General features: G+C 43.8%; 2 protein-coding genes across 18 annotated transcripts; one reads left to right on the top strand and one right to left on the bottom strand.

The window, feature by feature from the left end:
* STOX2 (storkhead box 2) lies at nt 27,686–94,786 on the top strand. Of its 16 annotated transcripts, XM_021397338.1 has the most exons (6): nt 58,292–58,308; nt 68,173–68,244; nt 68,574–68,704; nt 74,416–74,568; nt 82,769–85,031; nt 89,239–94,786. In XM_021397338.1, exons 3-6 carry the CDS (start codon nt 68,680–68,682, stop codon nt 89,432–89,434), a joined length of 2,637 nt encoding a protein of 878 aa, XP_021253013.1. In that variant the 5' UTR covers nt 58,292–58,308; nt 68,173–68,244; nt 68,574–68,679; the 3' UTR covers nt 89,435–94,786. The 16 variants fall into 16 exon arrangements, with proteins under 16 accessions (XP_021253008.1, XP_021253015.1, XP_021253010.1 ...); XM_021397340.1 differs by lacking the exons at nt 58,292–58,308; nt 68,173–68,244 and adding an exon at nt 28,267–28,393; XM_021397341.1 differs by lacking the exon at nt 68,173–68,244 and having other exon boundaries at nt 58,247–58,308.
* ENPP6 (ectonucleotide pyrophosphatase/phosphodiesterase 6) lies at nt 99,521–133,181 on the bottom strand. 2 transcript variants are annotated; one of them, XM_021397352.1, is made up of 9 exons: nt 132,372–133,181; nt 130,789–130,878; nt 116,214–116,393; nt 110,602–110,713; nt 107,821–107,962; nt 106,466–106,645; nt 103,992–104,129; nt 102,938–103,061; nt 99,521–102,638 (listed from the first exon to the last, which is right to left on the bottom strand). In XM_021397352.1, exons 3-9 carry the CDS (start codon nt 116,368–116,370, stop codon nt 102,427–102,429), a joined length of 1,065 nt encoding a protein of 354 aa, XP_021253027.1. In that variant the 5' UTR covers nt 116,371–116,393; nt 130,789–130,878; nt 132,372–133,181; the 3' UTR covers nt 99,521–102,426. The 2 variants fall into 2 exon arrangements, with proteins under 2 accessions (XP_021253027.1, XP_021253026.1); XM_021397351.1 differs by lacking the exons at nt 130,789–130,878; nt 132,372–133,181 and adding an exon at nt 125,254–126,338.

Raw genomic sequence — 134,976 nt, 5'->3', positions numbered from 1 at the left:
TGTCATTGCGTGAGCTACCTAGATTAAACCCGGGTGGGTTGTGCTCTTCTCTTCTGCACCACACCTTTGTCTGCAGGATCAGTGTTTCCATCTCCTCAGCCCAGATGGACTGCTTGATTTTTGCTGATGGTTGGATGCTTTGCTTATGTCATCTGAGGTATATTTCTCTGTCCATAAATCCCTCTGACTTTCATGGGACTGCAGCAGCTCAAGGTGATGCTGCCCAGAAGTGCTGAAGCTATTGGGTTGGAGAAAGCTAAAAAGTCACAGTTGACAGTGAGAACAAGTAGATACATCTTGTGAGATCCAAACAGGCGTACCTTTTAGCAGGAGTATGGCTTTCCCTTTAGGGAGAAATATGGATTCCTCCCTCCATTGCCATGTACCAGCTGAGGTCAAGTTCATAGAATCATAGAATTGTTTGAGTTTAAGGGGCCCTTAAAGGCCATGTCATCTAACTCCCCTGAAAAGAACAGGGATGCCAACAGCTCCATCAAGTGCTCAGAGCCCCTCCAGCCTGACCTTGGCTGTCTCCAGGGACGGGGCATCCACCACCTCTCTGAGCAACCTTATTCATCTCTATGCTTCTTGCCTCCTAGCCCCGTGTGTACTGTGTGCATGTACCTAAAAGCACTTCCACATACCTGAAGTTGCAGAGTTTAACTTGGCTTCCTTTTCTGATAAACTGATTGTTGCTGAGAAAATTAGCTGAGAAAGACGAACTATCAGTTACATTGCCCAGGCCAAGGGTGAAAAAGGGCAAACCTGTTGTTCCTGGCTGCATTTGCACCTTGAATTTATGACATCATTTGAGTTAAGTTAGCATATGGCTACATTTCCCAAGGCTTTCTTCACAGCTGCAGGAATGGCTTCATGGAGATTGTGTAAGGCTTTGGGGCGTTTCAGGAACATTATGAGGAACTGACCTCTTCCATAATTCACAGAAGATCTGTCCTTTTCTCAAAATGGGAGCTCAGCTCTCTGCTTCCTTCACAGAAAAAATTGCTGTAGACCCACTGGAAACCATTCCTCAGGGGACTGCAGTAGAGATGGTTTATCAGTCTATCTGGGCAGCCAGCTTTTGGTGCTTGAGGGCATTGAGACCACCACAAGCTCTTCAGTGAGGGCCATGAGGGAAATCTCAGTCCTAGGACCTTCCTGGCCAGAAGGAGAGTACCTTGCTCTGCTTTTATAGCGAAAAGGCCTTGAAATCCTTGTGAGGGTTCTGGACTTGAGAGAACTTGCTGGTCTGGATGATAAATAGTCAACAGTGCATTTGTTTGAACTAGTGATGATGCAAGAAGGAGGCCAGAAATGAGTGGGAAAGTCCAACAGAAGAGAATCCTACTTTTTTGCAAGTTTTATAACCAGGCACGCTATTTGTGCAAGAACATAGTGCTGGGTTTTTGCTTCATTACTTGTTTGCATGGGGGGGGGCTTGGCAGAGAGGTATGGGAGATGTGTAGTGTTTTGAAGAAGTACAGAAGAGTTAGTAAGATGAGGGAAATAATTGTGGAAGAGGGAGTGAACTGAAAATGAAGAAGTGGAAAGGAAAGGGAAAGACAGGTAATTTGTGGTCGAAGAGGATCATCTTAGGGATGAACAAGCAGCTGTTCACAGTGTAGATGGGAAGAGTAAATACATCCAGACTAAGGTGGGGATGCTTGCCCCATAAGATTTTGGTGCTCCCTAGTGCTGGCCCCAAACCTGCAGCCCTGTGCTGCTGATATGGGGCTCTGTTTGAGTCCCTTGGCCTAGCTAGACCCACAGAGCATGGAGCCCACAAAGGTCTGAGCAGCACTGGTGGTTGCCAGAATCTGGAGTGCATACACATTTGCAGCAAATGCCCCTTGCTGTGTGGGATGGAGATGAGTTCACTGGTTCCTTCTGCCTCAGTGTCTTCTGTTGGCAGAATTCTTTCTCGTGGTTTGCCTTCTGCAGCAGGGTTGGAGAATGGGGATGCCATAGTTTCTTGCTCGGTGCCCAGGATCCCTGGTGCAAGAGTTCAGAGAGTTACACACCTTGCAGTGCCTGGGCTGCTGATGGGAAGCCAAGCCTTGCTGGCCCTGAGAGTGCTGGACTCCGTGCACATTTCTGTTTTCTATCTGCTGCCAAAAGCACTGTGTTGCTTGCTCAGGCAAGTCCTTCACCGCATCAGGAGTGTGTGGGAAAATAAGCGAGTCAGTATAACTGGAGGAAAATACATGCTTGTCTGGTTGGCCATTTGGAGCTGAACTAGCTTGTACTTTTTTTTTTTTCCTAAGTAACACCCTGAAAAAAAATGCGGTGTGAGTAGGTATGAAATATGGAGAGAGATTGCTTCTGTTAACATACAGCCAGCTACTCTCAGATACTTCAGTTTAGAGAATGCCAGGGCTCAGCATATGTGACTGGTCGGGTATTGGATCTTCTCTGCTCAAATTAGCTTTGTGTGTGAGTCAGTGGCACTGAGGAGAGGGAAGAGGAGACACCGTGTGATCACCTGGGGTGTGTCAGCTGTGCCGCTGGTCACTGGCAGCCTGCTTCTCTTCTTCAATCTGTGCTTGTACCGGAGGGAAGGACCCAGGCATTGGGTAAGTACAAGAGGACAAACCACGTCCTGGGCTAATGGGAAGAGTAGGGGCTGTGGGTGGTCAGGTATGGAAAGGGGCTGGGAAGGAAGAGAACATGTGTCCGGACTAAGGCAATTCTGAACTGCCTATTAAAAATGCAGAGTTATTTCACTTCTGCAAGATGTAATCTGTACCTCACAGCTCCTGTCTGCTGTTACTGTTTAAGAGATACCAATGAGACAGAGCAGGATAATGGGCTTCTGCTGCAGTAGAAACGCCAGCGTAAATAATTTACTTGCTAATTAGTAGATACTGCTCTAATGAAAGAGAATTTTTACAACAGATGATTTGTATCATATCAAACCCTGTATTCTAGAGGTGGCCATTCATACTGGGCTTTTTTCCCCTGCTGGGTGTTAATGCAGTGGTGAGGATTAATCACTGCTATGTGGCAGAGTTGCTCTCTACCAAGAGATTCTGGAAGCAGAGGCTTTGGCTTGAGGAAAATCCCATCCAGGTTTTGCAAAGTGTATTTTGGAAATAAAGGCTGATGTTTAATTTAAAAAACAACAACAAACAATGCACTTTTATTTTCTTTTTTCTTTTTTCTTCCCCCCCACTAAATGAGGCCATGCAGCCTGATTGCCTCGCCCATCTGTTGCCATTCATAAGTATGTTATTTTTTTAAAGGGCAATACTAAATGGTATTGTGCAGCTACCTGCCTTTGTCTGCCTCTCGGCTTGTCAAGCACTGTCATTATAATATCGACCATTGTTCTTAAAACACAATTTTGGTTAAAACAGTATATACCTGCCATCTGGTTGAAAAAATGTAAGCTTCCTACACAGCTAAGTGGAGTTTTACCGTGATATTAGGAATAGCTCATGTTCTCTTGAAAATAGCAGCTGATGGCAGATTGCAGAAATCAGCCAGTTATCAGTTGTCATTAAGCTATTTGATATCTGACACATATGGAAAACATGCTATTTATAAGTATGAGATTGTGTCGTAAAACTATTCCTCTCTTATTCTTTTCCCTTCGCTTGTTTCAATGTGTCTGTCTGTCTGGGCTGGAAAGCAAAGTTCTCCTTAGATCATAGAATCATAGAATTGTTGGAGTTGGAAGAGATGCCTAAAGGCCATCTGGTCCAACTCCCCGCAATGAGCCAGGACACCTACAGCTCCATCAGGTGCTCAGAGCCCCTCCTGCCTGACCTTGGCTGTCTCCAGGGATGGGGCATCCACCACCTCTCTGGGCAACCTTTGCCAGTGCCTCACCACTCTTATGTAAAAACCTCTTCCTTATATCCACTCTTAATCTCCCTTCTTAGTGTGAAGCCATTTCCCCTTGTCCTGTCACAACAGACCCTGCTACCTGCTAAAGAGTCTGTCCCCTTCTTTCTTAAAGACCCCTTTAGATACTGATACGGAATAGATGCGCTGCAGGCTGAAGATGTGCCAGGCTATGTGCAGCACTCCTGCCATCACTGAGAGGAGTGGCAGAGATCTCTTTGGTGTGTTTGTGCTAGAACTGTAAGAGTCTGAAGGTAAACCTCAGTAAAAGAGCCCAAGAGAGAGAAAGATGTGAAACCAACTAGTAGGAGATGGCACAGGTAGAAATTACAATGCAAAGGATGCATTTTTCTTCAGTCATTCTGGTAGTGGAAAAGAGCTTGAGCCTTAGAAGCAACCAACGCTAGAGCAAAATAGCCAGAAACACTACAGGCATAATTATTTGCTAGACCTGCACAATGCACTAAGGGCTGTGAGCGCTATACACCAGCCATTAACATGAGAGCTTAATGCTAACCACCAAGCAACGATTTTGCCTCTGTGTACAGTGCAGGGCAGAGTATGCTGCTGGAGGAGGCGGCGAGGTGTGGTGATAACCTAGTCCCTTGTAGTGTGTTTTGAGGGAAACTCTGCTTGCAGAGAAGGCAAAGCTCTATCAAAGAAGAGGATTAAGTATCACTTCTATGAGTAGAAATGTGAACAGAGAGCCAAAAGAGGATGGGGTGCTGTAACAACTTTTGTACTAAAAGGCGGTATGAGGAGCTATTATTTTCAAGTGGGCTGGAGGTTAGGCTGTGGTAAATATGCACCAGTGACACTGAAATCTTGTGAGCACATCCTGCCTGACTTGGTCAAAAGTGCTGTAAATAATAGCTGGTAATTTTCTCAAGATTTTGACTGTAGTAAGCCAGAAGTGTTCTGAGAACCATGAGTAGCTGCTATCCCCAGTGGTGACCTCCAGGATCTCCTTTCCTGTTTGAGGGTTTTGTTCCATCTTGGCTGGTAAATTAAGGTCTTTGCTATAATTTTTCAGCTCAGTCTCAGTCAGGTCTGAATCTGTGGGCTGAGACCAAAACCCTCCTGGATTTTCAAATGATGTCTGCTCTGAGGTTGTGGTTGCAAAAGGTATTTAGTCATTTGGCTTTTAAAAGTTGTGTCTCTCACAGCAACCCATCCATGGCAAAGATACAGTCAGCTTTATAATTATGAGATTTAAGGTGTTAGAACCATCACAGTTATGTTCTAACAGAAAATTGGGTAACAATATTGTAGGTCAGAGGTTGTGATTCCTCACCAAAGGATTATTTGGAAGCCTTGTTACAGGCACTAACCGTGTCTGCTTTCCTTTGGGCTCTTGGAGACTTTTGGAGGCCATTAAGGCAGCTGTGGCAGGCTCAGCATTTCAGCAGCTTCATAGCTTCCTCTGCCATCAGCAACCTGAGGGCTGGTGCAGAGGGAAGCGTGCAGGACGGGGCAGTGCCCAAGGCGAGGGCAGCTCTCTGTTGTGGCACACAGGTACAGAGAGCCCTGCAGAAGGAGGATTGCATCTGGCTGATGGCTTGGGGCAGTTTGGCAGCAAAACCTGCTCCTTGCACCCGCTTCCCAGAAGGCTGACAGTTATTTGCAATTCCTAGCTGCTTATTCCCTAGCGTAGCTGCTAAACACCTGTCTGCCCAGTGCACTCTTCCTTCCGCCCTGCCACCAGCACACCCTGCTCGCTCACTTGCTTGGTGGCAGACAATAGCGAATTTGCTGCTCAGGTCTGTCCATCAGCTCCAACTGACCCAGGCCATCCCAGCTCCCCAGTCCTGGAAAAAGGTTAGTGAAAGCCAGCTTATGTTCCTCTGTGCCTTCTGTTTGTAATTTCTTCGTGTGCTCTTGTTTAATCCAAGCTTGCTTTGTGTGGGGGGTTGTTGCAGAGAAACATGGCAGGGAGAAAAAGTGCTCATGGGTCAAAAAATGCTGTCTGGGCAATCATAGAATCATAGAATTAAAGGCCATCTGGTCCAAACCCCCTGCCATGAACAGGGACACCTGCAGCTCCATCAGGTGCTCAGAGCCCCTCCAGCCTGACCTTGGCTGTCTCCAGGGACGGGGCATCCACCACCTCTCTGGGCAACCTGTGCCAGTACCTCACCACTCTTACTGTAAAAAACTTCTTCCTTATATCCACTCTAAATCTCCCCCCTTGTAGTGTGAAACCACTTCCCCTAGACCTGTAATGACAAATCCTGCTAAAGAGTCTGTCCCTTTCCTTCTTAGAGCCCCCTTTAGATACTGACAGGCAGCTCTCAGGTCTCCTTGGAGCCTCCTCTTCACCATGCTGAACAGCCTCAGCTCTCAGCCTGTCCTCGAAGGGAGGTGTTCCATCTCTTGGGTCATTTTTGTGGCCCTCCTCTGGTCATATGGAAGGACAGAACACAGTGTGACATTTTGCTTCTCACATTTCAGAAAAAAAATTTAGAAAACACTGATAGTAATTGAACAAAACATTTGAAAGTGTCTCAAAGCTTGGAAAGACACCCAGGGGAGTTGTGTGGTCATTGAGTGTCTGTGTGAGAAGCACACTGGCAGATGGGGATATTTCTCAGAAGAGCTTGATGGCTTTGCAAGCATGTCACAAAGTTTCTCAGGGTAGGAGGCAGATGCCAATATTGCTGGACATGGTGGTGTGTTACTCATAGCATCTCAGTAAGAAGATTAGGAAATGACAGCAGGACATGGCTGCAGAAATGTGGTGTTTTTTCAGATGAGTTTCATGTCCAAATGAATTAATTCTGTCAGGTGTAAATGTGAGAACTTACCCTCAGCAGTCCTGAGCTGCTAAACTTTCCCCAGTAGAAGCTTGCCTTCAAATGAGCTTTCTGGAACATCATCCCAGTGCTGCTCTCAGGTTAATTGTTCCAGGTTGAATTTTCTTTTGGAGACTTAAGTCATTTCTCACGTTCTCAAATTATGACCTCTTTGTGTCAGCGGGGCATCTGGTAACACCTATATTTAGGCCACCAAATGCACTGTGTTATGGAAGATTTTTTTTCTCCCTTTTTAGGGGAAGCAGGGGGTGTGGGAGAGGAGCTCTAAAACTGGTTTTGTTTGTAGCAGGCTTATTTCTGCCCGAGGAGGTGCCTTTGGCTTAGGGAGAATCTTTTCTTCAACTCGTGAAGTTTTGCTCTTACCGAGAGAGCTAGAAAGTGAAAATTTTCTTACCATGGTCTCTACCCCTCGAGAAAATTTGAGATGTGCCAGAATATGCGTGCTCTGACTCACCACACAGCCTCCAAGCAGCAACCAGAACAGCTCTGACTGCCTAGGAAGTTGCAAGGCTGAAACTAGCTTCCCAGCACATACCCCGAGTGCTTCGCTGAAGGGCATCAGGTGGTAAATGAGTCTCTCATCTTCCAGCTTGGAGCTGGTGAGGAGCACTCCCAGGCCCTGCATTTGGTGCTGGCGTTGCAGTGATTTCTTGTTCCTGCTTCCTCCCTGAGTAACCACAGCCTTTTCCTATCATCTGATGTTGCTCAAGTGCAGAACATGCATGCTGAAACTCAGAATCAGGTCCAGCAGGCTGTGTCCAATGTGACCTGTCTAATGTGGGATTTTTTTTGAATAGTTTGTTTTTGATGAGCATAATGTAGTAGGTGCTGGTGCCAGTAAGCGTTCTGCATATATATTACTGAGTATATTGTGCAGAAAATTAGTGTTTTGGCCTGAGATAAAACAGAAGAAAGAAAATCTTCAGAAGTTTTATGTAAGCCTGCGTACTTGGCACAAAGCACTCTTGGTGGCAGGAGCAGTAGAGGCAGCACAAGATTTGTCTTCAGTAATGAGGTCTACCCAGGGCAGTACTTTCTGGAATAATGGCTTTCATGATGCAAAAATGCAGATATCAAGGGTTGTGCATGTATAATGCATGTGTGTGTGTAATAAGCAGCCTGTTTTCCTTAGGATAACTTTGGAATTCATGTGCTAAAACCTAAAGTTAAAAGCTCTGACGGCAAGTGCTTGCAGAAAAAAAAAAAAGGGGGGGGGGGCAAATTTGCAAACTTAACTTTTGCCACTCTTTTACCTCTGGATTATGACAGACTGAGACTCTGTTGGGGTATGTGTATGGGGTTCACTACCTCTGTAGTAGAACATATATTATGGTTTTCTGTGATCAGAGAAGCCCTTTAAGGGAAGGAAGTGATGCTGCTGCCATTTTACAGCTGAGGAACAGAATATGTGATCATATTCTGTGGTTTTCCACAGGACTTCTGCTTCATACTAGCTATGCAGTAGGTGTAGGAGGGAAATACAGCAAGGGCCACTTGAATTTAGACTGCTGTGCTACAGAACGTGTCTTACGTCAGTGGACTTGTCTGACCTGTGTCATTATTCCATTCCCGTGGGTGTTCTTACATCTTCTCACCAACAGATTATCTTTGTAAGAAGATAAGGGGAAATTAAAATGCTTTACCTGAAATTATGCAAGGATCCTTGTTAGACACTTTCAAGGAAAGACACACTTTGTGACTGCGGTTATTATGTGCAAATGAAGAACACTGACTTTGAAGTATTCACTGTGCCCTGCTGGAGAGCATGGCTCTGCCATGTGGCTTCCAGTGGGCTGGGAAGGAAATGAGCTGCATCTCTGTCTGCTTGCTTTGAAAGAGAAGTATTTCTGCTCCGGATAGTATAAAGAATTAGTGAAGAGCTTTAAAAGGGTAATGCCCTTTGGACTACTTCATCATGAAAATAATTTTTTCATTGACTACAGGAAAAATGCAAATGTTGGTATGTCCATATGCCATGCATTACATTGGCTGCTGAAGTAGCAAGCAGTCGCCCATGCAGCACCACAGTTGAGGACTCATTTGAGTTGCTCTTGGGCCTTGACTAGATGAAAGGCTCAGGTTGAATTAGGTAAGGTGCTGAAACTGTGTCATGACAAACATAAGGCTGTTTGACTTGCTTCACATCTCAGGGAAAAGCCCCAGAGCTAATGGCACAGAGATGATGTTCTGCTGTTGCATGGTGGCTCAGCCATTAATTGATTATTGAGGAAAAAAGCAGGAATGTGGGTATGTGTGCTGCTAGGTTGGCTTTGTCATGCTGACTGGGCCCACCTGAAGACCTACAATGCATGGAAATACATGTTAGCTCCTGAATTCAGCCACAGCTGTGGAGCCTCCTGCCTCTTCCATCATAGCATCTGCCATTTTGTTTAGATGTACTGGCACCCTTGGACTTCAACAAAAACATTGTGAGCTTTTGATTGGGCTCTCTGGTCTTTTGCCGACCAAGCTTATGGGGCAGAAATGGAAAGACTGACCCCTGGCTTCACTCTGGTGGGTGCAAGTGTTCTGTAGAGGCTTTGCCTCCTATCCCTTTCCATTCGGTGGAAAGGTCAAAGACAAGCGTGAAACCTGGACAGTTCTATGGACAGGTGAGAAGCAGTCACGGGCATGATGTTAGCAAACTGAAGCCTGTGTAAGAAAGTAAAAAGGGTGTATGCATGAATTCCTCCCTCTGAATATAGCTTCTACTCTTAAGTATCTCCTTTTCATTCCAGGTTAGAACAGAAGTTTTCAATTTGGGAAAACTTTATTTATTTACTTACTTTAGAAAGAAGTTTTCTGCTCTAACATCTTCATGTCTGAGTGCTTTTCAAGATCAACTTGAACAATTTACTTATGTTTTCCTCTCTGCATACAGGTGCAACGTGTTTGCACCATGCTACATGTATGTATGCAAATATTATTTTTATGATATAACTTAGAGTCACAGAATCATTTGAGTTAGAAGGGACCGTTAAGGGCCATCTGGTCCAATTTCCTACAATGAACAGGGACACCTACAGCTCCATCAGGTGCTCAGAGCCCCTCCAGCCTGACCTTGGCTGTCTCCAGGGATGGGGCACCCATTGCCTCTCTGGGCAACCTGTGCCGGTGCCTCACTGCCCTCATTGTAAAACACTTCTTCCTTACATCCAATCTAAATCTCCCCATCTAGCATGAAACCATTTCCCCTTGTCCTATCATCACAGACCCTGCTAAAGAGCCTATCCCCTTCCTTCTTATAGCTCCTGTTTTGATACTGAAAGGCTCTCAGGTCTCCCTGAAGCTTTCTCCAGGTTGCACATCTCCAGTTTTCTCAGCCAGTCAAACTGACTTGAACAGATTTCCATTTTGACCACCTCTGTTGAATTTGATTTTGAGTAGAATGCTAATAAAATTAGTTAAAATGTTCAAGTCTTACTCCTTGATAAATATTTGTAGTTCATGCAATGGATCAGAAATTCATAGTCTGCTGCAAGATAATTTATGTTAATCTTCTTAAAGGCAGCAGATAAGATTTCAGAATCAGATTAAATATTTGTATTCCACATTAGGAAACCTCCCTGGCTCTGTCTGACAATCAATAAATCCTCTTTAGGTTCTCAGTTCTTTGGTCTGCACTTACCTCTTTCATGTTGCACGTGAAGGACCTTTCATAGGCTCTTAACGCACATTTATTTGGAAGTTGAAAACGACATCAAACACTTGACCTTCTCGTATGTCTGTTTCTCTTGTTTCTCTTTGTTTTGTTTCTTCTAACTCAGAGCACAGAGGTGGGTGCTTGCAGCGCACTTGGGTTCATCACTTCCAGAATCTATATCTTCCTGTCCGGGCATTTAGGACAGGGGCGACTGTGTCACGCTGTGCTGTTCAGACCTAATGACTATCTTGTGATTAAATCTCATGATAGCAGGGCCAGACACTCTCCCAGGAAATGTCTCTGCTCCCTCTCAGCATGAATTTCCCTGTGCTCAGAGCTGGGAGGTGAGGTGGCAGACAGCCTGCAGACCCAGCACGGGACAGCGAATGTGCAAACATCTGCTGTGAGCCCGTACTGAGGATGTTTGCATCATTTGCTAGTAGTTTTGGAAAACAGCAGTAGCTAACGAAATAAATATTTGTCATACATACAGCACATCTTGTTTAATATCAAATGATGTCATTGTTTAGTCGTGTGTAGCCTATTGCTTGTGTATGCAGCAGGGGGCACTGTGTGGTGCTTAGGTTAGACTACAGCAAAGTTCTGTCTGCTTCACACAGAGAACTGCTTTAAAAATGTTTCTTGCATGTCTCGGTCACCATTGAGTATGCTTTGTGTGTGTGTTTCGCTAGATTCTACTCATTGTGCCTTCCTCACATCTAGAGAGATGGCCCGTCCAAAGGCAGTTTGTCAGCAGTTTGCATTTTGGAAAAAAAAAAAATAATTTTTAGTTCATCTGCAGTTGTCCTTGTCACCGTGACCCCCCAAAAGTTCCCAAGCACATTAACAAGGAAGCACAGACGGAACCCTAGTCCTGCAAAGATGTTGTACCTGATCCTGCAGTGGTGGTGTAGAGGATCTCCTAGAAAAAGAGGGTCAGAATTTGAAGAATTGGCCAACATAGAGCGTGGAGACTTAAGTATTTTGATGGTTTCTGCAGGCAGGCTGTTTTGCACAGCACCATAACCACTTTTCAACAGAAAAATAATCTGAAAATAACTTTTTGGGAAGCTGTCTGATATAAAAATTGTGTGGGATGGCTCATTACAAGTTTCATCACCCTGCACTAGAAAGTAGTTTATATCACTATCATCTTTTTAGTACATTCAACTTGCTTGGTTCAAAAATAAAGTAAGGCAAGAGTTTGTCGTGTTTAAATGCAGTGCATCAGGGATGGAAACTTTCTTCAAGAGATAAAGTGATCTGTTTGTTCTCTGAAAAACTAGTGTATTGTGGTCAGACTCTGTCATGTGTGTTTGTGGATGCAACCTGGGGTGTACGTTCTGATGTTCAGTAATGACATTGCTGGGTTATTTCTATACTGAGAGCAATGCCCTCAGTATACACCAAAGTTTCATGTGCTCAATAGCTGCTATCTCTTCCAGTCAGGCAAGGTCAATTATGTTTATAAACATGTGGTAGTACATGGAGGCTACTCACCAGACCTCAAGTCCCTTGAGCTGGAAATGGTGGGGGACAATAGGATGTTAGGGAGAGATACCACTGCCTCCATATTCTTCCTTGGCTGTGCACTGCTGGCCACTTTAGGAGACTGAAAATTAGGCTAGAAGCATATTGGGGTTTGCTGTGGCCTCGTATGTTAATAGCCTTATAATTCAAATAGAAAGAAAAAGAGAACCAATTGAAAGTGTTTCTTGTGCAGATGAATCTTACGTGTAAAGCAGTCTCATGTGCCTGGCAAACGGCATTCACTGCTTGGCTATCAGAACATAAATCACAGTTAAAACCCACACCCGTGGAAGGTTTCTGCTCAGTTTATTCAGATGGCTTTCAATCCTCACTTAAAAATGTGTTTCATTAGATGTTTTCAAATGCTTTCATGTATTTTTTTTTTAATATCTTACTAAAACGGTATTAACTGGATAATTGCAGTATTAACATTTCCTCCCCCCCACCTCCCATATTCCATCAGCTCCACAAATAGCTCTCGAATTTGCCTGGTGCTGGAACAGCAAGCTGAATTAGTCACTTTCTTTAATGTCTTCGTGTTGTCTTGACAGTCAATGTATTTGCACAGGTCACAAATGCTGTCTGCTATTCAGATGACAAAAAAAAACAAAACAAACAAAACAAAAAAAAAAACCCCACAGATGTGGCAAAGAAGTTGATTGCAGGAGACTCAAGGCAGTCTTCTTTTCAGCTTGAGTTTCTGACCGATGTGTAATGTTCACCACCCCACACCATTTCAGGGGAGCCCGTCTGGCTGTGGCTGAGGACAGGCACACCAAGGGACGTCCTCTCCCCACCTCACTGGGCAGGCACACACTGGGGCACTGCGGGTGCTGCAGGTGCCTGGCTCCTGGCAGTGGGGCCCACTGCACAGTTGCCAGCCCCAAAGGAATGGCTTTTCCCCAGCTGGGCCTTGCTGCAGCCTTCCTGGGCTTGGCCACCTGGCTTTAGTCTGGGGTGCTTTAATCATCCCCAACAAGCCAGTCCTGTCCACATGCAAATGCTTACTGGGTGTCCAAGTACTTGGGCAGTTTGGAAGCAAAAATTGTTTACTGGTAAAATGTGGATGTGAAGAATGGGAAAAAAAGATCATAGAATGACAGAATGGAGGGGGACCTTAAAGCTCCCCCAGCCTCAACCCCTGCCGTGGGCTGGGTGCCCCCACCAGCTCAGGCTGCCCAGGGCCCATCCAACCTGGCCTTGGGCACCTGCAGGGATGGGGCACCCACAGCTCTGGGCAGCAGTGCCAGCGCCTCACCAGCCTCATAGTGAAAATTTTCCTCCTAATATCAAACCTAAACCTCCCCTCTTTTAGTTTAAAGCCATTCCCCCTCGTCCTGTCACTATCAGACCATGTACAAAGTCGCACCCCCTCCTGCTTCTAAGCTTCTTTCAAGGACTGGAAGGCCACAGTGAGATCTCTTCAGAGCCTTCCCTATGTTTAGTGATATCACATATTTAGAAGGGTTTTCTTTTCCATGTCTGGATTGAAGTTTTCACCACATTTGCATTAATTTATGAAATTTCATGTTTTATATTCAGAGTAGGATGAATAAAGATGCCACAGAAAAAAGTGGCTTCCTCTTAGTCTTCACATTCTTGTACAGGTGTCAGCATTGTGAGTATTTATGCCTCTTAACTTTTAACTAGAAGAAGCTCATATTCATTTACAAGACTAAGAGCAGTGTTGTGGGAGATGAAAAGTACATTTGGACTTTTTTTCTTCGCACCGTATAGAAATGGAAAATGTAGGACTGCATTAGTGTACTTTCTACTGTCACAGACTATTACATGCTGGGGGGGAAAAAAAAGTCAGATCCACGGCTGAGCAGATGGCGTTCATGAGTCTCCCTGTGTAACACCTCCCACACGGTGAGGTGGGTGGTGAGCTGGGGCCTGGCGCTCAGTGCCTGCAGCAGGATGGGTGCTGTGCAGGACACAGGCAGGGCTGCCTGCAGCAGGCCTCCATGGGCAGTTGTGGGTGCCCGTGGCCCAGCTTCCCACCTGTGCTGGTGCCAGCTTCACCCCCCAGCCGCTGCCTGCCTGGGCTTGGCAGGTGATAGATACCTATCTATCACTTTACAATAATAGGGTTGGTTGCTGACTGCAGCCGAGGGCCGTGGTGTTAGTGTCGCTACAGACAGAAGGTATTTTCTGCTGATTTTCAGCGAGTTAAGTGGTCGCACAGTGGCATTTCTTATTGTATTTTCAGCATCTAATTTGTCACCAAAGTACGTATGTATGCATAATTGTTTGTTACGTGTCTAGAAAGGCTGCCTAATTTTTATGTGCCTAGGAGGTAATAAGAGCATTTGAAGAGAAGGTAAAGCGAACAGTTCTGAAGAGGGGGTGAGATGATCTAAGAAGGATCTGTATTTCCCAGCATGGCCCATGTGATGGGGCTCGCTGACACAGAAGCTGTGCTTTCTGCTTCACACCCATTTGATGGCAGTTTTGTCATGCCTCGCACTGAGCTGGCATGGGGTTTGCATTAACAGTTTAGTCAAGGGTAGCCTAGAAAAGTTTATTGCAAAGCTTTTGTGACTGAGAAACAATGTCATGGCACGCACTCATATGCCCACTGACAGCAGCTTTAACATGACAAGAAAGTGTTTGTCTTCATGCCTCAATTGCTCATCTCCTAGCACGGCCAGTAAGGACTGGCTGCCCCCACTGCCCGGGGGTGCTGGAGGTGGTTGGAAGGCAGAGATACCAGCTCCTGGTTGGCAGGAGGTTGCACCCAGCAATTACAGCCTCCTCTTGTTTCCCTGCCCTGCAGCACCTGGGCTCCTTCTGTCCTGCCCCCAGCAGGAACGCTGTGGGCTCCTGTTAGCCCATTCTTGAGCTCCAGTGGTAGAAATCCTTGTTGCTTAACACCCTGGCCCCAGGAAGGGTCAATGGTGACTTTTGCCATCGTAGGAGAACATGCAGTGATTTGAAGGTATATGCTTAATCCCTTGACGTTGTGTGTAGGCAGTGGTGTGTTCTGCTTAGCTGCGGCCGCCTGAGGACCTCATACGGAGCTGCTGCCAACATAAGGAAGGCTTCTTTTTTGCAAATATGTAAGTAAATAAACAAGTTCAGCCCACACAAGTCATCAGACCCAGAGTGATAACTCACTGGCCATCTGCTTCTCTCTGCGACATTGTTTTTGTTGCCTGCTCTTCAAATACAAAGTATATCATGGAGAGCTCGGTCTGTCATTTTCAGATAATTCAGTTGTTACTGTTATCCATGGGAACAGCAGGTGACTGGGGTTCATTTCTGGATGCAGAAGTCATGATATCCAAAAAAAAAAGATGACTTCTAAGAAAGCCAAGCAAACCATGAAGGCATGCATGTATTATGAGTGACTTAGTTTGTCAGAATAATTATTTTGTTGCTGGAGTTGTTTGTTTTTAATCTAAAGACAGTAATTACCTTTTTTTCTTTTTTCTTTTTTTCTTTTTTTTTTTTTTGCAAATAAGCCACCCTGGCTTGTGCGGGGAGAGCTTCAAAGATGGGTAAACAGCATTAAGTTTCTCTTGGAACATTCAGTACCCACTAAGTGGCCTCCAACACTTGGAAGACGTCCCTGCTCATAGTACCTCTAATAATCATGTTGTTGGATACATCTCTGTAACTGGCACTAAAGCTATACACTCTGCTTCAGAAAGGACTACTGCAGTTCCTTCTGCTGCACATGGTGTTCAATGTCCCCCTTTTTCCTTGAAACAGCAAAGAAAGTCTCTGAATTTCTGAATGCTCTATTTTTTTTTTATTATTATTATTATTTTATTTTTTTTTGACCACTGGAATGTCTCACCATTGATGAGCTCACATTTTTTCTCTCAACTTGGTGTTATAACCTAGAAGGTTTGGATTACTTACCTGATCTCTCTAGGGGCGGTGCGATGCTGCTATTAGAAGATGGGTATGGTGAGATTTATGCTTCTGGCCAAGTCCTCTCTCAGTCTGTTCTCAAATCACCAGGTTTCACACTAACTTTCAAGACTTAGCAATCAAGGGAGAATGTAGTATTCTGAAGTGGCACAGATAAATAGGAATCTGTTCCGACACCTTCTGAATCAATGTCTTATCACTTTTGAAGTGGCCTGCTCAACATCTCAGCTTGCTAAAAGAACATTCTGCATTATTGCACCCATGTGCTCAGAGATCAGTGCTGCCGTTTGTGTTTCTTTGTCCTTTAAAAAGTAAAATCTGATTGAAAACTTATCTAACTGGTTGCACTGAAATGAGAAGTAATACTAAAAATTTAAATGATTTGTAGATGAAATCAACAAAAAAAAAATTGTAATGTTACTAACATGTATGTCATGAACATTGCTGAGAAGTCAAAAGGACTGCCCATCAGAAACAGGTGATTTTTTTTCAATAAATATTGGAACCATCAAAGTTATTTTGAAGAAAATGAGTAGCTGATTGCTTTAATTGTGGACAGAGAGTACTAGTAATTTTGCTTCATAGTGAATGTTTATTTTGCTCTTGCACCAACCAGGTTTTCGTTCATATTGCGAGCAGTGTGAGTCATGGCAAGCCTGAATGAACTGTGCTTATGAATTGTTCCTCCTGACTCCTAGGGAATTCTAGAAACCAGATGTCCTCTAACAATGAAGTAGTGACCCAGCAGGGTTCCTCTAGTGATGCATTTTTAGCTGCACACCTTGCCATAGCCTAGATGCAGCAAGGTGTGCAGCTAAGAATGCCGCCTCCTTCATCCCACCTCACCAAATCCATGTTCTTGAGCTTGCTATCACCTTTCACTCTTTTCTGTATCTGAAATATCTTTGTGAGCAGGCTTTCCCTTCTGAACACAGGAAAGTGCCTGAAAAGCTCTCAGAAGTGGAGGAATGCAGCTCATCAAACACACAGGCAGTCCCAGTGATGGCTGTTTCTGTAGGCTGGGTTGCATTAGGTTGCAAACAAATCAACATTAAACAGCTTGAATTACTTCAAACTTCAGCAGCCTGGCTTTTCAGCATCACCAGTGGTTTAACCATGCATTGGATGCTGGCCGGAGCGCTTGCTTCCATTAACCACTTCATCCTATTACAGGTTTAGTTAAGTCTTGGCACCTTTCCTGAGAGTGAAGCTGAGTGTTCCTCAGAGTGCTACTGTTGCTGTGGCAGCCGGTTACCTTCCTCCTCGCTTACACAGTCTGTGAATCTGGACAGTGATGTTTCTCAGTTTGTCTGGTGGAGCAGCTAGCCAGAAGCTAGTATGAACGGGGTTTCTGAGACCTTACAAGATAAGCAAAACAAACATGTTCTGCAAGTGAATGTAGATCTCACTTTTCAATTATTTTGAGTTTAACATATCCAAATAGAGAAGGGGAAACATTTTGTCCCCGGAGTGGGGTAGGGGCCAGAAATAAAACTCCTGCTGTCCTGCTTACCTCCAGGGCATGCAGGTAGACAGGAGGACTTGGCCACCTACCAGCAGTTCACGCTTTTCCATCACTTCCATCGTGGTGCCGGGACACCATTTTTGTTCGCCTGCTGCCCATCCCTGCAAGCAGCTCTCTGGCAGTTTAAGCTGGCGGAACTTCTTGGCAAAGCTAGATTGCTAAACTTTAGGTTTCTTTCTCTTACCTTGGAAATCTCACCCTCCTACGTAATTACTTGCATTTGTTGAGAGAAATTGCAGCAGAGAAAAGGCATGTTAGTTTATGGGAAAAGAGAGGATAAAACAGCTCTCAATCCTGGTTCCTTTTGTATGCATTGGAAAGCTCTTGGCAGAGAGGTAACTGGATTTCCAGTGCAGCAGGGAACCACGCTGGCTTGTACTGAAATAATTGGTAGATGCTACAGAAGATTATGTGATAAAACCTGTATGTTACTTTTAAGTGGTCAAGTTTTTGATAATTGCCCTAGGACCATTTATTAGGTAAATAATTAGTCTTTCCAGATAAGGAGTAGGACACAATTTACATTTGAGAGGTTTATGAGTTCTGAAAGGTAATGCATGCATATATTGGCATCTGTGTTCAGCACTAATTTGTGTGTTTCATTTCATTCCTGAATTTTATTTCCAAAGCTTCAGACAATGCAGAATTGAGAATATGGTGGCTGAAAGCAAAGCAGTTGAGAAATGTATTTGAAAAGCCTGCATATGATATCTGTTCCTTTCACAAGGAATATTTCCTTTATGACCTCCTCCTGCTTTGTATTTATCATTTCAAAGAACTTTGGGGGACTGTCTGTAGGCTGCATCTTCATGAAGCAAGTAGCCAAGGATTTAAAGTATTGTCATTGCTGGCCTGCAGCAGAAAACTGCGGGCGGTTTTAATCTCAGGGTGGGGGGGTTAAACCCAACCTTTTGTGTTCAGATTAGGAGTGCAGGAGGATAAACTTAAGGGGTGTTAGTGGGAGTTTTTCATTGGCAGTTCAGTAATAGCATCAGGCTTTGGAAAAACTTTTTTTCTCTTCTTTGTTATTTCAGTAATTACTCTGTGGTGGGTAGAAATCCATAGGGTTTATGTTCTTTTTAAGTACTACAGCAATGACACAGGGGTGTGGGCGATAAGAAGTACTTGCTTTTATAACTTTTTTACTCTTTGGACAGCTGGGGGCCCCTAAATGCCTTCTCAGATAGTCTGTCATTGTTTCAGCCTTGATGTCTGTATTTATTTTGTCTCAGATCCATCAGCTGGGATAATAACAAGATCCATCTTTGGGGAGAGGGGGGTGGTAAGAAAAAGAGAGGATTTGGCATTAGCATCACACTGACAAATCTGAAATCTACCAGAAGATTGCCTGACCTACCTCACGCTGCCCGGGCGATGGAAAGGTTCCCAAACATCTCCCTGGTCAAGAAACAAATCACAGGCAAATCCCTGCGTGCTTGCTTACGGAGGTTCTCCAGCTTTCTTTTAGAAATTAGGAACTGCTTGGCTGAGTATTTGGTGATTTCTGGGACGGCTGGGGTAAAGAGCGCTCGCATTTTTTATGTGTAGAAACATGGTGACTCCCTACCGGAGCTGCTGAGACGAGCACCATAACTAACAGGATTTACTGCATTTGGTTTGGAAGGTATTGAGTTCAGCTCAACAGTCATCAGTTTTAATGAAGACTAAAGAATTTCCAGCTCTTCATTTTGCACGTAGTTCTACTCAGTAGAATTCTAATGCTTAGAAATTTATCCCTTTCATGTAAATTATCTCACTTAAGATGTTTGTTTCTTTTGAAAAAGATCTTTTTAGATATCCAGAAATATTAAGTATAAGTGGTTTTCTGTGCCTCACAAAAAATTCATTATAATATGAAAAGCATTTTGAAAGAAACCTTATCCTATGTTAGTGCCATTCATATTCTTTAAAGGATGTAAGTACTCTTTTGTGGTGGGAGTGAGGAGTATGCTTTTCAGAGCTAGAGTGGAGCTCTGGTGTTTGTTTTTTGTTTTGTTTTGTTTTCTGATGAGCTTTTAGTTTATTTTTCTTAATTACACAACTTCAATTTGGCTGTTACAGTGATATTCCTTTGTAATAAGATACGTTTTCTTTGTAACATCTACACATTTCACTTGTTCTCAGCCTTGACTTTGGTAGGAAGGTCGTAGGTTGAAAAATTCACACCAGAGACTGCTCTTATATCCAGCATGACACTGAAGTGCTATGTTATAAGCACTTCTCTAAGCTGAGACTTTGGGTGCTGCTTCCTTCTGCTTAGCGCACGGAGGAGGTAAGATCTTGTGCTGACCTTCAGAAAATCTGTGAGATAACAGTGCTCCTTTGGAAGCAAGTCCCTCTTCGTATCTAAAAACAGATAAATTAACAATAAAGCAACCAGCAGCAACCCAGTAATACAGAAGGGTATATAGATAAAGTAGCAAAGCTCCCTGTGGCTGGTGCTTCAGAAGATAAGCAGGGGGGGCAACAAGCCATGGTAACCAGCAGCAGGGCAGGGCAGCTGTCCCCAGAGCAGAGAATGGAGCTGCTCTAGCATCCCACTGAAAACCAGCACTGGAGTGCTGCCTCCATGGGGACACGCTGCATCTGTATGGCAGCAGTCTGGTCCAGAGAGCATTCAGACTGGAAGTTTTGTGTTGCCTTTTGGTCAGGTGTGTGTTGAGTCACCTAATTTCTGTCTGTGTTTATGGCTTCTCTCTTGAGATTTTTCTGCTGCCCAAATACTGCTTTATGCCAATGAGACAGCCTCTGAATCTAAGACTATAATAAAATATCCAAGAAGTAATTAAATTACTTTGTTGTGAGATGATGAATCAGTGCTTTTTCACTGCTGGGAGTTTGTCTTGCTCACATTCTCTTCAAACTGTTGGGTGGGAACCATACATTTTCAGTGCTAAACCTCTGTTTTGAAAGCCTATTTGATATAGGCAGAACTTCATGCACGTGTGGAAATAAATTCATGACAAGAGGTTGTTTACAGAGGGTGGAGTACCCTATATTCAGGCTTCCCAACTTTCCTAAGGCTTTAAAGATCTCTGCCTGTTATACATGCTATATATATATATATATATATATGTCTATAAAATAGGCTCGCTATATGGCACAGCTGTATAAGCAAGAATTTTTAGAGGGAGCTTAGTGCCGGGTTGTTCAGCAAATGCTCTGTGGAGCTAGAGCAGCTGCTGGGATTTAGTTCCCTTGGTATGCTGCTTTGGTTTCGAAGACTGTCAAATACGTGCATTGTCCCTTTTGCAAAGATAGCTGTGGCTTTTTGTTTAATATATGACAAGTAATCCTTACAGACAAGGATTTGGAATTTAAAACTAATATATGGTTAAATCGTAGCTGCGCAAAGTGCAAAGCAGTGTCCACTTCTTATAGCCAAGGGCATTCTCTTCTTTATTGGCAGATTTCTCCTTTAAGAGTGCCTACCTGACATGCAGAATCTGCTGATGCTTTGTGTTGCTTTGCACAGAGGAGCTTCGTCAGAGCCCAGGGCTTGCTCATGATGGTACAGTCATGTGAGCTCTTATGTGAGCGTGCAGCAGAAACACTGGCTTAGGGACGAATGGAAAAAGGTGTGTAATTAGTCTTTAAAAACACAATCAATAATGGCTTTTACTGCTGGTGAGTTCTACACTGGATTCTTGCTTCTTGCTCTCTATTTCAAACTACCAACCCAGAAGGACAGGCTGTTTTTCTAACACCGTCCAGCTGGCCCCCATATATCAGCAGGTTACTTAAATACCAGGGTACTAATGACATGTGACACCAGTGGAAAACAAGAAAGTTGAGGTCAAGATTTTTGGCAGATCTTTTGCTCCTGTATCCTTTGTAAGAGCAGCCAATGAATGAACTGAGCTGCTGTAGCTCCACTTCTCTAAGGTTTTGAAATCTGTTATACGTGTGGGGTCTAATCAGTGCTTGGCTGTTTGGAAGTCTTTGCACTATTCACAGCTTCCCTCTGTCTCCAGTTCTGTATGTCAAGGAGTTCCAGCCCATCTTCCATCCACTTCAGGAGGGGAGAAGCGTGCGGCGAGGCGAAGGCTGGATCCTGCAGTCCGTGTTGTGTTTGGGTTAGTCTTGGTGTCTGAGACTGGTAAGCAGTGTCTCAAAATACCTGGGTACCCAGACTCACAACCCTTCTGCATCAATTATCTTCAACACAGGGGAAGCACAAATGCAGTCAGAAGGGTCCGGGCTGAAAAAAATACAGGGCAGTCTTTCTTCTCGTAACAGAGGCAGGTTTTTCTAAAAAGTCATGCAAGTTAAAATAAACACCACAGTGTATAAGCCAGCACACAGAAAAATGAATCGGTGAACTACAGCATGTGTGCAGCAGCAGCACTGCATTCCTGTCATCACGCATTCCCGAAACATAACAGTGAGAGAAATATGATCCGAAACTGGTTTAAGAGGTGCTGTAATTAAGCCAGGATTACTACGCCAGTATAACACAACCTGATAGCATTCTGGAGTGAGACTGAAGACTTGCTTGTGATAAGCTCTGCAATATTTTCCTTTTTTACATTTGAAGCTTTTTCACTTGTACCTTTGACTTGGCGATTTTTTCTCTCTGTTTTTGGTGGAGTTTCCCAGAAGTCCTCTGCAGGAGGAGAGGGCTGTCGGAGCCAGCCCTGCTTCTTCCGTCCCACAAACCCACCGAGAGGGGATGCCTTGTTTTGTGAGGTGGGCCACAAGCATGGATGAGTACTGGGCTTCTCTCGCATGTGTGAGTAACAACGAGTACTGCTGAGAGGTGACAAGCTGAAAGCGTTAGTGGCGGAAGTCTGAGAGCTGCTGGGAAAGGGGATATGCTGCACTGTGAGCTTTCTGCCTGCGTATCTGCTTACAAAGGCTGGGAAGGGACAGCAAGTACTTCCCAGAGCCAAGGACAGTTGCAGCCTGCTGCCAGAAAGGGGTTTCACAAAAGCATCTCATTCAGAGGCTGAGTTCTGGCCTGTTTCCACATTAGTGGCACGTTTGATAATACAGAGCCATGCGTGAAAGTGGGGTCATTTGTGCAGCCGGCTATTTTTCTCCATCATGGATATATTAATATTAAACAATGCAGGTTGTATCTTTTCACAGGGAGGTTATTGTGCAGAGCTGTGCCTCTAACAAAACCGTATTGGTCGCAGGCCATTGCCAAGGCCTATGATGTTGTATGTATGTTCTGTGTTTTTCTCCAGTTCTTAATTACATTTTTTCCACCTCTCCTCTCTAAGCTTTCTTTCCCCCTCCTTCTTGTTACTGCTTTTCAACTGCTTGCACTACCAGCTTTTTTTTTTCCTTTTATATGTTTTATTTATTGATTCATTTCTTCTTTCCCTCTCCCACTTTCTTAGGTCCTGCGTTTCCTTCCCAGCATCTTGCAGCACCGTATCTCCCCCTTTAAATAGTTGGAGATAAAAAAAAAAAAAAAAAGTTTTTTTTTTATGAAGTTTAAAAAGCTTACAGAGGTTTTTCCTACTGATGTGTTGGGCCATTTCCAGGATAAGGGAGAAACTGGCTTTGAATGCAAAGGCTGAGGTGATGATTTTACAGGGGAGGCATGCAGTCCTCTTGACGAAGAGGGGCACCACTTTCTTCCTTGTGTGTCCTGTTTCATCTATTTTGACATTTTAAAGTTATTGTTTGGCTCAAATGCTTGCTCTGGTTGAAAACCTCATGCTGTTGGTCCCCAGGCCAGTCAAGCTGACGTGGCAGCAGCAGCCCACCCTGCTACAAGGTCTGCTCATCTCCCTTGCAGAAACCTGTTTGCCAGGGGGAGAAGAAGAAATGCTGCCCTGACTGAAACTTGAAATACCAGATTACATGAGAGCAATTACCATGTACGCACACCTGGACAAGCACACACGCACATACACATACATATATATAGAGCTAAACATATAGTACCCTACCACATCATAGAATCATAGAATGGTTTGGGTTGGAAGGGACCTTGAAGATCACCTAGTTCCAACCCCCCCGTTATAGCCAGGGACACCTCCCTCTAGACCAGGTTGCTCAAAGCCAGCCTGGCCTTGAATGCCTCCAGGGAGGGGCATTCACAACCTCACTGGGCAACCTGTTCCAGTGTCCCACCATCCTCACAGTAAATAATTTCTTCCTAATAGCTAGTCTAAATCCACTCTTTTGCGGTTTAAAGCCATTTCCCCTCATCCTATTGCTACATGCCCTTATAAAGAGTCCCTCTGCAACTTTCCTTTAGGCCCCCTTCAGGTCCTGCAAGGCTGCTATTATGTCCCTCCAGAGCTGTCTCTTCTCCAGGCTGAAGTGCCCCAGCTCTCTCAGCCTGTCCCCATAGGGGAGGTGCTGTAGCCCTCTGATCATCTTTGTGGCCCTCCTGTGGATGCGCTCCAAGTCCTTCTTGTGTTGGGGGCCCCAGAACTGGACACAGTACTCCAGGCAGGGTCTCATGAGAGCAGAGTAGAGGGGCAGAATCACCTCCCTCAACCTGCTGGTCACGCTTCTCTTGATGCAGCTCAGGAAACGCTTGGCATTGCCCAGGATAAGGTTGGCAACCATATATAATTATTAATAATTACCAAATAGAATTATTACTTTTCAGCAGAGGAAAAATAAGCTTATGAAATTGAAGCTGGGACCCATGGCTGTAAAGCAGTATATTTGTCACTGATTTCCTATGCCGTTTTGGGCCCCTTCTGCCCTTTTCTTTTTGCCTTCTTCCATCAACAAGATGGGAATAGATCTGCTTAGCACCTAGTAAGTGCTTATGAAGATCAAAAGTGATAGATATCCGGAGTAATATTTGTGTTTTCACTTTTAAAGAGATAACATAGAAGCTTTTCAGAAGCTAACATTTTTTATTGCTTCTCCAAAAGCCTTCAGGCTCTTGATGATGAATTTCGGCTGAAGTAGGGTTGTGATGAGAAGTTTGAACCTGTAAGAATCCTTTGTGGTGTCTTCAGTGTACCTAGGCCCCTTTACATGAAATTTATAATGTTAAACCAGTGCCTTTGGAATGGCTACTGTTATGTCGCTGACTGGGAACTGTTAGGTTAACAGGGAGGCAGGGTGTTCATTTTTGGTTTAGTTAACTCTCCCTCTTTTTTTTTTTTTTTTTTCTCCAAGGTCTCTATGATCTGTGGGTCTATTTAATCTAGTTTCACCTCTTCCTCTAGTAATTCAAGAAGGAGATGGTACTTGCTGGACATTAAATACCAGTACTGCCCAGGGGAGGTGGTAGAATCACCATCCCTGGAGGCATTCAAGAAAAGGGTAGATGTGGCACTGAGTGACATGTTCTAGAATTAGACAAAACTTTACCAATATGCCACAGGCAGGAAAAAAAAAGAGGAAATTAAAGCAGAATTTCATAACAGTTTCAGCCAAATAGAATCAAAAGTCCCCTCTCCACCTGCTGGAAATGTCTGATTAATTTTGTATTTGTTGCAAACTGTGCTTATAAGAGTACCATAATGTCATTCCAAACAGGAGAGTCATTTGTAGCTGGGAGCTCTGCTTTCCCTACCTTGGTCTAACATAACTCTGTATGAATCCAGGCATTTATTTTCTTGTATTAAAAAATAAAAAATAAAACCTACACTAATTTGAAATGTCTAACAATATAATGTGGTTTTTTTTTTTTCAAAAGCCCTAAAATTTTAGCTTTCAGTTCATATGCAGAAAATTACATTATTTCAGTTTGGCCACTGAAGCAAAAAATCAGTTATACTCACAGTTCTAGCTCTTTTTCCAAAGAAAACAGCCAAAATTTAAACATGGTCTTTAATTATATATTTGATTCATCCCAGTAACAAAACTCAACTTCAAACAATGCAAAAACAGGAGGAAACTTGCTCTGAATTCCTCTCTTCAAAGCAAAGAACTCTTTCAGATACCATGTCAAGAAAACTTGCAGCTGAAACCTGAAAAGATGGAGTAGAATAAGCTTTAGCTGACCATAGTCATAACATCTCAGGACTGAGAGGAGGCTTCCAAAATGGTTTTAAATGAATCTCCCTACATCTGGGTAGGGAAAGTGGGCTTTGGTAGATGGATTGTTTATTTCTTCCCCCGCCCTCAACTTTAATATGAAAACTTTTCATAGTCATAGGAGCAAAATATTACTTGTTCAAAATTGTCACACAATGAAGACTCATCCTGTTATCTGTCCCAAAAGCAGTCTGACTCCTACAGTTAATGAGTAGAGGACATCATATGTAAATTGCAAACACTGTACTGCTCCTGTGACAATTCCTGCAAACATACAACTTAAATCAGTTCCAAGTACTTGAACCATTCCTGTGTGCTGTCACTGGTTCATCAGCATACAGCAAATTGCTGGAAAAGTACCAGAACATGTGTTTTTTCCTGGCAGTTGCAGTGGGGCACAACACTGTGATAGAGCTGTCCCCTGTTCTGTTGCTTGTTCAACTAGCCCTAAAACTTGACTCATATTTTTAGTTGGGAAAAATTGCACAGAAAGACAGTGGTCTTGTTTGTCACTCCTCCAACCCTGCTGTGTTCTGTCTTTCTACTTCTTGACCTCATTTTTCCTCCTCGTTGCTTATGTGTCTATATCGTTGCCTATTTGTCTCCTTCCTAACATAACGCATCTTTATCCCATGTCTTTTTTAATGGAACAGAATGATATCTAGGGCTGTGTCTAGACTAAAAGAAAGGTTGATTTTAGTTCAGACATAGGTTAAAATCAGCTGGCCAGCTACAGGCTGCCTTTGGTGGCTTCCTGTACAGCGTGGCCATCATTTGCTCAACAAATGGAAAAGTGGAAGGGGAATTCATGCTCCTGGCTAGGATTTAATTTCCTTTTGCATCCAGTGAAATGGGTAGGCTTGGGTGGTTTGACTTAGCTAGGTTGCGCTAACCAACCTATCCAGATCTGCCTTGGATCAGAAAAGTTGAGTGATTCTAGAACTTCTCCTTAGGTTTTTTTGGGTCTGAGGATGAAAACGTTCTATTATAAGCCTTGCGTAGGTTGATGAGTAAATTGCTAGATGAGTAAGTTGCACGATGGAAAATATATTTTCATTAGTGGTGCTCTAGACCAGATTTTTTGCTCATCTAACTTCTTCCCGTTTCTCAGTGGAAATCAGTGGACTGGACATCAGTGAAAACATGTAGCTCTCTCTATTTTTTCACACTGTTGGAAGGAAATGAGAATGAATGAAAAGGACCCCATAGTATTTGGTTTCTTGATGGGTTTTGTTCATGTCATTTCTATACCGTGTGAACAGGGTGGCAGCAAATGGAACTCTGAATGACTCTTTGGTGCGTCGTCTGTCCAGAGGCAGAGCAGAGCCTGCTGAGGTGGAGGCTGGGGGATGAATCCAAAACGCCATGGCCATGGCCATGACAGGAGAGCATCTCCAGGCCTGTTCACTTTGATGTCCTAGTCCCTCATCATCGTCCTTTCTGTATTGTGACACTACTGAAAGCTTTCAATTGCTGTCCAAATTATAGGCTTCTGATTTTCCATGCTTCTAGAAATGTGACCAAACCCCATGGGAAGGAAGGTTCATTAATTATATTTTTAAAAAAATTAATAAAAAGTAAGCACAAGTAATTCATTAGCTGAGCTTAGGCAGCATCTTAACGTGCCTGCATCATAGTTTCCTTCACTGGTAACACTGCGACATTGCCTGACTCCAAGTGCATCCAAGGAACTGAGTCCCTCAGGGCAGTTTCAGTCCCCAAGCCCCACTCCGTTGCGGGCCAGGCCCACACTGCTTCAACCTGGTGTCAGGCATGTTCACCAGCGGGACGAGATAAGGGGAGCAACGCACATCCTCGCGCCCCCCCAGTTTCCAAATGCCCTGCCGTGGCCCACCTCGGGCAAGCTGAGCGTGTCCTCCACCGGGCTCTGAGGAGGAAAGGAGCGCCTGGAGCGCGCTGAATCCATGCAGGGTCGCTCGGGGGACGCCAGCCCGGCTGCCCACCCACTCTCTCCCAGGTGTGCCCCGGCGGGGCGCTGGGCACGGGAATGGTGCAGCCCTGCCCTGCTGCCCCGCGTGGGGTGCCTGGGGCGGGCGAGGAGGAAGGAGGGAGGGAAGAGGAGAGCGGCAGGGAGGGGGCCGGGACACCCGCGGCGCACGGGGCTTTGTATGTAAATGCCTGCGCGCTGCCTCCGGGTCCTGGGGAGCGCGGAGCCCGGCGGGACTAGCGCGCCGGGCCGGGGCTGCCGTGAGCACGGGCGGCGGCGCGGCCTCCCCGGCGGCCTCCCCGGCGGCCTCGCCCCCCGCGCCCGCCGCTCCTAGCGTGGGGCCGGCGGCGGTAGAGCCCGGGGCGGCGGTGGAGGCGCCCGCCGCCACGGCGGGGGGAGGCCGCGGGCCGCTGCCGGCCGCCGGGGCCTGAGGGGCGGCGGGGGGCTCGCGGTGCTTCCGCCGGCCCTGCGGCCGGGCGAGGCGCTCGCTCCTCCTTTCCCTCCTCCTGCTCTTTTCCCTCCTCCTCCTTCTCCTCCTCCCGCCGTGCCGGGAGCCGCCGCCGCCTCTCCCTCTCCCAGCGCCTGGCGCGCTGCGATTCGGGTCACAACCGGCGGCCGTGGGGTTTTCCTCGTTTGTTTGGGTCTTTTGTGTGGCGGCTCACAGTTGGCTAAGCACGGGTAGGCTGAATCGGACTATTGTTTAGGATCCCGGAGCGTTCACGCTGCGGATCTCCCCCCTCCCCTTTTTTCCCTTTTTTTTTCCCCGTGTTTTTTTTTTTTTTTTTTTGCCTGAGAAGCCACATAATGTGCCTTTCCTCCGCACGAATCTGGAAGCTGTAAGCCGGACTGATTGCAAATGAAGTGTAATGCATTGTGGGACGTGTGTAAAATTGGATCATTCGAGGGGGAGAGGGAAAAAAAGAGCGGCCGGGCCGTGCCGCCCGCGCCCTAGAGCAGGCAGCGGCACCATGGGCGCAAGCTGCGCCCCGGCGGCGCCGGCGCTGGGCTGACGGGAGCGCCGCGAGGCCCGGCCCGTGCTGCGCTGCTGCGAGGGCTCCACTCGGGCATCCTCAGCATGAAGAAGACGCGGAGCACGACCTTGCGGCGGGCCTGGCCTAGCTCCGACTTCTCCGACCGGGCCTCCGACCGCATGCGGTCCCGCAGCGAGAAGGACTACCGGCTGCACAAACACTTCCCGCCGGCTTTCATCTCGCAGGCGTCGCGGGGCTACATGACATCAGGTTGGTAGCGCTGCCGGCGGGGCTGCGGGGTGCGGGCGTGCGGCTGCGGGGAGCCTAAGTTGCTTTGAATAATGCAAAAAAAAAAAAAAAATAGCGTACATCCACCATTTTGTACCTCTGCAAGATTCACGGCAAGGCCCTCGCAATATGGTGTTTAAAATCTATTAGCGGAGTGAAATAAGGCAGCGGGGAACGGTCACGTCTCAGCGCCGCGGAAGGGCAGGCGGAGACGAGCGGGCGCGCAGAGCGTGGAGCCCTTCGCTCCTTTTGTGCTAGGAGCATGTGCTGGGAATCTGCTGCTGCACGTTCTGCTTGTAACGCAGCTGGCCCCGGTGCTCCGCCGCGTTTGTCTGCGTGGGAAGGGAAAAGGGTCACCTGCCGTGGCCAGCGTGCCCCTCGGAGGGTCATAGAACTGTGAGGTTGGAAGAGACCTCTGAGATCATCTAGTCCAACCGTCCGCTACCACCTAGCCAGGCTCCGGCTGCATGTTTCTGCTCTGGTGCAAATGACTGTAAACACATTTTCATTTGGTATCGGAGGTGCAGAAGGGGAGCAGAGCTGCATATGTGGGCAGCGCACACGTGCACCTATGTCCCTCTGGCCGTCACCGTCAGGGGAGGCCATAGGGAAATAATGGGCACTGCACCAACGTGTTTGTGCATGGGGAAGGGAGGGCACACACCAAACAAAAACCAGCGTGGGGAAAGGCAGGCGTCGGGAGAGGCTCGGCCTCAGCTGGAGCGCTGCTGAAATGTCAGAAAGCCTTGGTAATGTTAATGGAAGCTGCTTCATCCCAAAAAGCATCTGCATGGGCTTGGGATTCAGACATTTCATAAACAGCAGAAGGAAGACTTGGGAAAACGCTGATGGGGAGGGGGACGGGGGCAGAAAATCCTGGAAACCTCCTTTGTTGTTCTGCTGCCTGCTTATTGTAGTGCTCGGACATAACGTTTCATTCCTACCGCGTCAAATCCCAGTTTATCATGAAGGCTCGTTTTCCCTCTAAGGCTCAATTTAGGTTGAGTAGGTGGATTCCTTTAAAGGAGAAAAAGAGGGAGAGGGAGAAGACGAAGGTATTTTTCATGCATTACTGAAAACGTTTCCAGTCCCCCCCCCATTTCTGCTGCAAAGGTTGAACCAAAGATTGTGGCTGTCAGTTACACGCTCGCCTTGCTCTCTCTGTCTCTAATAAACATCTGTCTTTGGTTCTCATGGTTTGAAAATGCCGTGTGACCGCTCTTTTGATAACCTCCAGGCAGAAGGGGAAGAACATGCATTTCACTGCAAAATCTGCCCGCGTGCAAAAACTGTGCCATTTTGGCAGTAGCCCTTCTGATTTTTTTCCCTCTTTCCTGGGAAGCCACAGTTCGGGAGGAAATGACAAGTGTAATTTATGCCTGAGCAGCTGAAGAAAAGGAGAGCGGTTGTTGGGAGGGGGTGTTTGTTGTGTTGGCGCTGCGGGTTCTGCAGGCAGCTGGAGAGCCAAACCTGAGCGCGCGGCGAAGATTTTTGTTGTTCTGCATGGATGTGCTTACATTCCCGATGCAAAGATACGGAGCTGCGTTGGTTCTGTGCAAGTCTGTACTTCGAGGCTGGAAACCCGTATTTAAAAGAGAAGGCGCTCACATGTGCCAAGTGGTGTGGGTTTTGCTTGTTTTTAATTCTTCAGGGAAACACTTTGGCTCTGTAAAAGCTTTATCTTGGCAAGGTTGCCTCAATCCAAGTAGGTGTTTGAGCACGAGCGATCCTCAGAATGAGATGTGTCACCCAGCATTCTCTGGCTGATAGCTGTGTTTTTAGGGGCCTATGGGTATGAAATCCTCTGCAAAATGATTCTCTGGACCCCCGAGTACTGTGTTTATCCGGCACGTGGATTTAAACAGCAACAATTGAAGAAGGATGAATGTCACGTTTAGTTTGAGCAACCTGCTCAAGCTGTGGGAGGAATGCTATGCTGAAAATTGAAGTCAGAAATGTTTTAGAAAGAGCCCTGTTGCCTTCTAGCTGGAAACGCAATTGTTCTCTCTTGATGGATAGTTTCCACATTCATGTATTTTTGAAGAACCGTCCTCCACTGCCTTGACAAATATTAGTTTTGGGAGGAATGGCTACTGTATCTAAACACGTCGCCCTATTTGAAACACAGGGGCTTTTCAGAGGGCTGCATTCTGTTTATCCAACCATTTAACCTCATCACCATTAGTATTGTTGTGGTTCTCTTTTAATTAAATGCTGCATTGTTTGGGGTGGGGGTGGAGGGTGGGAAAGAAGCCTTGGGTTTTTGCCTCAGTTACTCTGGGTAGGAAAATAGGGGAAAAGGGGTCTTCAGTAAGATGCTAAGAAGCTGAGAACACTACTAATCCATTGTGTCTGAACTGGGCATGGAGGATATATAGGTATGTTTCTTTCAGCAGCACTGAAATACTGAGCAATGGTGTTGCAGCCAACGTTGTGGTGCTTTTTTGGGGGAGGAAGGGCAGTCGCTAAGCAGAACCTTGTTCATAGGGGAAGTGCAGACCTCACACTGGAGTGGTGAAGCACACTCAGCTTTAAGCAGCCTTTTCGGCAAGGCTGAGTAAGGACCAGTTTGATGCTTATTTGACAAGAAGCAGCACTGCTGGCTAGCAGTCACATTTTCAATACTTTGGGAACAAACTGCCCATAATTACAGAAAATTACTGCGGATGCTGATGCAGTTCGTGTGAAATGTAGGGATTGTTTGACAGATCAAGGCAGATGGAAATAAGGAGAGGGGAAAAAAATAAAAAAGGCAGGGAATTCAGAAAATCACACATTTTTACTGTTGAATAATCTCTTGATACGTGCTATTAAATGTGCTGTACTCCAGGGTTCCTTTAGGCCTCCTAGCAACCGCGAGGTTCAAAGGCCATGCGAGGAGTTCATTGTTCATGCTGAATATTAATTTCCCAGCGGAGGGCTGACTTGGGGAAAAAAACCACCAGAAAAGAAAACTACAACAACGTAGAGCTTTGACCTTGTGTGAAAAGAGATGTTGAGAAGTTTGAATCCAATCAACGTTGCTGAAAAAGGGGAAATATACTTGATTTTTTTGGTGGATTGTTACTTAATTGAAGGAGAAAGAAAGAAATCATATAAAACTGCCAAGCAAAATAAAACTTGCTGAAACTCAGGAATGAGAGCTCCAGAAAGTCATATGAAATAATATGCGTATAACTTTTGAGATGTCAAAAGCTCCTTCTTTTTTTTTTTTTCCCTCCTAAATAAAGAAGGGAAATCCTGGATTTTCTTGCAGCGGAGAGATGAGCTGCATGCTGTGGTTGACCCAGCTGTAAAATGTTACCAGACGAGAAGAGTGCTCTGAAAAGAAATCCTTTTTTTCTTGCAGCCTGTCCTGAGCTGTTTGGGCTGAAGGCCTCAGTGGTGGAGGCAGTGTGTCAGGCTGGGCTGGGGGTGGTGTAGGGTATCAGCCTCGCGTATGCTCCATGAAGGGATGTCTGAAGAACGATCCGCAATGGTAAAAACTAATGCCAGAGCTTGCTTGCTTGAAGGTTGCCTTCTGAAAAGTTTGCAGTGACTTCATTGCTCTTTGCTGTAAAACTTCCTTGCAGGTGTTTCAGTGCTCTGAAGCTAAAGTGTAGAATTCAGTCTCAGCATTGCCCTACAGTTACTGAAGCTTGGCTAGCAAGCTGAAGCAGAAGAGACAGACGAGAACTGCCTAACCCTGGGAAGCCTTCTGATGTTATCTGTGTGTAAACTACGATTCATAGGAGGAAAAGATAGCCTGCTTCAGGGATGTTTGTTGGAAGGTCTAGGGCCGCCTCTTCAGTCTTCTTGAAGAGAAGGAAGGATTTGGGGAGTGAAATTTGAGCAAATTTGAGAATCCCGAGTCACTTCTTTTCCTAAGCTTCAACTCTTGCCTCTAATGAAAATTATTATTTGGAGATAACGATGTGTGATCTGAAGAAGGCAGTTTAATGTAATTGGGAAATGACAGATATACAAAAAGCCTTGGACCTTTTTCAGTTCTCCTGTCGCTTAGTTCCGTTGTCTAAGAGAATGCGTTCTAACTTGAAAGTAGCTGTATTGTAATTAATATTTAATGAAATAATCACTATTGCATCACCTTTTTCTCTCCATGTGGCATTAAGAAACACCTTCTAACTTGTCTGCTTACCAATAACGTGATGTCTTTTCCTCCCTCAGTTCTGAATAGTTTAGGCTTAGATCAGACCCATTCCCCTAGAACAGCAAAAGCGTAAGAGCAGGTGGATGCCGGGGGCTAGCAGAGAGCTGTTGCCCCTCGGCTCCTGCTCTGCCTCCCTTGCTCCAGCCTGTGCTGAGCAGCCCAGCCTGGGTGGCTCAAGCTTGTTTTAATGGCTTAGGAAATTGCTTCTGGGCTGCCTGTGCCTTCCAGTTCTTTTTGGTCCCTGGGGCATCCGCTTACCTTGAGAGAGAAGCAGGAACTTTCACTGGGCCTGGTGTGGAGGGGGGAGGGTCTAGCTGTCCTGTCTTCAGACCACAAACTTTGCACAGGTTCACAGGCCAACCTTTTTTGCACAATTTATGGCTTGTTTTGTTTTCTCTTGTGGGTTTTTTTGCCAAAGAGAATATGAAACACAGTCTTCTCTGACCACCCTTTGTGGATTTCACTGTTGTGATTGCTCGTGCAGTACTAACTCCAGCATTAACTCTGCAGTCCTGGTCCTTTCTGACCAGGCACCGAGATGTTTCCTGCATATGCATGACACTTCACCCTCACACCAAGCTATGGATAGTTTCCTTTGTGTTAACTGTGCTTTCTCCCAGCTGAGTGAACTGCATCGGAGTACATGTCCTTCCTGTCCACTGTGACCTACAAGCAAGGGGATCCAGAGCTTTTTGTTTTGTGGCAGTGCAAGTAAAATCTAAGAGGAATGAATGTAAGAAAGAAACAGAAGTCTGTGTGTGTGTCTATCACCTAGACCTGCTCAGGTTTCCATCTCACTTCAAAGCACTCCTCCCTGCTGGGCTAAGTTTCAGGTTATTTTTCTTCCCCAGCCTCCCTCACTGCTAGCGGGAGCCCGCTTGCATTCTCAGGCTCTCCATTGTCTTTGCTCAGTTGCTTGCACCTTGAGCCAGGTCAGGGTGCACAGAGGGGACCGGGATCAGATCACCAAAGGGTGTTTGCACAGAGATGGCATCCTGTTCTGAATCAGAATACGTTTTCAGGTGTGTTTTCCAGTGCTTGTGTGATTGAAGTAACTTCTTGTATGCACATTAGACATTGTGATAGCTACTGAAGGTACAGGAGGCTCCTCTTTCAAGGACAGACAAATGCTCAGAACAGACACGATACTGATTTATTGCAAATAGCTCCTGAGCTGTTACACAGGTGCAGAAGCTACACTCGGCCTTTGCCAGCAGGTTTTGATAAGCCCAAAGAGTGTTGAGTATCTGGGCATTTTGGAATTGAATTGCAGCCGCATCTTTGCAAATTGTGTTACATGTTGGAGGAGGCTGAAATGTGAGGATTTTGCAGATTACCTTGGTTTAGGCCAGTGACTGTATCAGCTGTGGGCAGTAAGCCTTCATTTGTATGCAGGAGAGTAAACTGCCATCTTTGTGAAGTTCTTCACACAATTAAAAGAGAGATAAGTAAAATCAGGTAGAAAGAATGAAAGAATGGTATTTTGCTGAGCACACTGTGGAAGTCCTCCAAAAATTGGGGGTTTCTCTTCAGTGTTCTCGAGAGGTTCTTTAGGGTGACAACTGTTTCATAATCCGTGGCAGGTTGTAGGATGTTTCTGTGTATGGCACTAAAGTTGAGTCAGCTTCCTGTCATCTAAACTCTGGGCCATGGTGTCTAACCTGTAATTGAAAAAAGAAAGACTGGAAAAAAATGTTCAGGTACAACTTATTTGTGGCTCCTCCTGAGGCTGCTTTTATCTTATTGCAAAAGGCCAAGCAATATTAAAGTCGCAAGAAAAAATGCTGGTTTAGATCTAGTGTAAGAATTCCCTTTATAAGGAGTATCTAAGAAATATTTGATGCAATTCTGTCTAATCACCGGGTTTAATTTGCACCAGAAAAAAAGGAATGGGAGTAGTAGTAGTTGAAACTGATATGTGAAACAATTAAAATCTTCCCTAAAAGTCTCAAGAAGCTGCACACTTCTGTACCTGTTCTTGCAAGAGTTTTTGGTACTAAGGCCAATGGCACCATGAGTAGTCCTAGATACAGATAACGCTTGAATATTGAAGCTGCAAAACTCTCCCAAACCAGCATCTGCTTCTCCCAACTGCTGCCTGTAGATATGAGGGGGTAATGAAAGTTGCTTATAGCCACTGGCTTGACCTTTTCAGCACATTTATTGAAGTGGCTACTCTACCAATGCTGTTTTGTATCTTCCTCAACAAAGAGGTGCTGGAATGGCTAAAAATGCTCAACTTAGAAGAAACTTCAAGTTGCAGTGCTTTAACAAAAATATCTTAATGGTTTTATTTGTTCTGATGGGATTTGAAAACAGAATGAAAAAGAGGAAGATGATAGGTAGCAAATGAAAATATTATTTGGGGAGTTGCTTTGTAGACCTAGGTTTTGGAAGGTAGAGATGGCTGAATGTGGGTGTATTGCACATACAATTCAGGTACTGTGAACAAGAATAAATGAGTAGTTGATCCCATTTACACTGTTTCCCTTTAACAAAAATATCAAGAAGAGTCATCTTTGAAGTCTGACTTTAGACATAGAGACGAAATGAAACTTCTGCTGATTTCTGTCTCTGTGATCCATTAGAGGTATTGGTAGCTGGGCAGTACATTGCATGTTTTAGCTTTCAACTGAAGCTGCTTTGAAATGGTTAAGCAGTAACTGCTGCTAAACATCTGCTTAAAAGTTGTTCGGATAACTTGGAAGAACTGTAGCCCTTCGTCTTCCTTATGTTTTATTGTCAGAAATTTATTCTGAATGGGTGAAAGTGTGTATCTACCAGAGCAGAACAGGTTCCTTGACACTAACCATCATATTCCCAAGCTTGGTGGTGATTAGTATCGCAGTTTGATCAGGATGCCAGAACTGAAGCACCAGGAGAATCTGTCTCTCAGTGTAGGTACTGTCCTCATGTCCATGGGGCATCTCGCACTCCCGTTTGTGGATTAGAAACCTACACTTAGTGGTCTCCATGCAGCTCTTTCTGCCACCATTTTCTTTCCCACTTGCATCAGGTAAGGGAAAAATTGAATGGCCCTTTGTAGTGAATTTAACTTCAATGTTTTGAAGCACAGAGAGTATAATAGACAATTCAGAAATAATGTAGCTTGGAAAAGGCAAAGTTCAGTAAGAAAGCTTAGTTCATCATAACACAGGAAGCAGTGTTGGGAGAACCCAGATTACATGAACTATTTTTTGTGCCCATTTGTGTTCTTTTAATTTCCTCCATAATTTCCTATGAATTTCCTGTTCATGACCTGTGACCTGTTTTCAGAGGATGAACTTCTGACCATACGTGATAAGGCTTTAGATGCTGTAAATGGGGCTGCTTATCTTACAGGCAAATGAAGATGGTAGACTAAATTTCAGTGTGGTGCCCAAAGGGACCTTCAGCCTCTTGTGTTAACTTCAAGGCAGGGTGACAAACTCAGGGACTGGATCTCACTGCTGATGTGCAGCCTGGCTTTTCTCCCAGCTGTTCACTCGCAGGACACACAGTTTCAACAGTGAAATCCTGAAATCATGTTTGGATGGGATCTCTGCATTAGAGTTGATCTGGTTGGAATGTTTTCACAGAAAAACAGTGATTTTCTTCATTTTTCCATTAACTGTAGTGAAGTTTCAGTGTTTGAACGACTTAATAGAACTTCTCTGGAAAGAAATGTAGCCATCTCAAAATAAAACATTTTGCATAGTATTTTGTTTTTACTAAAATCACTAGACATTTTCCTTTGAGTCAGTCTTAGGTTCAGTTTGTGGAATTAGAGTAAAATAGAATATAATAGAGTAGAATAGCACGACTCAGTTGGAAGGGACCTGCAGAGATAACCAAGTCCAACTGCCTACCCACCTCAGGGCTAACCGGAAGTTGAAGCATGTTTAACAAGGGCATGGTCCATTTAATCACACATTTATTTGCAGAAATATTCCTCAGTAACTATGACTGTCAAACTGACGTGTGTCTTGGAAACCTTGGATTAGAAAGCATGTTTGTAACTACCGCTTTTCATAAAACAGCGCATTGCTTATTTTAGAAATGTGTGCAATAACTTTTCATTAGATACACAATCTACTGTGTTGTCCTATCAAGCACAGTAAGTGATTGGTTATGCAAGCTTTCTTACTACATTTTATGTGTTGCTGAATATTACGTGTCGTGGAAGTGTTCTCTCTACGTCTTCACTAATTGTTGTACATTGGAATGCAAGCTAAGTCTGCAGGGGTCCAATTCTGTCTGTAATGGGAGAGTGCACAAATCTTTGACTGCTCAGGCAGGAAACTTATGTGCAGCTTTTTGCTGCCACTCCTCCCTGGACGATGTATGTACTTGTCTCTCTTGCATGTATCCTTTGCCTGCATCAGAGAATTGTAAAGGCTGAGGAGGGAATAGCTGTAACTGCTGAGCAATGCTCCCTTTTAATTGCAATTTGCCTTTGAATAAGGGTTATAAATGGGAGAGGTGGAGAAAGTGGGACAGGCTAACCAGAAACAAGGGCGGATGCGATGACAGTTAACAAAAAAGAATCAGGGTCAGTGCGTTGCTGTTGTGCTAGAGCAGGCTTGTGTCCTGTGTTGTGGCCGTGAGAAGAAGGTTTCCTCAGCTCACCTTTAGATTTCTATGTAAGTCATTTAGCTAACTGGATTTAAATTAGAACCGTTGCTCCTTCACTTGAGTGTCTCTGAGCTCATTTCAAAGGCTAATAATTGATCTAAGTCTTTTCTGCCTATCAGATGATAACCTCATTCAGTTTCTGTCCTATTGCTGATTGTTCCGAGTGTGCATGCAACAATACAGTGCACTCAGCTTTGCATGATTATCCCTTTTCATCCTAGTAGTTTTCCCTTCTTTTGTATCTTCAAGAAATGTATGAAAGTAAAATGAAGCGTTTCACTGTAGCATGCCTTTAAATATTGTAAAGGTAAGTTTAAAAAGTTGAGGAAAAAAGCTTTACCTTCCTGTGTCATTGTAATTCATTCACTCGCTAATGGGGCAGTTGAATAGGATAGTGTATTTCAAACAGTACTAAAGCATATAGAATGATGTTGGCTGTTAGATTCTGCTCATGGGTTGGTGTCAAACCAAGGTCTGTAAACACTGAGGCAAAACTGTCTAGTGCAGCGGCCCTCAGGAACTGTCATTTGTCTCTAGAAGAAAACCCACCTTTTCAGATTGGAGTATTTGACCTGGGTATTGTATTTCTAAATAAATGTGTTATGTGATTGTTGTGCATAGCATTAGAAAGGCTACATCATGGGGACCAGCAGGAAGAAAAAGATCTGAAACCACTTGGGAGTCTGTTGCCATACAGTGATGTTTTTTGAAGTGCAGGAGCTGGAAGGAGCGCGGAAAGGACAATAAGGCTGTCTAGTTAGAAGAGTTAAACAAGAAAAATGGTGTGAAAATTGGGGTTTCTGTGCTGACATAGCAAAGAAGTTTTGATGTTTTAATCACAGGTAATAACCTGAGAGTGACTGTACCCGGTAAGGCCAATGTTGGTCTTGCCCACTGTGCTGTGTCCTAGTGTGGCCACAAATAGGTATGCCGGGAGGGGGAAGAAGAGAGCAATACAGTACTTCCCCTGCACGCTTCCCTGCCTCCAGCTGTTTCAGGTGGTGCAGTTTGCTTGGTAATCCTCACAGGTTTCTCTCCCAGGTACTCTGTGGTACGTGTGGAAAATTTAGGGCGGTGACAACTGCTTGCCTAATGTATGAGGAGCTGCCCTGTGACAGCCCTAAGTTTTTGTGCATTATCAGTGCCATTCTCACATTGGGTCTCCTCCTGCCCTGCTTTGCAGTATTTCTCACAAGTGAGGAATGTATGCAGTTATGAAGAAGATTTTGAGGTTTTTGGTGGTGAACAACAACATATTGGCTGCTAGGTCAGGAGGCAACATCAGTTCTCTCTCCACATACAACACACGTGAATTCCAGAGTCCTGAAACTGGAATATTAATAATGTGCACATCATCACGCATTCTCTTTTTACGTAAGATAGGTTGTGAGGTCATGAAAGGAGCATTTCATTATTTTTGTGATTCCACTTATTCTTGCTTTCAATTAGTTTTATTCCCTTAGTTCCCTTCCCTTCCCCTCTGAGTTCTGAGCATCGTGAGCCGTCTCATCTCGAAGGTGACACATGCCTAGATGAAAGGCTTGCATTAAGCAGAAGCTTCTTGTTACATCAACTCCTGACATTCTGAAAATGTCAACTCTTAATTTACATTGCAAGTAGGATCTGGTGCCAAGACATTACCAGTTTCCAAGTCTTCCACTTATTAATCAGGCAGAACTGCTGTTGTCCTGAGAAAGTACTGCAGAATTGTATCCGAATGTTTAACACCTCTGAGGTACCCCTTTTCCTTGTTTTGGAGTTGCTGGCTGGCTCGTGAGATAATCTTAGGTGAGAAGCAATTGTTCAGCTAATAGGTAAAGTCCATAACTTTTCCACTGTGACTTCCTGAGGTTGTGACATGTCGGATGTCTCAGTAAAAGCGCTAATTTTCACAGAAGCTAAATGTTCAGCATCTTTGAAGGCTGGTAAATTGAACTGTGCAGGTTTTAAAATCCACTTACCCAGTTTTGCATCTGGGCCTGAACTGGCCCTGTATGCTTGGCAGTTAGTCTGTCTTTGATAAACGGTACCAATGTGTTGAGCTTTTCAGTTGCCATTATCTCTCTACAGTGGTGCTAAGACAGTGATCTCATATACACATCGAATTAGTATCTTTATTCCCCATTAATTCACAGACCTGCATCACAGAAATGTGTTTTCTGAAATAGATTTTGGGTGTATAGTGCAGATGAGGCTGGTGGCGATGGCAGTGACTCTTCCCCTATCACATAGTGAGCTGCTGTACATGTGCCATGGGCCTTCATGAAGCAGGTAAAAGTTAGATGTTTGTGTGTACATTTATGTGCATGTTAACATACTAAAGCACACAGCATAAATGGCATTTATGTAGGTTATAAATCATTTTACCTTTTACTGTCTTTAATCTCCACCCTTCTGCTGAATTTTTATATTTCACTTGTTCGGGTAGCATCAGTATATGTCTGTTTCATGTATTCTGTGTGGGGAGACTGTATTGTATACCAACCTGAGTGTATTTTGTTTATGCCTGGTATACATCTGCAGGTGTTTAATTTAGATGTGTATGCTGTTAGTAATTGTAATTGATGTTGTCGATATCTTTCCTAGCAAGACTGAAATATAAACACTGGAAAAACAATGCAAATGGTAGAAAATAAGTAGGATGCAGAATAGTAAAAGTGTTAGAAAAATGGTGATTTTTTAGGAAATAATTCCATTTAAAAAAATGAAGTATTCAGTCTCAGAATCTTAGAATCTTCTTCTTTGCTTTGCAGTAGTGTTGTTAACCACCATTGTACTACTGAAATTCTCATGACGTTTTTTGTTCACTCCAGTTTATGGCTGAATCTCTTTCCAGTGTGTACTTAAGCAGAACACACTGAGTAACTCGAAGCAGGTTTCTCCTGATAGAGCCAGGCAACAAATTTGGTGACACTCAAAAGGTGAGGGAAGACTAAGGATCATTTGCAGAATGAAAATCGACACTATTTAGCCCTCTGTTCATTATGTTGGTTTACTCTCCGTTGCCTGATTTGAAGAGAGATATTCACACTCACACTGAGTACTACCATTTCCTTGCAGTAGTGTCATTGAAGTGAATGACGTTACTGCTGTGGAAGTGGTAGGCCCCGTCTGGTCCTGTGTATGAGCATAGGCTGGTGGTCTCCCTTCTAGGGGACCTGGGCACTTGGTGCTCAGGGAGGGGAAGGAGAGGGCTCTGGGCACTTAAGTTAAAAACATTTAGGTTAGGGAAGGGGAAAACCGCGGCCTTGGGTGGCTGGCTATTGCTGAGTATTGTAGGCAACTAAAACATGCTACAGTGCGACATCATAGAGTTTACCATTCTCTCCTGTGAAGCTGAGCTGTCGTTTGCCTTCCTATCAGTATGGTAGTCTCTCCCCTTGATTTTCCTAATAATTTGAAGTGCAGAGAGTTGGACCAAAGGCTGAAAATTATGTGAAGCAAGAATACTTCTAAGTTTGGTCGAGAGCAGTAAACTCTGGTATTCAAAGTATTCAAAGGGTGATTTACTCTGAGTGAAGGCTGCAGGGTTACCCTCAAGCAGTTACTCACAAGTATTTATGAAAGGAAAGAAAACCAGGAAGTTTTTGTGAACTGTGGAACTTCTGAAGCTTAGTTTCCTGTGGCTTTGTTTCATAAAGCTTTTCTCCCATGTGGGTGCTCTGATGTCTTCTTATGTGGCTGAGCTTTGGCTTCAGTCTTTTCCTGAGAAGATCTTGTGATGGGTCACAGAAAGTTATGGTGACGTAAGATGTGTGAGATTACCCCTCTGTCAAATTTGCTTGACATTATTGAAAAAAATACTGTGCTATGCTACACTCAAAGCATTTCGTTATGAGCAAAAGGTTAATCTGGTTAATCCCAATTTCAGAGCTCTTCAGGAACAAGCTGTTTAAGATTTTCTCCATGCCTCTTCAGCAGTGGGAAAGAATTAGCTGGATGACTTGTAGAAGCCTGTAGGCTTTGGTCTCTATAGCAGTGTGTAACTGCCCTGTTGTTACTTTGAACCATAGAATTGCAGACTATCCTGAGTTGGAAGGCACTAAAAGGGTCACTGAATCCAACTCCCGGCTCCACACAGACTGCCGAAAATTCAAGCCCTATGTCTCAGAGCATTGTCCAAATGCTCCTTGAACTCCAGCATCTCGGGGCCATGACTACTGCCGTGGGCAGTGTGTTCCATGACCACTGCCCTCTGGTGAAGAACTTTTTCTTAATGCCCATTCAGCCTCCTCCTGATGCAGCTCCATTTTGGGTCCTTACACTGTTCCCTGTGAGGAGCTGCAGGCTGCCACAAGGCCTCCCCTCAGCCTCGTCTGCTCTGGACTGAACAAACCAAGGGACCTCAGCTGCTCTTCCCACATCTTGCCCTCTAGCCCCTTCATCGTCATAGCCCTCCTTTGGATGCTCTCTTGAACTAGTTTTGTGTCCATATACTAAAGGAATGTAGACACAAAAGAAGTTGAAACATTCATCAGAATTTCACAACTCTGAAACAAACCGTATAAACTGCAGTGTTAGCAAATGTTTATATAAAGCACTACCATATTACATTGAACAATTATACCTCTCTTATCTCAGGCACTTATCTCTCGCTAAAGCCAAGTGGCTTACAGGTTGGAGTTGCTCAGTATTTTTGAAGTCAGTGTGGTAATGAAATATGCTAAGCAGATGGGTTTTATGAGCAAGCATTTTGGGTAGTTTTTTTGGCTTGACTACTTTTATCTTTGAAGACATAAAAATAATGTTGCAAGGAAAAAGCCAGACGAATGAGTTCAGCTGCAAAGAAGCGATATTCATAGTTGCATGTACACCTCACTTCTAGGATATGTATCTCAACATAGCCATTCTTGGAGGTCTGTAATAATATAAACCATATACATTTTAAATCATATAGATAATAAAGTCATGTAAATACTGTGTAAGGATATGTCGTATGCTTCCTTCTGTCATGTCTTCACAGCCTCACAGGGCTCTGGTATCAGTGGGCAGCTTTTCCTGCTGGTCAGGGGCGGGGTGCAGGACTCACCAATCTTCTGTGCAAGGAGCCAATGGCCAGCCACCAAGCCTGTCTGACCAAGCTGTTGTGGATGGAGCAGTGTAAGCTAATTTGTTGGACGTAACCAGACTCCTCCTATGCTGTATATACTGTGAAAGCTGCCTGAAACCAGCTCACAGAGCAGCAGAGAGCATCCAGGAAGGTGTTTTAGAGACACCTTTTTTAGAGATTTAGAAAATGTAGTTACATTCACATCTCTCCTGGTCCATGTTAATTCATTGCATAATTCTTTTTCTTCTGTGAAGAGCAAAAGGGACAACCTGCTTTTGGAGGTTGCATTCCAATAAGAAGTTGATGTCTGCTGTAAAATTCAGAATGGCATAGATTTTTTTCTCTTAATATGTGAACCACAAAAGTTATGATCTTATTTGGATTGTCTTCACTTTTGTGATTATAGAGGACAGTGTCATCTCATTGTTACAATAATGGCTCACTTGCGGTTGCAGCTATAGTTTAAGTGGAGGAATGACATTAGGGAACAAATTAATACCACATATATAGCTTTTCTTAGGATAGACCAGCCAGCTCATAATCTGAAATTAGCAAATGCTCTGTGGCTTGTCAGCGGAGCAAACCTCAGAAATATCATAGTGTTGGAGGTCAGAGGTGGGATGCACTCTCTGATGGTTCTCAAAGTATCAGCTATACGAAACAAGTGGAGTTGTTTTATTATGGTCTTTAAGTGCACATGCTTTTAATTGGCTTTTTTTTTTTTTTGGTTGCATTTGTGTTTTGGTTGTTTTTTTTTTTGTGATTTCAAATCCAACGTTCCTGCATTTCTCATATTGCCTTATTCAGAGGTTGACTTTTCTCTGTTCCCTCTTTCTCTGTTTCACTCCTCCCTTTCACTGACTATGTTGCAGTTGGAAATAAGAAGAAAGATGTGTCAGAATTCCAGATTTTACTCTGTATTGGGACAGATGAAACCAAAGAAGCAGGTGCTTCTTTATGGCCAATGAGACAAGGAACTCAGCAACTTGGTGTTATTTAAGTGCTCATGCTGGTTCATTGGTTCTTAACTCATTCTTCCATGTCTGTGTTTCCCATATTGTGATATATTGTGCTAGTTTCCATATTGTGATACTTACTATCCATCTAGCCTTGCCTCTCCCAGGCATTGGTGAAATGATCCTCAGGACCAATATGATATTTTATAAATTTTATTTGTCTCTTTGTTCTTGAGAGAAACAGCTTGGCATCAGTTGTACAAAGCAGGGTGAGTTAGCCTGGAAGGAGCTGAACTGTGGTACTTCGAGGAGCAGCCAGACAACTGAGAATGAGCAAATAGGGACCCTCAGGGACCCTGAAGCCAAACCTACTGAAGTGTCAGGGGATTTTTAAGCTGTGTTTTTGCAGGATTTATATCTTCTTTTTTTTTTTTCCCCTCAAAATGTCACTGACAAACGTTCTTCACACCAAGGAAACAAGTTGTATCTTGAAGGTTACATCACAAAGAGACTAGATTTTTATTTATGTACTTCGCTCATACTTTGAAGTGCTCCCTAAAACTTCTTCAGGCATCTCAGGACATCAGTGTCCTCCCAGTGAATAGCTGTATTCTGAGTTATGTCTTTAATAAAGCTTTTATCTCTTCTTGTGCACTTTGCCTACAACTTTCAGATTTCTGTGATGTTTGAACTGTTGTCATGGCTTGTTTTGTTATTTGTGGGGAAGTTTTTTTTGTTTGCTTTTTTTTACATATCATAAAACTACTTTTAGGCGAATACACGTTTGTTGCGTAAAAGGTGCTAGTTGACAACTGTGGTAAAATAATCTCAAATTTGTTTAGCTAATGTTTTATAGCAGGTAGCAAAGAAACTTCTTTCCAGTAATACCAGTTCAGGTATTGTGTGATCTGGGATGATAGCTTTTCTCCATTCTCCAGCCGTTCACTAAAAAGGATAAAGGTTGAAATGCTCTGCCCTTCAATCTAGTCTGTGCAAAAAAACATGCTTTAAAGATCATGTGGCTCACTTATGTTGCACTTTTGTTCCAGTGGAGAGAGCACTTATTCTAATTTGAGTCTTCAAGATTTTAAAGTAGCTTATTCAGACTTTTAGAGTTGAACTAAAATAAATAGGCATATGGTAAGTAGAAGAACATGTAATCACTCTGTTGCCTCAAAATTCTTTTGAGGCCAAGAATTTCAAAACAGGAACCTATCGTGGGGCTGGTGAACACAATAGGAACAGCTGGTGCTCAGCACTTTTGAAAATGAGGTCACTTTATTCTTGGTTGAAATGTGCAAAATGGGTCATCTGGGCATAGGCTTAAGACAAAGGCTAAGCACATGGCCCTTTATAACCAGGTTGTCCACATTTGCAGAACCACTTGCTTAACAGGATTCTGTTGTGCAGGGGAACACTATGATAGATCTGGATTTTCCCAACTTTCGGAAGCATGGCTCCCACTTAAAAAGTAAATTGCTGCTATACATTTTCAAAGATCTACTCATCCTAAGGATGACATCATTGATATTTTCTGCAACCACCCCTCCCTCTTGTGCCTTTCTGCTTGTCCTTCACATAACCTACTTTAGGAAACACTGCTCTATTGTGTGGTCCTTGAGAACACCACCACTCCACCATTCTCAGCCCTGGACTTCTCTGGTCCTGCCAGCAAAACAAATGAGAAAATTCCAAACATGCACAAACCCCATAACATCATTAGCAAAATCTAAAGATGCATTAGGAATGATAACAGGAACTGTACTTAGATTTGACTGTGGCATTTTCATTATAAATATTCTGTTGAAAAGATATGCATAAGTGATAGGACTAAGGCCCAGTTTCTGCACATTTGCTTAATTGTGCTGCTATCATTAACACACCCAAGAGGATAGTGTGTGTCACAGGATACAGGTGCATCAGAGTTTGCAAACCTGAGACTTGGTATTGATCGCTGTTAACTATTGCATAACAGGCATCAGAAGTTTAGCTTGAGAACTGATCTGTATTTTCAATAGAACCATGCAGGTCTTGGCTACTCACTCTGCCTCCAGTATACAAATTGGCATCCGACTGACCATCTTCATACTGGAGTGGGAGAATTTAGGTTGGAAGAGATCTCTGAAGATTATATTCTGACCTCACGTGAATACAAGCCATTCCTCTCAAGTGGATTCGAGTATTTGTGCACAAAAAGTGCTTTTAAAACAAAACTAAAGCAAATTTTGGAATTTTAGCTGGGGAATAGTGCATGTAAAAGACACTCGTCTTTGACAAGAATAGCAAAAGCAAGCAAATCAGAGGAAAAAAAAAAAACTGCTCTTCAATCCTGTGCAGTTTGCCTCCTGAGAGGGCGGAACTGCACCAGTTAGCCAGGGCTGCATATCATAGTTAGCACCCAGTTTCAGATGTGCCTAAGAGAATGTCTCTCATTATTTTATTATTATTGTAAATTCAGCTTACTGGAGCAAGCTTGATGAGTGCTTTCATGTAAGTGGGGTAATTTGGCCATATAAATAAATCTTACTTTGCAGCTAGTTTTTAGCAAGAGCTGTCTCAAAGCACGTGGAGGAAGACAAAGTGGTGATAGCAGCAGTGCGTTGGATGATAGAATTGAAAAAGCGGAATACAAGAAGGCAGCTCCATGGCTGGCAAAGCACAGCCGAGGCTGAGCACGCTTCGCCACAAAATAACTGTGCTCCTTGTATGACGTTTGTTCTGTGTTTGGTTTTGAAAGCGCTTCATGTCCATGGAAGGAGCTTTGACAGGACCGTGTACATGATGGGATAAGTACTGAGTGGCAGCTAAGTGGCTAATATGAAGATGCTTTTTTCTTTCCCTCTCTCTACGACAAGATCTTGGTTATCTTTCGTTAGTCAGAAATACTATCTTCACTTCAGCAACCAGAAATACGATATAAAGGTTCCATGTGGCTTTACTCTTTTTATTTTCACTGGTAGAGGAAAGCACTCAGAAACATAAGATTCCCACAGTGTCTTACTGTTTCCAAGGGCTGGATGAATTGCTCTACTGAAGAGTGATTAATCACTAGCTGGGAGATGGAACAAGGGTGGCTGGCATACCACGGAAGCAAAATTGTCTGCTGGATGCCTACATGAATGGGCTGTGTCTGGAGGAGCAGTAGTGGTGTCTGTCTTGTTTTCATGTCCTAAATTGTGTCTTCCTTTTGACTTTATCCCAAGTTCTAGTAGATGGCTTTCTGGTCACACGGGAGAATGCCCCAGCTTTTTCAGCCACTGTAATTGATTCTTGCTTGGCAGAAAAGGTATTTAAAGGGAAATGGCAGTATCTACTGCTCGTGCCACAGCTCATTTTGAACTTAATTTCATCCGTATTTCAAACTGTTGCTGAATGAATAAATGTAATTCTTCTGGCTATTTCTCTAGGATTGCACATGTGATCATTTCCATCCTTGTAGAAATTGTATGCTCTAGAAGCTGCATACAGTGTGAGGGATGTTTAGAAGGTAACTCTTTCTGACATCCTTACAGTATCTTTTACATGACCAAGTTTTTCTTGCTTATTCAGAGCGGAATAGTTTGTGAGTGTGCTATAGGAATGCAGATAATTTTATCTATATAGGAATACAGCATTGATTTTGGAACTCTGTATTACGTTTCCCTGAAAGTGGGTAGTTTTCTTTTCAACTCTGCAGAGCCAACACGTGAAAGCAACCTTCAGTCAAGGTGTAAGTACCAGTGTAGGTTGTGAAACAGATCTAGTTGCGCTTTAAATATAGTCATTGGGAACATTTAGTCTGGATTTGTCCGCTTAATGTGGAGTGAGAAGAACAGATTGGTAGCTCCTTAAGGTGCCTGACGGAGAATGGTCCTTGAGGAATGTGGTTGTAATCAAATCCTTCACAGGTCTGGTCAAGGTGGTGGGAGCCCAAAGGAGTTGAGTTTCCTTCATCAAGCTTGGTGTTCCCTGTGTGGGCAGCAAGGAGAGGGTAACCTGATGTGCTGGATGTCTGCCCTGCAACAGTAAAGTACACTGGATTTTAAATGTATATGTTTTAAACAGAGATCAGACAACCTCTGCCCTAGTTACACTTAAAGTGCTTTGCTTCCTTATGTACCAAGATAGTGGCTGCATAACAGCTCTGATGCCTTCTGTGAAATGAAGCATCGCAGCTTGCTATGCTGAGTGTTGCGCAATGTGCCTAATGCCTTGATTTAGACAACATTCAGGGCCTAATGACCTTTGTCTGCAATAGTCTGGTATTAGCTGTCATAAGGAATGGTATAAAACATCTTGCCTGTGCAGAAGTCTTTCTCACCTGTGCAGAAACTCATGCATCCAACACTTACGCTGGAAAAAAAGTTTGTTCAACAAGTGATTCACTTTTACTTGCAGTCATACATATCACAGACGTGCACACGCTTCTATTTATAATTCAGCAATTTCTGTCTTCTTATTTTTCTGTGCTTTTTTCATTTTGTATGTTGTTTATTTCAACACTGTGTACTGTAGTGCTGAACTCTGTATCTGCTTTGATTGATTTTTTTTGTAGTGTTTCCACATTTTCAAGTGAAAGCAGTGTGGACCTATATAGCAGTGTGGACCTATATAGATTTTTATTTTTTATTTTTTTCCATCTGTAGGAGCGCACTACAGACTTATTTTATTCTGTCTCTGTCTTCCTTGAAGTGTTTTCCATCTGTCTTTTGCTCCTTGAGCTGTGGGACAAATAACATGTGTGATGTTATTGCTTTGCTTCTGTGGACAGTTGACAAACTGAGAACCTTCTTGATTTCCCCATGTATATTTTCATTATGAATACGTGTCTTTACATGCGTTTAACGTGCTTAATTTCTCTGGGCAAACCAGTTCAAATATTCTTGGAGATCAAGTACAATGTTTTATTGACACTTCTACAACAAACTTTTATTATTTTTTCACTGCATTAATACATTAACATGTTTGCCTCAAGGTAGTACCAAGGCCTTAAAATATTGAGACAGATATTTTGTTTTGTCTCAGTCTTTTTGGGAAATACTTTGGCCCACAGACTTGAGCCTTTATTCTTTAAAAACTTTTCTCAGTAACTCGTAGGTATCCATCACATTGTAAAAAATCTTGGTTGGTTCTGAAGAGAAATGTCGTGGAAAGAAAGACCTAAAGAGACAATTTCTTAGAAGCCATGATGGAAAAATTTAGGTTCAGCCTGACCTCTGCTGGGTAAGTCTTGGACTTGACCCTTCCTTTCAATCCCAGTCCAACACAAGCCAGGTCTCCCCTTCTATTGACAATGACCTGCCATGACCAGAAATTCAGATCTTGGCTCTACGCGCAAGAATATTTCACCACACTTGGTGTGTGTGGTGTGCAACTGAGAAGAGACTGATTTATTCTTACCATTATTATTTATTTGCATTGCAATTGTGCCTAAGGAGTGCCATTGTGCTGGGCACGGAAAATAAGGTATAGGAAATGCCTTGAAGACTTAGGATCTAAACAGTGTCCTCAGAGGACAAGAGAAAAGGGGTGAAAAATATGTGCAGAGTGAAACATTTTTCTACATTTTATACTTCCAATAAATTTTGTCAGAGAAATAAAAGTGCACCAAAGAACAATTCAGATTACTAACTGCAGTTTGCAAGAGAGACTTAACTTTGGAATTTGAGGAGTGTGGAATAAATCATTCTCTGGGAGCTTTCATTTTAATTCCTTTTTTTTTTTTTTTTTTTTGCTTCAAAGCCATTATCTTTCTTATCCTCATAGTTACATGCAAAACAGCTGAGTTAAAAACACTGTCCAGAAATGATTCTTTAAGTGAATTGGTTTTTGTTTAAAGAAATACAAAAAAGTTAAAAAGAAGTAGGAGTCATTTTTAACCTTCTGTCTTTCAACCATTGTCCAGTAGTGGGAACCTGTGTGTATTTGAAAGTACAAATGTAAATGGAATAAAATTTTGTTGATATAGACCTTGTTCTGTCAGCAGCAAGGATGTTCTTTTTAGCTTTTAGATCGCTTCACTCCAGTGGTTTAGTGTTAATCTCTCTGTCTTTCCAAGACACTGGGAGAGCTTAAGGCAAAACGGGAAATTGCCTGCATGCTTCCCTATTACTTTGCCTACTGACACCCATAGACTGTCAAACTATCCTGATTTGCTAACAAGCTGAAGAACTGGAATTAAAAAAAAAAAAAAAATCAGAATAAGGCTTTTGAGGTCATTCTAGCTGCTGAATTGTGCTTTAAATGTATAAAGTGAAGAATGTCCTAGTTCATGGGAAAATAGGATTTTTCAGTTCTAACTGAGCTCATAGTCCTCACGTGGGGAATACAGGCCCTGGTATGAGAAGAACGGGGCTTGTGGATGTATAGTACCTGTCTATATATTCACAGGAGATGTTATTTGTTGCCTCTGTAACTGAATGTATACCAAGAAATGGAGGAGATTGGTAACCCATTGAGGCAGTCACTGGAAAATTAATCTACCTAGGGTCTCATAAAATGCCTTAAGCTGCTTCTTCAGGAAGAGTTCTCAGGTGATACATGCCAAGACTGGGAGAGATTACGAGTGGATATTAACAGGATGTTGAGCTAATCGCTGACACAGAGCTGGTTCCCCTTTTTTCTTCGCTTTGAACCTTAATTACATCCTGAGAGTGGAAAGAGAGAGACAACCAAGAAAGTAAGTTCTTGGGAATCTGTCTTGGATAGCAGGTCACGGAACTGAAAGAAGGGAGCTGCTGCCTGCCAGGTATGCTGCCTTCTGCAGTCGTCCGTGTAGGAATCCCTCCTCTCTGCACTTGTTTGTCTCATGATTGGAAGCGCTAAGCAGCATTTGAAGTCTGTGGGTTCCACCCTACATCCAGTGCTGCCTTGCCCTGAGCCTGCAAGTCACGTCTGTGTTCAAATAGATGCATGGAAAATGTATTCAGGATGCTGAGCCTGTTTAGCAGTGAGGGCCAGCCTCAGGCTTCTGTCATGAAGGGCTGTTCCTTCATTGCTGGTCATGTGGATCACTTGAGAACATTTATTGGAATCACAGTGCTTGCTCTCCTTGTATTCAGGGCTCAGGAGAAGTCAGGTGTATCCTTTTGGGTATCTTTTGGCGTGCGGAGTGAGGTTTGCCCTGCTTTTGAACAGGCCTGGATTCAGCTGTGCAGAAGTGAGAGCAGGCATTGCAGGAATGGATGGTCAAAGCAGTCTCCTACAGGACAGTGTCTGCTGGGGCCTTGTGAAGACGAGGTAGGAACTGGGAAGGATGCAGTCCTAAAGCTTTGGCCTGACCGTTGACTGCATAGCAGTCAAGTGGAGAGCTTGTTAGTTTTGCTTCTTCAGTCTGGGTAACCAGCTTGACTGTTCTGCTGGTTTTGTTTGCTTGCTTTTAGGTCTCCTCTTGATCATAGTCTTGTTCAGGTTTTTTTTTGGAGGTAAAGCATTTTCTGGACATTTTCCTCTGCAAATGCCAGTGCTTCATAAAAGATAGCATCCGCATCTTTTGGGAACTTCCTTAGTAGAGATAACCCCTCTCTCACTTTCTCTTTTAGATCTTTTTAGTCTTCTTACAGCTTAAATTTCAAAAAATTAAAACCCACATCCATTTAACTAATACTTTACATGATTTTCTCTCAGGAATTTAAAAACTGACATTTTGCTCCTTTGCTCCCTCCTGCCCCAGCCCTCCCCCGGCCTTCCTGTGCCTCCCTCCCATCCTTCCAGACATCATAGTGAACACCTCTCTTTATTGTTCTTTTTATCTTCTTTGTGAATCTTAAGCAAACCTTTTCTAATCTGTGTGTGTTCTGGAGCAGAACATGCCACGATTGGGACAGGGCTGAAATCAAGATCACTGAAGCAACCATTGAGAGCCATCTTGAAAGCAAAAAGTTAACACTGATTTATTATCTCCTTATGAGGGCTGGATAGTTCTTCCCATGTCTGTGAATTTCATGTGCTTATATTCTGAATGAGCTCAGGAAGTTCATGTGAAGAGGTAAGGTACTGGGATGAGAGTTTTAAGTGCGTTGTTCAAGTACATTTAAATCTGTGTTTTGGAGTCTGGTATTTGTCACATCAATACTTTAAAATTGTTCTTTGTTGGATTTTTTTCTTCTCTTGGGGGGGCGCAGGGAGAGTAGTCGGAGAATCAGGATAATGGCTTTAACAAATGGAAATAGCTTGCATGAATAACTCTTAAAGCAGCTCCTCATTCCAAGCATAATTTGAAACACATTTAAAATACGACTTTCACCCGTACAGTTTTGTGGGCATCCTTTGGGTTTGTAAATAGAAGGGTGCACAAAATTAACTCTAGAGTTGAGAACTTCTCTTCTGAACAGGCTGCATAGCTTCATCTGTGCTATTCCTGAAAATGCATCATTTTCTTTCTTTCTCTTTTCTTTTTTTTTTTACACGCTCAGAATTTGCCTGGATTTTTTGGCAGCTCTCTACAAGGTATGAGATCCAGTTATTTAAAGTAGAAGTTCAGGATGAAGTTTCTAGCTAATTTTTTTTTTTTTTTTTTTTGCCTCTTAAAATTTTACTGTGTCTTAGTTTAACTGCACTTTCTAAAAGCTGGTGCTGCTTTTTAACGGACATTTTATTTTTTTCAGCTAATAACTGGTTAATGAATAGCCCTGACTGTTACAAGAGTGATGCATCCAGTACAACAGAGGCATGGGGATATTCCCTGTGGTACGTCTACCTCATTTTGTGAGACACTATCCATCATTAATTTCCATTGAAATACGCTGATGTTAGGTGCTCGTCATCGTGAGAGGCAGTAAGAATGTCATAGGGCTTTCTTCTTTTGTGTTGGTAATAGATAATTGATAGTAAATGATGCTGGTGAGGATCTGGGCTTTAATGCAAGAGATGGTGGAAAGACTAACTGATGGCTGGCCATCCCTTCTGCAGAATTGCTTGGTTTGACTCTCCAGATCTTATTCCCAGGAGCAAGCTCTCTACTCCTGAGCCTCCTGCCTCACTCACCCAAATTGCTTAACCCACTGCTTCGCAGCACATCCCAGCCTTACCAGACAAACCCTGCTGGCTCCACATTCTTTGGTGGGTTCGTGTTCTTCCAGCAGCAAGCCCAGGCTGCTAAGCTTTATGGTATCCTCCTTAGTTGACAGGCTATTCACAAGGTGGAGAAGATGAAATCATGTTCCAGACTATTGCCATTCCGGTTGCTTTGCTTGGGGCTTCTCTTTATCAATTCAAAATCAAGATTTGAAATTAAAAATAAACATTTCCAAAGCAATCCTGCTGTCCCTCAGGGGTTTGTCTTAATGCTTGCTCCTTTGTAGCCTGTCTTCCAGGTATTCAGATGCCTCTCCAGCTAATGCTTTTCCCACAGCTGCCTTCTAGTAGGGCAGCTACTGAATCTGAAGAAACAAGCTTTTGGGGCTGTTGAGTCCCATCTCTTGCTGCTGCAAATGAGTTAGAACATTCTTCCCAAATAAATGGCTCTAGATCCATTTTGAAACCAGGCTGGGATTTTGCCCCTACTGCTCCTGCTGGAAGGCTGTGCCAGGCACCATTGTCGCAGTTAGCAATCTTCATCTCATTTCCTGGCTGAATTTTCTGTTTGCTGAAACAAGATGGTTTCTGGGTGGCACATGGTGAGGGGCTCCCCTAGCTCTCTGTCTTTCTTGGATCCTTCCTGTCAATCTGCCTTAACAGATAGCTTAGCGTAAAGAGCGGTAAGCTTCTGCTGTGCAAAATAGGTTTGCACTTTACATTAGAAGAAAACTTATTTCAACAGTTGTTTACATTAGATGCTGCTGACTAAGTCTTTGGAAATAATCTGTTCTGTAGTTTAAAAACTGTTTCATTTTGGTTTCTTTTCAGTTTGTTTTCTCTACAAATTTGACGTATGAGATCTCTGTCTCAGACATAAAATATTCCTGCTTTCTTTTTGAAACATTTCTTCCAACCTTTTTTATTGCATGCATAAAGTACTTAATGCCCTCAATCTGCATGAAAATGTTTTGTGTATAACTCTGAAAGCTCCCCTAGGACTGTAAGTTTTTTAATGGAACAGTTTAAACATTTTCCACACAAATGGGCACTTGGGGCAGATGACATTATAAGATTTATACAAATATTTGTTAGATATTTTCCTTTTTTTTTTTTTTCTTAAAGACTTGCATCTCCAGCCAGCGTGTTTCCTGTTAGAGGCAAAGAAGTACTAAGTTTGTAAGGCTAGGAAGTTAGATATCAATAAGAAAGAGAAACAACAGACAGCCCTCCCCGCTTCAATCAGCATGGTGCAGGTGTTCAGGCTGATGTAATGGTGTTGCTGCTTTTCTACTCTGAGCTGTACATGCATATTTATAAACACATGCAAGCCAGACAAGTATTGCATTTGCAAGATAAACTAACAGAACAAGGATTGAGATACAGAAGAAGGTAGTGAAAATGCTTCAATTTCAGGTCCTGCTCAGACTGAAAGAAAGTTTTCATTTTGCAAGTAATATGTAAAGATTCTCAAGTTTCGCATGAGGAAATATACGATACTGGATATTCTTGTTAGGACATATGTTGAAAGTCATGTTGTAAAACTCGAGTCTTACATATGGTCGACTAGTAGACAGAAGCTCTATTTTGTGGAGGTTTTCGAGATTCAAAGGAAATTGTTTTCTGATTTGAAACAGAGCTCCAAAGTAGTCAAATTTCACATGGAAGAAAATCCCCAAAACAGTAGTTTCAGATCAGATGAAATGCTTAATTCCATCAGGATCAGGCTGTTTTATTTCATATTTGACTGCTTAAATGCTTCAAATATTGCTCTACCTGATGCAGCCTTTCAGAACAAGCCAATTTGAAGGGAGAGAAAGAAATACTTCATTTAGGAATACAGAAACAGGAAGTTCTGACATTTCTCAAAGTATTTCTCCCTCACTCAAATTAGTATTTAATATCAGTCTGACTTTCTGATGCATTTTAATTTCAGTGGATGTTGTTCATGTCAAGCCATTCTTTGTGTGTAACCTTCTGCATTTTGGGGAGATGCTCCAGCAGTAGTGGAGAAATGCAGGATTCTGCCTTCCTGTTATTTTTCCTGAGAACGATCGGTTTCTGATGTCTAATATACCATATTCCTTTGCAAACTCACTTACTGCTGATGATGTATTTTAACAGATCCTTGGTACTACTGGTGAAGTTGGGTACATGCTGTCTCTGACAAAACAGCACTATTTTTAAGCATGTTCTTGGAATGTGTGCTTGCTACTTTTATCCTTGTTTATTCCAGCTATGTGCTCTTCCTTGGTTCAAGTCCTGATGATCTATTGGATATGACAAACGATGCTTGCCCACTCCAGTGAGCTCTTGCAGAAGTTGCTGTCTTGATAAAACCAGTACTGATAGTCCTAAACCCAGATGGAATTTAGTAAGCGTTTTTAAACTCCCATGGAAATTCCCGCTGTCATGTGGACTTGCTGTCGGGGGGTGACTGTGTCAGTCATTTTTGGTGATGGGTGGCCATATGACAGTGCAGTGTCATGGTAACTGAGCAGTTCTTACACCTGGTGGCTACAGAGCAGGAGGCCCTGGTACCTGAATTGGCCATGTGCCACTGCCTCTTATTTTGCCTTGAGACACAGCCTTGCTTGTCTTAACAGTGGATTTAATACTGATTTTGGGCATGCAGCTGTTGAGGAGAGTTTAGTTCTGTTTATACTGGTTCTGCTGCCAGATGGACCTGTTAAAAGCACCTAGTTTGCTAGTAGGATTTTAAGCACAGACAAGAATATATCATTTCTAATGTATGCCCCTGATGTGAGTGTTTCAAGGGCAATAAAGAGACTTATGTTTATCTATTGGCTGTTTAACCCTATCTGTCTGTTATAAATGGAAGATTTCTGGCATGGGAGAGACCATTTTGCTTAAGCTATTCAGCAGAGTTTTCCAGATGCTTAGATTAAAAAAAAACAAACAAAAAACAGTCTAAAAGGGCCAAGCATATGACTACAATACACTGCATGCTAGGGGATGTAAGTATGACTTCATTTTGTACACGTGGGCCAGTGCTAACTTTAGCATAGTCAACTCTGGTAATATAAGCAATGTAGTTCTGCACCACTGTGTTCGACATAGCAAAAAAAAATTTGAATTGCTGGGGAGTTAGTCCATAGGGGTAGCATAAAGCTGGCCCAAGGCACATTTCTATCATGTCATGGCATTGAAAGCACTGCAAGGGTGTTTGACATCATTACCTCCCCTTACTTTTGAATCAAAGCTGTTTCCTGGTGCACTTGAGGGAGTCTTGATCATTAGTCTCTTGGCATTCAGCGTGCTGGACCTTTCTTGGATCTTTTCTTGGAGGCTGGCAGAATTGAGGTGTGCTGTTTGTGCATCTCCTCTTGGAGCTACTGCTGGTCAGTGCCAGGCCTCACGTTTGGTTCTTGCTATAACTAATTTGCTTGGTCATCATCTGTTAGTTCAGTTTAGGTTGACACTTTTGAAACACTATCTGAGAGAAGTGGAAAGCTGGAACAAGTTGTGCTTAGCCTAGTCTACCCTTTGCCATAATCTTTCCTTTTTAGCCGCAAAGGAAAAAGAGCAAAAATGTCCTGTAGGCTTCCAGAAAAATCCAAAGCTTTAGTATCTGTACAAATCTAGTATGTAGAGGTAGTAGTTAAATCATTTCTAACAGAAAGCATATGCAGAAAGCTGAGGAATCTTTTGCATTCAGATATTCAGAAATATGTAAACACATATTTAATTATTTTCTTTGAATACAAACAAGAGGTGCCAATAGAACTTATGAAGTTCAGTTGTAGGTTTATTATCCTTAAGCTAACAGTTGTGGCATTTCTACTATGGATTGTGCAATTTGGTTGAGCAGTTGCTAGTTTTGCTGGAAGCTATCGCTACTCATCTTGTCCTCTCTTGTTTGCCAGGTTCCTCCTCCTCTACTTGAGGACAAAGGGAAATGTAAATGTTTATTAACTAAAGGTTTATGGTTGGTCCCAAGGCCAAAAACCAAAACTGATAAAATCATGAAGAGCAAAGGAACTTCTTAAATAGGAGCAATTGATAAGTATGTAAAGCTAAAGATCACAAGGAGGAAATGATCTCATGCTTGCATGGCCTCATAGATTCTATCTGAAACACGTTGGCTCTGTCTGAAGTAGGCTGTGAACTCCTTGAGGCAGGACATGCCTTCTTCCAGATCTTGTAAAATGCTAGACTGCTGATGTCTCCCTGTAAGGAACCATTTCTTCATACCTGAATTGTAGAGAAAGTGATGCGTTCCAGTTGTGTTGATGGACAAGACTGCCAACATTTAAAGGCCTCAAATATTAACAACAAATGCGTGCCAAAGCAATTCTGTGGGAAATCCGTGTAGGCAAGAAAATTATGTGGGCATTTTCAGTGTATAGTTGCAGGGCAGGGGAGATCCTACCTAGCACTTCTGGTGCCACACAGCAGTTCTTAGTCCAGCTTGAATGGTGGTAGTTCCCTTTCAATGCTGGTAATGACCCTGCCATGTTACTTTCTTGATTTTTTCTTTCCCTTGCTCAAGCAGAAAAATATCACTTCTTTCAAGTTAGCCAACTCCAGTAATGGGTTGCATGTCAGCTACTGGAACAAAAGCGTTTATGCAGCTTGCATAAGTGATTCAAATGATGAGTGAGATCATAAAGGGAAGAACATTGAATTTCAGGCTGAATCAGTGGTTAATTGGATGCTTGTCCCTTCTTCAGCTCCCCTCCTTTTGTCTGAGCACTGGAGGAGGAGGAGGTCATTGTGCTGATTCTTGACCACAGCAAACTGCCGACCTTCAGTATTGTACTAGGGCTTGCATCAGCCATGTCTTAAACACCACGTTACTCTGACATAAACCCCGCTTTAGCTTTCTCCTAAATATCCACCAGCCTTGTGTGGTTGATTGTTGATTCTAGCGGACCATAAGATTGACCAGCCCTAAAAAACCCAGATGACCATTTACACTTGAAAGAAAGCCTTTGATTCACATTGAGAGCAAAGTTCACATTCATCCTCTGGATCCACAGCAAAGCACCTTTTCTACCCTGTGATTTGGCTCTGGAAACAAAATCTCCTGCTTGCCTAAAAGCCTATATAGTGAACATTTTATAAGCAGAAGTAAAAACAACTGAGGATGTTGTTGCAACTTTCTGATTTGCCATACAGCTTTGGGTTTTGTTTGCTGGTCTCTGTTTTTACAAAGCGTGTTTGAGACATAGAAACTCCTGCATCTGTTCAAGATAGAGGTAGCTGGTCATCTCACCCTTGTGCGAAAACCATTCCTTTTCCAGTTGTCTATTTAGATGATGACATATTTTTAGACAAGTAGAATGGCTAAATATTAGTACAGGTGTAGAGCCTTCCTTAACAGCAGCCATAGAAGAATAACTTTGTTGTTTGCATTCTTCAACCTAAAGACCAATCGTGAATTAGCATTAGGTTAAAAAGTCATGTAAAATACTTAAAGTGTTCAGTCTTCTGGGGGCAAGGGTGGGCTATTTGTTTGCCGCAGCTGCCCAGGTTCATTTCTGGAAGCACGTGGCTGGCATGACCTGCCTTGTCTCCGGAATGTGGCCCATCATGCGGTGTGCAAAGGGATTTTCCTGCTGTGCTGCCTCTTGGAGCACCAAGAGCCTGGCATGCCTGTGCTTCAGATGGGAATGATGGCTCCATGACAGAGAACAGGATAGAGATCTGCTTTATCACCTTGTGGTTTTTTGTTGTTGTTTTTTTTTTAAAGCCAAAAAATGAAAAACCCAAATAGCAAAATCTTACCATCCCAGCCCCAAAGAACTCAATCAACAAAAACCTTCATTGTCTTTTACGTTTTGAGATCCACCTGACTCAGGTCTGGGGTGCCTGCAAGCCTGGGGCCTTGGGTGTGAGGCAAAACGCCAGCCCTAGTTGTGGCTGAAAGATGCAGGGAATGTGTTTGGTGCAAAGGTAGGGTTAGTTTCTTCAAGCGAGGTGGATGTTGCTTCTTGGTGGGTAAGCTTTGCTTGTCAGCTGAGGGCAGGGCTCAATGCGGGCACTCCTGACGGGCCGGGCCCGGCGGACCGCGGCCACGCGTTGCCATGGGGACGGGCTGCCGAGCCCCGCGCGGGGCATGCCGGGCTGGCGGCGGAGCGAGACGGCGGGGGAAGCGGCTGCAGAAGTGGTGGGCCGGGCGGCGGTGGTTTCTCGTCGGGGCCTGCGTGCTCGCTTTCGTGCTGCGGCAGCGCGGGTGGCGCCCAGGGTTGGCACGGGTTGTGGCGGCAGGCGGCTGCGGAACGGCCGTCTGTTTCTCACTGCGGGTTGAAAGGGAGCAGCGGGGTCCAGCCTAGTTCTGGCACAGCCTCACTGTTTGTAATGCAGCCCCGGAGAGCTCGAGTGCTGAATGGCAAAGCGAGTACATCTGGCTCATGGAGGCACCTCTGCCGGGGTTCCTCACTGCTGGGCTGGAGGGCAAAACACAGTACTGAAACACAGTACGGAATTTCAAAGCATATTTAAAACTGTGAAGCATATAATCGGTCTGCCTGTTATTTCTTATTAGTGTTTATTATTATTTTTTTTTATTCTTATACTTGTCCCACTGCAAAATAGAGATCTGAGTTTTCCAGACTCTATGATAGGACTGCAGGTGAAAGCTTGATCAGCAGCTGCAAAGCTGCCCACCATTTTCTACCATTCCTAGCGTGTAAGTTGACATTGCTGCTGGCACACAGGGCTGGAAGTCTCCCTGGGCCAGGATAAGCTGAACAGGGCCTTACAATTCTCCTGAAGCTGCAAGATGCTCTCATGCTGTAAAACTACTTCATGGTTGCATCACAGCTCCTGTTGTAAATCACAAACCAGGCTGCTTTAGGTTTGCTAGATTTTAATCTTAAATCTGGGACAGTCCCAGATGGATAAATTAAGCACGGGTAGCACACATGATGTGTTGGACCTCTTGCACATGTGAGATGAGTCTGTATGCAGTTAGTTTGCAGACATAGGCAGCCTGAGTTGCCAAGTGTCTGGAAAAGTGGGCAATTACTACAAAAATGTGGGAAAAGTGGTTTCATGTACGAGCATGCATGGAGTGTAGGATCTCTGTGAATAATCATAGAATCATTTGATTTGGAAGGGACCCTTGAAGGCCATCTGGTCCAACTCTCCTGCCATGAACAGAGACATCTAAAGCTCCATCAGTTGCTCAGTGCCCCTCCAGCCTGACCTTGGCTGTGTCCAGGGACAAGGCTTCTACCACCTCTCTGGGCTATCTGTGCCAGTGCCTCACCACCGCTCTCTGGTCTCCCCACAGCCTTCTCTTCTCTAGGCCGCACAGCCCCAGTTCTCTCAGCCTGTCCTCGCAGGGAGGTGTTCCATCCCTTGGGTCATTTTTGTGGCCCTGTTTTGGATGCACTCCAACAGGTCCACATCTCTCCTGTACTGAGGACTCCCCATCTGAACGCAGTGCTCCAGGTGAGGTCTCACAGCACACAGCAGAGGGGCAGGATCACCTCCCTTTCCCTGCTTGTCACAAAACTTTCAAAGATGGTATTTACAGGAGAGTAAGCCCTCTTTGTTGGAAAAAAAATGACTCACTAAGAGTGTAAAGAAGTTGCTGGTACAAGTATTTTATTTTTACAGTAATTCTTGTGAGAATGATTCCTATGACTCTAAGCATTTTCTCTGGGGAAGCTTCTTCTAAATAATCACCGCTTCTTGCATTTTAAACACATACTTAAAGCACCGTAGCTTAAAATGTGTACTGTTTTCAATCTTTTTTCAGAAGATAGAATCCCAGTTTGGGTTATCTTCCCAGATCCTTGCCTTAGCAATAAGATGCACTGATGTAAGATGTGTTCAGGCTTCTTGTTCCTTTTCTGTTTTTTTGTTTTGTTTTGTTTTGTTTGTGTGTGTGTGTGCGTGTGTGTGCTTTTTTTTTAGCACCCGCTTTGAACACCTGTGAAGAAAGTAGCTAGCAGAAAGCGGGAAGAGAGGGGTCTGTCTGCACTTGCAAAACCACACAACTGATGAGTGAAGAGAGACAAAAGTTGTTTCGGGATTCATCTGCTGTGTAATAAGTCAAAAAACAGCCTCCAGTTCACTCAGTTCCTTCGGAGCTGTCAAAGAAAGCAGTATCTTATTTTACAGTACCAGCTAAGAAAGGGAACTTGTCGAACAAAGACAATTTACAGCCCATTTATTTTCAGCATTCTCCTAATTCCCTTTATTTGAAGTAAAACCCATCTTCCTGACTGACCAGCCTCTTATTTCCCTTAATCCTGCAGCAAAGTGATAATCTGTTATTTGTGACCTCATAGGCTGTTGCTACGGAGAATGCCGTGATATCACAGGGCCTATACTGTGACTTCACTGCTGTTGGAAGGAGTTGTCCAGCTCTCTGTGCTTGTGTATTTTTGGTGTTCTGCTAGTGCTTCCCAAGGAGTGCTGTCTGACAAACGCATGCATCATACCTGTCTGCATAGGTGATGAATGACAGTCAGAGGCTGCACGTCAGGGGCAAATTCACGGTGATTATTTTTGGCAAGGTTGTTCCTACCCTTGAAAGGTCTTGTGTTAACAGCAGGAAAATGTCACTGGGAAGTTACACAAAGCTTTCTCATACTTGATCTCCAAAGATATCAGGAGGAAATGACACTGAATAGTGGAGTTATTTCATCTAAAACCAAGAACTTCTTGTTACCATCCCTCTTCTTCATATGAAGAATATAACTTTGTCAAAACTAAAGCATTTCTTGGAAACACCCTTGACAGAAGTTTCTTAGGTACGAGATGAAAGACACATTAGTAAAACTTTCATGCCATTACGTAGACTCTTAGGCTCTTAATTATAAAAATAAAATATGAAGGAGATGCGTAACTTCAGACATTAGGCCTGAGACTTTCAGATATTACTAAGTAACTTGCATGCATGGATTCTGTTCACATTCAGGTCTGAGCTTTTATTGCCAGATTGCAGGAACGAGTGCCTAAAATTAGGCTCCTCCATGACTATCCTTATTTTCAGAAATACCGAGGGTACAGCAGCACTCAATGGAGATGAAGGGAAGTACAAATCTACATCAGTTTTGAAACACAAGCTGTGACTATTAGAAACAACATATGGCAGTAGGAACCAAACTTGGCTCTTTTAATATCTCTGCCTTTGACCATAACAGGAAGTTTTTAGAGAAATAGAATTTGTAATTTAAATGTCAGTGGTTTTCTGTCTCCAAGAGTGAAGTTACCAGAACCTAGGAAAAAAAAATTATTAAATAAAAAGAGTAATTCCTTTCTTTTAAACGTTTATTTTTTTGATACATTGGGAGGGGTATTTTTGAACAACAGGAAGACACATTCCCACCTCTATTTAAATTTGTATTCTGTTTTGACTGTTAATTACAATTGATTTCATTATTCATCTTCACTTTTTTTTTAATGTGTCATAGGAAAGTTAGTTCCTGCAGAGGAGTTTAGCAGGATTATATGCATACAACTGCAATTATTGGTGTAATATTTGGAAGATGTATAACCTAAATCAGGCTAAAAATGCACTCATTCCAGAGTAAGTGTGGATTTACATAGGTATAATTATATGGTAGTAATTCTGGTGGTGAATTATTCTTTCAGACGAAAGCTTTGCGGTCAGTTTTCATCTCATCCCTGTACCCAGAGATTCCCCAAACTGGGGTCAGGGATGAGATGAAACCAGATGCTGCATAATAAATCTGCAGTGCAACATCTCAGTTAAATGTCGTACCACAATTAAAATACAATACCACAAGTTAAGCAATCCTCCTGCAGAGGCTTGGCAGACCACACATGGCATACAAGACACACTTTGGGAAGCCATGCATTTTCAAGTCCTGGTGGATTACACCTTCTTTCTAGAAACTACTTGTGCATGTGTGTTTTGAAGAGGTTCTCATAAAGCAGCAGTAAACTTCTAAAAACAGTATTGGTGGTGACATGTTTAACTGCTTTCATATGTTTTGGTTCAGACTGCCCAAACTGCTTGCTTCCTCAGTGGAGTGGTACTGCATATGTACCTTATTAACACGCACACTAATGTACTGTCTGCTTTCTTCATTGTCCCCTTAAACTCCCATCCTTCCTCCCACTGGCTTTGCTCCTGCATTATAAAAGCTTAGGAGCAACCCATTGAAGAACGACCTGCATGCTTCTTTTTAGGAACTGTACCAGCTCCAAAGAGTGACAGAGCCCATCTGCAGTCACTGAAGGATGCAGACTCCCTCCGTCAGAGCACGAGCTTGGGAGGATGCTGCGGCACTGGCAATTGGGCTTCAGCTCTGGGCAGACAGCAAGATGTGTTCGTTCTCTCAGGCTTTTAATTGGGGCTGGGAATGGAGGCTTTCATTGAGTCCTTTGTGGCACAGGGTGAAGGTCAGCCTGGAAAACAAAACAAAGGCAAGCGCCTGGTGGATGCAGAGCACATGCAGATTGGCTTGCAGAAAACAACTGTCCCTTTGTTCACTTCTCTCTTCACCAAAACACACAGCCGTTCCCACTTTGCTTATTCCAACAATCCTGTAGACCCTTGGATTTTCCCAGCCTTCGTACAGCTGGAAAGTTTATTTCTCACCATTTGGTTGTTATTCCTGCTTCCGTTCAGCCCCGCTAAGCATTTGGGTTCTTTTAGCAAGTCTTCTTTCATCATTAGCATCACATCTGCTGCATTGCCTGCTTTAGGAGTCAAACAATATTCATCTCTTTCCTTGCATTTCCTTTTAACCTTTCTTGTGTTTTTCTTTACGTCTGTTGTTCCTTGTTTTGCCCTGCAATCTGCCACTGATCATGTTTCAATCTTCACAGCCTGGGCTTTTCTTTATGCAGCCTGTACATTAGCTCTAAGGCTAAAATTTCTAGGTACCAAACAGAAGAAATAGCACAGTTTTCAAAACCTTCTTCTAAGGCTGCCTTCAGCCCTGGTAAGTGAAAGCTGGTTAGTGTGGCATGTTCTCTTAACCATGCCACAAAATGTACTTATCCAGAGTTTGGATTTACACATCCCCTATGTTATAGTCTCAGATCTTTATGTGGACATTTACTGAACTTGTTCAAGAAATTATTCATCTTTCTTTTGGTAGCCTTTTGATTTAGTTCAGTGTCACTTGAGACCATCAGCAGCTCCCGAGCTCATCTGATGAACCCAGTCTTATATCCTACTTTAGTTTTCTCCGTAAGGGGGCAAAGACACAACTATTTTTATGTGCTTTCGTCTTTCAGAAAACTGGGTCATAGCAACACTTGGGGAGCACCAGGATGCCCCATCTCTGGAGACTTTCAAGGCCAGGCTGGACCAGGCTCTGAGCAACTTGATCTAGCTGTGGATGTCCCTGTTTGTTGCAGGGGAGGTGGACTAGATGACCTTTAGAGATCCCTTCCAACTCTGAGGATTCTATGACTCTATGATTGTTGAGCTCCACTTAGAGTACAGAGGAGAAAAAAGAGGAACATCCAGTTCTCATCCCAGGAAAGGGTTAACTGCACTATGTGCAGCGAGTGTTTTGTTTGTAATAGTTGCATTAGAAATCTGAAGGGTGGGCTGAATCAGAAAGTGGTAACTCAGTTTGTCCGGTCACAGTTGCTCAGGTTCATTAAGGTGGCTAACGAGGGCCTCAGAAGGGACTGGCAGCAGCTGAGTGGAACAGCTGAGCCATTTGGCAAAACAGTGACGTCAGCAATATTGTGGAAGGCATGCTGTAATACCTTGAGTTCCTGCTGCTTCAGGAGTGTGGTCTGCGTGTTGCTGGCATCAAACTGGTGGAACTGGTGGTAAGAGTGATGGTAATTCAAAGTGTGTGAATTAGGAAATGTGTAAGAATTCACACAAGAGATGGATGCCTGTGAAGTTGATAATTCCATCCATGTTTGAAATAGCTTGTTCAGTTTTTTGTCTCACGGACAGGGAGATTTTCAGATTCTTGAAATTTTGCTTAAATAAAAAAGAGTAGCATGCAGGAAGGTGTTACTCTTGTAATAGTGAAACACCCGTTGGAGGTTTTGGTTTACTGTAATATAATGACTATTCAATAAAATGAAGCAAAAACCATGTGAAATGGACAGGGGGAAATGCGTTTAATCTAGTGAATTGTTTAACTGGGGGAACCTCCGGTCCCAGGTATGCCGTTTATTTGGGGAGGTAGGTTTTGGTGTCTGTGTTTGCTGATAGTTACACTAGTTGGAAATGACCCAGTGAACTCTAAACTGCTAGGTCTTTGGAGTGTCTAACCTTTTCTTTTTAAAACCACTTTGGCACTATTTTAATTGATTCCATCCCTGGCCTTTTCATCAGTTCTCTCCTAGCCAGGAAAAAAACTGGGCTTTTAAAGGCTGCTGCAGTACCATGGGACTTGGTTCAGTCTTGCAGACTCTTACTTTAACCTGAAGTTATCTGCCAGTCATCACTATTTGTTTGTGAAGCTGTAACCACCTCAGCGTCATCTTTGGGATGAAAATCCTGCCACAGTTACAGCAATCAATACAAATAAGCGGAGGTGCACCGTGTAGTTGGCTTGTGTTGCTAATCATCCTTTCACCTTCCAAGAGTTTCAGCTGCTGACTGGCTGTGTGTGTGTGCTGCAGCATTCCCAGCCACACTGATACTGTGCTGGCTGCACTGAAGTCGATAGGGAGCAGTGAGGGGCTAAGGCAGCTGGTTGTTGTGCTCCAGCATCCACGTTCTGTGCTTGCAGGAGTGTTGGCAAAGGGATCTTCTATAAGATTCCTGCCCTAAAAGAAAACATCTAGGTTTATCGTTGTTGGTTTTCTCTTCTTTTGTTTCTCGTGTACTCATGCTGACTTGCCAAATGTCAGGTCCTTTTTTGTGCTTCTGTCTTTCCTTGCATTTAAACTGTGTGCTGCCAGAAAATAGGCAAGCTTTATCCATCTGTCCATCCATCTATTTATTTATTTTTAGGTTAGTATCATTGTAACTTTAGTATTAATTCAAATAATTTAATAGTAGCAGGTTTCTATGCAAGAAAATAAAACAATACACTGCTGCTCTTTAATCTTGTCCCATCCCACAGTCCTGGCTATAAAATCTAACTTAGAGAATTCTTCCCATGATTTAGAATGTTATGTACTTTCTTGTGAGGGTGATTTTCTGAAAATACAATTGTTTCAGCCACTAGGCTTTCTTGGGGGGCGGTTTTGTGGGTTGTTCTGTTTCTTCTGTTAAGAATGATTGGCTCATTCAGACTGTTTACTGGATAGTAGCAAGTAACTTAGCAAGTGTTGTGCTGGGTCCTGGTTTTATCCTGTGTAGGGAAGGCATGAAGTGTCACTTGTTTTTCGTTTTAGTTTCTGTGACTTTAGCAAAGTGGAGGTGCTTAAATTAGAAGACTTGGATAGACAGAGTTCCACATCCACTGAGTGAGTGATGAAGTGTCAGGGGGCAAGATCGCAGTCCTGGGAGCCAAAGCTTGGACTGCTTGCCTCCAACTCAGCAGTTTGAAACAGCATAAATAGATACCTGCAAGCGGTCATTTGTGGGGCCTGTGACAGCTGACTGCCAGTGTAGTACAGCAGTGGGAAAAAAAGCAACTTTCATTCTTGGTACATATAAAGCAGGGTTTCCACCACCTGGAAATGTAAATTTCCTTGTATGTGTGTGATGCGGGTGAGAGGTTGGCAGGAGCGCTGGAATATGGTGCAGGATTCTGGTTGTGGGTTTTTGAAGAACAGTAAGTTAGAAAGATTAACAAAACAGGAGGGACAGGCACATGAGAACCCTAAAAGAATGTGCTTCTGAAAGCCAGGAAAATGAGGTCTGAAGGAGGGAAGGTATGCTCTCTGCATGTACATTGGAGTGTGAGCAGCGTCGGGGGGAAAGGAGTAGGCTCATGGACAACATTAGCACAAAACCAGATGAGTGTCACTTGTTGTGGTATTGCTGAATTTAATATCCTGATTGAGTTCCCTCTTGCGCTTTCTGAAACAAACAGCAGATTTGTGCAGGTAAGGCAAAGGATGCTTCTCGGCTCACCGCCAACGCGTTGCTCTTAGTGGGACACTAATATTTCCAAATCTCCAGTACGTAGAGATTTCCTTAAGAAACACAAGCATGCATTTGTGTCTTTCTGATTTCCTTGGTCCATTTTCTTCTGGAGCCACGCCACTGGTGGACCATTTTCCCCAGGCTGCTCAGTGAGGCTGCTTCTGGTGGAAGTGGTGGTCGTGGCAGATGGCCTGTGATGGGTAGCCGTGGCCTCTTCATCTACGGGCTCCAGCTTCTGAGTGTTGATGGGCAATGGTTAGCCTTCCACCTTCGGCATCCCCTGAAGCTGCTCCTGTTTTTTCATGCATGTTGTAATTCACTTTTAAGCCTACAGAAGTGTTTCTTCTTGGAATGAGTTTTGTTGCAGTGCCGTGGGTGTGGGCTCAGCAGACAAACAAGCTGAGTTTCCATGGGGTGATCCTGGGGGATCTAAACGTTGGGAGTGCCAAGTTGGACTCATTGGAGGCTTTGTGGCTGATCCTGCAGCCCTGGGGAAGGCAAAGCTCCTGTGAAGTTGAAGGAAGATTTCCTGGAATGAACATAGCAGCTGATGGCTTATAGCATACTCTCAGCTTTTAATGTTGAGATCCTGGCTGCTATGTGAGTGCAGGTGTAGCTATGTGCCTTGTACTTGTAAATCAGCTTGGTTATACTATGGCTTTGCTGTGTAGCAGTTGGCACAGAGCTGCGAACAAAAGCGATCTGTTAGTGGAGCAACCCAGATCTGTACTGTCCTCTGGAAACTCGCAGAGCTATTTCAGGCTGGGCCGGACTCTTTCACCACCGGGATCATCAGAAGGCCGGGCTGGCGGCAGAGTGCTCGCTTCGGGGGGGAAGCCAGGTGCCTGCTTGTTCCGACCCAGCATGGGTGGGTCCTCAAGTGCTGCGCTTCAGGAATGTAAAGGTTATGTGCCTGCTACACTTCAAGCTGCTTCAGAGTGCTTAGAATACAGGAGCCTTTAAAGGAGAGCCCCATGGCAGCACTCCTTGTTTTGTTTGCTCCTGTTTCTGCCTGCGTGGTCTTCTCATTTTGATGCATCACCACTAGAAATAGCTCTTTTGCAGTAAGGACAATTTTAAATGTTTGTTTCTCTAAAAATTCCCAAATAACTCAAAATGTTCCTCCCAAGCTGCATCTGTCCCTCATCACATGCTGTTCCTTCCTCTTCTGTGTTTTCCCAATGCTCCAGCTTAGCATAGCCTCAGCAAGCAATGGAAAACCTAACACTGGGAGCGAGATGGTGACACAGTGACCTCGTTCTGAGCATTACTTTCTTTGTCAGGAGCAGCAGAAGCTGAGGCAGCTCCGCTGGCTCTCGGCACTTGGAGCGGTTTGACGTTTTCTGCCTGGCAGGGTTTCAGGGCTCACTTTGTTGTGAGCCCAAACGGTGAATGGAATGATGAAAAACGAGCTTGCAAGAACTTGTCCACTGCTTTTAATTTTTTGATAAACAGTTGCAGCAGCGCAACTTTGATCCAGTGTAGAGTAATGCTGTCTGTTACGTGCAGGGCTGCAGCATTCTTCAGGACTGACAAAGGAGAGTAAGTCTTTTCTTTGAATGAATAGAATAAAAATTAGTGTCGTGTTCAAATAGTGAATAATTCAGGAAAATACAGCTCTGTGTAAGTGCGGGTGTGTGTATGCGTATATCTGAGCATTTGTGGTTTTGTGTGTTGTGGGAGTGTGTGTGTGCATGTTAAATCAGCAAGAGATGTTGGGGGTACGTTTTTTATCTTGACCGGAGGGTTAAAGCTTTAACTTGTCTTTGCTAATGCATGTAAATAGCTTTTTCGTCCACTTAACGAGGAGGCTGGCTTGTTATCCTGTACAGTGCAGCTGGGCACGGTTCCAGAAGCAGAGGCACTTCGTTTCAAAGACAAAGAAGCCAACGGAGACGTAGGGAGAAACCTGGAACATTGCGCGGTGGATTTTTTCAGAGCGATGACTCATTTCAGTTCACAAAGGATTCTGGGCAGGGTAGTGAGAAGTCAGGTTGGCTGATCCATTCCTATGACTTCACTTTGCAGAGAGCCAGGCAGAAGAGGAGTGACACTGCAGAATCCTGAGGCACTGCAGTGGAGAGGTGCTTTGCTAAGACTGTGAGTGCCTTCGAAACGGGGTGGTGTCAGAGCGGGATTCCAGCTGTGCCGTGGAAATGGGGCAAAAAGGAGAGAGATGTTTTCAAAACACCGTGTGGGAGTTGTATTTGTAGGGCCCTTTAGATTCTCTGCTTCCTCCTCCCCTTCATTTCTTAACCATTTATTTCTTGTGCTTATGTGAGAATTAAGTGCGAAATGGCATTCCCTCCGGTGGAGCTGCACAGATACTGCATTCTCTTTTATTTTCTGGAAGCCTCTACTTCCTGCTTGAAGAGGTGGGTGTTTGGCATATTGCTGCCTAAAAACGTGCTTTGTTTTTCTTCTTTCAGGTCCTGTGGCACTGATCTCTGCTACTGCCAGCTTCCACAGTGATATAAAGCCCCAATATGCACGGTGTTCTTACATCACAGATACTCTGGAATACTGTACTGGAGCATGAAACCAGATCATAGGGGTTCAGGTAAGTCCCCCCTTTTTTAACATATTGTGTGCCGGGAATATAGACATGGACATTTACTAAGAGGTGCACTTGAAAATTACGATTTGTGTAAACACATTCTAAAGCACACAATATATTAAAAAAAAACAGCAGTCCTACCTTCCTTCATCCCAGGATAAGCAATACCTCAAAAAGTCTCAACTGAATCCTCTCTGGGAAAGTTCCGTGCTCCAGCAGAAACTTTTTATGATTATAGTCATAACACGTGCTGGGATATATATCACTTTGGATCAGGAGGCAGCTGACCACTGGACATGAACCAAGAAAAGGAAATTTACATTTCAGGAAACACTCAGGAGGAATGTATGTAAGACAAGTCTGGAGACAGTGGGTATTTTAGCACCTCTTTCCGAACACAGTGTGCCACTTGATGAACCTGCAGATCGTGCTTTTAGCTGGGTCTGACTGAGTGAAAGGATAAATTTACATGATTGAAGTGCAGTTCATAACTGGTAGAGGACTAGAACTTTGTTCAGAGGCAAGTATTTGTCATGTGGTTGCTTACTGTTAGGGTTGCTTTGTTTTCTTCAAGCTGGTTAAAGTGGTACTGGTCACACTGCCAGGTTGCATTCTTGAAGTCTATCTGTATCTGCAAGAGAAGGTTATTTTGATGTGCATGCGTTTTGGAGGTGCAGAATGAGCTTCCTGTTTAGAGAATGTTTGCTACTGCACTTGACATGCCTTTCTTTAACCTGCTCTTAAATGTGAATAAATGGCAGAATCCTTAACTTTTCTATTTGAAAATCAATCCTCTGATATGCGTAACCATCTAGTAAATACAGCTTGCTGCTTTATCCAGAAAATACTCCAAAAATGTGGTTTTAAATGAGGACTTAGCTGTGGCTGAGAACAGTGTAATGTAATTTCTAATTTTATTTATTTCAGATTTGGTTAGTAAAATGTGTTCTTGCGATGTGCTAGTGCAGATCCAAGGCATTTCAGGGTAATCTGGGTAATACAGAAATCTGCACATCCTTCTGCTCCCTTGTGTTGTTTAATCAGATGAAAGCATTATCTGGCTTAAAATGGCAATTGTATATCATCATTGTGAGTTCACATATGAAAAGTTTTGTTTGCCACATCTTCGCAAGTATTCTGTGATTAGAGTGATTCAGTTATGTTGAGGTTTGGGTGAAAAGGGAGTAATGTGCAACCCAGGCCAGGTATGTGACTTGTGGGGCATCTGTCATTTCTGTAAGTCAACTTGAAAATGTGCTTGTCCTAAAAGAGACTTTTCACTTTCAGTATTATTAGGGGAAAAAAAAGTGAAAATATTCTAGGTTGAAGAGCCTTTTTTCTGTCCCTTACTGGTTGTTTTGTTTTTGTTACTTCTCTTGTGACTGAAGAGCAACTTTCTCTAGTTCTTCCTGGAGTGAAACTGTGGTTGATTGTTGATGTAAACGTGTTGTTACCAAGAAAATGTCTGTAGGGAATTTTTCTTGAAACTGCGGCTATGGCCATGAGGTGCCATGAAGTACTCTAGTTGTTTGATGCTTTTCTGATTAATTTTGAAGCTCTGTAAACAGCAGCAGTAGTGACCTGATGTGTGTTTTCTGACTAGGTTCTTTTGTGTCTGGCAGGACGTGGCTTTGCCCCACGCTCTGAGCAGTTGGAGCACATGTAGCAAATGTTCACTGTTGTAGAGTCTGTTGTCTACTGAGTCTCAACCTCTCTGGCACATGCACCTACCCAGACTGTGTTTGTGCAAGCTTCATTTCCCATGGAAACCAGGCCAAAAATCATGTTTAGAGCTTGTTTTGAGCCATAGGAGGCAAAAGGCTACAGAGGTGTTGAGAGGCAGGATGGCCAAGCTTTGGCTTTCTGTATTTCACAGGTTGCATAGTGTAATTGGAGGGTTTCTTCACTGTTTCAAGGAAGGAGTCTATATAAATTCTAATAAAATGTGGCTTGCATTGTAATTTTGTGAATTTTCCTTTTGAAAGGCCGTACTGAATCAGTTCCATTTATAAGTCAAGAGGTGATTTTTCAAACAGTCCTCATGCAAACTTCACGAGACAGGGAGTTTGACTTCCAAATCACTTCTTTCCAGCAGCAGAATCGCTAATAAAAATTCTGTTATCTGTATGTAATTGGTAGTTTAATTACTGATAGATGGTGAGAAATACAGTCTAGCTCACTTTCTGCCAGGATGGTGATACCCAGACTTTCAGGGAGCAGAGGCAGTAGGTAAACTGGCACAGGAAAGGCTCTGGTTCATATGGTTTAGGGAGAGGTGAATTTTCTTTGCCAGCTCAGTTGCAGACTATCACTTTCTGGTCTGTATGTTGAAGATAGCTATGGTTACTCTGTTTTTCTGAGTGTTTTGAAATCCATTGAAGAAACGTCCTATGTAGGAGCTAAGTGTTTATTTTATTTGCTACTTAATCTCTTGTTCTAAGTAACAGGAATTATTGTTTTCCCACAGGGTAGCACTATAAATCCCCCTAAGGCATAAATGAGGACAGCTCCCATTTATTGTTTGTTATATGCTTAGGCACTTTTTAAAATGAGGTACCACTTAAAAAGCGTAGAAAAACTTTTAAAAAAATTTATTTAAAGAGATCATTGGAAAGATACTGCAGAAACAGAGCTGAAACTATATATGTATACATATAAATATATAGATAGTATTTAAACAAAGTTTGCAGTCAGCTGGTGAAAACTGCTTTTTGAGCTTCAGTTTTCATTTAATTGGGAACATAAACATATGAAAGTCAAGGATAGTAATTTGGTTTCAAAAGAAAGCTGCTTGAGACATGCATCAGCCAGAGCTAACAGGAGCCATATGCTGGATGGTTTGTGTAAGTGATGTGGTCTTCCAAAAGAAAAGAAGTAGAAAAAGCAGATTTGATTTTTTTTTTTTTTAAACAGATCTTTCCTAAAAAAGTTGTAGTCAAACTTCTGTTCAGAAAGCTAGACAGTATTTATACACGTAATTGATGTTAATATATTGAATCATAAATACAAGGAAATGTTGTGTTGTTGTGCATCAGAGAAGTTTGTTTACTTAACTATAACTGCAGAGTGCTTGTAATTTCCCAGAGCCGCGGGGTATTTAAGATGAAACTTGGCAAATTAGAGCCTCCCTGAGTGAGGGGCTTTTGGCTTTCTATCACTAGGTCTACTGCAGGTGTTACTGATGTGTGTCAGCGTTTATAAACCCGGAGTCACTAATTAGCTCCACCAGACCATTACTGATAGAGGGCTGCAGAGTTAATTTGGACACAACTGAGGTGAAGCAAGAGCTGTCTCATCATAAAGAAGGTTGAAAACTGTTTCGTGGAACAGTGTAAGCCTTGACTAGTGATAGTCCTTTACAAAACAGAAAGGAAGGCTCTCACATAAACAAATACTTGTTGACCATTTTCATTCCATTTAAAGGTATTTAAGTTATGGTTTTATGTGCAGTTGTCATCTTATTTCTCGTTATTGAAATGTTTGTTAGCTAGTGATAGCATGCTCTGCTAGAAGTTGTGTTAGTGCTAAGGACCTGATAGGGAACGTGTGTTTTATATCAGTGAGGTATGGGAAATAGAAATAGTTCACGTTTCGGTGGAAACTTTTAGCTTGTTGCTGTTGACAGGGAGGAGCCAACTGGCAGTGGTCAAATCGAGCTGACTGAATGTTTTCTGCATGCTAAGCTAGAAAAGTAATCCCGTGCTGGAGGCCTGCTTTGAAAAGGGAAATTGTGCACAGTGCAAGGTCACTAAAATCCAGATAAACTTTACTGTTGCGTAACTCTCGTTCAGCCAGGTTTAAGGTAACAAGCCCCAACAGGGTGATCCCAAAGGTGTGCCCTGCAGGCACGGTGCTGTCTCGGGAGAGGGCCAGGATGCTCCCAGCACAGGTGTGCTTACAAGGGCACCTGTGGCACCTATCCTCTGCAGATGACAGGCAGTAGCTTCTGAAATTACCAACCTCGATCTGCATGATTCCTAGCATAACTCTGACTCTTTTTAGACATGGAATTAACCATTAAAGGAACCATTCCCCTAGACAAAGTGCAGTGGTGACTTGGTGTGTCTTGGTAACAGGGATGAACAAATTTCATCTGATAGCAGGCTTAGTTATCAGTAAGCAGTAATTAATAACTGTGATGTTCTTTGTCCATTCTCCAATGATGAAGGGACAAACGGGATTTGTTCCTGAGTCGCGTGGAATTGCACCTCATCACATTTCCCTGTAAACTGTCTACAACCTCTCTGATTGATACTGCTTGCATGCAGAGAGCGCTTCTGGCAGGAACTTCTCGGGCACATATAGATGAAAACATCCAGAACAGATTATACGTTAAGGTCATCACTCTGTCATCACTCGAGAGGAGGGTCTTAAGGTGCACTGTGTTGAAGCTGGAGGAAAACTGCTGTGATGGAATTGTCCCAATGATGTGGTCAGGCTTGATTAAGCAGCAGCAGTCAGGAGGCAGCATAGCGCCAATGTGTATTTAAAATCATTATTGTGTCTTGGGTAATGTGTATCACTGTTGTACAACAGATTGTACAGCTGGTGTATTGAAAAACATTGCTGGTATGTCTCACTGAAACAGTTACGCAATTTGCTACTCTCACTAGTTCTTCAGTTCCTTTTTTTAACAAAGTAATGATTGTAATACAAGACTAAATGCTTTTTGATAATCAGTTTCGGGGGCAGCTATTCCTGTCTAATAGGAATACAGAATTCATAGGGCACATACCAGATCCTCAGAATTACAGAGAAAAGTTTGAATATTATTTATTTTCCACTGTCAAAGGAAATCTCTTAGTCTGTTTCTCCACCATATTTGAGATCATCAGGGAACTGTTATCCCTTCAAGAGGAGGTATGGAGCAGCATGTAAGATCAATTCTATATTTATATAAAGTATGTAAAAATGCGTATCTGTAAGTGTATTTGTGCAGTCTTGCTACTATTATCGGATTATTATTTCTCCGGTAACTTTTGCTTTAAAGATTTTTCAGTGATCTTTTAAGTATGAGCTAGAGAACTATGTTTAAAAATGACATGAGAAAAAACTGTTTGGCTGAAGTTACCACAAAGCTTATTTTCAGGCCATCCTTGACCCATAAAACCTCCTAAAAAATATATGGTCTTTACAAAGGCATTAGGCATGTAGATCTAACACAGATTTATTGAAAGTATCAATCTTTAGGTGTTTGATACTTTTGTGCCTTTAAAGAGTGCGTTCCACTTCACCAGCTGAGTGGAAATCATATTAACACATCAACATATTTTTGTGATCTGTCACTAGAATATATAATAGAAATATTCTATCAAGTAGAAGTGGTAAGTGATCCATACCGCTAACCAGTGAATAGCTTGTGAAATCTCTGCATCCAGAAAAATGCACGTAACTCTTTTGTTTACGGATTTACCTAGTAGGATGTTCAAATATATGGTTTTGCAACCTTAAAAATGCCACTTTGTAGGCATTTTTCTATCTGTTGCACCCTTTGAGAAACTGTATCTGCACTGTATCTCCCCTCATCCAAAGTTCACTGTGTCCAAGTTTTGAAATAAGCGTTTTGGTTGAAATAAGTGGAATGGTTCTCGTTCTGCAGAGTACAAAGACTACATAGCTGTGTGCATCATTTCCAATTGTGTCTCATCATCGTTGTTCTATGAGCAGCACTTTTATACAGAACACTTCATTGCACATCTGTTGTCTTTTTGCAGGTGATGTATCACCAATCAGCATGTCTCCCATCAGTCAGTCACAGTTTATTCCACTTGGGGAAATCCTTTGCCTGGCCATCTCAGCAATGAACTCTGCCCGTAAACAAGTCACACAAGAAGCACTAATGGAGCACCTAACAACCTGCTTCCCAGGTAACTGTGCATGAATAAATCATTGGTCGGAAGAGCTCATGCCTGTAAAAGGGTAGTTAAAGAAACCCCTCTCACTACCTGAAAGACGCTTGTCTGTTTGGCTTCCTTAGAAGATGGAGTTTCAGTATTTAATAGTCTGTTTATCTTAACTCTCCTGGATGAGAATATTGATTAATCATGAGATGCTACCCAGAAGTAAAAGGAGGCTTTTGGGTTCTAATCTTAAAACTTTTTCTGTTCTTTTTTCTTGTATGTGCAGAGAGTGAAGTTCCATTTGATGGGGCCATTCATGTGAGATGCATTTTTCAGGGCCAATTTACGTAAATATTAAAGCAATGTCTTGAGATACTAAACAGCAAATTGTGTTTGTTTGTTTGTTTTTTAACTGATATCAGATTAAGACTATTTGTTGCTTTTATCACTAAACACCTTCTTTATCATCATCATCAGGAGAGGTTAGGATTTCTTTATTGCTTACAGAGAGCAAAAGCATATGCTGGAGCCAGAACAGACTAATTCCACCTCATGGCTTTCGATCTGGCTTTAAGAGCTCTGTTAACTTCATTCAGCTGTTACAAGTGCCATCCTTCAATCTCCATGGGGCTGACCTCACAGAGGTCTCTGTGTAAAGCATTCTCTTTAAAAGAGTGGGTTTCCCACATCCTGCTTGTGGGACAAACTCTTAAATCTGATGGGGTCTGATACAAGTGCTAGAGTTCAATGATGATGATGTGTCTGCCTCAGTGGGGGGTGTTATATTTAAGCTGAGAGGAGGCTGTCAGCCTGGCATGCAGGAACTTTCAGAGTCATCTTGGATGCAGTTCTGTCTTGAAGATCTTCAATTTTTTAAATTTTTTATTTTTAACTTGGCAACTCTCTATGACTAAAAGATTTGGGGAACCATTGACTTTTGTCCGTTCTGTCCCTCAGTTCACAGTTCTCTGAACTAGCTTGGAAAATTCTTTATTGTACTTCTTTTAATGCCGCAAAAGTGATAATTAAAAGTTCTTCAGTAATAAAACTACTGATGTGTCTGCTTCATCTAGGCAGCCTAATCATAACCATGATCATAACCCAGCGTGGTTGTGGATGCACTCTGGAAGTGTTCAGGCTTCCACTGTTCGAGGCCAGGATGGATGGGGCTTTGAGCAACCTGGTCTAGTGGGAGGTGTCCCTGCCTATAGCAGGGGGGTTGGAACTAGGTGATGTTAAAGGTCCCTTCTAACCCAAACCATTCTATGATCCTATGTATTGAATTTTTTTGCTTTTAAGTTACAAAGCAAGAGTTAACTCAAAGCCTTAAAGGTTGCACTGACTTTTGCTGCAACAGGCACTCAGTTTTGAGGTTTTAAAATGTAGTTCCAAATCTACAGCTATGTTTGAAGTAAACAATTCTGTATGACATTTGATAATTGTGCTTTGGAAAAGATTGCTGCAAGTATATTTTGTAAATACTATCTCTCTGTCCTGATTTGTGGTTTAGCTTGCAAGGAGTTTATTTTCAGTATGCACTGCAGATTTTGAAAATAGTGATAAAAGTTGTAAGGGATAGGATGCAAAGAAGGCAAAGTTCACAATTGTAATTCTAGTTGAATTTATTTTGGTGTTTTTTTTTTTCTAGGTCGTTTTCTATATAACTGTGTATTGGAAAGGCTGCATAGATTGCAAGTGTGTTTTCCAGTGATTCTATCAATATGTTTAATAAAAATGTGATTGCATGGCGAAAATGATAATTTACTGGTGGCATCCCTTGGGTTTCTTGGGAGTATGGTGCTGTGCTGTGTTGTGCTATTCTTGCTAGACAGAACCGTGCATCAAAAATAATTCAACAGGCTCTGCTGCTGCAGACTGCTCACAAGAAGCCTCGGGCAACTTAGCACACCGTCTCTTGCTGCCTCTTTTTTCCACTGGCCATGGACATGTGCATTTCTCAAGTTGGGGATTAGAAAAAGGAGAGCCTTGTTTTTCCCACTCCACTTCTCAAAACATAGAGAAAATTATAGTTTAAAAAAAGAAATCCAACCTTTGTTCAGTTTTTTTCCCCTCTCTAGAGGAATGCCCTTCTCTCCCAGACATAACGTGTTTAACAGAGAAAGCGTGCGTGTTCTCTCAATGTATGAGCACTATCCACACATCGCATACCTTTATACAATAAATGGAGCCTCTTCTTGTGTTGATATTTCCACTTGTCTGCCCAAACTCTCTCATAAACCAGCACTGGCTTTTTGAGTCCTTCTGTTTACCGTGGCTATTTTCAAATACCCAATGTCCTCCCATATTCTGATAGTTTATTTTTCCTAATTATGTTATGATACGCTGAGAGAGAGGAGAGCATCACCAGTGTAGATGTAGCTGTCATTGTCAAATAACCTCTCTGTATTTCACCCTGTAGCAGCACTTGTCTGCCTGTGCCGTTCATGTTTTAATGAACAGATGCTTCACTGCTCTTCGTGGCACGTATAAATTTCCTAAGACCCCAGATGCCATTCTCAAACTGCCTAAGAATAATAAACCTCTTTTCTCAGTGCGGATCTTACACGAGCAGTCTAGCCCTCTAGTTTGCTGAGCCATTGTGCAGGCATAAATCTGGGCCATGGCTCTATCTGAAATAAGGTATGCTAATTATTTATAACATCACATAGCAACCACTCCACATCCTTAACTAGTATTTCATGAGCCAATCAGAGTATTTCTTTTATCCCTTGTTAAGCCTTAGCATCAGCTCAGGAGAAAATCATTTTAGCAGACTTAACACCATTTAAATACTACTTCAGATGTATTTTTCATGAATTTATTTTATTGAAAAAGTTTGTAATGATAATGCATGTCTTATTTGTGACATTTGTTATTTACCAGGTTTTTTAAAGAACAAGAGAGTTCCTGCTGCACGTGCTGCCATTATTCTAACTTGGAATTACCCGATGAGATGTCTGTACAGCCCTACTTTATAATTTATTGACCATGGTTTAAATCCTGTGCACTAAATATAAATCTTTGAAATCCAGTATACGGAGCTAAGAATGTAACCTCTGTTCCTGTGTTTAGCAGCCAGACCCTCTTGTCTGTGTGGCCATGGCTGAAGGAAACATCGAGCTTTAGACTATACTGTCTTAAGTCAGGATTTTTCTTTTCTTTCCAAATTTGTCCATGTTGTTATGAATATCGTTTTAAGGTGTTCAATATTTCAGCATGGAAACTGCGTATTGGACTAGGTCACTTTTTGTAGAAGACAGTTTTCTGATAGCTTGCAAATTCCTCTGACATCCACATTCATATCTGTTAGCTCTTTAAATATGTGAAATATATATGTAGCACTTAAAATAAGTGTCATACATTAACTGAGTTCATCCTAGGTCAGTGTTCTTTGTGAGCAGCAAACAAGACATAATCTTCTGTCTGGAAGCTCAGTGGATGGCATAGTAGACTCTCTTGAGATGCAAAAAATGCACATGTCTGATGATTCAGTGTCCAGACAGTTTCTGCTTTTGAATTATTAAAACACTACATAATCTTAAATAACACTACTGCTGTCATGCAGTATTTTAAATGATAGAGCCTCTAAACTACTGGTTGGTTGGATTTTTTTTTTTTTTCCTTCTTGCACCTATTTAATAGGTGAAGACAGACCTTAGGTAGACTTCTCAATGCAGGATCAGGTTATATGTAGAAATGATGTGGGCAGGTTACTGTGAAGAAAAAGGTCTTGAGGAAGCCAGGAAATCTTATTTCTTCCTCTGCTTGTGCCTCTCAGTTGCCATGATCTTTGACAAGTCACTTGCTCTCTATCTCTCCTTGTTATTTCCAACACAGTAGGGCTGCTAAGTCTTCTTCTTTGATTATTTTAAATGCTTTGTTATCCTTGGAGAGTCGATCACGAGTTGTGTCTATCCACATGAAAAAGTCAGACAACTGAGATACTGTGGGGGAGTTCCGGATCTAGCTGAGGAAGGGGCTTGATTTGAGAACATCCCCCGCAAACCCAGACCTGGCAGTGGTAAGTGTAGAGAGACTGTGCAGGCTTGAAACTCCTGCTGTCCTCGTTTCCTCATCAAGTTGTTGCACTGTGTTAACTTCCCATTTTCTCTCTGCGGTCGACAGTGGTCTCTGGCCAGTCCTGAATGTGTAAGTTTTCCTCCTTGGACTTCTCATCTTGGGATAATTGAGCTGTTAACAGGAATAAGATGCTGCTTTGGCCCCTTGCTTCCCTGGCTCACAAAATATGAAAAGGCATAGAGCTGTTGAATGGTAAATACACACTGGGGAAAAAAAAATCCCCTTTTCAATCACTGTGAGCCTTTGGGCCTGCTCTGTGCCTGTTGAAGTCAGGAGAATCTTGGCCAGTGGCTCCAGTTGGAGCAGGGCTGGTCCCAGACTGTTTTCATTGTATGCTTTCTCCCAGGTGTATTTGTTCATATGGCAATTTCAATGCCATGCATGAACAGTTGAATGACCTGCTCCTGTCTTAGGGTCTTCATCCACAGCAGGACTTTCTTCTGCTGTTTTTTAATGTCTTTAAAGGCTGTAGAAATTTTAGTAATGCCCACACAGAGGAGCATTTATTCTGTTTTTTATTGAACCTGCTACAATCTAACGGAAATCCCACCAACGATGGGATTATTCAAGGACTCTCCTTGTATTTTTTTTGACTGCATGAATATGAATTGCCGCATGAGAAAAATCTCTCTTTCCAGTGCTTGTATGGGAAGTTTTGGCTTCTAAGTTTGTATAATTCCATTGCACACCCAATATCACACTTCAAGTTTGGAAACAAAAACTAAAAACACAACTGGAGTCATAGGGTGAAATATTTAACTGCTTAGATGGAAAACAGAAGGAGTAGGTAGGGAAGGAGAATTATTAGGCAGGATAAATTTTACACTCCCTAATGTAAATAAACTACTTGATCTTTGTTCTAATTTGGCTCTGGTTATGAGCAACAGGAACACTCAAGTGCACATCTTCTGAGGCTGTGCCATATGCAGCCATGTTTGAAGTATTCACCTGAAGTACTACCTATAAAGGCATACACAAAATACCAGCAGAGGGAGCTAGATTAATTTCATTGCTCCTGTCTGCAATGCCAAAGAGCCTAATCCAAGTTTGAGTCTGTTTCTGCTTTTGTAAGTACCTGAAAGAGACCTCAACAAAATATGTAGGTAGTATTAGCAGTACTCCAGAGGTCTGCATCTGCCATCATCACACCTGGGGTGGTGAAATGCAGGGAAGTGCTGCAGCAAGCAATAAGAGTGATAGTCTCCAACTCCAGAGAGAAGGCTGACACAATTCACTTATGGCATCATTGACTGCCCAGTCATGCTAATTACTTTTTCCTTGTTGGTTTTCTGCATGTTCTCTGTCCCTACGACTTAGTCTATTAATGTAACTACAGCTCATCCAGTATTTAGACACTCACCCAACATAGAAACATAGAATGGTTTGGGTTGGAAGGGATCTTTAAGATCATCTGGTTCCAACCTCCCTGCTATAGGCAGGGATACCTCCCACTAGACCAGGTTGCTCAAAGCCACATCCAGCCTGGCCAACATATTGTAGTCATTATGGTTTGTTGGGTGAAAAAATACATGTTTATTTTTACCATCTATTTGCAGGGCATTTTTGTTAGTGTAAAAAAAAAAAAAAGTACAAAAAAAAAAGCTAGCTTAACACATGAGATGATTCATATTAATCTCTTCCTGGATTCCCAGGTGAATGTCTTTCTCCTTTTTCTCCTTTTTTTTTTCCTCATTCTTTTTTGTTAAGTGAAATAAGAATGAAGGACCAAATTCTTCCAGAGGTGGTAGTAGGTATGCATTGAGGTATTTATTTGTAGGCTCCTGGAGGATGCAGTGGCTTGGTCAGGTTGTATGTAGAGGAAGGAGAAGAGATTTGCTGGGCTGCTGCACAGGTGCATCTCAGTAGGAGCAGGACTGGACCCTGCAGTGCATTTTCAGCACGGGATGGAAAGGTATATAAGCTTGAGTTTGGAGTCATCTACCACTTATGATGCAAAGCGTAAGGAGTGGTACTCCCCAAGCAGACTCTAGATTTCCTTCAGCATGCTCTACACTGATATTAAAGGCATGTCAAGATAATGGGCCTATGCATTTCTTCCTGGAAAATGGTGAATATCCTTTGCTTGTTAATTCTTTTCACTATCCATTACTCCTTATTTCCCAGGTAGTTTGCATCTGTTTCTTTGGCAGAAACAGGCAAGAAGTTTAGCCTTTTTTTCATTATATTTTACTTTACTTTCCAGTGTGCTTGACATGATGAATAGTAGATGTATGTTGCCATATTTTATATCATGAAATCAAGTGTGAGGGTGCTTGGCAGCAAGAGTCCTTACTTACAGGATGTTAGAGCTGCTGTACGTTTCAGTACTGGTCGCCTTTAGTTTGTTCAGCGCTGTAAGACTTTCTATTTTGTTTGCAAAGGCCAGACTCCTTTGGGCTACCCAGTGATTTACTGCGGGCTGTCATCCCATCTGAAGAGCATGCAAGTTGCCTTCACACCGTGAAACTGTTTTTGAGTGTGTTTCTCCTGTTCTCTGAGACACTGAAGTTTTCATTGTCCTGCCTTTCACTTGCACTGTGGTACTGGATGCTGATGTTTGGAGCCCATTTATATGTACAGTCAGCAGTGTGCTAATCATGTGATGGGGTGTTGGTTGTCGTGCCAGAGCTCTTGCTGTTGACCTCATATTTGCTCACACAAGAAACTCAGGGAGCTTGCAGACTGCAGCCTTTGACATGTGGGCAAAGAGCTGGTGACCATACCCTGGGTACTACAGAAGATAACTGCATGACAGGAACAGCTGGTTGAAATTTTTCCATGAAGTATTTCCATGAAAAGCATGTATTTGGTGAAATGCTTTTGAAGGCGCGATTTCATGGAATTAATTTCCTTTCAGATATTCAGAATATGATGTGACAATTTGATCTAAGCTTGCCTGCCCTTAAGTAGGTGGACTGACCACATGACTTCATGAGATCCCTTCCAACCTACCTTATCCTCTGATTCAACTATTTCTTTATTGAGTTAGTTTTATTGGAAAGAAAACTAAAACCTAGAGTAAGTAGTAGTAACTTCTTAGAAGAGTTTCTTTAGTTCGGAAAATGTAAACCAGGTCAGTACCCCAAAATAAGTTTAAACAGTTTTAGTTCAGCAAAATATATTGGTTGAAGATAACCATTTCAACAGAAAATTTTGAAGGATTATTATTTCTCATTCAGCACAAGCAGATTTCTTTTTAAACTAGTTTTGTTAAAACTCTTGTTTCCCTTAGCTCTACATGGAATTTACTCCTATGCACAGCGTGCTAACTTGGTATTTTATCTAATAAAGTATTAAAGACTTGCTGCTGCACCACTGAACTCAGCAGGAGTACTGGTAGTGGGAAGGACTGAGTTCACAATGCCACATTTCCTATGTGGCTAGTCTGGCACTGATGCATGGCTGTCTCTTGGTATGTGATATATTTACTTAGGTAAGCATCCCTCACATTACATAAGAAAGGCAGAAGCAAATTTTTAGGAGCTAGATCTGTAACTTCCGGAGTAGTGGAAATGTTTATTTGGGTAACTTAAACTGTTTCATTCAAGACATGTATTTTGGAGCAGCTGTTTTAGTTGAGACATGTTTTAATGGGAGAGCAAACCAGTTCAGTCTAGATTGTGACGGGGGGGCAATTTTGGGGAATCCTTTCTTTTCTCCTTCATAGTATTCTTCTGTAAAAAAAAAAAAAAACAAAAAAAAAACCTCAGGCATCCAAATTAATAAATAACCACTATTTTATATAAGACTGTACATTGTTATAAATAGTTCTGGTGATTGGGAGATAGATATTTGATTGGAAAAAGAAGAAAAGTGAAATATTCCTCCTAATACCCTTTGCTTTCCAGTGATTTCATCCTGTAGCTTAGGGTCACCTGTGCAATGGAAGCAACTAGAAGTTCTCTCTTCTTTCTTTTTTAGCATTCCATTAATGGCCTCCCTTCTCTTAATAATTCATATGTTTGAAGTGTAGGAGATAAGTGGAAAAACAAACAGACAAGAGGATGCCTAACAAAGTACTTCGGAGTTGTTTGTTCAGCATATTCCAGCTTGCACATTAGAAAAACAGGTTTATGTAGGGGAGGGGGGAAGCCATAGTCCTATGTTGTTTACACACTCCCTGATATTTGTTTGCTGTCATTTCCAGGGGTTCCAACACCCAGTCCAGAAATACTTCGACATACCTTGAATATGCTTGTACGGGAGAGGAAAATATACCCAACTCCAGATGGTTATTTCATTGTAACCCCGCAGACTTACTTTATAACACCATCTCTCATAAGAACTAACAGTAAATGGTACCATTTGGATGAGAGAATACCTGACAGGTCTCAATGTACCTCTCCGCAACAAGGAACTATCACTCCCTCCACCTCGGGATGCGTCAGGGATAGAACACTACCCAAAAACCACTGCGACTCCTGCCATTGTTGCAGAGAAGACATGCACAGCATGCATGCATCTACCCTACAGAGGAAGTCAGCAAAAGACTGTAAAGACTCATATTGTCCTCCTTCGTTATGCCAGGTCCCACCCACTGAGAAAAGTAAAAGTACTGTCAATTTTTCTTATAAGGCAGAGACACTCACAAAGCCTAAGGATGTAGAAAAGCAGTCTAAGAAATTTGGACTTAAATTATTCCGATTAAGTTTTAAGAAGGACAAGACAAAACAGTTGGCAAATTTCTCTGCCCAGTTTCCTCCAGAGGAGTGGCCACTGAGAGATGAGGACACCCCTACCACTATACCTAGAGAGGTAGAAATGGAGATTATCAGGCGCATTAACCCAGATTTGACTGTGGAAAATGTCATGAGGCACACTGCACTAATGAAGAAACTTGAAGAAGAAAAAGCTCAACGAAGCAAAGCAGGATCTTCAGCTCACCACAGTGGACGAAGTAAAAAAAGTAGGAATCACAGAAAGTCTCATGGGAAATCGAGGTCACACAGCAAGACTCGGGTATCCAAAGGAGATCCATCAGATGGCTCTCATTTGGATATACCTGCTGAAAGAGAGTATGAGTTCTATGATCCCTTGACTCGATCCCCAAGGGAAGGCTGTTTCATAATAGAACACAAGGGAGATAATTTTATAATGCACAGCAACCCTAGCATGATTGAATCTCACTTTCCCATGACACCAGAATGGGATGTGTCTGGTGAGCTGGCCAAAAGAAGAACTGAAATGCCTTTTCCTGAACCTTCCAGGGGGAGCTCCCACTCCAAGGTCCATCGGAGCCACAGCCATACACAGGATAGACGATCGAGAAATGAGCGGTCTAGTAAGGCTAAAGAAAGGTCTAGATCCATGGATAACTCCAAGGGACCTCTGGGCTCGGCTACTTTGGGCACACCTGAAGACATGGGTGAAGGCTGTAGCCCAGATGACCAAACAACTAGCCAAACTTACGTTGATGATAGTACTCTAAGGCCGTCTCAGTCACTCAGTCATCAAAGGGCTCTGATTTCATCTGCAAGCTACAAAGAGACTTGCATCCCTGAAATAGCTAGCGGCAGTGTAGAAACCCCCAGTTCCTGTAGCCTGTTGGAACAAAAGCCTACGGAGAATTTGCCGTCGTATAGTGAGCTCAACTCCTGCACAACAAAATCTGCAGTCGATGACTATTTCCAGTGCAACACGTCCAGTGAGACTGTGCTTACTGCTCCGTCACCACTGGGAAAGAACAAAGAGGATCATGACACGCTGACAGGGACAGATGGGCTCAAAAAAATGACTCCCTCAGAAAGACAGTCTCAGCATGTTGCCAGGGAGCCTGGGATGCACAAAGAGGAGTCCCCAAAGGGCCCAAGCGGCAGTTCAGCAGTTGTTGGCCAGACTCCAGAGGTGATTGCAAATGGAAGGCTGGTTCAACACCACAGCGCTGAATCAAGCAGCCTTGATAAAAGGAAAGAAATATTTAGCAAGGATACACTCTTCAAACCTCTGCACAACACTCTTTCTGTGAATAGTTTCCATAAGTCTAGCGCACCCCTGCTAAAGCCCCATCAAAAGACCCCTTCTGACACGTTGCCAGTCAGATGTGAGAAACTTGAACAAGCGATAGTAACCTCAGTCACACAAGTCATGCCTGTCTCACAGAGACAGCAAGAGACAGCTGGGAACCAGGAGGCCTCTTTTGACTACTACAACGTATCCGATGATGACGACTCAGAGGAGGGAACCAACAAAAATGCTGAAGAAGAGAAGAACAGGGATGATGTTGGCACAATGCAGTGGCTCCTAGAGAGGGAAAAAGAGAGAGATCTGCAACGAAAGTTTGAGAAGAATCTCACTCTTCTCACCCCAAAAGAAACAGAAAGTAGCAACAACCAGAGAGCCACTCACTCGGCCCGCCTGGACAGCATGGACAGCAGCAGCATTACTGTGGACAGCGGGTTCAACTCTCCACGGTAGGACTGTCACGTTAATTGCAGCTTTACAGTCTAGAAAGTTCAATTTTTAGTTATTTGTGTGTATTGTATTGGTGACAGAATGTAGGGCCATATTAAACAAGTGTGCTCACTCTCAGTGTTTTCTACAGCTCTGGAGTCTGATATTCGGATGTATGGTTTTTCCCATACTGTAAGCAGCCAGTGACTGTTTGTGGTACTAACTCTGTATTACATCATTTTCCCATTTTTCCTTTGCTGAAAAACCTCCCTGTATCCTTTTTTTTCTGTTTTAAACTTGTGTTTGCATTTAGAGTAGAAGGGATGAGCTCCTGCATACTCACCCCTTCTTTTTCTCATCAAGGCTAATTGGAAGACTAGACATAACTAGATGCCGTGATCTTTGGCTCAGACAAAAAAAAAAAAATACAATGATTGTTCTGGGTTTTGGCTTTTTTGTTTGCTCTCTTCAAAATTTTTGGAAGTATATCTATTACCATTCCAAACCAGTGAGTCTGGAACAGCTGCTTCCTCCACACTGCTGAAAGGGCTCAGGATATCTGACCTTCAGAGGTGACCCAGTACTGCACAAGCAGAGAGAGGTGTCTTGCCTAGGATGCTTGGGAGAAGAGCCAAGACATTTGTGTGTGGTGGCAAGGGTTAGTCATTTCCATCCCAGGGATTGCAGATACCACAGAAGTCTCGGTGCACCTGGAGTCTCACAGGCATGGGGAGGAGAGAGTTCCTGGTGTGTTTCTTACCCTGAAGATCTGACAAGCTCATTTCCAGGTTAAGAATCCTTCACTTGAGCCTTCTTCCTTCTCCCTCTGGACTTTAGCAATCCTAGGTCCCTGCTGGAATGGAGCTTGCCTGGTTTTGTTTGCCCTGGACAGCAACCCATCAGAGTTCAGAACAATGACTCTAAATGCACAGAAATAATTTACAATGCTTGTTCTCCGATAGTGTCTTACTTAGGCTTAAATTATTTATTGCCTGTGTTTAAAAATAAAACCTCCAAGACTGGATTTGTATTAGGGAAAAGAAAATTGTTGTTTTCTTTTAACTGTTAAAAGTATTCTTATTCCTCAAAATTATATAGTATTAAAAATCTGCTGCAAAGGCTCACAGAAAGGCACATGAAGGGTTTCCTGCTTCTACATGCAGGACTAACTTTCCTTTTCAGTTAAACTCATGTCATTCTGAAATAAATTCCTTTGGATTTGATGGTTACTCCTGCTTGATGTTAGTGACAAGGCAGGAATTGCTGGGCCTGCTGCAGCACACAGCAAACATCAAACTACCGGAGCAGACTTTTACATACGTATGATTTTTCCTAAGTAAAAAAAATTTAGAAGTAATTTGAGTAAACTCATCACATTTGCACTGAATCTAACTTTAAAAGAAAAGAATACAAGAAGGTTTTGATTTTGCTGCTGTTACTGCTCTGCAGATGCTTGGCATCTTTGTCGCATACAGCTGCTGTATGAGGCTCTTTGCACTGTTGATTTTAAAATGTAATCTCTTTAAGTTGAAGTTCTATATTGGCAGTCAGTTTTTGCAGGGGAGTATATAATGTTTGTTACTGCTTGCCCAGCCTACCCTACTCTGCAGAGTGTGTTTCATCTCTAGGACAGGATGTCGACTGGATAAAAATCAGTTCTTAATTTTGCTAGATGCATGCTAACTTGAGTATAAGCTTGCGTTTCTGGTTAATGCGAAGTCAGGCATTTTCTTCCCTAATTATTTACATAAAAGCTAAAACTTCTGTTGATGTTCAACTTAAACTTAGATGGAAGAGAACAGAACGTTGTGAGCATACTGGATTCAGCTGTACTGCTTCATTAAGATTAAAAGGGAAACAGATAAGCAGCTTTTAATAATGATCATGTTCTGCATACCCCTTTTTAATTTTTCTGTTTATTTGTTACGATTTTTTTTTTGCAAGGCCACAGAAAGTAAGCTTTTACATTTAAAATAAAACAAAAACATTCTGTAGGGATTTTTTTTTCTGTGTATTTGTTTTGTAAGGCCAGCGTATAGTCCGGATATTTTGAAGGCTTTTAAATATCCAAGTCATGAGTTCTGCATCAAGATGATTAAATTGGATGCTTTTGCTTGCTTTTGGTCACTCCTTGATTTAACTCTATAAAAATAAATGAAGCTGAGGGTGAATTGGACCCTCTGGCTATAATTACCAGTATGTTATTACTTGCCTACCTTATAACAAGAAATGTACTCCACAGCCCTTCTCCAGGAAATGTAAAAATACTGTCCAGCATCCATCTGGTAAGATTCACCTAGCTCTGACAGCATCCATTAGCAGATGCCTCAGGAAGAGGATAAAACCAGGACCTGCATCTGGTGATATCTCTCAAGTATACTCCAGGCCTCCGCTGATGTGCAGCTCTGGGTTGTGCCTGTCAGGCTGTGGTGCTGTTTGGTCACGCAGCGTTGCCTGGAGAGTCAGAGTTACCAGTTTTACACTGTGAAAGAAAAAGAGTATTTAGCGAGATTTGGGTGCTTCATGAGATTTGCAATGGTCATTTGACTTCAAAAGTGTTTCGTGTATGAATTTCATCAAGACATCATCGTTTGGAGGATGACCACTCAGTATTTTGTTCAATGCATTTATACAGGTGATGTATGCCATCCACTAGCTCACCGTATTCATTCTACTGCTTTATTTTTAGAGCTTATATAATACTGCTGTTCTTTTGTCACCTAAGGAAGGAGCTAATTTTGGCATTACTCTGCATGCAGAACTCACTGCAGTCGTTACCTATAGATGTTTTAATGGTCAGTTTGTAACATTGGAATTGAAATTGTTTGAAAATGTGGAATTGGTGGCCCCATAAAGAATGATTCAATACTGAATGATCTCTGAAAAGTAAAGATTGCATCTCCTCTTGTTTGTAAGCAAAAGGAGAGGAATCGAAGCCCAGAAGCATGCCTTAAGTCACTGCAGCTCAGTGCACGCATCACACGTCGTAGTTGTTTGGAACTGCTTACAACAAGGCAGAAATTGGCAGATGATCAGAACCATTTTGATTGATTTTAAAAGATTGACTAGAGCTTCTCTAAAAGCATCATTCTAGTTGCAGTCAGTTTAAGATGACTTACAGCTAAATTTAGCACTACAGCTAAACGAGACATTTCTTCTTCTCCCTGTATCATGCACTGACACATTTCTCCCACTGTCCTTAGTATATCTGGTTTTAGTGTCCATTTAACACCTAAGTCAGTCATCTAAATGTACTTGGGAAACTTGTCCTTAGCAAGTTGTGATGTCATTTTGCAAAGAAGCAGGGCTATAGATGAAAAATACATAACCAGGATCCACATAACTATTTGAAAACCAAATCTCTCTCTGCATGGAAAAACATGATTTAGAGATTAAGAGTGGAAAGAGAACAAAAAGAGTGGTAGTGCTGAAAACTAGCTTTAGCATACAGATGAGTTTTTTTAAGCTGTGGGCTAAAATATAGGCTCTTCTGCACTCCTGGTTAGATGTATTGTTAAGAGGCATAGTCTTTGAAAGTGCTAAGTGTGCTGTCACTCCCGTGGACAAACGGTGTGTTAGAACTAAAGGAACTCAGTCCATTATCTAAGTGAGATAACAAGTGCTCCTCGCTCAGGGAATGATTGTGGCAGTTCTGATTTGCTAGCATCTTGTGAGCTGCAGTTGTCTCAGCTGTGAGGCACGATTCAAGCGTTGCATTCAAAAGCATTATATGTTTCATGTAAAGAAGCATTTTGAGTTAAAAAAGAAATCCGTGAAAGATATAGGTAGGAGACAACAAAGCAAGTTGTGTTGCATAGATACTCTCATAGCTCTACCTAATCACATAGTTCATTTGATGAAGTTACTTAGTACAAAAATGCACCAGCCAGGAAAGAAAATTATTGTGTTCCACGTGCAAAATAGAAGGTATGTCCTTGAGAAAAAATCCAGATACTTGATAGTGTTTTGGTTTTCAGACCCCGTGTGGCAGCTCCAGCTCTGCTTAGTGCTGTCCCCGTGTTACAGCACGGTGACTGCTGAGTACTGCTGGAGCCCATTCTGGAGAAACATATGTGAACCATCAAAATCAGATGGTTTATTGATGTGACATTACATACAAACACAGGAAGCCTATTATAAAACACTCTATTCTCCTTTCCTGTCTGGTCGATAGATATATCGGCATGTCATATGTGAGTGCGTATATATATTTCTTTTCCGTTCTAGTACTCGTGAGAGCCTGGCATCCAACACTTCGAGCATTGTTGAAAGCAACAGACGTCAGAACCCTGCTCTGAGCCCTGCGCACGGCGGTGCGGGCCCAGCGTTCAGCTTCCGAGCCACCGCAGACCCGCCAACAAGCGAAGCTGAGAAACTGCAGAAACCAGCTAACTGCCTGCAAGCTTCTGTCACTAGTGTCTGATAGTCATCCTGCCTCAGAATTTCTGTCTTATCCCGTACAGCAAAGTTTACGACACTGGGACTGATGTTTACATCTTTGGGGAGAAAAAGCATCTCAACCACAGTTTTAGTGTTTACTTAAACTGTGCTGCTATGTAGACTAGGGGCAACAAATAAATCTTTCTTTCGAGGTATTGCTTTTCACATTTGCGGCTCTGTAGCAACAGAATAGCAGTAGGGATAATATGTACACTTTTTGCTTCACTTAATTGTAACTGAGCACATATATGAAAGTCTAGACACTGTAAGTGTAATCTGCATTTTCAATGTCCATGCAGTTGCCAACTTCATTTAAAAAAAATGCCACAGATGTGTGATGCCCCTGGTCAGAAGCTAAACTCTGCTGCAGAGTTGGTTTCCTTCAAAAATTGAGCCAGTGCTGAAAGTAACCAGCCAGGATCACCGCGAGGAAAAACGATGCCAAACGTGACGAGTGATGACCTCGGCTCTGTCTGTGAGTTATTAATACCAGTCAGTCATTTTCACTGTGCGTTTTTGTGACACAATTTTGCAAATACCTGTTGAAGTGAATAAGAAGAGGTTCTTTTTTTAGAGTGCGGAGGGTGGGGAGGGAGATGGCTTTCCCTTTTGTGTTTCAAAAGTGTGAGAGATGTTTATGTACTGAAGCTCACTACGTGACCTTCCACAGTCACAAATGGGGAGGTAGGCCTTTGCGTAGAGGGGGGAATGGGGAGGGAAGGGAAAGTTATAACTGCCGTAGAGCCGCAACACAGAGTGACACAAAATATAGCAAATATCTTCGGTGTACATCAAGTGATTTAAAAAGATAATCTGATTCTTGTGTCACTTCTGGTATTGCAACTTGCCATTAATGCAGGAACCAGAAAAAATCTAATTTCATTGAACAAAAATATTCTTTATGATATAAATGACAAGTATGGCCTGAAGAACTGATTTCTTTCTAGTGGAAGGACATAAATCTATTTTATGTAGCTTATTAAATAGAGTGCCTAAATTAGGCTATTAAAAATAGCATACAGTGTAGTGATTATCAGAGAACAAAATTTAGAGAATTATAAACTTCTGGCCTTTTTATTCAGTGGATGTTATTTGCAATTTAGCATTTTATGGACATGTTTAGTTTCTAGAAATTAAATGTGTCCGTATGGTGGGCACTAGAAATCTGAATCCTGTAGGTATGGTTTATCCTAATTGCTCTCCTCTAAACTGTTACTCCAGAGTAATTCATACCACGCTAATTACTGCAGAGTAACTTCTAAGGATAGTTGAACTTCAAGAATAATTTTGAGGTGTAGGGTCACATTCTGCTCTGTTCCTCATGCAACCTGGTAGTGCAACAAACTGACTTCAAAAGTAGTTTTGTCTTCGTTTTTTATCAGAACAGACAAATTGGTGGAAGAATAGCAAAGATATTAAAACGTTCAGCAGTCCAAACTGTTGAATAGAAAAGGGACATTTCCACTGTCTAGCTCCTGTAGTACACAGGTATTAAAACCAACTGTACATACTAAAAGCCAGTATTTTCATCAGGTTCTGGTGACACGTATTACTCTGTACGCAAAGTCATTTGAGCTTCACTCATGTTCTATATTCTCATCAGAAGTCTTCATTCAAGGTTCAGCCTTACGTTACGCAGTTGGATATAGTTCATTTACTTATCAGCCGGCTTTCTAACTGGACACAATCAGTTTCTAATTCTGTCAAGAACATCTCTAGTACCCAGTAAATGCACAGGTCTGCTTTCCTTGGTTTCAATGTACAAATTCCATTTCATAGGAGCAATAAGACCTTTCGGTGCACGTGAAGGAAATTATTGTGCTTTTGGTTGGTTATCAAAGTCACTTGGCCTTTAGCCTTCTGCCTTATCATACCTTCCAAGATGTGCTCTAATGACCATACAGCGCTTTGCATGATGCATCTTATTATTCAGTATGTAACTCCAGCCGGGCTTACTCCATGCGAACTGTAGAGTCGGAGTTTTTGTGGGGAGTTGTCATATACTATGCAGTGGCTGACTGTGATTTTGTTTTCTGAGACAAGCTCTGACATCAGTAGTATGTATCCATTCAGTAAATAAAAATGTCAAAACTTAAAAAAAAAAAATAATTACAGCCGATGATCTGAAGTACTAATGGCAGTATTAGAATGTGAAGAGCAAAAATAAATTTCACCTTTTGGAGAAACGTTTGTCATAAACTAATCGGAACTTACGCAGGCAGCTGGTTGTACAGAAGACATAATTCCAACAAAATATGACAATACTTACCTACAAACTGTGTAGTATGTAGTTTCCTAAGGTTCCCAGAGACCAGCAGACAACATAAATGTCATATTAATGTTGACGTGGCATTGTACCAATATTAATGTGACTCTTGGAATATGGAATGTAAACAGAAGTTTCAAATAGAAACGTTCTAATCTTGAATTCCTTTTTTTTTTTTTTTTTTTTTTTTTTTCTTTAAAAATCAACAGTGGAATATAAGGAAATTCCATCTTGAGGTTCTGGTAACAAAACCACGAGAGTGGAGCTTGAGTGCTTTATGTCACCCTAATCCTTTGATGAAATCATAGCCTTGTATTACATGGTTGCTTATCTATCATTCTTCTAATGTATCGATTTAAAGGTTTACAGAGTTAGATTAGGTTGAATCTGTGTTGTGTTCAGCTGTAAAGGGTCAACACAAATCTGTCGGCATTTTGCACACTGAATATGTATTATTATAATACAACATGTTACTTTTATGGTAATTTTTTTTACACATATAACTACCTCCATGAATTTGATGAAATGCAGCAACATAAAAGCGTATTGTACAAAGCAAGGTTAAAAACTTTGAAGCATTAGCTCATGGCGTTCTCTTGTGTGTCAGTGCTTGCGTATGAAGTCATCGTGTTTCCATTGCCACGATTTCCTTTTACAATATTAAAAATCTGTCTTTCAGATGAGTCACGTAGGACTTTGACAAGGCTGCATAATTGGGATAACGGTGAAAAGGGAGGCTGAACCCTCCCGTCCTCTCCCCAGTTACTGCTACAATTTCTGCCTGGTAGAACTTGAAAATGTATATGTAACTGAGCAAATTAGGAGCATCTACAGTCTGTGAAATACGATTGACGGTGTGGGGTTTAAGGGAAGATGCTCTGGGTATTTTCTTGGCAGCCTGCAAATACGCTGGGCCCTATTCTGCCTCCATTTTTGCCAACAGGTCAGGTCGTGGTTTCTCAGAGCTGACAAGGGTTAGAATGGCTCTTCCTTCAGCGATACACTCTGGTTTCTGGAGTAAGTACATCAGAACCACTCACTCTTGTAGAAATGATCAGCAGCTTTTAATTGACTTTGCTGGGAGCAGCGTTAGGGACCCTGCTCAAGGTACGCGCCTATTGTTCAAAGAACGTGGGCGAGTTTCCAAGAAAAATGAAGCTGGCCTTTGAAAAGTAGTCAGTTGCAACAAGCCACCTTTCAGGAGGGAAAAAGAAAGATTTTCCAAAAACCAAAGGAAGAAAGTGGCAGCTGAACTTAAACAGATCATATCTATATACAAGCCCCGATTTATGAACACCTCTTTCAGCAAACCTAGTACTATTATCCCGATGCAAGTTAATATACAATCATCAGCGGAGCTAATTTAGCTGTTAAAGTGGTTCAGTTAAAAATCATGAGAAGTCATCCATTTGACTCCATGCATCATTGTAAAACGTCCATAAAACAAGCAGCGATGCTCTCTCAACTTTAAAATGTATCAGGAAACAAATATTTTAATGAAAACCACGGCCTAGTGCTTGCCAGAGCAGTCGTTCTTATAGCAGAAAATGAGGAAGCCGAGGTCATGCTTTGCACCCAGATCACGCCTTCTGGCCCTGGAGCCCTCTGTGCGGTACAGCCGGGGCAGGCAGGCGGTTGGCACCGTCCCTGTCTCATGTCAGGGCATGCCAAAAAAAAAGAAAGCAAAGAAAGGCTGTAATCTGTGGACAAAGTTATAAAGCAGTTTCTTTCATTCTCTTCAAAAGTCATTCAAGTAAGTTCAATAGTTAACCAAAGTGTTGATACTCTGAAGTTTTCACGCGGTCGGTTTAAGAGAGGAGCTACTCTGCGGTCCTGCAGGGACTCTCAGACAAGCGGTGCCAAACAGATTCCAGTCACACAAGTACTGCCAGCAGAGGTTCTAGGAACAATTTTTTTAATTAAAAATTTGTTTTTCGAATACATTTCCCAGAGCTTTTCCTAAACACAGTTGTTCAAGTTGTGCTGAGGAAGCAAATAGCACTCCTGATCTGGTGTCACCCGCACAGTTTACAATTCTCTTTGCTCTTCTGAAGAAACTGTACAGTATTAAGAGAGAAAAGTTCTATTTTTTACATAATTCTTTAAAAGAAAACAAAGTATATATCTAAAGCGTTCCCCCCAACGTAAATAAAGTACATGGATACTGCATCAGAGTGCTGCGTGGCACGCAGGACCCAACTAAAGCCAGGCTGGTGCTAGAGGAATCCGGGACTCGCGCTTCTCGTAGCGGCTCCGAGCGTTGGTTGCAGCCCCACGGTGTAAATCTGGCGGTCACTCCCCACTTCCCCCCTCTCACAGAGAGTGGAATTGCTCGCTAACTCCATTGAAGCTCAGATCTGAGCTGAGGATTTCCGTATTCCTCCCCCCAAGACGCTAAAGGCAGAGAAGGAGCAGAAGGCCGCACGCGCACGCCCGGAGGTGGAAGAGATCCCTGGCGGAGGGCAGCAACCCCGTGCCCGGCCCGGCTGTGGGGCGAGCTGGCATAGGGGTTGCCTTGGTGTGTGGAGGAGACGTGCGCTGAAAGGGATGGTAATTCTGCAGGTAACTTCCTGTGAGTGACTGAATGTGGCTGTTGCATTAGGTCTAAATGAGTTAATAAATGCAAGTGGGACTTACTGTATGTTAGAAGGGAGTTTTGCAGCCAAGACTGCCTTGTATAAATGTGTTTGCACTGAAAAAAAAAAAAATTAAAAATTACTTGGTCTCTGGTTGCTGTAAAGGTCATCCAAGATGGATGTTCTGTTTATATTGTATAGTATTTCATATGAAATAATTACGGTTCATGAAATGTCTTCCCTAACGTTACTGATTTATAACAGCACATTTGTAACATGGTTTTTATTGTGTCAGTGTACCATATTGTAAATGATGATAACTTGTCATGCTTAGTATAATAATTTAAAGGAAAAAAGGACAGGGATTTTTGTAAGTCTATATTTGAAAGTCCCTCCATATGGTAATATTGTGTTCATGTTGTTTATGTAGTGTTGTGTGAAATATCCATTTTGGATTGTGTTACTTTTTAAGATATTAAATAACATTTGGTTATTTCATGTTTTAAGTGGATTTCTTGTACCCGTCGGTGGCTTTTAGAGAAAACGCTTTCCATTTCAGAGAAGACCGTTTCCATTTAATGCACCGTTCTCTCCCTCATTTAGGAAACCTTGCGTTACAAATCGTCAGTCTCAGAAAAACCGAGTGCGTGCTGTGCCCGTGTGTGCCTCCCTGGAGGGCTGTGAGAGTGCGAGGGAGGAAACTGGCTGCATTCGAGAACCCCATTGGGAAGGGGGAAAGTGCAGGGCTGGGGAAGTGGTGGAAGGTCTCATGTGCATCCTGATGCCCAGCCAAGAGGTTTTGGAGAGGTTCAGGCTCCAGGACTTTGCCACTGCTTAAAATGTCATCCTATTCCTATCGAACCTTTTCCTCCCTTTTTCATTCCTTTCTCTTTTCACTCTCCCTGCTCATTTAAAGACCTTAGAGAAGAAAATGAGCTCCTGTCAGCACTTCCCTTCCAACCATGCCACTCCAGGTTGATGGCTTTAAAAAACACTGGGTGGAGGTTTGCCCCCGCTCTTCATCTCTTCTGTTCTGCTCTCCTTTTGACTCTGCTTCTGTTTTTAACTGTGCTTTCCTGCCCAACATCTCTGCATTGTGAGGATTCAGGAAGGAGTCCCCAAACCTCAACCGACACTGAAGCCCCAGCTCTCGTTTATCTTCCAGCGTGAAGCAAGGCTCTAGCTACAAGCTGAGAAAAACGATTCCAGAAATACCACTGGCTTTGTGTTGGGAGGGCTGAGCTCGTGCTGGTGAGCTGCTTCCTTCCAGCCTCCAAGTCCCCATGCTGAAAAGAGTATTTTTAGCCCTGCTGTCACTGGAGTGACAAATGGGGTCTGGGAGCAGGAAATCCCAAGTACATTTTTTTGAATCTTTTTCCTCAACTCTCATCCTGATAAGCACAGAAGACCTAGCCCTATGCTGGCAGATATTTGAAAACAAGCACAGTAAATAAATCAGCTGGCACGTGCATGTCTGTGCTCTAGGAAGAAGCCTGTCCTTCTGGAGGTGACAATGTAGAGCGGCCCACAGACAGGCTGGGACACTGCTGAGCTTAGCATTTGGGATGCCCCCCTGCAGCCATGGGACCGGCCCCTTGCTGCCTCAGCTGTGCTCCATCCTCCTCCTGCTGCCCTCCAGCAGGCCCCAGCCGCTGGCCCAGCACAGGGAGGCCATGCAGGGAGAAGCTCTCCTGTGTCCAGTTTAGTGCTTGCCTCTGGCTTGTTCCCAGCGTGAACTTGCCAGAAAAGCCCTATTCAGCATCCAGCTGCCACAGCTCCCCATGCTTCCCCTGGACACAAGCTGATGATGACTTTCAGATGCTTGTTACCAGGCCAGCCGTGACCCTGAGCTGAGACATGGCCCTGGCACGGCTTCTCAGTGAAATAGCTGCATTTTTTCCTTCTTCTAAAGGAGCAGTGAGACATTTTACCCAAAACTGCAAGAAGCTGATGGTTGAGACCTTGATTTCATCCGCATGTATGGTGGCATGGTGCAGAGCAGTCCTTCACGTATGCATCACATGCAGACCATCTGCAGCTTGACAAAGGGAACTAAGATCTCCCATCTCAGCATGGCCAGGGCTGTCCCATGCACACAAGAGGAGACCCAGAAAGTCCCTCAGCTCCTGGGCAGGGCACTGGTGCTGGGAATGGCAAGCGGTGATAATGGAGCATGGCGGTCTCGTGGGGTTGTGCAATCTACCATGCACCTGACGGCCCTGTTACCTAACTTCAGGCCAATCTCCCTCTCCAGCCTACAAAGGACCCGGGTGTGTGTTGTTGCCAGCCTCCACACAGCCTTCCTCCATGCTCGGCCCTGGGGGCTGCCCCAGCACATTCAGCCTTTGCTTTCCATCATCTTCTCTTCCTCACCTACTTCTGAAGAAAGCCATTTTTCCTCCAACTGTGGTGTTTTATTTCTAAGTAGTCTCCAGTGGGCCCTAGAGATTTATTATTTGTTCATTACAAGGAAGCTCGAGAGCTTTCACACCTCAGGTAGCTGATGTATTTATTGGTCCTCCTTAGAGGCAGACTGCTCTCCCGTTATTTTTTTATTATCAGCTATAATCCAACACGCAGTGCCCGTATTTCTCATGCTCCAGTGCCATACAGCAGATAACAGTTCCACCAAATCACAGTGTGCAGGGAAGTGTTTGAATATAAAATGAAAATCCTTCTTACTTTTGATGGCAGAAATAAGAAAAAATTATAAAACTCAAGCCTTACAGGATGGCAAACAATAGTTTTACAAAGCTTCCACATTTTAGGAAAAATTTCAGAGTGGTTGGGCACTGGCACAGGCTGCCCAAGGAGGTGGTGGAGTCACCATCACTGGAGGTGTTCAAGAATCGTGGAGATGTGGCACTGGGGGTCATGGTTAGTGGGCATGGTGGGACAGGCTGGGGCTGGGCTAGATTATCTTAGTGGCCTTTTCCAACCTTAATGACTCTATGGTTTTAGGGGGAGAGCTGGAAGGGTCCCACGTGGCAGGAGCGCTGCCAGCAGCTCCCTCCTGCCTGGGCCCTCGCTGCTGGCTGAGCCCTGGCCCGCAGCACCCCCTGCTGCACTTTGCCCCACAGCTGGGAAGCAGCCCCTGCCTGCAAAGCAGCAAAATCCGCACACTGCTGGCAGTATTCCCCCCTGCTCAGGCTGCCCTCTAAAACAAACACAAGATGAAATTGCTTATCTCAGCCCATCAACAGCCTTCCCCCTTCCATGCGCATAGGAGGTTTCCACTCAGGAAAGTTCTGAACACCACAAGGCTCTCACGTTCGCCTTGGAACAAAACCTCCTCTGTCCTTTCTCCCAGTTCCCATTGTACGTGCAGCAACTTGCTGTATGTTCCCTTTCAGAGGATGCGGAGTGCCTCTGCGCTTACTTTGTGTCCAAAAAAATCATCTCTTCTCTCCAGGAAGAGAAGGCGTGTGATGCATCCCAGATGTCTGCATGAGGCAGCGATCTGCAGACATAACAGATTGCAGGAAGGACGTGGGGAAGCAAGGAGCAAATGCTGCCACGTGCCCCTCTCGGCAATGGGAGATCTGTGAGGCTGACATTTTGCTGCACAGGCATACGAAATCCTTCAAATGTTACTCATTCATATTTTATTTTCGTGGCACTATCTGTACAATTGTTGAGAACTCCTAAGTGATAATCCCAATGGTAAATTATGAATCCTTCCTAATTTGACTTGCGTCTGAATTATTGTATGATTTTTCAATGGGACAAAGGTCCAGAACAGCAAGCACTGGAGACCACAGGCTAGCTGGAAACCACAAGAACCGCCCATACAACCCGGCCAGCTGGTTGGCTTTAGGCAGCCCTAGCTCCCACTCAGGAACAGTGAATGCTGCCCCTGCCCTTCCCATTGCAGGGTGCCGAGGAAACCTTCAGAGCCGTCCTTGCCATTGGCTCCAGCTGTCACATGGGGGATGCTGTGGGGCGTGTGGGTCTTTCATCAGGGGCTTTGCTCTGAGCCCACCCGAGGGCAGCCCCTGAGGACAGCGAGGACATGGGGCTGTCATAGTTTTCCTGGGCTGGCCTCTGTACTGGCCTGCACAACCAGGCATCTTATCTTCCATGGCATGAGCCTCCCCTTTGGAAATCAGGAGCTGTTTCATTCGCCTCAGCTCCTACACCGTTAATTCATCCATCTTCCTCCTTTGTATTAATTTTTTAAGCCGTAGCTGTCACATCTGCACACTTACCAGCTGCTTTCCCATTTTAATTGCCCTCTGAGGACTTCCTCAAGAGCCACACCTGCTTTTCTACAGCCCCTCATTTGTCACTGTCCAAACTGGAGAAGGGAGCATTTAAAATTCAGCCTTTATGACTGTGTTGCGTTTCTCCAAACCTGTGATTAATTGCTGGGTCCTTGCAGGCTGTATCCAGCAGTGCCTGAGCGAAGCAGTCTGTGTTTTGCTGGGTAGCTCCTCACATCTCCGCCGTTTAATATCTTCCTGGTGGTGCGCCTTGCATTTCTTCTTCCCACTTGGTGTGTAACCACGGCTGTATGAGACGTGAGGGATTCGCTCCGAGCAACCTGTTCTACGGAGGGCAGGCCCTGCCCCGGGCAGGGCTCGGGCACCACGGCGGGCGGAGGGAGCCCGGGAGCGGGCCCGCCTGGCCAGCAGGGGGCGCGCCGAGCCCAGTAATGGATGCCGGGGCGGTGCGTGTCCGTTGCAGGGTCTGCGGCGTTTGCGCTCTCGGCATTTCTGGCTGCTTGTACAGAAACGGAAAAACAAAGCAATAAAAGCAGCAAACAGGGAGGTTCCCGTTTCCCCTCGCCGTTTCTGGGCCTCCTTTTCCTCTCCTCAAGCTGCTGAAGCGTCCCAAGCTAAACAAAACCACGCTAACTGCTGTTATTTATTCCTAATCAACGCTGATACGTTTCTTCCACTTGCACACAGGTGCTGTTCTGCAGGCCCAGCCAGCAAAGCTTCCCCAGCAGCCAGGACACCAGGAGGGACCATGGAAACGGCTTTACAGCTATACACATACGTACAAAGCTTGAGAATTAAGGAGTGCTCATGTCCCAAAGATGGAGGAGGGGATGCAGGCGCCAAGAAGGCCAGAGGACATACAGCAGTGGCATGCAAAAGATATGAACGCTCTCACTGTTGTTAGTGCAGGTAAACTGACACAAGAAATGGTGAAAAAAACCCACACCTGTTCAAAAGGTTAAATATTGACATGTGTCTAGAAAAAAAGGACTGAACATACAAGCTACAGTAGCTCATGAGATGTATTTAATGTCCCTAATTCAAATGCTGACAACTTTGCCATTTCTAAACAATGTTATCATTCATCTTTCTGATGATTAATCAGCAAAAGCTTCAAACACTGCTTATCACACATTGATGCAGCAATCAAACAAGAAAGGCAAGGTGTTAAGGTTGTTTCTTTTTTCAAAAATCTTACAGTATTTACAAAAAGATGCGTATTTTTTATAAGAGCATTCTTAGAGTTATTCACTCATTCACAATCAGTCGTTGTACAAAAACACCATTCAGAAATACACCCGCCTCAGTTGCATAGTGTACAGAAAAATAGGCTAAAGACACTGAATGAGAATGTGAACTGATTCAGAGATACAAAATTTTGGAGGAAGAAAGACACGCTTCTCCAGTATAACCAACCGTAGTACTCCTGAAGCTAATGAGCTTCTAGTAGGTCTGTCACCCAATTTCTCTGTTACAGATCAAGTATATTTTGAGGTGTACTGCCGTATACACAACCCTTGCATTAAGGTCAAACACCTCATGCTACAGTTAGGATATTTATTCTGCACTGTTTGCATGATGGACAGACACCACGTATGGCCACTGGGACAAATGAGAGTTACACAAAGTACTCACAGTATTGGTTTCATGTGTCACAGCCCATCCCTGGGACAGCGCAATGGACCTGCCCTTATTTCTTATTCACACTTGGATAACGGAGTATCAGAATATTGCTGTGTTTTTCTGTAAGAGGATATTGGACTATTTTTATCGCAGGAGTCAAAACTGCAGACTGAAAGGATTCGCATGCGCTGTATGTATCCTGTTGGTTTTCCAGCAGAACTTTCCCATTCTGTCGTTTGGTTATCTTGTGTGTGCTGATCATTTTCTCACTTTAAAAATGTGCTCCAGTGAATTCATTGAGCCTGGTTCATTAAAGAGCAACAGGGAACTCTGAACACTGGATGCTTGTTTTACAGCTACTGCAAATGCTTAGAAAGCACTAAATTGCCTTTTATACTCAACAGTCTAATAACAAAGACTGATTTTCTCCCTTTTTTTTCCCAATTGATTTGATGGTTCACTTGAGCTTTAAAAAACACATTACATAAATCTTTATAGCTATTACAGAAGTCTTTTGTCAAGTTTAATTTGTTGTGCTTTTTTTTTTCATAGTGTAATCATTCACCCTTAAACTCACTGTACCAGAATGGTGCTTGACTCTGGATCCATATGAATAACAAGCCTTAGAGGTCTATTTTGCACAAGGAGAGATCTAAATCCCAAGGCAGTTTTTCATTGAAATCTCTTGGTTCAGAGGTATTTCAGAGAAGCACTGAGCCCGTCTAAGGACACTGCGGAAGACCACAGCCTCCCAAGGAGGAAAGGACACTTTTCAGGGTCAGACCCTCGCGGCTCTGTTCTAGAGTGGCTAATTTCACAGCAGAAATTTAATGATGCGAAAAGACCACCTCTCTAATGACCCATCGTGGTATGAATACATCCCATGTTTAACACCGAGGGCTGTGACAAGTGGACGATTTAACAATTCGGTGGCTTTAATCTTCTGAGCTCACAGAGCTGTGCTGCTGGGTTTGCTGCCAGCCCTGTGCTGAGCACTGCCCCAGGGTAGATCCATGGCTGCACTGGAGTGAAAGAGCAGGCGCAAGCTGTTTTTTCAAGGGATTTACTGCACCTGCTGTGTTGATGTTTTCAGGATTACATCATCCATTTTACTTGCCCTTCAGGTGCACTACCTCTGAGAGCAGCCCCATGCTCTCCTGCTGTATTTAACTTGACCGTTACAACTTTCTTTGGGCTTGGTAATCCCAGGTAGGAATAGTAGCCAGGATTAATTGAGGGAGAGATGGGAAGAGATGCATCTGCATAAACCCCTCTCCCTGATGCAGAACACCACCTCTAAAGAAAAATAGCAGGGGAGTGTGCAGCCCACCACAGTGCTTTAATGGCGGAGAGCAGGAGCTGGTAGAAAAGCACTAGGTGTAAAAAATCTTCAGACACACAATAGGGTTGAAGAAAAAAAAAAAAACAACATCTAAGCAAGTGGATATCATCTTCACCAAAGAAAATAGAGAGGCTGCTAAGTGGCAGGCTTCCTCACGGTACTTTCTCCTTGAACGCTATGTGTCCAGGTGCCATTTCAAGTTCTTCCTCTTTTTGATGTGGAGGATTTCCATCACTTTTCTCCCTCTCCATCCCCTGCTCCAGCTGCACTCCCTGATGCAATCCCTGTCCTGTGGGCATGCAGTGCCAGGGCTCACTTCAGGGGAAAGTGAAGAAGGAAAAGCTAAGAGAGGTAAGATGCTCTCACACTGCTCTCCTCCTGATCCACCTTTGTTGGCACTTAGCTCAGCAAAGAGCATGGCTCTTTGATCTGTTTAGACTGGGCCTGGCTGGCATTGTGAGGAGAAGGTGGGGGTCTGCTGGAGGTAAAGAACAAACCAGAAAGAGTGCAGATTAATGCACGGACGTCTGTCTCTAGCCCTGAGCTTCCTACTACCTGCAGCCGGGGTCAGCCTCTCCATTAAACATGCAGGGTAAGATGAGTCTGATGTCCAGGAGTGTCCATACACACCCACCAGAAAATGTTGCTGATAGCTGGTCTGAATCCTGCTCCCATCACCAGTGCTGTAAATTCAGAGCAGCAACACCGGCTTTTCTGGCTGTGTTTAGAGCAGCACACAACCTGGCTCTGCGTTACAACTGGTGTAAAAGCCGGATGGGTCAGATTCATGCCTGGTGCAGCACAGCAGATGGATGGGGACAGCACGCTAGTAAGGAAGCTATTATTCAAATGAAGAATTTCAGGGGGAAAAAAAAAAGGAAGAAGAAGAAAAAAAAAAAAGAAGAATCAAGTTGCTGGCAACACTGACTGACATTGTTTGGGGAATCACAGTACCCAGAAGAACGAGAGCAGAGTCAGTGCCAGCACACAGCTGCTCCGTGTGCAGAGTGGCACGCGGACAGCCGTGTTCTTCAGCATGCATTCCACCCTGGACCAGGAGCCATTGTTTGGCAGTGGCTGCACTCCTGCCAGGCTGCACATGACGTTGTAAATATCCACGGACCTGATGGGAGGCGCGCGGTAGTTGGATCTGAAATCTGCAGGAAGAGCAGCAGAGAGAGGCATCAGCGGGTGCAGCTGTGGGTTCTGCTGCTGAAATGCGGGGCAAAGGCTCTTCTGCCCTTCTTGGGGCTGAGCCAAGAGGCTGGGATGCTAAATGTAATATGGACTACCATTTCTATTGTTATATTTTATAATTACAATCTATATAATTGGCAGTATAGCCCGGCAAAAACGTTTTCGATGTTTTCATTCACTATCCATTTGCTCAGCGGGACGCCCAGTTGGGGCAGCCCCAGCCATGTCCCTGGCGGGGATGGGGATGATGGCATGGTACCTGGCCCATACGCGAGGAAGATGCCCCTCATCTCCATCAGCTCATTGTCGTAGCCATGCCAGCCGTTCTGCCAGGCCTCTCTCTTCCCTGTGCCATTCTCCCAGAAGGGCAGCTTGTCCCTGCTCTGGGAAACAGCAGCAGAACATGTTAGCAATACAAATACAAAATTATTGTTGTTATTATTCTTATTAATGTATAGTAATACATTGGTATGCAAATCTCTTTATGTACGAGTCTAATTAATTATCTGATTAACAAGCTCTCAGAATTGCCACGTGCACACTAGATATCTCTAGATAACCCACAATCTGACCCTTTTTGTGGCCAGAGGGCTTGGGAGAAATGTGGCATTTTTGGGACAGCCTGGTGAGTGGGAAGGCCAGTGGAATAAAAAGTAGTGGAAGTAGAGCTGCAGGGAGCAGTAGTAAGATCTCAAGATCTTAATTAATGGGAACAATCTTTTCACATCTGGCAAGAGCAGAACTGGCAGATGAATTGGCAGGAGGAAAAGGAGTAAATCAACACAACCATAATGGCAAATTATGGGAAATGGGAAAGTCTATTTTAAGGACCCATCTTAACAATTTAACTTTGTCTAGCTTCAGCATAGCTGTCATGCCCTTAGGCTTTTTTACGTTCACAGCAATATTTGATGTGAGCATTGCTGTCAGCATGAGTAAATGATGTAATACTTTGACTCAATGTCCAGCAAAAAAATGATCATAGGATCATAGAATCACCACTTCGGTAGTGGTGATTTCCACTCTTGGTGGAAAAGACCTCCAAGATCATCTAGTCTGACCGTCCACCTATTACCAATATTTCCCACTAAACCGTGTCCCTTAGTGTAACAACTAAATGTTTCTTGAACACCTCCAGTGACAGTGATTCCACCACCTCCCTGGGCAGCCTGTTCCAGTGCCTGAACACTCTTTCAGAAAAGAAGATTTTCCCTAACATCCAACCTGAATCTCCCCTGATATGTTCTTCTTACTGTGTTCATGTATGGCACCTTTTCACACTGACATCTAACTATTTTGCTTCTCTGCTTTACCTCTACTATGAACCATCCCTTCTCAGCCACAAGAGTTAGAGGAGAGACAAATCTTCCTTTTTTGTAGAAAAACCTCTCTGGAATATCCTGTATGTTGTAAACATCCATGTGTTCCGCAGCTTTCAATTTTTCATATATCTGCAAAGAAAACAAAGCTTAACACATCATACGGCTATAAAGAGCATATGCACACCTATGGGTCCATAGAAACACCTGATTTTTTTTAAATGGCCAATCCCCCCTTAATCATCAGCACATTCAGACTGAACTTTTCAAGTCCAAAGGTGATGGCTATGCAAAATCTCCTTATAGGTTTTTCAGGGTTCTCAAGTCTTGGATCATAAGCACACAGAAAAACAGGTCATTATGCGTACTTACAATACACGCACTCACAAATGTATGCATGTGAGTACATAAACCTACAGAGACAGATTAGAGAAAACCAAACCATCAAGGGAAACCATAAGCTAAATGGTGAAGAGAAATGCTTGAAGGCTCAATGCGGACTGGGTACAGATAAGGAAAAGGGATATTCTCTTTGGCCCAGTCTGCCGCAGTGAACAATTCCTATCAAAACACTTTGTGTTTCTTACACAACCACTCAATCCCTATCAAAGAGATTGATAGTGCTTAGTTATTGCTTTACAAGGATGAGTGAGATTTATCAGTCAGTGCCTGCAGCCTTAAAGCTGCACAATGATGTGCAAGTGGTCTATTAATCACACTGTCTGGAATAAAATAACACAAAAATGGTTAAAATCTCAATTATTCAGAAAAATATTTAAAATATCTGAAGAGGTTCAGGCACCATCTCCCTTCTGGGAGAAGGGAAGATGTCTACTGTAGGCTCCAGAGCATATGTCACTTTTCTGCTTAAATACAACTAATCTTCAGGAACAAATAGCTCAATTCAACTAGCACAAAAAGTTCACTAGCCTTTTAGTGAATTCTGTCCAGCATATGTGATGCATTTATACACATGCAGGAGATTTGTACTGTCTAACTGGGGTGCTTCAGACATCCACCCAAGGCTGAAACTCCTCACCCTATAAGTGGTTGGGAAGTTGGGCCTCAGCCGGACCCTCTCACCATGGCTTGGACTAGAGAGTGCTCCTGTTGTCTCACCGGGACTTCTGGTGATTCAGAGTGACATAACTCTTAACTGTAATATCACTAGGTTATGATGCAATCTAATTCACTTTAAAGTGAATTAAAATTGTGGAATATGGCTCTTGGGAAACTGAAAATCAACTTAATTTTGCCTGAAGTGGCAGCACTCCAGTCAGAAGGCCTAAGAAGAAATTAAGGAAGAAGAAAACAAAACCATGACATAAAGAACCGTATTTTACTCTCCTTGGGGATATTAGGCTACTTAAGAGAAGTATGTGCTTAAAGAGCTTTGTTGGATGAAACCCCATTTCTCTGTGAAGTTGCAGCCTACACTTGTCCTTGTTTGAAGGTCTTGCCTACAAAACTAGAGATTGCTGAGGTAAGGCAGAGGAAGGCATTTATCAATGCTGTAATCCCATGCAGGAACTTTAAGCAATAGACTTACACATGCCTCTAAGAAAACTGTCAGTCCTGGTGCTAATTTAAAATGTTCTCAATATCCCAGCTGTACAAATCCTGGAGAGCCTCTTTGGGTGCAAAAATTGGCAAATGTTCTCTTCAACAAATTGCATGACTGACAATGCACTGGAATTTGCTAGAATATATTATAGAAAGCAACATTTTTCACATGGAGTGAGGATTCCCTGCTTGTACATCCATTTGTCTACATTCTGAGGACAGCAATAATGACTTCTCAAGCACTAGTTTCTGGTTCTGCTATAACTCACAAGTGTATTAGTTACTGACATTGCATTTTCATTCTTTTCAAGTGGTTTCCATATTTCTTTCTGTATTGTTTTAATTTGCCCCTCAACATCCTGTAGTTCTAGCCTTGTGCTTTTATGATGGATTTAATCCAACATGCTTATTCATCAAAACTCTTCAAAGAGAATATTGTAAAAATGGGCCTTTTTTTTTTTTTTTGGTAATTCTGGTCTATTTGAGCTGATTCCTCAATCTCTAAGCGTGTTCACTGGAATAAAAATGCCAGACCTCTTCCAGATCTTTTGCAAATCCCAGCTACTGAGTCAGTAAATTGACTAAAACATATATAAAATTTTGAAAAAAATCTTCTAGTTATTTATCAGAAGCAAATGGTGGTGAGGTTTGAAAGCTCATGTCTGTGCCAAACAATAGTGGAAGATTATGCTTTTAATTTGCCTGGTGCAAATTCCCTTCAGCAGCCTTTGTTACAAGAGTGTAAAGTCCCAGGATCAAAGTGGCTGTGGAGAAGAGGCACAGGCTGATTCTTACACATTTCTGAGGATGGAATTTGGATGTTACATTCATACTAAAGAAACAAACGTCATAAGAACCAAGGAAATATGAAATAAAATAAATCAGTACCAACAAGCTGCACATACCTCCGTGTGCTTCTCTGGAACTGGCCAAAGGCTCACAACAGGACCTCGGTCCTTCATTTGTATTGTATCACTCATATTGATGTAGTTTTTCAGCTCAATCACTTTGTCTGTCCAAGAGATGTCTGTCATTCCGTGATCAGAGAAGAGGAGGACATTGACATCATGCTGAAGGCCCTTGTTCTGTGAAGTGAATGCACAACAGCCATTATGGCTGGTCTTTATACTGTCTGGGCCCACTGGTAAATTTTAAATCCCATTTGACCTCCTTTGATTTTAGTGGAAGTCCACCAGAAGTAGCATGGCCAAAAATATCCTGCAGTGAACTTGGCCACCACCAATATCAGCGGCTGTCCACTCTTGCATGCTGCCCTGAGAGCCTAAGGGATTAACACCCCACCAAATAGCCAGATTCTACATCCCAGCCCCCAGAAATTGTTGACCCAGTTAGTCTTAGACAGGATTTTATCCAGCTATTCATTGTCTATAGGTCAAAATGGCTGGGGAAGGGCAACTTTGTCACAGCAAAGGTCTTCCTCACTTCCTCTTCTAAATACACTTGGCATTACAGCTTTCACGATTTAGTGAAAATGGAAAAATATATCCCTCTCTTCACTGAAGCACAGAGAACTCTAATGTGTACTTCTCATTGTGAAAAGAGAGCAGAAATATTCATAGAATTGACATTTACCCAGAAGCTTGATATGTTCCTTTTCTCACCACAAAATAATTTGGATAGCACTTTTTTAAAGCAAAGCTTCATGTACAGAGTTCTGATTGGTACCATAAAAACTACCATAAAAGTTAATCATCTGATTTCATAAACCTTACAAAATGAGCTGTTTTGACTCACTCGTCCACTATAAATTCCAGCCAGCAACATGAGTTATAAACAGCTACACGTAGATTGGTTTATGGCTTTCTGGGGCTATTGGGGTAACAATCTACTAGGAGGATTATATCACCATCTACGAAAATATGAATCAGGGTAATGGTGTCTTACCTTCCACATGGCACTAATAGCCTCTCCTTCAGAGGAGATAGAAGTTTACAGCCAATGCATCCAATTAACAGGTATTAAACAGGCTCTTCACAGTGCCACAAAGAGCAGTTTTCAAAGCTTTTTAAAGGCTGTGTTATGGTCTCAGTTAATTACCATTTTTGAAAAGGTTTCTCTAACAATTCCTGTTGTAATGGCAACATAACATGAATTTGGGGAAGAGACAATGGTAGTTTGGGGGCTCTAAGATGACACATGCATGGTGCTGGTACTGTCATTACTACAGAGCAGGTACTTACGCTTGTGGCACAAAGAAAACCAAATTGCATTCAGAACTCAGTTTTCCAATGCCACTGACCTTAATCTGTGCAATCATGTTGCTCAAGGCTTTGTCCACCTCCTTCAGAGCACTCTTCCGCTGCTCGGACCAGGGGCCATAGTGGTGGCCTTCCACGTCAATGCGCTCGTAGTACACCGCTGCCATTTCAGCACTGCCATTACTGGAGGTTGGAGGGAAGGGAGAGCATGATGCACATGGGGGTGGTTAGGGAGCCTTCCTCTACTGACAGAATTAACATCATTCTCCTCACCAGCACTTAGAGCACTGGAGTCCTCTGCTATGTCTTCAAACTAGGAAGGCAACTTGTCATTTAATGACAAAGAAAGAGCCTGAAAAAATACTGATTTCTGTTCTCAATGTCCTTATTGAAAGGGCTGTGGGAACTACAAGTAAAATAGGCTTTAATTACGGTTTGATTCTTCTGGCTTTCCCCTGTGTGAAGTCTTCCAAACCACCTAAGTCAACTCGGGACAGGCTCTTCCATGACCCTTCAGAAACCCGTATAGTGCAATTTGGGGTGAGGTTTTAGATGGGGTTTTTGTTCAGGGATCTGATCAATGAACAGAGAAAAACCAGGGTGATCTCAGAGTTGCACAAGGTTGGTTGGTCACACATTTTTGCACTGAATGTCCCTTGGCCCAATTAGTAGAGATAGCACATACATCAGTGCTTAATTACATTTTCATGACCACTGTACGGTTCACTGCAAAGCTTTCTGAGAGCAGTTGTGTGGATAAAATTGCAAATTTACACCCAAGAAGTTCAAACACAGTCTTTTCCTACAGTACTTAATATGTGAGAGGGTGTGCCATCCATAATATATGCCCTGATCCAGATCAAGATCCCTACAAAAAGATTTTGTGTGACATTCTGACAGGTCTGGCTTCTCTTATTAAAGACATGCTGGTAGTCTGGGGTAACAAGAGAGACGAAAGAGAAAAATTGGAGGTGAGGGACTGAATGAATGAAATTAGAACCTATCATTTGCATTTGGGAGTTGGATAAAGGCCTCAGAAATGCAGTCCCGTAGGCAGGTGAATGTCTCTGCCTTGGTGGGAATGCCTCTGCTAGTCACCCTACATGGTTTTAAAACCATTCAAAAGAAGCAGCCCTCTCCACCCTCAATTTCATTTTAATTGTTACTTTCCATCTATCTCAGGCACAAATTAATTTCTAAAATGTAACCCTGTAACTTCCATGCTGCATATGCCCTTACTGAACCTCTTGAAAAAGTTTTCTTCTGCAGCAGCGCCTGTGTTATTTCACTGCTGAGACTGCTTTGGCTTCTCACTGCAACTAGAAGACCATTTTGATCTAGACAAAAACTAAGAAAAGTTTTGATTGAGTAAAACAAATGGCCTTTCTTAGATCATGGTGAGATTTCTCAATGAGGGCTCAGTACAGTAGTGATAAATGTTGAACCGTACATGCAACTTCAATTCAACTCCTATTGCTGGTAAATTTCAAAAGAAATAGGTAAGGAAAACTTAGTAAGAAAAGCTGAACAGCATCTATGACTGTACTAAGAAGGGTTTTATTTTATCAACACACTTTATAGGCACCACACAATCTTCATGGCTACAGCCCCGAAATTATAGTTGGGGGAAAGACATAAGGGAGGTCTTAAGGGAGAGAAAAGGGATCCAGGCAGAAATTCTAGAGGGGATAATTTGCAAATGGAAATGGTTCAGAGACAAAACCCCTCAGCTCCAGTAGGATCTGTAGGATTTTGGCCCTTTGGGAAGCCATAGCTGGCGCTTGCTGCAGACAACATGGTAACATGGATTTGCCCTCTTCCTGAAATGGCCAGCTCTCACCTCTTGTGAGCTGCCCTGCCCACACTTGCACGTCCCTGCTCTTCCCACTGCCAGCTGCGGCAAATAGCTTTGACTCCAGGTGAAATAGCTATTGAAACATTTTAAATGGATTTTCACATGTTCTAAGACAGCTTCCCTCTAAGCCCTCTGCTGTAAATGGCATTAATTTGCGAGCATCTGTGCAGCAAGACCCTGCCTGCAGCTGGGAGCAACATCTCCAGCAGCTCTCCCATCATTTTGGAGCCTTTCAGTCAAGGACAAGTAACCCTCAGCATCTGCATACTAGACTTTTCAGATTCAGTTGGATAAATGACGGAACCAACAAGGTTTTAAATGAAGAAGCTGATTTGCAGCAAAGGTTAGGCTTGGGCTACACACACGGTGGTGTAGTCTCAACACATGTAATTTCACAAGCTACAAGGAATTCTTCCTTGTTAACCTTTGGATAAGAGATGGTGCAACTGGAAAGCTGGGTGTGGAACATGCTGTTTTCCTAAGAGCAGCTGAGAGCTGTATTATCATAGTATTCATATTTACACAGAATTAATGCCTAATCCAAAAGCATTGTGCCTAAGATGTTTTAAAATGCAGAAGGAGCCAAAACATTGGTCCTGTAAACAAGGGACCAAAGCTGAATTTCTTAGGAGCGCTCTCTAAATCTTTGCATTTCAAAGTCTGCTATTGCAGGTGAGAGAAAAGATTCTCACAGCCTGATACTGAAGTTCTTTGAAACAACAAGTCAGGTTGTCTCCTCTGTGTTGTAACCTACTCACAATAAAAGGAACATGTGTTTCCCTCTGACCTTAATGTAGCTCTCTGTTCCTGTATACAGTCATGTTTCTATGACAGTATTATAATCCACTCTTGAACCTCATCTTCCTGTGTGGGAGCTAATCCTGAAAGTTGCCCTAGAGCTCATAGTAAACCCAAATATTCACCCTTAGGAAAGGAAAGGACCCTCTGCAGAATTTTAATGACGTACCGGAGAGCCTCGAGAGCATCGCTGATAGCATCCGCAAAGTTTTGGTCTGTTGGGACACTGAAGTATTCGCGGCAATAACTTGGTCTGACTCCAAGGATTTCAACCTCACAACCTACGAATGAAAAATGTGAGTTCTGCAGTCTCACCTTCATTACAGACCCCACAGACTGTAGGGTGCAAGTTCACAGTAAATTCCCTGTGACATTACTTACCTTACACCTTCCATGCTGGAAACTTTGTGGTTGGGAACGGAAAAGGGGAGAGAGGTTTGATGGGTGAGTGCTTGTAGCAAATGGAACATTGGATCCTTTTATTTCCTTCTTTAATAGGAAGGTGTGACCTTCCCAAGACACAAAACTCTGATGCTCTCATGGCCCATCATTTCCACCTAAATCACTTGGTTGTTTCCATCTTAACACAGCCACATATCCTTGTTTCCAGACTTCCAACATAGTAGATTTAGATAACATTCCCTCGAAGGTCGGCAAATATTTTCCACTTAGACACACTGCATCTTACATCATAATATCCTCTATAAACTGCATTTTATTATGTGATTCTGGCACTCCACTATTAAATCTGTTTCCCAGGAGATCTTGTTGAAACAGTATAAACCAATTAACTCTCTTGGTAACTTGCAGCCTTCCTTGCAAAATACAGTCCAGAAATCTGCAGCAACAAATCCTACAGGAGAACATGGCCCCGAACACACAAGAACTTGTTTTTGTGGTTTTCTGCCCTTTCGCTCTCCAGTTCCTGTGCTGATGAATAACATTAATATTTAAAAGAATGGTGCTTTCAGAAACACTGGATTCATGTGAAGTATGTTTAGAGAACCCCAGAGTGCTCCCATCAGAGCTATGTATTTACTGGTAGGTTACTGGGGCACAAGAGAAAAAATAGATCTTTTGGAAAATGTACTCTGTATACAGCAATACTGTCAGGTCAAAAAGGCAACTCTAAGCGGTACACTGAATCTGCCTACATTTAGGTCACTTTGCCTTCCCTTTGGGATGAAAGAGAGAGGCTTAAGGACTGTCAGAAGCTGATACATTGGCTGGGAGGAATTAAGGTTGCACAGGAGGTGTAAGTCCAAAGAGAGCACTAGGGCAAATTGCAGTGCTCTTCTCAGAGACATTTCACAGTGGTTTGATCACTGGGACACTCAGAAAAGAGAAATTGACTGTGTCATGCACCTCAGCCTGCAGAAGCTCATGTTGCTGAGATGCAATACTGGGATACAGGGAAAAGAAAACATCTTGCAAAATAAGTTGACCAAGAGACCTGGCATTGCAATGCAAGTTGCAACAGGCAATTGCAAGGGATGTAGTATTGCAACAGATGAAATAGCATGCCTTTTGGCTTTGTTCAGTTTAGGCTGTTCATGCTATGTCTCTCCTACTTAGGCCAATATTTGCTGAAAACAGGCCTTTAGTGACTGGACAGACAGCCTACTTTTAGGAATCTGATGCTTTTGAATACTGACAAAACAGCCAATAAGTTTGAAGGCAGACATCCAATTAACATGCTAAAATGATGGGAGACTCATTTCTAAAGGATCTAACTCTAGCTCAGTTTCTTCTGCTGCAGCAGTCATTCCAATCTTTTACATCTTCAGTTCTGGCTAAGCATCTATCCATGTACATGCCTATCAGCAGGCCCATGTAATTAATGTGGTTGCACACCTTGTACGACATCTGCCTGGATGGGATTACAGTCAACGAAATTTCCACAGTCAATGGTGTAAGACATAGTTGCTCAAACGCTTCTGCATGATGTCCTGGGTGCTACCAGCAGCAAAACACAAGCTTTTAGGCACCTCAGATGCTAGAGGCAATGCAGTAATCCTCTTTGGTCTTCCTAGTATTTCATGACTGAACTGGAACTTCACAGCCAATTTCTTCTCCGACAACTGAGTCTTGGAAAAGACTAGATCCAAAGCCATTCTGGTAAGGACACGCTTGGAAACACAAGAGCAGTCATAGCTAACTTGAGAACTGATGCCTAGAATTTTAGATTAGATGGATGGTTGCTCATAACCAATGACTCATAGGCTGGCTTTTCCTCTTCAGATTCTGACATTAGATTATAATTTTCTCAGATATTGTTCTCCAGAATTACTCACATAATAATTTTAACTGACAGCATCAAGCTCTTGGGGACCTGGAATATTTTAGTTGCTCTTATATCTCCATCTTTGCTATTTCTAAAGTGTCAAGTAATGAACATGACAAAAGAGTCCACAGAAGCAGCAAAGATTAGAAATAGGTTTTGGCCACTTCAGTGGTAAGAGAGAAAGAAAAAGCGGCCAAAAAGCATGCCGTTCATTGACAGTGTTCTGTTTTGTTTGTTTGTTTATGGTTTTGTAGTTTGGTTTGTTGTGGGATTTTTTGCCTCCGTAATAAACAGAACTTAAAATTGGATTTGCGATGTTCAGGCTTGTTAAAATTCCAAAATACTGTCTCTGAAGACCCTCTAGTAATTACATTGTATCTTGGTAGAGGACAGGACAGCTGGTGAATTTTTTCATTTAAATATAATGGGACAGGATATTTGAAAGCATTTGGAGCCAGACAAAAGGAATGTTAAGCTTGTCTTGGTTCAAGCACAAATAGCTGAGCTGTATATACTGAGATTTAACATTAAATACCTTTCTGCATAGTTTTGTAGGAAATTAAACCTTTATTTAAAAACTTTAACTTCTAGAGCAGGAATAAGGAATTCTTTTGCAGTGATATATACGCTCTATCTGACATGGAGACTTGAGCCTCTGCCAATTTTAAATTGTGTTTCTAAACACTGATTTAACAGTTGGACACTTCATATCATAACAAAGTTCTGACAACTTTCCAGACTAGCTCCATGGTCTGGAAAATGTTGTGTTCCAATGGCAAAAGGTTGGATCTGGAGTTTATTTTTCCCTTCCTCTCATTTCAGTATTTAGAAAAGATGTCACTGCACTTCAGCTGAAGCAGTTGCACACAATGCCGAAAAACGAACCTCAATACGGTGTTAGGTGTTGTGTTTTTCTGAGTAATTGAACATGCAGAGGATATACAACTTCTTCCCCAGGAATGCCTTGAAAAGCAGATGATGCCTGATAAACACACTACGCTCATCTCTGAAGCGAGGCTGTTTGTTGCTGCCATTAATAAAGCAAAAAAATGTCCCCACAAGCCAAATGCTTACCACAAGAGCTTTTGGCACAAGCAATGCTGGGACACCACACGCAGTGATGTTTTGGATCCTCTGCTTCTAGGGCTAGGATGGCCCAAATGAATTCTGCCCAATTGGCTGTGTTTACTCTCAGATGCGGATGTGATGGATGAGTGTTCACACTCAACCATCCATTGCTTGGTGTCCCCTTGTTCTGGGGTTTAGCCTTTCTTCTTCTAAGCACCAAATGTGCACACCAGTGGAATAGAGGGAAAGATAAGAAGCAGCAGATTTTGGGTTCCAGCTTTGCAAAGCTTGGAATTGGCACTGATGAGGAAATGGCAGTGGAGTAAGTTGGCCCTGGGAATTAGCTCTCTAGCATTCACGATACACTACGATTACATTTGATCACTCTTGTTTGGGTCATTGTCTTCAATGACTGCTGGCTAGAGAGAAAATAACATCTTGCAGAACAATGTGCGATGAATTTGTCACTATACTGCTGTTCCTGCTAACAAAGGACTCTGAACAGCAAAGAACACACAGCCAGGCTTTCAATTCTGATAGAGGAGCTTGAGAACAGGTTTCAGGATTGCAAAAAAAAGTCACAGTTTATGTTTGTGACATCATTTTCAGTTGATGTAAATAGACAACCCGCAAATTTTCAAATGGAACGTATAGACTTACAATGAGGTATTCAACTCAACGCATAATCCCTCCCTTACCTTCTTTCCCTTCCTCACTTCACATCCATGCCTTACTTATGTCACCATCTTTGGCAGTACACACATTTGTGAATAATTGTCAAGGATGAAGTACATCAAAAATCCCAGATGAACACCTCGAGAGCTCACTTGGAATTGCACCTACTGCTGTCAAACTAGCCCGATGCGTTAGTTTCACAGCAACAAGGTCGTATATCCCCCTGGTTTTATGGTTTTGTTCCTCTCTTTTTTTAATGTTTAAAGAAAAATAGTAAAAATTAAAATGTTTTGTTACTTAAATATTAGTGATATTGTATGTTTTATGAGGGCTGCTCCAAAAGTAATGCCTCCTGTTTTATTATGTTGGCCTATGATGTCAGAGGCAAATGCTGGTGGTATGGCAGTAGAAGTTGAACCTTCTCACCAAATATTCTGTTACATTTTGTCCCCATGTGACAGATGACAACAGAGGGGCTCTCTGACAAAATGGTGTCTGACATGAAGCAAAAGGATGTCAGTGAATTCCTCCATGCAGAAAAAAAATGTCATTTGTTGACATTCACTGATGCTTTCTGGATGTTTTTGGAGACCAAACAGTGGGTGTGAGCACAGTGCGGGAGTGAGTGGTGCGTTTCAGCAGTGGCTATACTGATAGTAGTTCACCTCCACAGGTGCAGATTTCTGCGAGCACAGCATACAGGCTTTTGTTCATCACTGGTGAAAATGCAGAGCTAACGGTGGTAGCTATGTTGAAAGAGTGTTTTGTAGCTGAGAATTTGCTCTACCAAACAACATTACTGTGCTCTTTGTGTTTGTTGTAGTTTCCATGGAAATAAATAGGAGGCATTACTTTCGGAGCAACTTGTGTATACAGCCCAAGACAATTCCTCTTTACTCAGTGCGGCCCAGGCAAGCCGAAAGGTTGGATACTCATATTCTATCTAGTCTGCAACTCCAGTCCTTTGAGAACACAAGGCAATATCGCCACCCTTAGATCTTTTCTCTCTGGCTAGCTTTTCAGTGCTCTTCATCTTGGTTTGCTCTTCCTTCCCATTCCTAAACCTGTGGCCTTTTTCCTGGAGAGAGTACGCTGGGATGGTGGAGATGGGCTGGCTGTGGACCTCTAGTAATTTCTGCGGTCCGGTACCCAACAAACCAGGAACAGAAAGGCCAAGTCCCTCCAAATGAATGGCTCATACATGGAGAAACTGGGATCTCGAGGAGCTAGTGATGAAGAAGACAACGGTGGTCACTCCTGCTCACCAAAAAATGCTTTGCTTTCCACTGGGGATTTTGCTGCCTTCATGACACAAGGCGACTGCCTTCAGCTCTCGGCTACTAAGTTTCAGGTTAAAAACAAATAAACGTTGGGAGAGGATGGTTACTGTTTAGATTTGATCAGTGATATAGCCTATGGCATTGCTCCGTGAACCATTCAGCACAGCAGGGATACAGGAGGACAGAAGGAAGGAGCAGATGCGGGAGAAGGAGATGCTCTGCAAGCCAACAATGGCCCTAAAGATAATCTTTGATGGAATATTACTCCCAGTGACACCTTAGTCGTTTTCTTTCTAAGCCACAGGCAAATTGCCTTGGCCTAAGAAAAAAAGAATTCATTTCCATAAGTGATTGGTAAAGCATTCATAATTCTTGTCTGTATTTCAAAACTGTAGTGTATAAAAGAGCCACCCTATGGAGTACAGAGTGCTTAAAGATACACAAATAATTGGTATTAATTTTTGGCATACTAACCTGGCCAGTAGTACATGAAAACGTTCTTCTTTTCTTTCATCATTGTGACCCACAAAGGCTCCGATCCATTCCACCAGAGAGGTAGGAGGCTTTCTTTATTCACACCAATATCAAAAGATACATTCATCTTTGGGTCCCACATGTAGTTTCCAGTCATCTGATGAACCTCACAGTGGCGACCTTTGGGGAGGGAGAAAAAAGAGCACCATCAGATCTCCAGCAGAAGGATGCCACCAGCAACACATCCCTGCTACCACCTGCTCACTCAGCAAGTCAGTTGAAAAGATGCCTTTGGAAGCATGAAGGGTACAGAAAGAACATGTAGTTAGCTCAGCTGGAGTCTGCTAACTTTTAGGGACCTGTGGCCAGAAGAAGGGACTCCCCCAGCCCATGTCCAGCTCAGTGCACTGTGCACAGCCCAAACAACCTGTAGTAGCAGCAGCTGTGTAGGTGTCACATGTTGGGCTGAGATTTGGCTTCTCTGCATATGACATCTGCCAGGTCTGAGACTATTTTAAGACACCCACCCACATGCAGCCCTGTAGTACCATCTGGGATAAAAGTGTGATCTGGAAACGCAGAAGAAATTTTGGAAAACTCACACTTGCTCTCTGCTTCATCTCATGCATCACTGCTCAGTGCTGGTACTTAAAAAAAAAAAAAAAAAAAAAAGGCAGGGCAACAGCTCTCAGAACACAGTAAAAATAATAAAGATCAAGGCCACCATCCTTCATGTGGCCTAAAAGCCCCGTGACGGTAAGGAGCAAGGCAGGACATAGACAGGGCAAGTGGCCCTCTCCATCCTCACTCCACACTGTCCCACTAAACCAGGTACTCACTTTCCTGAGACCTTTTTGTCACCAGAACCACCCAAGAGGCCTCTATTCCCGGCATATACCTTACCCACAAGCCACATACCCACAGGAGATCGGGCCACAAGGTCCAGACGTGCAACCAGGCTGGTGCCATTCCAGCCTATTCATTGGAAGGATCCCCCTCTCCTCTTTGAAATAATCCATGGCCCAAACTGGTTTTCCTCATCCAAGTCAGAAATACGTTAAAACCTTTACATACTACTTTTAATTTCCATTATAGTTTGCTGGTTTTGTTGTTTTTAAAACATGAACATGCTTCATTCTTGGTTATGGGGACAGCAACCATTTCATTACACATTTTCAAGCCCTCTTACTGCACATTGGGAATACCTGGGCAACTTTATATTACAAGACACTAATATGTATTGGCTGAAAGGTGTCTTATCACTGTCAGAAGAGAAGATACAGTATATTAAGAGTTAATCTGCAAGTGACTTAAAAATGGAAAAGAAAATGTTAAAGATTAAGTTGTACTGGAAGATAATTATTTCCTCATCTTAAAAAGTAACAACTAATGTATCTGTGAGACTCGTGGCATTTCAAGGATCCAGATTACAGATACTGATTACCATGAGAACAAGCATGGTGAGCAGAACTGAAATAACCTCAGTGTGCTTGTTTTAAAAAGGCAGAGGACTCTGTATACTTAGTGTACATGTGACCTTGAAATGGATCTTGAAAATCTCCTTCCTATTATGCACTGTATTAAAACAAACAGGCTTCTCCTTCCTATTATACACCATATTAAAATAAACAGGCTTAATTTAGGAAAACTGGTGGAGTAGAGGGGAAGTAATCTGTCTTCCTCAGGCTGCCAGGAACTTTCTTCCCTGTAAGTCTATAAAGAACTAGTAGGAAGCTTCTGTAGTGCTTCAAAAATGCAAGCTTCCTACTTGGAGGACAGCCTCATCTCTTCAGCTTCTTGAAGTCCATCTACTCCCAGCCATATATCAACCTACTAAACTGCAGGGCCAGCAACTGGTGCCAGCCCCAGAAACCTGCAGGTTGGGCTGAAGCTGGGAGGTCACGCATCTGTTTGATGTACAGTACAGCTTTCATACAAAAACAATGAGCTCCAGCTGCTACTGATGTCAGCTCCCTATAGGATTTGAGGTCTAGTGTCAGTTGGCTCACCTCTTTAAGGAACAGAACAGAGATTGTTCTTTGTAGCATTGTTGGGAAGATTCATTATGTGTGCGCAATAATACAGAGAACAGTATTCTCCTGAACACCACATTAGATGAGTTTATTCTTCTATAGGCTCCAACTCTTCTTAGACTAAAAAGACTCCTACAAGACTGTAAGGCATCAGTTGCCAATGTTTTAAGAGAAATGTGATTCGGTTGCTGTTTTGGAAACATCTGCAGTGTGTGCCAGACTCCAGAGCAGTTCCGTATGCTGCTAGTTGTGCTCTTGGAGAACCCCTACAGCAACAAATCATTGCAATACACACACAGTACAAAGCATAGAAAGATCTGAACTAACCGTATCTTATTTTAAGAGATGGTAAAAATATTTTTCAAGTTCACAGTCTCATAGGGCCAGGAGGGAACATCAGATGAGCAGACAGGACCATAAAACACCACCCAGAGCCATTAGCCTCTGCTTGTCTGAAGCCAGTGTCCCAGGCAGACCTCAGATCTCCTTGGAAGACATCAGTAACCAACTACTCAACCTCTTCCTTGCATTGCTCATCCCAGTATTCATCATCAGGAAACACCATTCAGAAAGCACACCTGCTCTCCAATTTGATCTTTGCCCTGTGTTAATCTTCAGCCGTGGCACTTCCGTGCCTCACTCACTAGATTAAAAAGCACTGCAATAGCTAGGATTTCTCCCCTGAAGACACTTATACATGGAATTAAGGTCATTTCTCAAATTTCTTTTCAACCACACGTGCCACCCAAATTCTTTACATCCTTTGTTGTAATTTATTTCCCCCAGCCTGAGAAAATGACCTCTGGTGATCCTCTTTTTAACTACTGTCAAAATAGCAACGTGTTGTTACACGGTCACCACAGCACGCTGAATTTGTTACTGCTTCCATTACTACAACTTTCCTCTATAATCGAGTATTATCTTCAGAGTTTCAAAAGCAGAAATGGCAAAACCCAAATGCAGCAGACAGATGTCATGAGTTAAAATCACTGCAGTTGCTGTAAAAGAACAACCCTTCCTCAAGCAACAGAGACAAAGAAAGAGCACACAGTTCCTAGGAATATAACTGTTGTATCCTTCTGGAAGAGAGCCAGGAGAAAGAGTTGAGTTCCTCCATGCAAACCCTGTGCACAAGTCCTATAAGTTTCTGCCACAGAGTAGAAGAGGCCTCCCAGCCTCCCATGCCAGTGTGTGGAACTGAATGATGTCTCATACTGTCAGTTGCTACGTAACCCTGAAATCACACTGGTCCAGAGATGAGTGATTAGTCCACGAGAAACCAGTGGGAGCCCTGATCCTGGTGAAATGGCCCTGTCACCTGCAGGTCCCCAGGCAAAAACAGTTCCTGCAAGATGTGAGCAGACAATTATGCTCCCAGAAGTGCTTGCTGGCAATGCCTTTCCATATTTTTGTGGCCTTCAGTACCATACTGATCCAAAGCTGACGTTAGCCTACGTCAAGTGAGAGCTTGCAAAGCAAGTTCACACTAAAAGGCACAGAAAAATCTGCTACATGCAGCATTTATTTATTTTTTTCTGAAGGAGATCCATTGATCTGCAACTCCTGTGCCTTCGCAGCCACATCTCTCAGCAATTTGTGGATTGGAGTACAACAATGTGCAGAGCTGCTGGGTGCACCATTAGGGAGGGAGCAAGCCTCTAGCAGCCTTCTTTTCAGGACTTTTCTTACTTTTAATTCTAGACAGAGAAATACCTTGTTATGAGAATGTCCACTTTCTGCTAATAGCTGGTAGCAGGTGTACTAGCTAGGGGCTGCTCATCCCTCATCACATTTGTTCCATCCTCTTCTTTTTTCCTCCCCTATTTGGACAGTGAGGCTGAGATCATTTTCTTTCTCTGGTACTGATAACAAACCTCTCTCTTGTACTCCTAGCCCTGAAATTTTTCTGTCTCAGACAATGTGTGGGTACTGCTTGTCCCCTCTTGGGTGCTTCATTTGGTACCTTGAGATAGATTTTAATGAAGCAAGCTCTAGAGAAAAAAACATAAAAGCTAGTCTCTTCAAAATCCTCTTGTTCTTGGTTTGTGTAAAAGCTTGCTTAAGTGATGAACAGAAACTGTTGGCATCCTTTTTGAAATCAGGCTGGAGCTCAGGTTCTGTTTAACAGACAGCAGAAATAGGACATCCACTGAAACCATTACTAGCAAAAATGACAGCCATGTTGGTTTGAGCACTGCAATGCTGACCACCAGAGTATGTAGGTCTGCAGTTTTAGAGCAAGAGACAGAGCAGGTCCCAAAGTGAAACGCACACTTTCTCAGCTCCCAGAGAGGGCTGTGGCAGGGTAGTGGCTGTGTTCACGTTTTGCTGGTGTTGGCCACATTCCCTGCTGACAGATCTCAAAGGGCACACTCTCAATGGTGACAGTTAATAATTAAGCATGGCAATCCCTATCCTCCATCTGTGCTGCACAGCCATGACTTGTGTTGCCTGGAGAAGGCACCAGACAGGGCTCCCTGCAGGTACCACATGGAAGAAGGCCTGCAGTGCCATGCTGTAAGCCAGGAAACTACCACGGGATAAATGCGCGCAGGTGTGAGGGTGAGCAGTCTGCACGGCACACCAGCAGCACAGCATACAGCAGGATTGGCTGTACTGGGGAGGAAAATGGGAGCAGACTGAGATATGGCAGCAGTGGGACAGCTCTGCAAAGACCTTGGACCTCAACCTGGGGATAAGGAGACCTGAGCTGCCCTCTGCTCCACCTCTTCCTCTATCTTGCAGGATCCATGGGGCTTTGCAGCATCCTTGCCAAGAACAGACCTCTCAGAAGAGAGGCATGGATGCCGCTCACCCGCTGCACCCATCTCCACCAGCAGGATCTCCCTCTACTACCCTCCCCATAGATGCCAAAGGGCCCACGGCCCCTCACAGCCACCAGAAAGGCCTGTATGTGTTGTTGGGATGTCAGAAAATGAATCCTGCTGCTGTCCCCAGCTCAGATGCAGTGCTGACATTTACACCAGCTGGGGCTCGGTATGCGGGGGCCCGGCAGATGATGCAGGCCGGGCCCCGGTGATGCCAGAGGGACTGCAGAAATGGGGTGCCCCAGCAGTGCCCAGCACCTGTGGCTGCCTCCAAACCTCTGCAACATAAGCAGCTTTTCTCCTGACAGAGGATCCCCAGATAATTCCCATTGTGAACAGACGCCTCAGACTTTCCATTTACTTAGACAGGAAACCTCCCTGCAGAAACATGCCAAGGCAGAGAAAGGGAAGCACTAAACACTCTCTGTAGGATAAGATCCTGAGGTGGCTTGCGATCTTAACTCCTTCCTTTGTGAAACAAAACAACACATGGTGTGACTAAGTGAGCCTTTTGCATGGACAGATCTGGGTTCCTTCTTCCCTCCATTGCCAAGCCCACATCTAGTCCCACAGAGCTCCCTCCAATGCAGCATCAGTAACACTTCTTGCCTAGTTCACCATTTATGTGATGCTTCCCATTACTAACGCAACCTCGCCTCTCCCTGGTGAGCCCCTTACACATACTTGGATTTAAGGCCATGCAAGCACCAGAACTGTCTTACAGCTTATTCAATGATGCCAGATTTATAAAGTCAAAGATTCCAGTTTACTCAATTTCAGGGTGCCATTAAACTTGTAGAAGGGGCTCAAGTATCTAGAGAGATTTTGTCACTCTTATAAAATTTGCCTTGAAAACTTCTTGCTCTGAAGCATCAAGTTTTCTATAGCATTTTCTATTCACAGCTTTGCTCACTGATTCAAAGGGGATTTGCCCACAGCACAGATGTTTCTGTTACCAGAGTGCCTGCCTGCTTGTGCTCATTTCTCATCTGGGATCACAGAACTCTGTGATAGTAGAGAGAAAAAACGAAACAAAACAAAACATCAAGCTGCAATATCAGATATGGAAAATGGTGAGTTAGGATACCAGGTAGGATCTAGACTAGCAGCAGAAGGGTTAAGGGAAGAACTAATTTATCATGGGGGGGGCTAATATGGAATGCTATTGTCTTGAATGACTCATATTTGAGGATTAGCAGTAAAGATTTTCTTCTGTTTACTCTCTATACAATGAGCAGTCCCACCTCTGGCAGGGCTCTATGGCTGATTCCACTTAACAGCCAAAAACTCTGGCTGTAGCCTGGTCACATTTCAGCCTGGTGGTTGTCATCCTACTCTATCATTCCCTGAATGTATCAGTTTTGGCAACTCATAATCCTCCCCATTTCACTACCACAGGTTTTTGATTAGCTTTCCTAGCATTGCCATGCAGCGCAGCACGATAACGGCAAGTCATCTCCACTCCACGCTTCTCTTCTTGACACTTAACCAGTTCTTTTACCAAGACTTTTTGTAACGTGTTACCGAAGCTGGGTGCTCTTTCTCCCACAGCACCTAGTAAGTATTGCCAGCAAAACAGGGCTTGTTTCACGTTGCTTATTAGTGCTTTTTAAATCCATGACTCTTGGTCATCAGTTTTGGTTGGATCGTCTTTTGCTAAAGCTCAGCCAACTTTCCCTTGGTAGGCTGATGGTTGGACTTCGTAATCCTGAAGGTCTTTTCCAACCTAAATGCTTATCTGGTTTGAAGCACTCCCTCCAGATTCACAAAGTTCACATGGGCATTTGGTGAAGGGCAAAGTACAGAAAGGAGAGACCTTGCTCATAAGAATGGAAGGGGAAAGAGGGAAATGCATCCCAGCTGCAGTGTCCTTGTTCCCAGGCTCACAGTGCTGGGGCTGTGAGCATGCCTGAGTGGATGCAGTTCTCCACGGGCTTGTGAATGCATAGGGAGAGAAGGGATTGGGTGCTCAGCGAGTGGTGGGATGTAAGGAACAAATCAGGGTGGGAACGTGCAGATGTTTCTCAAGCCGATTTTGCTGAATATAAGCCTACAGACTATGAAAGCGCTCTTAGAAATGCTAAGATACAGCAATTTGAAGGTTGGAAATGAATTTCTTAACTCATGATACAGCAGTTCAGGACAAGACATACAGAATAGACTGTCCTTGTAGTCCCTAAGTTCCCAGAACAAACTAGTAACATTTAAGTCCTACACGTGCCAGTTCCTAAGGGAAGAAAAGTCAGTTACAGGCACCCCCACAGTGCAGATGCACAAACTGTGGTGTCCAGTGTGAGATCACATTGAACATGCCTGGACTGAGCATACAGCTTCACCCCCACCAGCACTACATCTGCCTTCTGCCTTAGCACCTGCTAAACCTGATAAAAAGGACGCGTAGGTACTGGTGGATGGCAGCTGGACATGAGCCAGCAGTGTGTCCTCACAGCCCAGAAAGCCAACTGTATCCTGGGCTGCATCCAAAGCAGCATGGCCAGCAGGTCAGGGAGGTGATCCTGCCCCTCCGCTCTGTGCTGTGAGACCTTACCTGGAGTACTGCATCCAGATGAGGTGTCCTCAGTACAGCAGAGATGTGGACCTGCTGGAGTGCATCCAGAGGAGGGCCACAAAAATGATTCAAGGGATGGAACACCTCCCTACTGAGTGCTCAGGTGCAGCCTCAGCTCTTCTTCTGGGCTTATTTGTCACCTAAATCCAGTTCTAATTTCTTGCTGACCTGTTTAACATCATTGTGGCTCACGCACCACAGAAGTTAATTACTATTTGCAGGTCATTTATATTTGCATGAAGAGCCCTGTCATGAAGGTCTGGAGACTTCAGAAAGAGCACTGTCTCACAGCCTATCTCATGGCTTCACGCTGGAAGCTGGTACCCTGGAACGTGACAAGTCTGGTAGGCGTGCTTCATTGCCTAAACCAAACCCTCTTTGTGAGTACTAAACCCCTGAAAGGACTGATGATGGACTGATGATGGACTTCACTCTGCACTCATGCACTTAACAGGTGTGATGACAAAGTGTGGTAAGGAGAGAAAGCAGCTGCTCCCTGTTCCCCTTAGTAACTTCATCCAAAGGCTTTTCACAAATAGGAAGCGTTAAGCTATACACCTAAAGGAAATGGTCCACAGTGGAGTGCCAGTCTTAAATTGACAGTTTTTTTTTTTTTTAATTCACAGATGAAACGAGCACTGACAGGCATTCCTCTCTCAAGATGGGGATGAGGGAGTTAAGCAGTTTCGAAACAAGCTGGGCAGCACTGATGTCAGGTTCTGCCTTACAATGGCATCTCTTTGCCCTCCCAGCAAGCAGCATGCTGACTGCTGGGCTGTGCATTGTTCTGCAGGCAGCAGAAGATGCCACCGACCCAGGAGGGAGCGGACTTTCATGCTGCTCCCAGATAGCTGAAAGACCCTGCTTGTCAAATAACCACAGAGAAAGAATCCGATCTGAAACTCCAGAAAAACTTTTCTGGTTCTTTATGCACTTAGATTTTGCCTGCAGGGTGCCTTTATCCAGTAGGGATGGTTCAGCAGCACTGTACATCTTCCCAGAGCCTCTGCGGTGATGTATTGCCAGGTTTCGGCTAAAAGGAAACGGCTTTGGGGGTATTACAGCTCTTCCCCCACTTTCCCGAGTGCTCAGAAGAAAGGAGCCGGGAGGGAGCAGCAGCGAAGCTCCCCGGTGGCTTTCTGTTTGGCTGCTTCAGATCGCAGCTCTAAGGACTCAGGGCAAAGTCAGGGCAGGAATCGGTGACGGCAGAAAGTGAAGTCTAAAAAGAAGTACAACGCTGAACTTCCTGAAGCAGACCTGCCGGCTGAAAACAAGCCTCCTCGTAGTCCCCCCCCTCAGTTCACGTGCCTTTTTATTGACTGAAATCCGTCTGAGCAGCCCCGTGCTCACCGTTTTCCCCTCGTTCCTGCCTTCGGAGCGCAGCAGGCGAGACGGGGAGCACCGCACCGCAGCAAAACCGTCTCCGAGCGGCGTTCCCGGCTCAGGGCAGCCCTGTTTATCCTCTCACCTACAGCAGCAGCACTAAGCTGCCGTACCTTTAGGCTCCCAGCGAACAGCACGACCGGGGGCACTCACAAGTCCTGCGTACGGAAAGGTAGGCGAGATGCCCTCCGCCCCTGCGCGGAGCATCGCGGCAAGAAATCACTCACCCGTCATCAGCGTGTAGTAGTTGGGGTAGGAGAGGCTGGGGAAGTCGGGGGTCATGTAGTCCACCTTCACCCCCATGCCGATGATGTCCCGAAAGCCCGGCAGGGACTCCAGCTCCGCGTCGTCAATGTAGTCGAAGCGGAAACCATCGAGAAGGAAGAGCAGCAGCTTGCGGCGGGCGGCGGCGAGGGAGAGGAGGGTGAGGAAGACGAGGATCGCGCGGCTCCCCATGGCGGGCTGGCAGCGAGGGCTGTGCGGCAGGGCCGGGCCTGGTACCACTCTCCTCCGCCCGTTTTAAAGCTACAGCCGCGCTGCGACGGCGCGAGTTAATTGTGAGCAGGTGATGAGCTGCCGGGCCGCTGTGTGGGCGGGGGACGGCGTGCGGGGTGCCGATAGGGACAGTCCTCGGCGTGCTGCGGGACTACGCAGCGCCTCGTGCTTTAATAGGAGAAGCCAAATCGCGCAGCGATTTGCTGGCTGTCGGTACCCCTGTTAGGGGTAAGAGCTGGGCGGTGCCAAGTTTCACATTAATGAAGAGTTGTTTGCGCTTCGGTCACAATTTCCCCACAAGGTCCTCCTCCCGCCAGCACGGGAGCACGGCTGTTCCCGCAGCCCGGCTTTCCTGCAGTGCAGGACGCTGCCTCTCATTAACCCCGCTCACCTCGGGCCAAGCGCTGGTGGCTGAGCAGCACGGCCGCCGCCTCGCTCGCTGCCTGCCTGCCTTCCCTTCTCCCTGCTCCGAACCGCCCGCACCTGTGCGAGGGCCGAGCACCAAGCACCGGGTTCTTGAGTACATTCCGCACTGCTCCCTCCCTGCTGCCGGCACCCCAAGCCAGGGCAGGGCTCTTCATGCTTCTACCTCTTCTGAGTGAAGAGGCATTTACAGATGTTACCATCTTGGCAACTTTAGGCCTGTCTGTGTTTTTGCTTATCTTATCTTGCCTGGCTTTACTTTTGTCAGCCTCCTGGCACAACAGCAGCTCTTAGAACTGTGCCAGATCGGTGCAACCATGCTGCAGCTCAGGTCAGACAGCAGCTGCGGGGCCACCAGCACATCCCATTCCCAGGAGAAGAACAGAGATACTACAGGGAGTTGCCACCAGGCCCTCTCTGCTGGGATGACAGCAGGTCCTGGGACTCAGCCCTTTCCTGAAGCAGACAGTGCCAAGGCCAGCAGGGCACAGCACCCTACTCCTGCCAGGGGTACTGTGCCCCCAGCCTTCCTGCAGCTCGGGGCCAGACCCTCTCTGAAGCAGGCTGCCTATAAAAACACCACCTACTTAGGCTTTTCCTGGTGCACAAGAATTCTCCAAAGTATTTGCCAGGCTGGGAGAGATGCCGCAGCTCTCCAGAGGCATGAGCGTGCCAGTGAAATGCAGCACAGCCAGCCCCACATGCCAGGCACAAGGAGCTTGGCTTGCTGCAAGTAAACACACATGATTCAAAAGCTGGATTTTACCTTGGCATCTGTTTTGACTCGTTGCATACTCTTCTGTTGTGCATTTAGGTTTTTCTCCAAACACTCAATAGTGAGGACCCTGTGATTTATTTTAACCAAGGCAGCAGCTAGCAATGGAAGGAAAGCACATGCACTGTGCAACAGGAGACAAAAGCTGCAGGCGGCGTGACTGGGGCAGTCAAGCAGTGAGCCACCGGTGTCCCAGCCCGTGCGATGCTGCTGCTGCTACCACGACTGCCTGGGAGGGGCTGCAGCTGCATGCTGGGCCAGAGCATGATGTGACAGCCCAGGCAGGGCGGCACGTGCTGCCTGTCACCTGCACCTCTGGGCACAGCCAGGCCTCGCCGTGGGACAGAGGGCCCAGCAGCAATAGTGCTCAGCAACAGGACTTCTTCTGGCGCTCACTGCAGAGTGTCCCTATGGCAAAAAGCATGGGCTCAAAGCCGCCCATGTGATCACTTCCTACATGCATATGGAAGGTGAATGAACTCATAAAAATGTCTAGAAGTGGGGAGGGAGTTGTGGTTATGCATCATTAGCAGCGTGAGCACTTTGGTGTTGATGTCCTGGCTTGCCCTTTGGGATTGCCAGGAGGAACTTGGTAGAAGCTGCAGCTGCTGCTCATCAGGGGGTGGGATAATTAAGGAGTGTAATCGGGTATCCAAGCTGGACTCACCTTGAAAGGATGACCTGGTGTTTGAGCTGGCAAGGCCAAGAAGCTGGGCCTCCGTCACAAGATGCTACAAAGCGATGTCTGTTTACTATTTCACAGCCTTAAAGAAATAAAGTCTTCCTTTCAAGAGAGTTGCAATCTGCCGATTGAGAGCTCCTAAGGGAAAGCTCTACCTGAACCAGCATAGTGCCACGAGGGACGCTTGGCACAAGGCGCCACAACCTGAGCTCTGTTCAGAGAGGCAGAAATTCACAGGTCTCCACTCACAAACAACAGCAGCACGAGGCCTGAAAGGGGTTAAAGGCACAGTGAGCCATGTAACCACAATGCCTCACAATGCCAAATTGTGTTTTGACAGACAGTCCCCCTGAAGAGTGGGACTGGAGCCAAGCAGTCTCACTTGGCAGAGACAGACCCCAGCAATGCATTTCATCCCTGCCAAGCAATGTTGATTTGCTTTGGTTCACATTCATTTGTAAGCACCCTGTCTGCACAAAGCCCCAGATGGCCTTGGAGGCTCCAGCACAATAATATTTTGATACAAACGCTCTTACAAAAGCTATCAGAGCCTGAGCTAGAGTCCAGGGACAATAGTTTGCACAAGTTAGCAGCAATGCCACGTTTTGGAAGAAGCATGAATAAAGACAATCGCTAAGTCCAGTTTGTGCACAAGCAGATACCCCACTGATCACAACTGTTTTTGGGATGAGACCCTCAGCCACTTGGCCAGCTCAGGAAATCCTCTTGGCCAAAAGCAAGTTTCCTTTTTTGGAAAACTGCCTCCAGTGCCCTTGGATGGCCTATTTCATTTTGTCCTACAGTGGTAGAATTGGAAGTATGTCCTCCAGATTCATGCTGCTGGCTCATTTAGGGGCTCCAGCTGCCCCACAGCACCACTTGACCTGTGTTCTTAGGTCCAGGAGCATGTGTGAGAACGAAAGCTGCTGGAAGTAAAACACTAGAGAATCTAAAGTGGAAATTTGTTCTTCTTTCTCCTCTGGAAGGAAGATAAGAAGGCATAACAAGACCGGTTGTCATCTTGTATCTTGTTCTTCCATATAGCAGTAGTTAAACACTTTGGCCAATGCAGCCTGACTTACTTGTTTGGTTGCATTTTCTCTCATTAGATAAGAAAGCATAGCCACCAACGCCTTGATGGGAATAATATGGTGCTTGTATTTCTCACAGAAGAAGAGGAAGAAGTTTCTACCCATCTGAAGTCTGATGGTCAGAACTGCTTGACTGAGATCCTTCTTCCTCGTCTCCCCACAAAACCCAAACTGAAATTGTCACAGGTGTCACCAACTCCTCTGTTGACAACCATAGAAAACCTTTAGCAGTACTTGGATCTGTCTTCTGAGATGATAGAAGGTCTCACTTTGGCAGGAATTACCTGCTGCAGAATTTTAATACTGCTGGTTGCAAACCTCATAGTTTGGCTTCTCTTCATAGTTGAATGGTGGAAGTCAGCTTTATCAGTGCCTGCTCCTGTACTGTGCCTTCCTTCAAACGGAGGGACTCATTAGACAAAGCATCTGCTGCTCCATCAGGCCTTCCTGGATGGTATTTAACATAAAGTTCATTACTTCTGCAATCTTCCAGTGTGCAGCACTTCAATCATGAGGAATGTGACAAACTGGAAATAGGTTGCTCTTTAAGTCAGTCAAGTGCATACAAAAAAGCGTTAAACTCACTATCCAATAGGAAGTACAAAGGAGTTCAGATCAGAAGAGGCTGGGAAGCCCACTCCAGGTGATGGGATCTCATTGCTGCATCCAGCACATCAGCTCCTCCCTCTACCATGGTGTGTTGGCCAGAGCACAGGACTGGCCCACTCTGGGAGAGAGGATCACTGTTGTGGTCTGAAACTGGACTTCATTCCATCCAAAATATTTGAGTTTTGCTTAGAAATCAACCCGGAGAATCATAGATTCATACAGTGGTTTGGGTTGGAAGGGATCTTAAAGCCCCCCCAACCCCAACTCCTGCCGTGGGCTGGGTGCCCCCCACCAGCTCAGGCTGCCCAGGGCCCATCCAACCTGGCCTTGGGAACCTCCAGGGATGGGGCATCCATAGCCTCTCTGGGCAACCCATTCTAGAGCCTCACCACCCTCTGAATGAGAATTTTCACCAAACATCTAACCTAAATCTCCCCTCCTTTAGTTTAAAACTGTCTCCACTTTCAGTACCTACCTGACGTTTCTAACCTATGTCTCTGCAGCATTATTACTTCATTAGCACAAGGCCATACTTGCCTGAACTCCAGTAACTTGTATTGCTGAAGTTCTCGCTTTGTTGAGGAACCCGGAAACAATATAGCTCTCTCTGTTGAAATTGCCCAGTAGAGTTTGTTATGTGGGGAAAACAGATGGTTAGACCCAAGTAAGCGAATACTGCACTCTCTGCTTTGTCTCTGCTGTCAGGTCATTCCTCTGGACAGTGGGGAAATTTACTGCCAGAAACAGGGGTCAGCATACAACAGTTCAGGTGGGGATGGAAACCTGGAAAGCTAAGCATGTTAATCAAAATCACTTAGTTTATGTAGGAAAAAAAAGTAAGCCATCATCAGCAAAATGACATGTGCGTTATGAATCCTGCTGAGCTGTGACACAAAAGTGTTCCTGACTACACTGAGCTCAACGCATCCATTCACATCCTAGCAGCTCCTCCAAGAGAAGAGCAGCACGCTCTGCATGTCCACCAGCATCGTGCACGTGGGTTTCTGTCAGTGTCAGACCTCACTTGAGCTGCAGCCCTGAAAGATGAAAGCATAAGCTTGAAGTTTAACTATCTAGGAGACATCTAGCGCTAGTCAAATGCAGGCCCATTTCAGTAAAGTAGTAAGATTTCAGACTTTCCCACTAAATAAGTGGTAATTTGAGTGGCCAAATATTTGGCAAGTTAGTGATGATCTACCTACTTTCCAAGAATAAAATGACATTCCATGTTTGATCTTTCTGGTACCCTTCTACACTGAGTGCAAAAGGGACTTACAGTGTTGCCTTGCACTTAGTAAAGATACAAAGCAAACTATCCAGGGCTAGCATAATATGTATTATGTGTGTATATACATTTCATTCGGAGTCCTTTATGGCCTGGAGGTTATACAGAGTTCAGTGACAACTTCTGACATCAGCACTTAAAAGTCATGGGAGTTTGGATCACAGCGTGCCAGAAGAAGGAAAAGGGCTGCTATTCTGACAGTAGTTATTGAAGCCAGCCTGGTAATAGTCATACTTTTGCCCTCAAAGCCTGATCTCCACCCAGCTGCTTCTGCTATCAAGCAAGTTGCTGCCCCCAGCTGCCATTGCTTTTGCCATGTGCTACTTCACTATGGTAATTTTGGCTTTAAGTTTTTGATAGCATCGGTCCTGGCTTCCAGTTCCTGGAGGTTGAAGGTGTTACCTGGAAGGCAGGTTAAAGGCTTGTCTCGCAGCAGGATGGGTCCCAGTGTCTTATTGGACTGCCCGGTGAGTCACCTTTGGAGAATTCGCCCTGCAAAGAAGAGCCATTGGTTTTGCAACCAGTCTGTGTTTGGAGTAGAGTGATATTTGCATGGCAGCTGCTTCCCAGCTGTGGGTGTTTCTCTATCAGCAAGTTATAACTTCTCAGATAAGGCTGGATCTGCACCAGGTTTCCTTACAGGTACGGTCCGTCCACCCCTGTCCAACCAGCAGTAAGGTTCCTTTCTGCAGGAGGTCAAGGTCTTATCTTCACATCAGGGCAATGCCCTCACTAGCTGAGCGCTCAGGTTACAAAACCCTGGCCTGTTGCTTATGGCCAAGTTGTTCCCTTGAACCTTCTTTCCCAATAATAACAAGAAGCTGTGTTGTAGAGCTGGAAAATTCAGTTAGTTTGCCATCTGAGTCTAAGTCCCATTCATTTTTTAGATTTTCAAAACACAGAACTGATAGTGAAGAACAACAAAGATCCATGAGCAAAAACCATAAGTCACATAGCACTGAAAACTGGCAAACGTGACACTACCACCTTCCTCCTCCCTGCTTCTTTCCCCTCAGTGGAAGAAGACCCCAAGACTATCTCATGGGTGTCTCAGAGACAGTAGAGACTTTTCTCTTTCGTCGTTCCTCTTTCAGCACCAAAACAAAGAGCACACAAAGAGCAGGCATCCTGACCAAGGGCCTTGCTGTCTACTCTCAGTGGAAAAGCATGGCAAAGTGGTGGCCGTCCTGCACTAATACAGCATCTCTGCTGCCTGGCTGATGGAAAAATAGCAGCAGAGCATCTCTCTGCATTGACTCAGGGCCCTCTCTCCACAGAGATGTTCGTCTGGCCCTGAGTTTATTTCCACCTCATTTCTCCGGAGCTCACCACCACCTCCTGTATTGGTCCAGCCCCCCGAGCTTCCACCTCACCTCGCTCTGCACACACAGGCTGCTCCTGCTGTACCAGCCCCCTGGGGCAGCTGAGTGCCAGGAAGGTTCTCTGCTTCATGTTTTAAGAGCATGCAGCTCATAATATTTTCTGTTTTCCCTCCCAGTATCGTGACAGCAAAAACAAACCAACCAACCCACCAACCTTCTGTCATTTCCAGCTGCTGGGAACAGACACGCTGTACTAACCTCCAGCACCAGTGGCCCCGTGCCTCCTGTTCCCAGTAAGGATTTATTTCCCTTGGCACAGCCACCACGCCATCGATTCTTAAGGGCAAAAGTAGGTGGCAAATACTTAGCTCTTTCAAGGAAGTTTGGAGGCAATGGAAAACAGCCCCGTAACATGTGAGCACGGAGCGTGGCTGTCCAGCTGCCAGCAAAAGAAGCAATACATCACCCCCTGCATGCCTGCCACAGGCACCCGATCACCACAGAGAAGCTATTTTTCTTTCACTGCGACCGCCCGTGCTGCTAATGCCCTTAGCAGGTGCAATAAACATTTGAAAATCAGTATCTTTTTCCAATAAATAATGTTAGGGGCCCGTTTGCTCTGCTTGTTTGGATTTGGGCTTATTTTGTCCAAGCCCTACTCACCTGCGGGTCCCCACTTGGGCTATTTCCAGTGCTGCTGGCAGGGATTAAGGAGGGGCTTTCACCGATCTTAATCCCACACAGTTTAGGTCTCTCTGATGCAGTCACCTCTCACCGAGGTCAAGTCACCATCCCACGGCAGCCACCTCCATCCGTGGGACACCAAGGAGATGGGCTGGTGAAAGCTTTGTCCCGGGGAAAGCTTTTCTTGAAATGAAAACTTTCGCCGAGTTCTGGTGAGCCCAGCGCGCTGTCAGAGGGCCACAGCCAACGGAAACATTTCCACGCTGCCGCCGCCAGGAGGAGAGAGCCGACACCGCCGCTAGGTGTCAGCCCGAGCACGCCGTTGCTCTCCTGGGAAGGCGGACGCGGAGCCCTCGGTGCGCCTGCGGAATGCCTCTGCTTTCCAGCACGGCGACTTTCAGCGCTGGCGAGAGCCGGTGAGGCCGGGCGGGAGGACGTGTTGAACGACAGCAGCTTGACGCCATGCCTTTCTCTGCTAAGCTGCTGCTTGGTGGGGTCTTCTTTCCTCTCTGCAGCCCAGCTCCTGGCCTGGATCCTGGTAACACTGGCAGTTGCCATGGCCACTGGAGGGTATGCAGCACGCGGGGCTGTCACAGCACTGCAGCCTTTGGGCTGCACGGGTATGTGAGCGCATGGTTGTGCAGGTGGGCATCTGGGCCAAGATGCTCAGCAGGACCCTGGCGCAGGGAGGTGCTGGTGACAACTGCCACTTGGTTGCTTACAGTGCACTCCTTTGGATTACGTTCTCTTCTGCAAAACTCAACAGTTCCCCTCTCTTGGTGGCTTTATACTCTAAATAGATGTGCTTGCTTCTCGAGCCAGTTCTCCTTAAATCATGTCTGCTGTTGTTTGAATCCCTTCCAGTTCCTTGCCATCTGTTCAATGCCAAAGCAAACAAAATGTTCAAGATGCAATATCTGCTGTGACACAGAAGCAGGAGCATTGTGCATCCGAAGGTTAGGGCCTCCCCAGGCAAACAACAGCATCTCTCTTGGTGTCTCTTGTGACTGCACCTTCCTTCTTAGGTTTTTAACAAACAGAAAGAACATAGGATTTCCACTAGTGAGTTTTCAGATTTCCCTTCCCTTTTCTTTACCTTTTCCAAGAATCCAGGGCTTGCAGCTGGGCATCCTTCAGCCCACTAAGGTAGACTGAGGCTCATTGCCTTTTGTACTATTTGTGATCTCCACAGCGTGATCACTTATTTGAATGGTGCTGCCGTGCTCTGCAGTCCCTTTACTGTATCATAGCTTCATGAAACCAGCCAAGAACTGCCCTGCAATCAATCTCTGACCTCTGTGGCCCAAAATACCCAAGCAGATCTCTCAATGGACTCAGCTGGGGGGCTCGTTTGTCACATCTGGTCTTTGGCAGCGAAGGAGAGCCCAGATGGTGGCTAGCTCCCCCTGCAGCAAGCAGCACTGGTTGGGCAATCCCAATGCCCTGGCTTTCTGTTACACCCACTTACCAGAAGCAGTCCTAGGGCTGTGGGACAGTAACTCTGTTTTCAGCAAAATCTGAGCTCAGCGCAGGTCCTGAAGTTTCTTCTCCTTTTCAACCTTTTCCTAATTGCAGAGGACGCGTGAAACCCACTCCCCGTAGTGCCTCTGCCCACCCCACGAAACATGGGCCCAACGCAGCACTGCTCAGTAGGAAGTCAAACCAGGGTCACCCCTAGATTTCTGTCAGTGTCCCATGGCACAGCCCTCTGTGCCCAACAGGACACTGCAAGCTTGGACACACACTACAGAAGATATTTCTGAACAGGCTCCATTGCATAAAGCCATTGAGCTGCATCACAGTTACTTGCTGTTCACCCACACAAAGCCGCAGCAGAATGAAGGGGTGGGAGGTGGGCTGCATGGCCGCCCTGTCTACTCACAGCCTTCCATCACAGCCCAGAGCAGGGTTTTGCTTTCTAAGGCACGTGCTGACTTTTCAGAAAGCTTTTCAGCACAGCCAGCGCTTTCTTTAGAAATGAGCTGAAGAGAAGCCTGGCAGCGAGCAACACAGCCTACCTGGGCGCCCCAAGGGGAAAAAACCCTGCAGAGGGGAAAGATGTCTTCCTTAACTTCCTTCCTTCCTTCTTTCCTCACTTTCTTTCTTCCTTTCCTCCTTTATACCTCTCCTTTCTTCCTTTTTTCCCTTTCTTTCTTCCTTTCCCCAGTTCCCTTCTTTCCCCCTTCTTTCTTTCCATTTCTTCCTTCTTGCTGGCTTCCTTCCTTCCTTGCTTCCTTTTTCTCTCTTTTCTTCTTCCTGTTTTTTTTTTTTAATATAATTTCTATTTCTGACTTTTAATGCAGACATAAAAAGCAGTCGAAGTGCTACACCTCCTTCTACCAAAAGATACACGTAACTTGTCATGCTGACCATGGCAGGCATACAAAGCTGTACCTTCTTGCAGGTAACACTTTATTAACATCCCAAAGCAGAAACCAACGCGAAAGCACTGCTGTTTGGCTCAATTTCACTCCAGAGAGATGCTGAGATTTCCCCATGCATGGAAAGACACCTACCAAATGCCTCATAGACTATTAGCAGGTTCGCAACTGGAAATAAGGAGGTGAAACATTCCTCCCCAGAC

Source organism: Numida meleagris, chromosome 4, assembly GCF_002078875.1.
Source record: "Numida meleagris isolate 19003 breed g44 Domestic line chromosome 4, NumMel1.0, whole genome shotgun sequence".
Taxonomy (NCBI): Eukaryota; Metazoa; Chordata; class Aves; order Galliformes; family Numididae; genus Numida; species Numida meleagris.
Note: the sequence above shows the minus strand (reverse complement) of the source record. Positions and strands in the feature narration are given on the sequence as shown.

Excerpts from the sequence above, each read along its gene's own strand:
- STOX2 (XM_021397333.1), top strand. The coding sequence starts at position 28,228 with ATGAAGAAGACGCGGAGCACGACCTTGCGGCGGGCCTGGCCTAGCTCC. Across the intron at positions 74,569-82,768 it reads CCTAACAACCTGCTTCCCAG|GGGTTCCAACACCCAGTCCA; the intron begins GTAACTGTGCAT and ends TGTCATTTCCAG. Across the intron at positions 85,032-89,238 it reads AGCGGGTTCAACTCTCCACG|TACTCGTGAGAGCCTGGCAT; the intron begins GTAGGACTGTCA and ends TTTCCGTTCTAG.
- ENPP6 (XM_021397351.1), bottom strand. The coding sequence starts at position 125,482 with ATGGGGAGCCGCGCGATCCTCGTCTTCCTCACCCTCCTCTCCCTCGCC. Across the intron at positions 104,130-106,465 it reads TTCCAGAGAAGCACACGGAG|ATATATGAAAAATTGAAAGC; the intron begins GTATGTGCAGCT and ends TTTTCTTTGCAG. Across the intron at positions 102,639-102,937 it reads CTTCCTCGCGTATGGGCCAG|ATTTCAGATCCAACTACCGC; the intron begins GTACCATGCCAT and ends CTCTTCCTGCAG.